This window comes from Phodopus roborovskii, unplaced genomic scaffold (assembly GCF_943737965.1).
Source record: "Phodopus roborovskii unplaced genomic scaffold, PHOROB, whole genome shotgun sequence".
Lineage (NCBI taxonomy): Eukaryota > Metazoa > Chordata > Mammalia > Rodentia > Cricetidae > Phodopus > Phodopus roborovskii.
This window is the reverse complement of record NW_026125052.1, coordinates 19,582,901-19,727,079: the sequence shown is the minus strand read 5'-3', so window position 1 is coordinate 19,727,079 and position 144,179 is coordinate 19,582,901. Positions and strand designations below refer to the sequence as shown.

The 144,179-nt window shown below is 36.9% G+C and overlaps 1 protein-coding gene across 1 annotated transcript; it reads right to left on the bottom strand.

Annotated features, from left to right (window-relative positions):
• Window positions 1–62,503: 62,503 nt before the first annotated feature.
• On the bottom strand, window positions 62,504–130,509 carry Efcab13 (EF-hand calcium binding domain 13). Its single transcript, XM_051182924.1, has 26 exons — window positions 130,423–130,509; window positions 126,838–126,998; window positions 125,422–125,536; window positions 121,939–122,069; window positions 120,721–120,803; window positions 117,849–117,992; window positions 112,848–112,991; window positions 107,317–107,424; window positions 102,969–103,436; window positions 100,648–100,785; window positions 98,579–98,650; window positions 95,027–95,170; window positions 93,820–93,894; window positions 88,763–88,906; window positions 86,613–86,681; window positions 84,463–84,606; window positions 83,806–83,877; window positions 79,904–79,954; window positions 77,601–77,744; window positions 75,530–75,601; window positions 73,040–73,183; window positions 70,701–70,790; window positions 67,293–67,361; window positions 66,273–66,413; window positions 63,543–63,614; window positions 62,504–62,688 (listed from the first exon to the last, which is right to left on the bottom strand). Exons 1-26 carry the CDS (start codon window positions 130,447–130,449, stop codon window positions 62,504–62,506), a joined length of 3,207 nt encoding a protein of 1,068 aa, XP_051038881.1. The 5' UTR covers window positions 130,450–130,509.
• Between the last annotated feature and the right edge of the window lie 13,670 nt (window positions 130,510–144,179).

Below are 144,179 nucleotides of genomic sequence, written 5' to 3'. Positions count from 1 at the left end.
TTTTTTACATTGGAATTTAAGGGTCGGTGATTTTCTTTTATTGTTTTGAATTTCTCCCAAGTATATTGCCAGTTTACATAATATGGATATGCTTGCTTATTAGATAACATTCACTTACAAAAGTATATCACAACAGCTTAAGGTTTTCATTTCATGCCTATTACTCACTTTTAAGAGTCTTCATGGCATCTATCAGCTTAAGCTGACTTATCTTCCTGTCAGCTGTGAGAAAAGATACAAGGACTCAGCAAGGACAGTAATGATACTGGACTTCAACTACTGAGCCATCCCATTGGCCCAACTGGCCACTCTCTTAGCAACCTTTAAGTCGATAATTCACTGGGACTCCTTATGATTACCATAAAGTATGGCAGAACTCTTGCATTAACTTTTCTTGCCAAATTGAAGTTTATTTTTTAAGGTTTATTGTACTAATACATGTTGAGCATATTGTTACCTATTTTATTGTCTATGTCTATCCATGAGTTTAATTTTTTAGCTGAAATATGCCCCTTTTGCTGAAAGTAATTTCTTTCATATAGGGTATTCTGATCATGGTTTCTACTCCCTCATCTCCTCTCAGACCTTCCTCACCTCCCCTTCCCATCCAGCTCAATACCTGCTATTTTTTTCTCTTTCTCTTTCTTCCAAAACAAACAGGACAATAAACAAACAAATTCAAATAAAACAAAACAAACAGACAAACAGAAGAAACAAAGAAAATGAAAGAGAAACACAAACACACAAGGATTATACATATAAGTGAAGTCAGGTCGTATTTGTCTTTCCTATTATGCTTTCTATCACTTAGAATGCTGACCTTCAGGTCTACCATATTGTTGTAAATGACAGAATGTGCTCCTTTTCAAAGGATAAATACAGTACCTTATAATTCTCAATTTTTTCATTAAAGTCACTTAAGTGAATATAGTGTAGACATTTTCATGGCTTCTAACTCTGACAAATATATGACAATGTATTAGAATTTAAGATGGCCCTTAGATCATAATCTACAGTCTGTGGTCCAGTAACTTTAGTTATAAAGAAGACAAGAATAAGACCTACTTATTTACACTTGTATTTTGACATTGCTCATTCAACATAAAGGTGATTGGATAACAAACATTTATTATAGATGTTGTTAATTTTTTACTCTTGAAATAATTACAAAATAGTTAGACAGTTATACGGCAAGTGCTGGGAATATTTCCTTTCCTACAGTTTCTATTTATCCTATTCATTTCAAGTGTCATGAATCCTACTACACACTCGTTTTTAGTAACTTGTTAACAAAGCTTCTGTGGACCTTGTCTTCTTCTATCCCATTTCTCTGCCTGTCTCTATGTGTTTCCCTTTCTTCTATTCTAGCTTATGTTAGGCTTCTTAATGACCTCAATGGTGTTTCTAAGTTAGCTTGTAATATCTAGGGTCCATGTACTTTCTTCTTAACAATCTATTTTTCTTGAAATGTACAAATTATGACTAAGCACATACAAACACATCCCCTCCGGTAGTACCAGATAGGTCTATATATTTTCAAAGTATCTAAATGATAAATGAGACAAATATTAAACATAGTTGTGTGGTATCAATATTCCTGAACCACTAATTCTGAAAGTCATATTTGAGCGGCATTAAGATAAATAAAATGCTCACCACTGGCAGGGAGATGGTTTACAAGGTCCTCATATTCTTTATCTGAAAGCTTAATGCCCATGTCATCCAGGAAGGGGCTCAGATTATCAAGATCAACTTTTTTTGCAGATATAGAAAAGCAAATGATAAAAATGTAATTTTATAATGATTTCAGTGCATTAAAATACAATGCTTTGCTGTTGTAGAGAATTAAAATATGAGAACTGTTCAATAGAGCATATATTCAAAGCAGTAATAACACTTCATAATTAATCTCTAGTGGATCCTGGTAAAAGACTAAGGACAGTAAAAACTGACTATTATATACGGACATAGACAGTAATAATACTTATTAGTGATTCAAATAATGAGTTAAATGCAACAGTTTTATTTGAGACCAAATCAAATTAGTTACTATTAAAATATTTTATACATTGTGTTTTCTATGGATATTTATATAAGATCACATAAACAACACAGACATTAATTTTATCTTTCAGTAATCTTTTAAAAAAAGTTTCCTGCTAAAATCAGATGGACACATATAATAGGATTTTTGTTTTTATTCCCATAAGAATATTCTCCCAAGTAACCCTAAAGTCTGGCAGCCAGTGAAGATACAGGCTCCTCTATTGGATGTGGTTTGCATTGTTAACAAATGTGTACTATTTTTAAAAGTGCAAAGACCAAAGTACTGTGCGTCACTTGTATTAAACTGTTCTTAATACAAATTAAGATTTCCTATTTTAGTCCTAATTTTGTACTCACTCTCTTTTTTAAGAAGATTAACTTCATCCAGAAGTGCATTTAGAGTTACCTTTCCATCATCTGTAGTAAATAGAAAATCATTTTGAAAACAGAATGCCTTGCACTGCAAATACACTAATATACTTTACATATATAAAACTAGTCCAGAAGCTGTTGAATCAACTCTTCTGTTGATAAGCACCAGGTCCTGCCCATGTGCCTTCAGTCCACTCCCATCTCTAGTGTAGAAGCTGTTAAATCAATTCTTCCTTGCTTTAGCACTTCTTACTGTTCTGCTTTCAAGAGTGAGGGAATGAGGGAGGGAGGGCTGGAGGGGAGGGAGGGAGGGAGGGAGAGGGAACTGGGATCGACATGTAAAATAAAAAAAAAAAAAAAAAAAAATACGCTTTGACTCCAAAATTTAAGTTGAAGAACAAGTTACTGGGGAAAAGTATTTCTATTTTTATTTCCACAGAAAATGAGAAGATGTGGATTCCTTCCAGACTAATGTGGTTTGATCACGCCAGACCGCCTGAAACAGAGTACAAGCTGATCCTACATTCCAAACAGCTGGACAAAACAGCCCTACAGACTACAGCTAGGATAGCTGAATCTTCTTCGAATCCCCCAAGACAGCGCCCCTTATCAGCAGGAAGTAGTCTGGAAAGAACGACGCCCAAATTCCCAAATATTGTGTATAAATGTTTGTTTTCATTTCATTGGACTTTGTTATATAAAATTAAATAAAAAAAATTATATAAAAAAAAAAACAAACACTACAAAACTCAATGATTAAAAAAAAAAAAAAAAAAGAGTACTCATTCTGTGTATTCCTTTTTACCAACGTTCTTACATTTCCTTTTTCTGTTTCCTTTCACTAAACTAAGTGAATCCCAGCAAAAGAAAACCTGAGGTATTTTTTACACAAGCCAGTTATACCAAAGAAGTATAAAGGACAATTTTTAATGAATTCATATCACTTCTTGACCTATATTTTTTGCTTTTGTATATTTTAATTGAAATATGATTACATCATTCCTCCTTCCTTTTCCTCTCTCCACCCTCCCCTGCAATTACTTCTATGTCTAAATTTTAAAAATCAAAACGCATGAAAATTAACCTTTCAAAGCCAGAGCAATTCAAACAATTTCCAAAGCACTTCTCTAAGGGTGGCAAGAGGAAGCAGATGGTGTTAAAACACACATATTCCACTTCTGGCTCATTTGAACTCCTCAGATGGACGGGACAATGCTTTGATAAATTCAAATTAAAGACTCAACCTTTCTGAATGTGTCACAAAGCTCTAATACAGAGAAATAAATGTAGCTTATTGAATGACTCCTCACGCCTATGTCTACCTTCATTAGATAATACCCATAACAGCAGAAACCTTACTGTCAACTGGTAGATGTTCTTGCAGACACTGAATTTCTGCATTTGTGAGTTCCATTCCCATCTTCTCCAGGACATGGTCTAATTTTGCAGTGTCAACCTTTACTCCTTAAGATAGACAAGACAAATCATTTTTGCACAATTAATAATGGTGTACATATATGCACACATATAATGTTTGGACACACACACTCTATTTCTAAACATTTTTTCCTAGTTTCAAAATAGAAAGCAAGGCTGTCCATTGAAACACTTTTCAAAGATGATACAAAGTAAATATCCAAGTCATACAGAGGACCAAATACCATTAATCTTCTTCAAGATCATAACTATACCGGGGTTAACTAAAACAAAGCTTTAAAAAGTGAAATTGGTAATTTTCTACCAATAAATTACATCATGAAGGAAACAATTCAATTATTTTCACTGCTTGCTAGTAACTAAACTAGAAATGCTACTTATCCCCTCTAACTCAATCAATTTTTCTGGAGTTCCAATTAGTTATTCAGCTACTAAAATAACTTGATTACTGAGGCTTTACAAAATTAGTATTTCTATGCAGACCTAAAAAATTAAAGTCAGAATAAATATATGTTTTAGAAATAGATTTAAAGAGATATTAGAAGCTGTTCAATGGTACAGTTGTATAGATTCTTTTGTGAAAGAAACTGTATTAACAGATATAAATTATCGACCCATCGTTAAAATAGTTATCACTTTATAATCCAAAATAGTATGAACAAAACAAGAAAATACAATGTCAAATTTCCAATGCACAATCTATAAGAAAAATCAAAGAAAATATCTTGAAGGATTAACACTGTAATTTTTTTACATTGGAATTTAAGGGTCGGTGATTTTCTTTTATTGTTTTGAATTTCTCCCAAGTATATTGCCAGTTTACATAATATGGATATGCTTGCTTATTAGATAACATTCACTTACAAAAGTATATCACAACAGCTTAAGGTTTTCATTTCATGCCTATTACTCACTTTTAAGAGTCTTCATGGCATCTATCAGCTTAAGCTGACTTATCTTCCTGTCAGCTGTGAGAAAAGATACAAGGACTCAGCAAGGACAGTAATGATACTGGACTTCAACTACTGAGCCATCCCATTGGCCCAACTGGCCACTCTCTTAGCAACCTTTAAGTCGATAATTCACTGGGACTCCTTATGATTACCATAAAGTATGGCAGAACTCTTGCATTAACTTTTCTTGCCAAATTGAAGTTTATTTTTTAAGGTTTATTGTACTAATACATGTTGAGCATATTGTTACCTATTTTATTGTCTATGTCTATCCATGAGTTTAATTTTTTAGCTGAAATATGCCCCTTTTGCTGAAAGTAATTTCTTTCATATAGGGTATTCTGATCATGGTTTCTACTCCCTCATCTCCTCTCAGACCTTCCTCACCTCCCTTCCCATCCAGCTCAATACCTGCTATTTTTTTCTCTTTCTCTTTCTTCCAAAACAAACAGGACAATAAACAAACAAATTCAAATAAAACAAAACAAACAGACAAACAGAAGAAACAAAGAAAATGAAAGAGAAACACAAACACACAAGGATTATACATATAAGTGAAGTCAGGTCGTATTTGTCTTTCCTATTATGCTTTCTATCACTTAGAATGCTGACCTTCAGGTCTACCATATTGTTGTAAATGACAGAATGTGCTCCTTTTCAAAGGATAAATACAGTACCTTATAATTCTCAATTTTTTCATTAAAGTCACTTAAGTGAATATAGTGTAGACATTTTCATGGCTTCTAACTCTGACAAATATATGACAATGTATTAGAATTTAAGATGGCCCTTAGATCATAATCTACAGTCTGTGGTCCAGTAACTTTAGTTATAAAGAAGACAAGAATAAGACCTACTTATTTACACTTGTATTTTGACATTGCTCATTCAACATAAAGGTGATTGGATAACAAACATTTATTATAGATGTTGTTAATTTTTTACTCTTGAAATAATTACAAAATAGTTAGACAGTTATACGGCAAGTGCTGGGAATATTTCCTTTCCTACAGTTTCTATTTATCCTATTCATTTCAAGTGTCATGAATCCTACTACACACTCGTTTTTAGTAACTTGTTAACAAAGCTTCTGTGGACCTTGTCTTCTTCTATCCCATTTCTCTGCCTGTCTCTATGTGTTTCCCTTTCTTCTATTCTAGCTTATGTTAGGCTTCTTAATGACCTCAATGGTGTTTCTAAGTTAGCTTGTAATATCTAGGGTCCATGTACTTTCTTCTTAACAATCTATTTTTCTTGAAATGTACAAATTATGACTAAGCACATACAAACACATCCCCTCCGGTAGTACCAGATAGGTCTATATATTTTCAAAGTATCTAAATGATAAATGAGACAAATATTAAACATAGTTGTGTGGTATCAATATTCCTGAACCACTAATTCTGAAAGTCATATTTGAGCGGCATTAAGATAAATAAAATGCTCACCACTGGCAGGGAGATGGTTTACAAGGTCCTCATATTCTTTATCTGAAAGCTTAATGCCCATGTCATCCAGGAAGGGGCTCAGATTATCAAGATCAACTTTTTTTGCAGATATAGAAAAGCAAATGATAAAAATGTAATTTTATAATGATTTCAGTGCATTAAAATACAATGCTTTGCTGTTGTAGAGAATTAAAATATGAGAACTGTTCAATAGAGCATATATTCAAAGCAGTAATAACACTTCATAATTAATCTCTAGTGGATCCTGGTAAAAGACTAAGGACAGTAAAAACTGACTATTATATACGGACATAGACAGTAATAATACTTATTAGTGATTCAAATAATGAGTTAAATGCAACAGTTTTATTTGAGACCAAATCAAATTAGTTACTATTAAAATATTTTATACATTGTGTTTTCTATGGATATTTATATAAGATCACATAAACAACACAGACATTAATTTTATCTTTCAGTAATCTTTTAAAAAAAGTTTCCTGCTAAAATCAGATGGACACATATAATAGGATTTTTGTTTTTATTCCCATAAGAATATTCTCCCAAGTAACCCTAAAGTCTGGCAGCCAGTGAAGATACAGGCTCCTCTATTGGATGTGGTTTGCATTGTTAACAAATGTGTACTATTTTTAAAAGTGCAAAGACCAAAGTACTGTGCGTCACTTGTATTAAACTGTTCTTAATACAAATTAAGATTTCCTATTTTAGTCCTAATTTTGTACTCACTCTCTTTTTTAAGAAGATTAACTTCATCCAGAAGTGCATTTAGAGTTACCTTTCCATCATCTGTAGTAAATAGAAAATCATTTTGAAAACAGAATGCCTTGCACTGCAAATACACTAATATACTTTACATACATAAAACTAGTCCAGAAGCTGTTGAATCAACTCTTCTGTTGATAAGCACCAGGTCCTGCCCATGTGCCTTCAGTCCACTCCCATCTCTAGTGTAGAAGCTGTTAAATCAATTCTTCCTTGCTTTAGCACTTCTTACTGTTCTGCTTTCAAGAGTACTCATTCTGTGTATTCCTTTTTACCAACGTTCTTACATTTCCTTTTTCTGTTTCCTTTCACTAAACTAAGTGAATCCCAGCAAAAGAAAACCTGAGGTATTTTTTACACAAGCCAGTTATACCAAAGAAGTATAAAGGACAATTTTTAATGAATTCATATCACTTCTTGACCTATATTTTTTGCTTTTGTATATTTTAATTGAAATATGATTACATCATTCCTCCTTCCTTTTCCTCTCTCCACCCTCCCCTGCAATTACTTCTATGTCTAAATTTTAAAAATCAAAACGCATGAAAATTAACCTTTCAAAGCCAGAGCAATTCAAACAATTTCCAAAGCACTTCTCTAAGGGTGGCAAGAGGAAGCAGATGGTGTTAAAACACACATATTCCACTTCTGGCTCATTTGAACTCCTCAGATGGACGGGACAATGCTTTGATAAATTCAAATTAAAGACTCAACCTTTCTGAATGTGTCACAAAGCTCTAATACAGAGAAATAAATGTAGCTTATTGAATGACTCCTCACGCCTATGTCTACCTTCATTAGATAATACCCATAACAGCAGAAACCTTACTGTCAACTGGTAGATGTTCTTGCAGACACTGAATTTCTGCATTTGTGAGTTCCATTCCCATCTTCTCCAGGACATGGTCTAATTTTGCAGTATCAACCTTTACTCCTTAAGATAGACAAGACAAATCATTTTTGCACAATTAATAATGGTGTACATATATGCACACATATAATGTTTGGACACACACACACTCTATTTCTAAACTTTTTTCCTAGTTTCAAAATAGAAAGCAAGGCTGTCCATTGAAACACTTTTCAAAGATGATACAAAGTAAATATCCAAGTCATACAGAGGACCAAATACCATTAATCTTCTTCAAGATCATAACTATACCGGGGTTAACTAAAACAAAGCTTTAAAAAGTGAAATTGGTAATTTTCTACCAATAAATTACATCATGAAGGAAACAATTCAATTATTCTCACTCTTGCTAGTAACCAAACTAGAAATGGTACTTATCCCCTCTAACTCAATCAATTTTTCTGGAGTTCCAATTAGTTATTCAGCTACTAAAATAACTTGATTACTGAGGCTTTACAAAATTAGTATTTCTATGCAGACCTAAAAAATTAAAGTCAGAATAAATATATGTTTTAGAAATAGATTTAAAGAGATATTAGAAGCTGTTCAATGGTACAGTTGTATAGATTCTTTTGTGAAAGAAACTGTATTAACAGATATAAATTATCGACCCATCGTTAAAATAGTTATCACTTTATAATCCAAAATAGTATGAACAAAACAAGAAAATACAATGTCAAATTTCCAATGCACAATCTATAAGAAAATCAAAGAAAATATCTTGAAGGATTAACATTATAATTTTTTACTTTGGAATTTAACAGTCGGTGATTTTCTTTTATTGTTTTGAATTCCTCCCAAGTATTTTGCCAGTTTACATAATATGGATATACTTGCTTATTAGATAACATTCACTTACGAAAGTATATCACAACAGCTTAAGGTTTTCATTTCATGCCTATTACTCACTTTTAAGAGTCTTCATGGCATCTATCAGCTTAAGCTGACTTATCTTCCTGTCAGCTGTGAGAAAAGATACAAGGACTCAGCAAGGACAGTAATGATACTGGACTTCAACTACTGAATTATCCCACTGGCCCAAATGGCCACTCTCTTAGCAACCTTTATGTCGATAATTCACTGGGACTCCTTATGATTACCATAAGGAATGGCAGAACTCTTGCTTTAACTTTTCTTGCCAAATTGAAGTTTATCTTTTAAGGTTGATTGTACTAATACATGTTGAGCATATTGTTACCTATTTTATTGTCTATGTCTATCCATGAGTTTCATTTTTTAGCTGAAATATGCCCCTTTAGCTGAAAGTAATTTCTTTCATATAGGGTATTCTCATCATGGTTTCTCCTCCCTCATCTCCTCTCAGACCTTCCTCACCTCCCTTCCCATCCAGCTCAATACCTGCTATTTTTTTCTCTTTCTCTTTCTTCCAAAACAAACAGGACAATAAACAAACAAATTCAAATAAAACAAAACAAACAGACAAACAGAAGAAACAAAGAAAATGAAAGAGAAACACACACACACACACACACACACACAAGGATTATACTTATAGGTGAAGTCAGGTGGTATTTGACTTTCCTATTCAGGTTTCTATTACTTAGAATGCTGAGCTTTAGATGTACTATACTATTGTAAATGACAGAATGTGCTCCTTTTCAAAGGATAAATACAGTACCTTATAATTCTCAATTTTTTCATTAAAGTCACTTAATGAATATAGTGTAGACATTTTCATGGCTTCTAACTCTGACAAATATATGACAATGTATTAGAATATAAGATGGCCCTTAGATTTAATCTATAGTCCATGGTCTAGTAACTTTTGGAATAAAGAGGACAAGAATAAGACCTACTTATTTACACTTGTATTTTGACATTGCTCATTCAACATGAAGGTGATTGGATAACAAACATTTATTATAGATGTTGTTACTATTTTACTCTTGAAATGATTAAAAAGTAATTACACAGTTATACAGCATGTGCTGGGTATATTTGCTTTCTTGCTGATTCTATTTACCTATACATTTCAAGTGTCATAAGTCCTACTATACACTCGTTTTTAGTAACTTGTTAACAAAGCTTCTGTGGACCTCGTCTTCTTGTATCCCATTTCTCTGCCTGTCTCTATGTGTTTCCCTTTCATCTATTCTAGCTTATGTTAGGCTTCTTAATGACCTCAATGGTGTTTATAAGTTAGCTTGTAATATCTAGGGTCCAAGTACTTTCTTCTTAACAATCTATTATTCTTGAAATGTACAAATTATGACTTAGCACGTACAAACACATCCCCTCCAGTAGTACCAGATAGGTCTATATCTTTTCAAAGTATGTAAATAATAAATGAGACAAATATTGAACATAGTTGTGTAGTATCAATATTCCTGACCACTAATTCTGAAAGTCATATTTGAGAGTCATCAAGATAAATAAAATGCTCACCACTGGCAGGGAGATGGTTTACAAGGTCCTCATATTCTTTATCTGAAAGCTTAACGCCCATGTCATCCAGGAAAGGGCTCAGATTATCAAGATCAACTTTTTTTGCAGATATAGAAAAGCAAATGATAAAATTGTTATTTTACAATGATTTCAGTGCATTAAAATACAATGCTTTGCTGTTGTAGGGAATAAAATGTGAGAACTGTTCAATAGAATATATATTCAATGCAGTAATAACACTTCGTAACTAATCTCTAGTGGATCCTGGTAAGACTAAGGATAGTAAAACCTGACTATTATATAAGGACATAGACAGTAATAATACTCATTATTGAGTCAAATAATGAGTTAAAAGCAACAGTTTTATTTGAGAGCAAATCTAATTAGTTACTATTAAAATGTTTTATACATTGTGTTTTCTATGGATATTTATATAAGATCACATAAACAATACAGACATTAATTTTATCTTTAAGTAATCTTTTAAAAAAAGTTTTCTGCTAAAATCAGATGGACACATATAATAGGATTTTAGTTTTTATTCCCATAAGAATATTCTCCCAAGTATCCCTAAATCCTGGCAGTCACTGATGACACAGGCTCGTCTATTGGATGTGGTTTGCATTGCTAACAAATGTGTGCTATTTTTAAAGTGCAAAGGACCAAAGTACTGTGTGTCACATGTATTAAACTGTTCTTTATACAAAGTAAGATTTCTTATTTTAGTCCTAATTTTGTACTCACTCTCTTTTTTAAGAAGATTAACTTCATCCAGTAGTGCATTTAGAGTTACCTTTCCATCATCTGTAGTAAATAGAAAATCATTTTGAAAACAGAATGCCTTGCACTGCAAATACACTAATATACTTTACATATATAAATCTAGTCCAGTAGCTGTTGAGTCAATGCTTCCCTTGATAAGCACTAGGTCCTGCCCATGTGCCTTCAGTCCACTCCCATCTCTAGTCTAGAAGCTGTTAAATCAATTCTTCCTTGCTTTAGCACTTCTTACTGTTCTGCTTTCAAGTGTACTCATTCTGTCTATTCCTTTTTACCAACGTTCTTACATTTCCTTTCTCTGTTTCCTTTCACTAAACTAAGTCAATCCCAGCAAAAGAAAACCTGAGGTATTGTTTACACAAGCCAGTTATACCAAAGAAGTATAAAGGACAATTTTAATGAATTCATATCACTTCTTGATCTATATTTTTTCTTTTGTACATTTTAATTTAAATATGATTACATTATTCCTCCTTCCTTTTCCTCTCTCCACCCTCCCCTGCAATTACTTCCATGTCTAAATTTTTAAAATCAAAACGCATGAATATTAACCTATGAAAGCCACAGCAATTCAAACAATTTCCAAAGTACTTTTCTAAGGGTGGCAAGAGGAAGCAGATGGTGTTATAACACACATATTCCACTTCTGGCTCATTTGAACTCCTCAGATGGACAGGACAATGCTTTGATAAATTCAAATTCAAGACTCAACCTTTCTGAATGTGTCACAAAGCTGTAAGACAGAGAAATAAATGTAGCTTAATGACTCCTCACGCCTATGTCTACCTGCCTTGGATAATATCCATAACAGCAGAAACCTTACTGTCAACTGGTAGATGTTCTTGCAGACACTGAATTTCTGCATTTGTGAGTTCCATTCCCATCTGCTCCAGGACATGGTCTAATTTTGCAGTATCAAACTTTACTCCTTAAGATAGACAAGACAAATCATTTTTGCACAATTAATAATGGTGTACATATATGCACACATATAATGTTTGGACACACACACTCTATTTCTCAACTTTTTTTCCTAGTTTCAAAATATAAAGCAAGGCTGTCCATTGAAACACTTTTCAAAGATGATAAAAAGTAAATATTCAAGTCATACACAGGACCAAATACCATTAATCTTCTTCAAGATCATAACTATATCTGGGATAACTAAAACAAAGCTTTAAAAGTGAAATTAGTAATTTTCTACCAATAAATTACATCATGAAAGAAACAATTCAGATATTTTCACTGCTTGCTAGTAACCAAACTAGAAATGGTACTTATCCCCTCTAACTCAATCAATTTTTCTGGAGTTCCAATTAGTTATTCAGCTACTAAAATAACTTGATTGCTGAGGCTTTACAAAATTAGTATTTCTATGCAGACCTAAAAAATTAAAGTCAGAATAAATATATGTTTTAGAAATAGAATTATAAAGAGATATTAGAAGCTGTTCGATGGTACAGTTGTATACATTCTTTTGTGAAAGTAACTGTATTAACAGATATAAATTATCGAACCTTCGATAAAATAGTTATCACTTTATAATCCAAAATAGTATGAACAAAACAAAAAAATACAATGTCAAATTTTCAATGCACAATCTATAAGAAAAATCAAAGAAAATATCTTGAAGGATTAACATTGTAATTTTTTTACTTTGGAATTTAAGGGTTGGTGATTTTCTTTTATTCTTTTGAATTTCTCCCAAGTATTTTGCCAGTTTACATAATATGGATATGCTTGCTTATTAGATAACATTCACTTACGAAAGTATATCACAACAGCTTAAGGTTTTCATTTCATGCCTATTACTCACTTTTAAGAGTCTTCATGGCATCTATCAGCTTAAGCTGACTTATCTTCCTGTCAGCTGTGAGAAAAGACACAAGGACTCAGCAAGAACAGTAAAGATACTGGACTTCAACTACTGAGCCATCCCCCTGGCACAACTGGCCACTCTCTTAGCAACCTTTAAGTCGATAATTCACTGGGACTCCTTATGATTACCATAAAGTATGGCAGAACTCTTGCATTAACTTTTCTTGCCGAATTGAAATTTATTTTTTAAAGTTTATTGTACTAATACATGTTGAGCATTTTGTTACCTATTTTTATTGTCCTTGGCTATCCATGAGTTTCATTTTTTAGCTGAAATATGCCCCTTTTGCTGAAAGTAATTTCTTTCATATAGGGTATTCCTATCATGGTTTCTATTCCCTCATCTTCTCTCAGACTTTCCTCACCTCCTTTCCCATCCAGCTGAATACCTGCTATTTTTTTTTCTTTTTCTCTTTCTTCCAAAACAAACAGGACAATAAACAAACAAATTCAAATAAAACAAAGCAAACAGACAAACAGAAGAAACAAAGAAAATGAAAGAGAAACACAAACACACAAGGATTATACATATATGTGAAGTCAGGTCGTATTTGTCTTTCCTATGGTGCTTTCTATCACTTAGAATGCTGACCTTCAGGTCTACCATATTGTTGTAAATGACAGAATGTGCTCCTTTTCAAGGGATAAATACAGTACTTTATAATTCTCAATTTTATCATTAAAGTCAGTTAAGTAAATATAGTGTAATCATTTTCATGGCTTCTAACTCTGACAAATATATGACAATGTATTAGAATTTAAGATGGCCCTTAGATCATAATCTATAGTCTGGGGTCCAGTAACGTTAGGAATAAAGAAGACAAGAATAAGACCTACTTATTTACACTTGTATTTTGACATTGCTCATTCAACATAAAGGTGATTGGATAACAAACATTTATTATAGACGTTGTTACTTTTTTACTCTTGAAATAAATACAAAATAGTTAGACAGTTATACTGCAAGTGCTGGGAATATTTCCTTTCCTACAGTTTCTATTTATCCTATTCATTTCAAGTGTCATGAATCCTACTATACACTCGTTTTTAGTAACTTGTTAACAAAGCTTCTGTGGACCTTGTCTTCTTCTATCCCATTTCTCTGCCTATCTCTATGTGTCTCCCTTTCTTCTATTCTAGCTTATGTTAGGCTTCTTAATGACCTCAATGGTGTTTCTAAGTTAGCTTGTAATATCTAGGGTCCATGTACTTTCTTCTTAACAATCTATTATTCTTGAAATGTACAAATTATGACTAAGCACATACAAACACATCCCCTCCGGTAGTACCAGATAGGTCTATATATTTTCAAAGTATCTAAATGATAAATGAGACAAATATTAAACATAGTTGTGTGGTATCAATATTCCTGAACCACTAATTCTGAAAGTCATATTTGAGCGGCATTAAGATAAATAAAATGCTCACCACTGGCAGGGAGATGGTTTACAAGGTCCTCATATTCTTTATCTGAAAGCTTAATGCCCATGACATCCAGGAAGGGGCTCAGCTTATCAAGATCAACTTTTTTTGCAGATATAGAAAAGCAAATGATAAAAATGTAATTTTATAATGATTTCAGTGCATTAAAATACAATGCTTTGCTGTTGTAGAGAATTAAACTGTGAGAATTGTTCATTAGAGTATATATTCAAAGCAGTAATAACACTTCATAATTAATCTCTAGTGGATCCTGGTAAAAGACTAAAGACAGTAAAAACTGACTATTATATACGGACATAGACAGTAATAATACTTATTATTGATTCAAATAATGAGTTAAATGCAACAGTTTTATTTGAGACCAAATCTAATTAGTTACTATTAAAATATTTTATGCATTGTGTTTTCTATGGATATTTATATAAGATCACATAAACAACACAGACATTAATTTTATCTTTCAGTAATCTTTTAAAAATAGTTTCCTGCTAAAATCAGATGGACACATATAATAGGATTTTTGTTTTTATTCCCATAAGAATATTCTCCCAAGTAACCCTAATGTCTGGCAGCCAGTGAAGACACAGGCTCCTCTATTGGATGTGGTTTGCATTGTTAACAAATGTGTACTAATTTTCAAAGTGCAAAGACTAAAGTACTGTGCATCACTTGTATTAAACTGTTCTTAATACAAAGTAAGATTTCCTATTTTAGTCATAATTTTGTACTCACTCTCTTTTTTAAGAAGATTAACTTCATCCAGAAGTGCATTTAGAGTTACCTTTCCATCATCTGTAGTAAATAGAAAATCATTTTGAAAACAGAATGCCTTGCACTGCAAATACACTAATATACTTTACATATATAAAACTAGTCCAGAGCTGTTGAATAACTCTTCTGTTGATAAGCACCAGGTCCTGCCCATGTGCCTTCAGTCCACTCCCAAATCTAGTCCAGAAGCTGTTAAATCAATTCTTCCTTGCTTTAGCACTTCTTACTGTTCTGCTTACAAGAGTACTCATTCTGTCTATTCCTTTTTACCAACGTTCTTACATTTCCTTTCTCTGTTTCCTTTCACTAAACTAAATGAATCCCAGCAAAAGAAAACCTGAGGTATTGTTTACACAAGCCAGTTATACCAAAGAAGTATAAAGGACAATTTTTAATGAATTCATATCACTTCTTGATCTATATTGTTTTACTTTTGTACATTTTAATGAAATTATGATTACATCATTCCTCCATCCTTTTCCTCTCTCCACCCTCCCCTGCAATTACTACCAAGTCTCAATTTTAAAAATCAAAACTCATGAAAATTAACCTTTGAAAGCCACAGCAATTCAAACAATTTCCAAAGTACTTCTCTAAGGCTGCCAAGAGGAAGCAGATGGTGTTAAAAAACACGTATTCCACTTCTGGCTCATTTGAACTCCTCAGATGGACAGGACAATGCTTTGATAAATTCAAATTCAAGACTCAACCTTTCTGAATGTGTCACAAAGCTCTAATACAGAGAAATAAATGTAGCTTAATGAATGACTCCTCACGCCTATGTCTACCTTCCTTAGATAAAACCCACAAATGAAGAAACCTTACTGTCAACTGGTAGATGATCTTGCAGACACTGAATTTCTTCATTTGTGAGCTCCATTCCCATCTTCTCCAGGACATGGTCTAATTTTGCAGTATCAACCTTTACTCCTTAAGATAGACAAGACAAATCATTTTTGCACAGTTCATAATGGTATACATATATGCACACATATAATGTTTGTACACACACACACTCTATTTCTAAACATTTTTTCCTAGTCTCAAAATAGAAAGCAAGGCTGTCCATTGAAACACTTTTCAAAGATGATACAAAGTAAATATCCAAGTCATACAGAGGACCAAATACCATTAATCTTCTTCAAGATCATAAGTATACCTGGGATAACTAAAACAAGGCTTTAAAAAGTGAAATTGGTAATTTTCTACCATAAATTACATCATGAAAGAAACAATTCAGTTATTTTCACTGCTTGCTAGTAACCAAACTAGAAATGGTACTTATCCCCTCTAACTCAATCAATTTTTCTGGAGTTCCAATTAGTTATTCAGCTACTAAAATAACTTGATTACTGAGGCTTTATGAAATTAGTATTTCTATGCTGACCTAAAAAATTAAAGTCAGTATAAATATATGTTTTAGAAATAGATTTAAAAAGAGATATTAGAAGCTGTTCGATGATACAGTTGTATAGATTCTTTTGTGAAAGAAACTGTATTAACAGATATAAATTATCGATCCATCGTTAAATAGTTATCCCTTTATAATCCAAAATAGTATGAACAAAACAAAAAAATACAATGTCAACTTTCCAATGCACAATATATAAGAAAAATCAAAGAAAATATCTTGAAGGATTAACACTGTAATTTTTTTACTTTGGAATTTAAGTGTCGGTGATTTTCTTTTATTCTATTGAATTTCTCCCAAGTATTTTGCCAGTTTACATAATATGGATATGCTTGCTTACGATCATAGATAACATTCACTTACGAAAGTATATCAAAACAGCTTAAGATTTTCATTTCATGCCTATTACTCACTTTTAAGAGTCTTCATGACATCTATCAGCTTAAGCTGACTTATCTTCCTGTCAACTGTGAGAAAAGGTACATGGACTCAGCAAGGACAGTAATCATACTGGACATCAACTACTGAGCCAGCCCACTGGCCCAACTGCCCACTCTCTTAGCAACCTTTAAGTCGATAATTCACTGGGACCCCTTATGATTACCATAAAGTATGGCAGAACTCTTGCTTTAATTTTCCTGGCAAATTGATGTTTATTCTTTAAGGGTTATTGTACTAATACATGTTGAGCATATTCTTACCTATTTTATTGTCTATGTCTATCCATGAGCTTCATTTTTAGCTGAAATATGCCCCTTTTGCTGAAAGTAATTTCTTTCATATAGGGTATTCTGATCATGGTTTCTCCTCCCTAATCTCCTCTCAGACCTTCCTCACCTCCATTCCCATCCAGCTCAATACCTGCTATTTTTTTCTCTTTCTTCCAAAACAAACATGACAATAAACAAACAAACTCAAATAAAACAAAGGAAACAGACAAACAGAAGAAACAAAGAAAATGAAAGAGAAACACACACACATAAGGATTATACATATAGGTGAAGTCAGGTGGTATTTGACTTTCCTATTCTGCTTTCTATCACTTACAATGCTTACCTTCAGGTCTATCATACTTTTGCAAATGACAGAATGTGCTTCCTTTTCAAAGGATAAATACAGTACCTTATAATTCTCAATTTTTTCATTAAAGTCACTTAATGAATATACTGTAGACATTTCCATGGCTTCTAACTCTGACAAATATATGACAATGTATTAGAATTTAAGATGGCCCTTAGATCATAATCTATAGTCTGGGGTCCAGTAACTTTTCGAATAAAGAGGACAAGAATAAGACCTACTTATTTACACTTGTATTTTGACATTGCTCATTCAACATAAAGGTGATTGGATAACAAACATTTATTATAGACGTTGTTACTATTTTACTCTTGAAATAATTACAAAATAATTAGACAGTTATACGGCAAGTGCTGGAAATATTTCCTTACTTGCCGTTTCTATTTATCCTATACATTTCAAGTGTCATAAGTCGTACTATACAGTTGTTTTTAGTAACTTAACAAAGCTTCTGTGGACCTCGTATTCTTGTATCCCATTTCTCTGCCTGTGTCTATGTGTTTCCCTTTCTTCTAGTCTAGCTTATGTTAGGCTTCTTAATGACCTCAATGGTATTTCTAAGTTAGCTTGTAATATTTAGGGTCCATGTACTTTCTTCTTAACAATCTATTATTCTTGAAATGTACAAATTATGACTAAGCACATACAAACACATCCCCTCCGGTAGTACCAGATAGGTCTACATATTTTCTAAGTATCTAAATAATAAATGAGACAAATATTAAACATACTTGTTTGGTATCAATATTCCTGAACACTAATTATGAAAGTTATATTTGAGAGGCATCAAGATAAATAAAATGCTCACCACTGGCAGGGAGATGGTTTACAAGGTCCTCATATTCTTTATCTGAAAGCTTAATGCCCATGTCATCCAGGAAGGGGCTCAGATTATCAAGATCAACTTTTTTGAAGATATAGAAAAGCAAATGAAAAAAATGTAATTTTATAATGATTTCAGTGCATTAAAATACAATGCTTTGCTGTTGTAGAGAATTAAAATGTGAGAACTGTTCAATAGAGTATATATTCAATGCAGTAATAACACTTCATAACTAATCTCTAGTGGATCCTGGTAAAAGACAAAGGACAGTAAAGCTGAATATTATATATGGACATACACAGTAATAATACTTATTATTGATTCAAATAATGAGTTAAATGCCACATATTTATTTGAGAGCAAATCCAATTACTTACTATTAAAATATTTATTTTATGCATTGTGCTTTCTATGGATATTTATATAAGATCACATAAACAACACAGACATTAATTTTATCTTTCAGTAATCTTTTAAAAATAGTTTCCTGCTAAAATCAGATGGACACATATAATAGGATTTTTGTTTTTATTCCCATAAGAATATTCTCCCAAGTAACCCTAATGTCTGGCAGCCAGTGAAGACACAGGCTCCTCTATTGGATGTGGTTTGCATTGTTAACAAATGTGTACTATTTTTCAAAGTGCAAAGACCAAAGTACTGTGCATCACTTGTATTAAACTGTTCTTAATACAAAGTAAGATTTCCTATTTTAGTCATAATTTTGTACTCACTCTCTTTTTTAAGAAGATTAACTTCATCCAGAAGTGCATTTAGAGTTACCTTTCCATCATCTGTTGTAAATAGAAAATCATTTTGAAAACAGAATGCCTTGCACTGCAAATACACTAATATACTTTACATATATAAAACTAGTCCAGAAGCTGTTGAATCAACTCTTCTGTTAATAAGCACCAGGTCCTGCCCATGTGCCTTCAGTCCACTCCCATCTCTAGTCTAGAAGCTGTTAAATCAATTCTTCCTTGCTTTAGCACTTCTTACTGTTCTGCTTTCAAGAGTACTCATTCTGTCTATTCCTTTTTACCAACGTTCTTACATTTCCTTTCTCTGTTTCCTTTCACTAAACTAAGTCAATCCCAGCAAAAGAAAACCTGAGGTATTGTTTACACAAGCCAGTTATACCAAAGAAGTATAAAGGACAATTTTTAATGAATTCATATCACTTCTTGACCTATATTTTTTGCTTTTGTACATTTTAATTAAATTATGATTACATCATTCCTCCTTCCTTTTCCTCTCTCCACGCTCCCCTGAAATTACTTCCATGTCTAAATTTTAAAAATCAAAACGCATGAAAATTAACCTTTGAAAGCCACAGCTATTCAAACAATTTCCAAAGTACTTCTCTAAGGGTGGCATGAGGAAGCAGATGGTGTTAAAACACACATATTCCACTTCTGGCTCATTTGAACTCCTCAGATGGACAGGACAATGCTTTGAAAAATTCAAATTAAAGACTCAACCTTTCTGAATGTGTCACAAATCTCTAATACAGAGAAATAAATGTAGCTTAATGACTCCTCACGACTATGTCGACCTGCCTTGGATAATACCCATAACAGCAGAAACCTTACTGTCAACTGGTAGATGTTCTTGCAGACACTGAATATCTTCATTTGTGAGCTCCATTCCCATCTTCTCCAGGACATGGTCTAATTTTGCAGTATCAACCATTACTCCTTAAGATAGACAAGACAAATCATTTTTGCACAATTTATAATGGTGTACACATATGCACGCATAAAATGTTTGGACACACACAGTCTATTTCTAAACATTTTTTCCTAGTCTCAAAATAGAAAGCAAGGCTGTCCATTGAAACACTTTTCAAAGATGATACAAAGTAAATATCCAAGTCATACAGAGGACCAAATACCATTAATCTTCTTCAAGATCATAACTATACCTGGGATAACTAAAACAAGGCTTTAAAAAGTGAAATTGGTAATTTTCTACCAATAAATTACATCATGAAAGAAACAAATCAATTATTTTCACTGCTTGCTAGTAACTAAACTAGAAATGCTACTTATCCCCTCTAACTCAATCAATTTTTCTGGAGTTCCAATTAGTTATTCAGCTACTAAAATAACTGGATTACTGAGGCTTTACAAAATTAGTATTTCTATGCAGACCTAAAAAATTAAATTCAGAATAAATATATGTTTTAGAAATAGATTTAAAAAGAGATATTAGAACCTGTTCAATGGTACAGTTGTATAGATTCTTTTGTGAAAGAAACAGTATTAACAGATATAAATTATCCATCGATAAAATAGTTATCACTTTATAATCCAAAATAGTATGAACAAAAGAAAAAAATACAATGTCAAATTTCCAATGCACAATCTATAAGAAAATCAAAGAAAATATCTGAAGGATTAACATTTTAATTTTTTTACTTTGGAATTTAAGTGTCGGTGATTTTTTTTCATCCTTTTGAATTTCTTCCAAGTACTTTGCCAGTTTACATAATATGGATGTGCTTGCTTATGATCATAGATAATATTCATTTACAAAAGATTTTCATTTCAAGCCTATTACTCACTTTTAAGAGTCTTCAAGGCATCTATCAGCTTAAGCTGACTTATCTTCCTGTCAACTGTGAGAAAAGATACAAGGACTCAGCAAGGACAGTAATCATAATGGACTTCAACACCTGAGCCATCCCAATGGCCCTACTGGCCACTCTCTTAGCAACCTTTCAGTCTATAATTCACTGGGACTCTTTAAGTTTACCATAAAGTGTGGCAGAGCTGCTGAATTAACTTTTATTGCCAAATAAGGTTTATTTTTTAAAGTTTATTTTACTAATACATGTTGAGCATATTGTTACCTATTTTTATTGTCTATTGCTATCCATAAGTTTAATTTTTTAGCTGAAATATGCCCCTTTATTGAAAGAAGTAGTTTTCATATGGTGTATTCTGATGAAAGGTTCTCCTCCCTCATCTCCTCTCAGATCTTCATCACCTCCTCTCCTATCCAGCTTCATACCTGCTTTTTTTTTTATCTCCTTCTCTTTCTTTCTAAAACAAAAAGGTAATAAAGAAAAAACCCAAATAAAACGAAGCAAACAGACACACAGAAAAAATAAAGAAAATACAAGAGAAATACACACAAACATACACACACACACACACACACACACATAACCACACACACACACACACAGGAATTACACATATAACTGAAATCTGGTGGTATTTGTATTTCTTTGTCGGGTTTCTATCACTTAACATGCTGACCTTCAGGTCTACCACACTGTTGTAAATGACAGAATGTGCCCCTTTTCAAAGGTTAAATATAGTACATTATAATTCTCAATTTTTTCCTCACACACATAGAGGAATACAATGGAAATATTTTCATGGATTCTAACTCTGACAAATATATGAAAATGTATTAGAATTTAAGATGGCCCTTAGATCATAAACTATAGTCCTTGGTCTAGTGACTTTTGGAATAAAGAGGACAAGAATAAGACCTACTTATTTACACTTGTATTTTGACATTTCTCATTGAACATAAAGGTGATTGGATAACAAACATTTATTATAGATGTTGTTACTTTTTACTCTTGAAATAATTACAAAATAGTTAGACAGTTATACAGCAAGTGCTGGGAATATTTCCTTTCCTTTCCTACTGTTTCTATTTATCCTATACATTTCAAGTGTCATAAATCCTACAATACACTCATTTTTAATAACTTGTTGACAAAGTTTCTATGGACCTTGTATTGTTGTATCCGATTTCTTTGCCTGTCTTTATGCCCTTTCCTGTCTTATTTTCTAGCTTATGTTAGGCTTACTAATGACCTCAATGGTGTTTCTAAGGTAGCTTGTAATCTTCTTAACAATCTATTATTCTTTAAATGTACAAATTATGACTGAGCACGTACAAACACGTCCCCTCCGGTAGTACCAGATAGGTCAATGTATTTTCAAAGTATCTAAATGATAAATGAGACAAATATTAAACATAGTTGTGTGGTATCAATATTCCTGACCACTAATTCTCAAAGTCATATCTGAGAGGCATCAAGATAAATAAAATGCTCACCACTGGCAGGGAGATGGTTTACAAGGTCCTCATATTCTTTATCTGAAAGCTTAATGCCCATGTCATCCAGGAAGGGGCTCAGATTATCAAGATCAACTTTTTTTGCAGAAATAGAAAAGCAAATGATAAAAATGTAATTTTATAATGATTTCAGTGCATTAAAATACAATGCTTTGCTGTTGTAGAGAATTAAAATATGAGAACTGTTCAATAGAGTATATATTCAAAGCAGTAATAACACTTCATAATTAATCTCTAGTGGATCCTGGTAAAAGACTAAAGACAGTAAAAACTGACTATTACATACGGACATAGACAGTAATAATACTTACTATTGATTCAAATAATGAGTTAAATGCAACAGTTTTATTTGAGAGCAAATCTAATTAGTTACTATTAAAATATTTTATACATTGTGTTTTCTATGGATATTTGTATAATATCACATAAACAACACAGACTGTAATTTTATCTTTCAGTAATCTTTTAAAAAAAGTTTTCTGCTAAAATCAGATGGACACATATAATAGGATTTTAGTTTTTATTCCCATAAGAATATTCTCCCACGTAACCCTAATGCCTGGCAGCCAGTGAAGACACACCTCCTCTATTGGATGTGGTTTGCATTGTTAACAAATGTGTACTATTTTTCAAAGTGCAAAGGACCAAAGTACTGTGTGTCACATGTATTAAACTGTTCTTAATACAAATTAAGATTTCCTATTTTAGTCATAATTTTGTACTCACTCTCTTTTTTAAGAAGATTAACTTCATCCAGAAGTGCATTTAGAGTTACCTTTCCATCATCTGTAGTAAATAGAAAATCATTTTGAAAACAGAATGCCTTGCACTGCAAATACACTAATATACTTTACATATATAAAACTAGTCCAGAAGTTGTTGACTCAACTCTTCCGTTGATAAGCACCAGGTCCTGCCCATGTGCCTTCAGTCCACTCCCATCTCTAGTCTAGAATCTGTTAAATCAATTCTTCCTTGCTTTAGCACTTCTTACTTTTCTGCTTTCAAGTGTACTCATTCTGTCTATTCCTTTTTACCAATGTTCTTACATTTCCTTTCTCTGTTTCCTTTCACTAAACTAAGTCAATCCCAGCAAAAGAAAACCTGAGGTATTGTTTACACAAGCCAGTTATACCAAAGAAGTATAAAGGACAATTTTTAATGAGTTCATATCACTTTTTGACCTATATTGTTTTACTTTTGTACATTGTAATTAAAATATGATTACATCATTCCTCCTTCCTTTTCCTCTCTCCACCCTCCCTTGCAATTACTTACATGTCTAAATTTTGAAAATCAAAACGCATGAAAATTAACCTTTGAAAGCCACAGTAACTCAAACAATTTCCAAAGTACTTCTCTAAGGGTGGCAAGAGGAAGCAGATGGTGTTAAAACACACATATTCCACTTCTGGCTCATTTGAACTCCTCAGATGGACAGGACAATGCTTTGATAAATTCAAATTCAAGACTCAACCTTTCTGAAAGTGTCACAAAGCTCTAATACAGAGAAATAAATGTAGCTTAATGACTCCTCACGACTATGTCGACCTGCCTTGGATAATACCCATAACAGCAGAAACCTTACTGTCAACTGGTAGATGTTCTTGCAGACACTGAATATCTTCATTTGTGAGCTCCATTCCCATCTTCTCCAGGACATGGTCTAATTTTGCAGTATCAACCATTACTCCTTAAGATAGACAAGACAAATCATTTTTGCACAATTTATAATGGTGTACACATATGCACGCATAAAATGTTTGGACACACACAGTCTATTTCTAAACATTTTTTCCTAGTCTCAAAATAGAAAGCAAGGCTGTCCATTGAAACACTTTTCAAAGATGATACAAAGTAAATATTCAAGTCATACAGAGGACCAAATACCACTAATCTTCTTCAAGATCATAACTATACCTGGGATAACTAAAACAAGGCTTTAAAAAGTGAAATTGGTAATTTTCTACCAATAAATTACATCATGAAGGAAACAATTCAATTATTTTGACTGCTTGCTAGTAACTAAACTAGAAATGCTACTTATCCCCTCTAACTCAATCAATTTTTCTGGAGTTCCAATTAGTTATTCAGCTACTAAAATAACTGGATTACTGAGGCTTTACAAAATTAGTATTTCTATGCAGACCTAAAAAATTAAATTCAGAATAAATATATGTTTTGGAAATAGATTTAAAAAGAGATATTAGAACCTGTTCAATGGTACAGTTGTATAGATTCTTTTGTGAAAGAAACAGTATTAACAGATATAAATTATCCATCGATAAAATAGTTATCACTTTATAATCCAAAATAGTATGAACAAAAGAAAAAAATACAATGTCAAACTTCCAATGCACAATCTATAAGAAAATCAAAGAAAATATCTTGAAGGATTAACATTTTAATTTTTTTACTTTGGAATTTAAGTTTTGGTGATTTTTTTTTCATCCTTTTGAATTTCTTCCAAGTACTTTGCCAGTTTACATAATATGGATGTGCTTGCTTATGATCATAGATAATATTCATTTACAAAAGATTTTCATTTCAAGCCTATTACTCACTTTTAAGAGTCTTCAAGGCATCTATCAGCTTAAGCTGACTTATCTTCCTGTCAACTGTGAGAAAAGATACAAGGACTCAGCAAGGACAGTAATCATAATGGACTTCAACACCTGAGCCATCCCAATGGCCCTACTGGCCACTCTCTTAGCAACCTTTAATTCTATAATTCACTGGGACTCTTTAAGTTTACCATAAAGTATGGCAGAGCTCCTGAATTAACACTTCTTGCCAATGAGGATAATTTTTAAAGTTTATTGTACTAATACATGTTGAGCATATTGTTACCTATTTTTATTGTCTATTGCTATCCATAAGTTTAATTTTTTAGCTGAAATATGCCCCTTTATTGAAAGAAGTATTTTTCATATGGGGTATTCTGATCATGGTTTCTTCTCCCTCATCTCCTCTCAGATCTTCATCACCTCCTCTCCTATCCAGCTTCATACCTGCTTTTTTTTTATCTCCTTCTCTTTCTTTCTAAAACAAAAAGGTAATAAAGAAAAAACCCAAATAAAACGAAGCAAACAGACACACAGAAAAAATAAAGAAAATACAAGAGAAATACACACAAACATACACACACACACACACACACATAACCACACACACACACACAGGAATTACACATATAACTGAAATCTGGTGGTATTTGTATTTCTTTGTCGGGTTTCTATCACTTAACATGCTGACCTTCAGGTCTACCACACTGTTGTAAATGACAGAATGTGCCCCTTTTCAAAGGTTAAATATAGTACATTATAATTCTCAATTTTTTCCTCACACACATAGATGAATACAGTGGAAATATTTTCATGGATTCTAACTCTGACAAATATATGAAAATGTATTAGAATTTAAGATGGCCCTTAGATCATAAACTATAGTCCTTGGTCTAGTGACTTTTGGAATAAAGAGGACAAGAATAAGACCTACTTATTTACACTTGTATTTTGACATTTCTCATTGAACATAAAGGTGATTGGATAACAAACATTTATTATAGATGTTGTTACTTTTTCTCTTGAAATAATTACAAAATAGTTAGACAGTTATACAGCAAGTGCTGGGAATATTTCCTTTCCTTTCCTACTGTTTCTATTTATCCTATACATTTCAAGTGTCATAAATCCTACAATAAACTCATTTTTAATAACTTGTTGACAAAGTTTCTATGGACCTTGTATTCTTGTATCCGATTCCTCTGCCTGTCTTTATACCCTTTCCTGTCTTATTTTCTAGCTTATGTTAGGCTTACTAATGACCTCAATGGTGTTTCTAAGGTAGCTTGTAATCTTCTTAACAATCTATTATTCTTTAAATGTACAAATTATGACTGAACACGTACAAACACGTCCCCTCCGTTAGTACCAGATAGGTCAATGTATTTTCAAAGTATCTAAATAATAAATGAGACAAATATTAAACATAGTTGTGTGGTATCAATATTCCTGACCACTAATTCTCAAAGTCACATCTGAGAGGCATCAAGATAAATAAAATGCTCACCACTGGCACGGAGATGGTTTAAAAGGTCCTCATATTCTTTATCTGAAAGCTTAACGCCCATGTCATCCAGGAAGGGGCTCAGATTATCAAGATCAACTTTTTTTTGCAGATATAGAAAAGCAAATGATGAAAATGTAATTTTATAATGATTTCAGTGCATTAAAATACAATGCTTTGCTGTTGTAGAGAATTAAAATGTGAGAACTGTTCAATAGAGTATATATTCAAAGCAGTAATAACACTTCATAATTAATCGCTAGTGGATCCTGGTAAAAGACTAAAGACAGTAAAAACTGACTATTACATACGGACATAGACAGTAATAATACTTATTATTGATTCAAATAATGAGTTAAATGCAACAGTTTTATATGAGAGCAAATCTAATTAGTTACTATTAAAATATTTTATACATTGTATTTTCTATGGATATTTATATAAGATCACATAAACAACACAGACATTAATTTTATCTTTCAGTAATCTTTTAAAAAAAGTTTCCTGGAAAAATCAGATGGACACATATAATAGAATTTTACTTTTTATTCCCATAAGAATATTCTCCCACGTAACCCTAATGCCTGGCAGCCAGTGAAGACACAGGCTCCTCTATTGGATGTGGTTTGCATTGTTAACAAATGTGTACTATTTTTCAAAGTGCAAACCAAAGTACTGTGTGTCACTTGTATTAAACTGTTCTTAATACATATTAAGATTTCCTATTTTAGTCATAATTTTGTACTCACTCTCTTTTTTAAGAAGATTAACTTCATGCAGAAGTGCATTTAGAGTTACGTTTCCATCATCTGTAGTAAATAGAAAATCATTTTGAAAACAGAATGCCTTGCACTGCAAATACACTAATATACTTTACATATATAAAACTAGTCCAGAAACTGTTGAATCAACTCTTCCGTTGGTAAGCACCAGGTCCTGCCCATGTGCCTTCAGTCCACTCCCGTCTCTAGTCTAGAAGCTGTTAAATCAATTCTTCCTTGCTTTAGCACTTCTTACTGTTCTGCTTTCAAGTGTACTCATTCTGTCTATTCCTTTTTACCAACGTTCTTACATTTCCTTTCTCTGTTTCCTTTCACTAAACTAAGTCAATCCCAGCAAAAGAAAACCTGAGGTATTGTTTACACAAGCCAGTTATACCAAACAAGTATAAAGGACAATTTTTAATGAATTCATATCACTTCTTGACCTATATTGTTTTACTTTTGTACATTGCAATTAAAATATGATTACATCATTCCTCCTTCCTTTTCCTCTCTCCACCCTCCCCTGCAATTACTTCCATGTCTAAATTTTAAAAATCAAAACGCATGAAAATTAACCTTTGAAAGCCACAGCAATTCAAACAATTTCCAAAGTACTTTTCTAAGAGTGGCAAAAGGAAGCAGATGGTGTTAAAACACACATTTGACCTCCTCAGATGGACAGGACAATGCTTTGATAAATTCAAATTCAAGACTCAACCTTTCTGAAAGTGTCACAAAGCTCTAATACAGAGAAATAAATGTAGCTTAATGACTCCTCACGACTATGTCGACCTGCCTTGGAAAATACCCATTACAGCAGAAACCTTACTGTCAACTGGTAGATGTTCTTGCAGACACTGAATTTCTTCATTTGTGAGCTCCATTCCCATCTTCTCCAGGACATGGTCTAATTTTGCAGTATCAACCATTACTCCTTAAGATAGACAAGACAAATCATTTTTGCACAATTTATAATGGTGTACACATATGCACGCATAAAATTCTAAACATTTCTAAACTCCATTTCTAAACATTTTTTCCTAGTCTCAAAATAGAAAGCAAGGCTGTCCATTGAAACACTTTTCAAAGATGATACAAAGTAAATATCCAAGTCATACAGAGGACCAAATACCATTAATCTTCTTCAAGATCATAACTATACCTGGGATAACTAAAACAAGGCTTTAAAAAGTAAATTTGGTAATTTTCTACCAATAAATTACATCATGAAAGAAACAATTCAGTTATTTTCACTGCTTGCTAGTAACTAAACTAGAAATGCTACTTATCCCCTCTAACTCAATCAATTTTTCTGGAGTTCCAATTAGTTATTCAGCTACTAAAATAACTTGATTACTGAGGCTTTACAAAATTAGTATTTCTATGCAGACCTAAAAAGTTAAAGTCAGAATAAATATATGTTTTAGAAATAGATTTAAAAAGAGATATTAGAACCTGTTCAATGGTACAGTTGTATAGATTCTTTTGTGAAAGAAACAGTATTAACAGATATAAATTATCCATCGATAAAATAGTTATCACTTTATAATCCAAAATAGTATGAACAAAAGAAAAAAATACAATGTCAAATTTCCAATGCACAATCTATAAGAAAATCAAAGAAAATATCTTGAAGGATTAACATTGTAATTTTTTTACTTTGGAATTTAAGGGTCGGTGATTTTCTTTTATCCTTTTGAATTTCTTCCAAGTACTTTGCCAGTTTACATAATATGGATATGCTTGCTTATGATCATAGATAATATTCATTTACAAAAGATTTTCATTTCAAGCCTATTACTCACTTTTAAGAGTCTTCAAGGCATCTATCAGCTTAAGCTGACTTATCTTCCTGTCAGCTGTGAGAAAAGATACAAGGACTCAGCAAGGACAGTAATCATACTGGACTTCACCACCTGAGCCATCCCGCTGGCCCTACTGGCCACTCTCTTAGCAACCTTTAATTCTATAATTCACTGGGACTCTTTAAGTTTACCATAAAGTATGGCAGAGCTCCTGAATTAACTCTTCTTGCCAATGAGGTTTATTTTTTAAAGTTTATTGTACTAATACATGTTGAGCATATTGTTACCTATTTTTATTGTCTATTGCTATCCATAAGTTTAATTTTTTAGCTGAAATATGCCCCTTTATTGAAAGAAGTATTTTTCATATGGGATATTCTGATCATGGTTTCTCCTCCCTCATCTCCTCTCAGATCTTCATCACCTCCTCTCCTATCCAGCTTCATACCTGCTTTCTTTATCTCTTTCTCTCTCTTTCTAAATCAAAAAGGTAATAAACAAAAGAAACCAAATAAAACGAAGCAAACAGACACACAGAAAAATAAAGAAAATACAAGAGAAATACACACACACACACACACACACACACACACACACACAAGAATTACACATATAACTGAAATCAGGTGGTATTTGTCTTTCTTGTCGGGTTTCTATCACTTAACATGCTGACCTTCAGGTCTACCACACTGTTGTAAATGACAGAATGTGCCTCTTTTCAAAGGTTAAATATAGTACATTATAATTCTCAATTTTTTCCTCACACACATAGATGAATACAGTGGAAATATTTTCATGGATTCTAACTCTGACAAATATATGAAAATGTATTAGAATTTAAGATGGCCCTTAGATCATAAACTATAGTCCTTGGTCTAGTGACTTTTGGAATAAAGAGGACAAGAATAAGACCTACTTATTTACACTTGTATTTTGACATTTCTCATTGAACATAAAGGTGATTGGATAACAAACATTTATTATAGATGTTGTTACTTTTTACTCTTGAAATAATTACAAAATAGTTAGACAGTTATACAGCAAGTGCTGGGAATATTTCCTTTCCTTTCCTACTGTTTCTATTTATCCTATACATTTCAAGTGTCATAAATCCTACAATACACTCATTTTTAATAACTTGTTGACAAAGTTTCTATGGACCTTGTATTGTTGTATCCGATTTCTTTGCCTGTCTTTATGCCCTTTCCTGTCTTATTTTCTAGCTTATGTTAGGCTTACTAATGACCTCAATGGTGTTTCTAAGGTAGCTTGTAATCTTCTTAACAATCTATTATTCTTGAAATGTACAAATTATGACTGAGCACGTACAAACACATCCCCTCCGGTAGTACCAGATAGGTCAATGTATTTTCAAAGTATCTAAATAATAAATGAGACAAATATTAAACATAGTTGTGTGGTATCAATATTCCTCACCACTAATTCTCAAAGTCATATCTGAGAGGCATCAAGATAAATAAAATGCTCACCACTGGCACGGAGATGGTTTACAAGGTCCTCATATTCTTTATCTGAAAGCTTAACGCCCATGTCATCCAGGAAGGGGCTCAGATTATCAAGATCAACTTTTTTTGCAGATATAGAAAAGCAAATGATGAAAATGTAATTTTATAATGATTTCAGTGCATTAAAATACAATGCTTTGCTGTTGTAGAGAATTAAAATGTGAGAACTGTTCAATAGAGTATATATTCAAAGCAGTAATAACACTTCATAATTAATCGCTAGTGGATCCTGGTAAAAGACTAAAGACAGTAAAAACTGACTATTACATATGGACATAGACAGTAATAATACTTATTATTGATTCAAATAATGAGTTAAATGCAACAGTTTTATATGAGAGCAAATCTAATTAGTTACTATTAAAATATTTTATACATTGTGTGTTCTATGGATATTTATATAAGATCACATAAACAACACAGACTTTAATTTTATCTTTCAGTAATCTTTTAAAAAAAAGTTTCCTGCCAAAATCAGATGGACACATATAATAGGATTTTACTTTTTATTCCCATAAGTATATTCTCCCAAATAACCCTAATGCCTGGCAGCCAGTGAAGACACAGGCTCCTCTATTGGATGTGGTTTGCATTGTTAACAAATGTGTACTATTTTTCAAAGTGCAAAGACCAAAGTACTGTGTGTCACTTGTATTAAACTGTTCTTAATACAAATTAAGATTTCCTATTTTAGTCATAATTTTGTACTCACTCTCTTTTTTAAGAAGATTAACTTCATCCAGAAGTGCATTTAGAGTTACCTTTCCATCAGCTGTAGTAAATAGAAAATCATTTTGAAAACAGAATGCCTTGCACTGCAAATACACTAATATACTTTACATATATAAATCTAGTCCAGAAGCTGTTGAGTCAATGCTTCCCTTGATAAGCACTAGGTCCTGCCCATGTGCCTTCAGTCCACTCCCATCTCTAGTCTAGAAGCTGTTAAATCAATTCTTCCTTGCTTTAGCACTTCTTACTGTTCTCAAGTGTACTCATTCTGTATATTCCTTTTTACCAACGTTCTTACATTTCCTTTCTCTGTTTCCTTTCACTAAACTAAGTGAATCCCAGCAAAAGAAAACCTGAGGTATTGTTTACACAAGCCAGTTATACCAAAGAAGTATAAAGGACAATTTTTAATGAATTCATATCACTTCTTGACCTATATTGTTTTACTTTTGTACATTGTAATTAAAATATGATTACATCATTCCTTCTTCCTTTTCCTCTCTCCACCCTCCCCTGCAATTACTTCCATGTCTAAATTTTAAAAATCAAAACGCATGAAAATTAACCTTTGAAAGCCACAGCAATTCAAACAATTTCCAAAGTACTTTTCTAAGGGTGGCAAGAGGAAGCAGATGGTGTTAAAACACACATTTGAACTCCTCAGATGGTCAGGACAATGCTTTGATAAATTCAAATTCAAGACTCAACCTTTCTGAATGTGTCACAAAGCTCTAATTAATACAGAGAAATAAATGTAGCTCAATGACTCCTCACGCCTATGTCTACCTTCCTTAGATAATACCCATTACAGCAGAAACCTTACTGTCAACTGGTAGATGTTCTTGCAGACACTGAATTTCTTCATTTGTGAGCTCCATTCCCATCTTCTCCAGGACATGGCCTAATTTTGCAGTATCAACCTTTCCTCCTTAAGATAGACAAGACAAATAATTTTTGCACAATTCATAATGGTGTACACATATGCACACATATAATGTTTGGACACACACACTCTATTTCTAAACATTTTTTCCTAGTTTCAAAATAGAAAGCAAGGCTGTCCATTGAAACACTTTTCAAAGATGATACAAAGTAAATATCCAAGTCATACACAGGACCAAATACCATTAATCTTCTTCAAGATCATACCTATACCTGGGATAACTAAAACAAAGCTTTAAAAAGTGAAATTGGCAAAAATCTGGTGTCCTTTCAAGGTCGGTGAAGAATTGTGGTGGGATTTTAATGGGGATTGCATTGAATCTGTATATTGTTTTTGGTAAGATTGCCATTTTGACTATATTGAATCTGTATATTGTTTTTGGTAAGATTGCCATTTTGACTATGTTAATCCTACCTAACCAAGAGCATGGGAGATCTTTCCATTTTCTTGTATCTTCTTCAATTTCTTTCTTTAGAGTCACAAAGTTCTTATTATATAGGTCTTTTACTTGTTTGGTAAGCATTACACCAAGATATTTTATGTTGCTTGTGGCTATTGTAAAGGGTGATGTTTCTCTGATTTCTTTTTCTGCCTCTTTGTCGTCTGAAAAAAGTAGGGCTACTGATTTTTTTGAGTTTATCTTGTATCCTGCTAGTTTGCTGAAGGTGTTTATCAGCTGTAGGAGTTCCCTGGTAGAGTTTATTGGGTCGCTTATGTAAACTATCATATCATCACCATTCCTATGATGACTTTGGTTTTACAAACCACCTAGAATGTTTTCATTAGACAGGTCATTAAATCGCAATCATATTATAATCTCTCAAAGCCATTAATTTTTTAAAAAGAAGATATGCATAAAGATTGATACATGGTATCTTGGCATTTTGATTCCAAAACACAAGATGCCTGCAGTGAATTGTCTACTCTCAAGAACTAACAATAGCCTCAATTCTGAGGTACCTTTCCCTAGCTCACTTGTTGAATATTCATGAAGCACTTAATTTGCTTAAATAACAGCAACATCAAAATGTCCACTCAAGTAAGAAATCTTTGCCCAACACATGGCCCCCATTGCAAACTGTCTAAGAGGCATGAAATTAAAATATATCCATAAAATTAAAAAAAGTGAAATTGGTAATTTTCTACCAATAAATTACATCATGAGAGAAACAATTCAGTTATTTTCACTGCTTGCTAGTAACTAAACTTGAATTTCTACTTATCCCTTCTAACTCAATCAATTTTTCTGGAGTTCCAATTAGTTATTCAGCTACTAAAATAACTTGATTACTGAGGCTTTACAAAATTAGTATTTCTATGCAGACCTAAAATATTAAAGTCAGAATAAATATATGTTTTAGAAATAGATTTAAAAAGAGATATTAGAACCTGTTCAATGGTACAGTTGTATAGATTCTTTTGTGAAAGAAACAGTATTAACAGATATAAATTATCCATCGATAAAATAGTTATCACTTTATAATCCAAAATAGTATGAACAAAAGAAAAAAATACAATGTCAAATTTCCAATGCACAATGTAGTGGGATATTCACTCCTTCTGTGACACTGACCACGCCCATTGGGGGTGGAGCCATGGGCGGAAGTGACCTGTGGAAGGAGGTGGGAGGGGGCCAGGAAAGGCTCTCTCTTTCTGGCGCGACTTGGACAGGAGAGGATCGGGTTGAATTTCCTGGTGTTCATCTGTCTAGGTTGTAAGTTATTTCTCCCTGAATAAACATCTATTCGGCCTATTTGTTTATCCTGAACCTTATTTACCGCAATAGCACAATCTATAAGAAAATCAAAGAAAATATCTTGAAGGATTAACATTGTAATTTTTTTACTTTGGAATTTAAGTGTCGGTGATTTTCTTTTATCCTTTTGAATTTCTTCCAAATATTCTCCGAGTTTACATGACATGGATATGCTTGCTTATGATCATAGATAATATTCATTTACAAAAGATTTTCATTTCAAGCCTATTACTCACTTTTAAGAGTCTTCAAGGCATCTATCAGCTTAAGCTGACTTATCTTCCTGTCAGCTGTGAGAAAAGATACAAGGACTCAGCAAGGACAGTAATCATACTGGACTTCAACACCTGAGCCATCCCGCTGGCCCAGCTGGCCACTCTCTTAGCAACTTTAAGTCGATAATTCACTGGGACTCCTTATGTTTACCATAAAGTATGGCAGAGCTCCTGAATTAACTCTTCTTGCCAATGAGGTTTATTTTTTAAAGTTTATTGTACTAAAACATGTTGAGCATATTGTTACCTATTTTTATTGTCTATTTCTATCCATGAGTTTCATTTTTTAGCTGAAATATGCCCCTTTTGCTGAAAGTAATTTCTTTCATATAGGGTATTCTCATCATGGTTTCTCCTCCCTCATCTCCTCTCAGATCTTACTCACCTCCCTTCCCATCCAGCTCAATACCTGCTATTTTTTTTTTCTCTTTCTCTTTCTTCCAAAACAAACAGGACAATAAACAAACAAACTCAAATAAAACAAAGCATACAGACAAACAGAAGAAACAAAGAAAATGAAAGAGAAACACACACACACACACAAGGATTATACATATAAGTGAAGTCAGGTGGTATTTGTCTTTCTTTGTCTGGTTTCTATCACTTAGAATGCTGACCTTCAGGTCTACCATATTGTTGTAAATGACAGAATGTGCTTCCTTTTGAAAGGTTAAATACAGTACCTTATAATTCTCAATTTTTTTCATTAAAGACACTTAAGTGAATATAGTGTAGATATTTTCATGGCTTCTAACTCTGACAAATATATGACAATGTATTAGAATTTAAGATGGCCCTTAGATCATAAACTATAGTCCTTGGTCCAGTAACTTTTGGAATAAAGAGGACAAGAATAAGACCTACTTCTTTTCACTTGTATTTTGACATTGCTCATTCAACATAAAGGTGATAACAAACATTTATTATAGACGTTGTTAGTTTTTTAATCTTGAAATAATTACAAAATAATTAGACAATTATACAGCAAGTGCTGGGAATATTTCCTTACTTGCTGTTTCTATTTATCCTATACATTTCAAGTGTCATAAATCCTACTATACACTCATTTTTAGTAACTTGTTAACAAAGCTTCTGTGGACCTTGTCTTCTTGTATCCCATTTCTCTGCCTGTCTCTATGTGTTTCCCTTTCTTCTATTCTAGCTTATGTTAGGCTTCTTAATGACCTCAGTGGTGTTTGTAAGTTAGCTTGTAATATCTAGGGTCCATGTACTTTCTGCTTAACAATCTATTATTCTTGAAATGTACAAATTATGACTAAGCACATACAAACACATCCCCTCCGGTAGTACTAGATAGGTCTATATATTTTCAAAGTAGCTAAATAATAAATGGGACAAATATTAAACATAGTTGTGTGGTATCAATATTCCTGACCACTAATTCTGAAAGTCATATTTGAGAGTCATCAAGATAAATAAAATGCTCACCACTGGCAGGGAGATGGTTTATAAGGTCCTCATATTCTTTATCTGAAAGCTTAATGCCCATGTCATCCAGGAAGGCACACAGATTATCAAGATCAACTTTTTCTTTGCAGATATAGAAAAGCAAATGATAAAAATGTAATTTTATAATGATTTCAGTGCATTAAAATACAATGCTTTCCTCTTTTAGAATTAAAAATTAAGAACTATCAATAGAATTATTATTCAAAGCAGAAATATCTCTTCATAATTAACCTCTACTGGATACTGGTAAATGACTAAAGACATTAAAACTGATGCTTATATAGGGACATAGACCATAATAATACATATGGTCTCTATAAATTGAGTTGAAAGTAAAAGTTTAATTTGAGAGCAAATATTAATTAGTTATATTAAAATATTCTATACTTTGAGTTTTCTATGGATGTTTATATAAGATCACATTAACAACATAAATATTCTTTATTATCATTCAGTAATCTAAAAAGTCCTGTGCTAAAATGAGATGGACACATAAAATAGGATTTTTGTTTTTATTGTCATAATAATATTCTCAGAAGTAACCTGAATGCCTAAACACAGTTTAAACATCTTTTCTATCCCTCCCCCTGCAGCACCCAGAGCCTGTGTAGATAAACTGACAGCACCTGACTTTGCAACTGTCTGAATTCCCTTGCACGATGACTCAAGTTCCTTCCATTTTCCCTAAAACAGGGTTTTGTTTCAGTTTATGACTTAATAAAAATCCCACATTTTACCTACTCACCCAACAATGGCTTGATTCCATAATTTGGGGGCTATGATTAGTGGTGCATTAAACACGGACACACAGGCATCTTTACATTGTAGTAAGCTTTCTTTTCCCTAGAAACCCAGACTCAGAATGGCTGGATCACAGGGAATTTTTCTTTCTAACTTTTTCTGGAACTTCCATACTGCTCTCTATAGTGACTAGACTAGTTTACATCCCCACTCCCAGTCAGGCCACATTTTGTCATATATTGCAACCACATTGTTACAGTGTCAAATTCAAAAAGATATCGTAATCCAATCAGGTAATGACAGAAGTGTAATACACTGTGCTTTTCTCTAAATTTTAAGAAAATCTTTTATTAAAGAGCATGCAATTATGTGCATATGTAATTATTTTGGTATTGTTATTTTTAAATAAATTATCATATATATACATGTCTTAAATTTCCCTAATTCTAATTTGGTAAATATTAATAGATAAAACCCTTATGAACTAAAGCTTTTTAGGATCTGTGATCATTTTTAAGAATATAAGAGAGTCAGACAGTAAAAGTCTTGGCAGTCACTAGTGTAAATACATCAATATACAGTGATATATTATTATGAAAGAATTAAGACCAAATGCTTTTAGAAGTGGCTTTCTAAAGGAAAGCCACATTAGAAAGGCACAAAAAAGAGATTGTTTCTTTTCATTTTTTAGCCTTTGCTTGCCAATTAGGCTTTTTCTATCTATGTTTCTTTTTTTTTTAATTTTATGTACATGGGTGCTTTGCTTGTATGTATGACTTGAACCATCTCTCCAAGTCCCTGTGTCTCAGTTTTCAATCACCTCAATAAGTAGTAAACATAAAAAATTTAATAAATAATTAAATTATTATAAAGAAACGTTAAAAATAAATGTTGTCAAGGAACTGGGGGAAAGGAATACTTACATAACCCTGGTGGGGATGTAAACTATTCTAGATACTACAAAACTCAGTATGGCATTTCTTTGGGGGTAAAAGAACCTACAAAAACTTTCATATGGTCCTGTATTATACCAACCAAATTAAAGCCAGCTGTAATTGGGTACCATGTTTACTGAGGTCATTCACAATAGCAAAGTTACAAAACCAGCAAGTACCCATGGATGGATTAACACAGACAGAAATGTGATTGTTATATACAACGGAGTTTTATTCTGTCATTAGGCTTTATTAGCAATAATGACTTTTTTCCCATATGTAGTACAATGTATGAAACTAGAGATCATCTAAGTAAGTTATACTCGGAAAAATTAGTGTCACATGTTTTCTCTCATATGTGGAGTTTATAAAACTTAAAAAGGGAACAGGATATAAAAGGAAAAGGAAGGAGTATTTGTAGGGAATAAAAGAGAATTTGGGAAAAAAAGATGGTAAGCCTGATCCAAGTATGTTATATGCATATATGAAATCATCAAAATAAAACTATTTACTCTGTACAATTAACACACACTTTTAAAAAACCAAGTCAATACAATAAAAGGGAAAATAAAACAAATAAAGATGGAGATGAGCATGTTACTCTGATCGGTCTCACATGGCAATGCTGCTCACCTTTGACCATCTCTATGGTCCCAATCAATGTTTTCATGTCCACTGCTCTGTCATCTGTAAAGTAAATTCACACACATATAAAAACATTAACACACCAGAAGTAGTTTGTTTGGTCATTTGTTTCACTTTCTCTAGAATCCCCACTCCCACCCCCTTGCAGTTCTGTTCCCCCATTTCTATAACAGAAAACCTAACAACATCCCTTGCCTCATGTCTGGCACAAGGTACATCCTCAATAAAGTATAATGATTTTAATACTTCTGAAAGTAAGGAAAGCAGAGTCTATACCTATTGTTCCAATGTAAAAAAGAAAAGTAACACTATGTATCTTTCCCCTAAAGTTTGGTTATAACGATGATGACATCACATTGAAACGTGCAATCTAATATGTCAAATTTTTAATCTAGTCTTTAGATGTAATACATGAATTTGGGACTTATTATAGAGCCTGGGACTTATTATAGAGCCTTGAGGAATAGCTTTTCACAGAAAATGGTTAAAGGCATATGCCTGAATATATGGAGAGACAAAAATCAGTAGTCTGTGTTTCTGTTTTCACATTTGGAGGTCTATAAAAATAAGTTATGGGGATGGGTATTTACAAGTCATGACAGCACAGACTAACATTATCCTCTGGCCTTTATATATTCCTGATAATTATCTGTGTAGATAGAAAACCTGAATTACAGTATTTTTGTCCATTTTATGTCAATTTAACACAAGCTCAAGTCATTTGGGTGTCTGTAAGGCTGGCCTATAGGCAAGTCTGTGAGCATTTTCTTGATTAATGATGGATGTAGCCAATCCCACTGTAGGTGGTGCTAGCCTTGGGCAGTCTGCCTTGAGTTGTACAAGAAAGCAGGCCAACAAAGCCATGAAGAGCAAGCCAGTGATCAGGACCCAGCCATGGTTTCTGCTTCAGTTACTACCTCCAGGTTTCTGACTTGAGTTCCTTCTCTGTCTTTCCCTCTGTCGTGTGAAACAAACTTTTCCTCCCTGTAATACTGGCTTTCTGTCCTGGTGTTTTAGCACAGCAAATAAAAATCCTAACTAAGCAGAAATTGTTACCTGAGAGTGAACTACTACTGTGACAGACCTGACAATGTTGATTAGGGAAGGATTGTAGAAGGACTTTGGAACTTGAAGTTTAAAAAGCCATGGTGTGTTCATAGCTTACTGAGCTGTGGTGGAAACTTGAAGGATAGTGCTGAGATAGATGCAGATGAGGCGTGGCTTGTGACATTTCAGAGGAGAATTTGAGAGCCTCTGAAAGACTATCGGGGCTGTTCAACAGTTTTGAACTAAGAATCAATAAAAATTATACGTAGGCAAAAACTTAGCCAACGGTATTAGAGACTTTTACAGTGATCCCATAAGGCACTGACGGGAGAAGCTATGGAAAACACTAAAAGATGGGAAGACCTCCCACACTGAGGGAGTAACAGAAATAATATTGTAAAAATGACTATACAAACAATAGCAATCTATAGATTTAATGTTAGCATGATAAAAATCACAGAAATGAACTAAAATAATCAAAATTTGTATGGAAACACAACCCAAAAGCAACCCTGAGCAAAAAGAATAATCTTGGAGGTATCTTAATCCACAACTTTTAAATTATACCATAAAACTGTATTTAGTCTAAATAGCGTGGTACTGGCAAAAATCCAGACACATGGCCAACAGAATAAAAATAAGCTCAAGAAGTTACATCCATTTGATTCTTGACAATGGTGCCCAAAACATACATTGAAAAAGTTACACCCTCTTTATCAAGTGGCGACAGACAGAAGAGAAACTGGATATCCACATGTAGAAAACTGTTCTCCATCTTTCACTCTACACACACACACACATACACAAAAATAATTCCAAATGGATCAAAGGCCTTACAGTAAAAGCTGATAGCCATTGGAGAGGTTTTGAAGAGCAGACTGGTCTTTTAAAAGCTATGTTTTAGGGAGTAAGTCTCACCTGGCAGCAGAATAAACCAGTTACTCACATCTAAGTCTACTACATCTTGGCACGTCAAACAGTGCATAGCATGACTTTTGTGGTTCTGTAATGGTTGCTTTTGAAAAGAGCTAGCTTACATAGCTCAAAGAGGTACCAGAACCTTCCACAGGGAAACCTCAGGATGCATAAGATCAATAGCGTGCACTACCATGAGTGTTTTAAAACCTCACCAGGAGCTGGCAGGTGTTCAAACAGAATCTGCTTCTCCTCGTCGGTGAGTGTTATGTCCATGTTTTTTAAAACCTCATCCACAGTGCTGGCATCGATCTTTTCTCCTAAGGAAACATGACATGATGCAATGAAGGAAAATATGAAATCACATGAAAGTAGGACGTCTACATAAGTCCTACATACTGTTGAAATAGGAGAAAACTATCCCTGGGTCTCTGTTAGACTTTATAACATGAATCAGTATAAAGTTAAATAAATGTCTAGAGATGTAGTTCAGTAGCAGATACTAGCTTAGCATTAACAAGGTTCTAAGTTCAACCCCCAGAACTATGAAAACATCAAAAGTAAAAAAGATGATGTATCCCTGGCTGTCTTGAGAATCATTCTGTAGTCCAGGGTAGCTTTGAACTCAGAGATCCACCTGCCTCCGCCTCCCAAGTGCTGGGATTAAAGGTGTGTGCCACCACCACCTAGCCTAAAAGGAAATTTTTTAATTCAATATAATATCTTGGTTATATGACCATCTAATTCATTGTGACATACAATACAGTTAAATCTACAAGTATCATTCCATAAAGTTCCAAAGTTATAGTCTTCACTTATTAAATGAACAATTACTCAAGTTATTTTTCATTAATATCTCTCATTTTTGTTGGTTCTATTTGCCAAGATCTAAAATATTACAAATGGCATGTTGCTTCAAAAAACAGTATCACTGTTTTAGCCAACAGAGTACCCAACAGAAATGAAAGACCTAATAAATAAGATCTAGTGACAAATTTACATGTAAAACCAACTATTGAACTAGTATTAAAGAAAAAATGGTATTTTAAATAAATGTGTTGTTTCTATGCTTTACCAAAGTGTTTATGTATGTACATACATAAATACAATATACATATACACACATATATACATATAGAGATAATGCATAAACATACCTTAAAATTAGTACATAAATTTCTCAGTATCCTTCATAACTTATCAAGAAGACATAAGGAGAAATATATAGGGAAAACATTATTTAGCAAGTGTAAGAAAATAGGGGCATTGTGTATTTTTTTTTCTTTATTTTCTCACAAAAAAAAATCTAGTAGTCAATTTCAGTGAGCTACCACTCTGAATATCTTACATTATGAACTATGATCTATGACTTCTAGTCCATTAGGAACCCTAAAAGGTACCAGTATAAACCAAGGTTTTTGAGAGACCACAGAAATGAGAGTGTAGAGAAGATGTGTTGTTGTCTGAGAAAAGTGTCAAACAGTCCCACTGCCCCAGAATCACGGGCAAGAAAACAAGACGTTTTCTGACAAGGTGAAAGAAATAGGTGTTGGTGAGGGAAGAGTCAAAAGACCCAAAGCAGCTGTAAGTCACGCCAAGGGGCAAAGCTGGCCATTTACCCAGTGAGCTGCCGGGTGCTGCTTGGGGTAAAACATTATTTCCCTGTCACCCAGTTCCCACATTAAAAAGTTCAGGGAGAGCCAAGAAAAAGAGAGCATTTCTACTTTGTCTTCCAAAATCCAACTGAAGCCTGCCTCCAATTTAATTATTTCCAACTTGTAATCCCGCCTTGTAAAAACTTTGTACTCTATGAAATCTCTGTAACCTTGGAAACTTTATGGTCTGAGACTAGTAGTCTCAAACCTCCCTTTTCCTTTAAAAATGCTTCCCAACTGTAAGCAGGCACCTTACTCTTCTGATAGAGTGAGGTCCCAGCCAGTTCGGTTCTTAGCAATAAAAACCTTTTGCTCTTGCAGTTAGGAGTCACTTCCTTGGAGGTTGAAAAAACCAGGTAGGCACAACAGTCATGTGTGATTACCTCTGCCCTCTTCTTCTCATGATGGCTCTTTTTAATGTAATTTTAGTATCAAAGAATTTTTCATTAAAAAGAGGACTTCTCATAACATGAACCATGTGAACTATGTCTACTATGTAGCTTTAGATTTTGACAATATTTACTAGCTGGCATTGCTAGGGTCACATTACCTAGAAAAGTATCTAGCTTGCTGTCGTCAACCTTAGCTCCTAGGAAAACATAAAAATAAATTCTACCTCAAGCTATTTATTTTCTGTACTAAGGAGTACACTGGTCTTTTGGAGAGAAAAGCTTTTTTTATTAAGCTTCAATACATTTTTAAAATTTTAATCACTATTAACATTATAGACAATATTTTCAGGAAAAAATGTAATATTTTATTTTGTTGATGTTACTGATATTTCTAAAAAGTAGATGGGGAGTGCTGGAGGTATGGCTCAGTGATCAAGAGTGCTCTCTGCTCTTGCAGAAGAGCAAAGTTTGGTTTCCAATGCCCATGTCAGTCAGCTCCAAATCAAATCACCTGTAACTCCAGGTCCAAGGGATTAGATACCCTCTTCTGGCCTCCACAGACTTCTGGCCTTCACAGACACCTGCACACTTGTATACATACATACACCCATACGCATGCACACACTCTCCTGCACACACACACACACACACACACACACACACACACACACACACACACAGATGAAGTATATTACTAATTCCCCCAAAGATGGCATTTCTGAAAAAAAAAAATAAATTCTCCATAATGGTTTTTGGCTTGTCAAATTTATGTCTATCCAAATTCATGAGCAATAACCAAATAAGTAAACTTCAGCTCTCAAGAAGCAATACGAAGGGGATATAATTGCAGCTTAAGTCAAAATTATTTATCCCACTGTTCTTTTCAGTACTGTAGGCATGAGAAGCAGGAGCTCATCAGACAACTCAATAGGCTGAAACAACATAAATACTATGAACACTGAAAGAAGAATCCTTAACACTGTACAGTACTGTCAAAAATTTTACCAGACTGAGTTTAGTTACTGGAAAAAAAACAGAAAAAAAAGAGGCCCATGCACAAAAATACCGAAGAAATCAAAGTTAAAATATCAAAAGAAACTTGTCTTAATATGAACAATAAAAGTTTTCTCTAGAAATTATAAATTAGCACTAAGAAGTCATGATTTATCATATGCTAATATGTCTCCTGATTAACTCTAGGCACTGGTCCATTCTTTTTAACTGATGTTACTTTTACCTTCACAAGGCCCTCAGTGGAAAATTGCAGTCATCAAGACTGGTGTACAGACTAGAAAGAAGAGCTAACTAACAACTCCCGTATTTGGGTCCTTTTCAGTTATGCTACAGATTAAACACGTATGGCATAAAGGCATTAGAAATGGAGCCTTTCACGTGTTAACTGAGCTTGCAGTCTTCTGAAAAGGCCCTCTAATATTTTTCACAACAGACCTACAACATGCCATTAATCTATCTCCATAAAACTAAAACAAAACTTACCTTCAGGGGCAGATGAAAGCTGTGACTGGATCAAATGGTTCAGAAACTCTTCTAAATCCAATTTCCCATCCTCTGAAAGGAAAATGCCAGATAACATGGGGAATGTCAATGATAAGATAAAGCAAACAGGTAACTATAGTAACTGCTCCATTGGAAAATACTTTATAAGCTTGGCTTTGAAATCTGGAGATATACTCAGTCAGAAAGCAGACTCACCATATCATTCAGACATATACTAACCCAGCACATCCTGCTGAAAAGGATTAGACCGTGGATAACAGTAACTAGAATCTCATCAGGTGGTAGGTAGAAGAAAGCCTAGGCTAATCCATGGTGCAAACACACTTCTGCAGACTTGGAAAGTTCAAGAAGGCTCACATCACCGGGTAAAGGTACTTAGAAACATAAAGTACTTACCCCTGGGTGCCACATTCTTCAGTGCTGTCTCAATCACATCTTGAGGTAAGACAACCCCGGCGTTTTTCAAAATGGAGACGAGATCATCAGGACTTGTCTCGTTTCTCCTAATGGAGGCCAGATTTTTCAAGAGACCTTGCATTTCTAGGTACAAAAAGTACACAATGTAATTTCAAAGACTTTTGAAATATCTTGAACAATAACAACAATGTCTATCACTTATTACAGTCTGACCTTGCTAAACTATGAGAAGTGCTTTGTGTGTAACATCTCCTAATTTAAACCACCCCTCAAATTAGGAGGCCACTACCAAACCAATTTTCCTTGACTTATGAAATAAGAAAGGAAAATAACTTTGGAAAGACTGTTCTACCCCACAACTACAGTAATTAATTGTGAAGTCAAGTTTAAAGGCCAAAGTATTTCATTTTATGGGCAAAACATTTAACCACTATGATAACTAAGTCATTGTAGATATTTAAATTTTAATAATTCATATAAACACATCATACACACACACACACACATGCACGGTATGTTGGTATAAAAGTCAGGAACAGGGAGGCAGAATAGGGTGATAGAATACATGTATCGTGAGCACAGAAAGGGAGATGTTGGAGTAAGGGAGGGTGCCAGCAAAAGGGGGTTACAGGAAATTAGAGAGAGGAATAAAAGAGAAGCAATAAGAACTAAGTATTTGTGAAAGCTCTATTAGTGAAACTGATTACATGTTAATTTTCTTAAACATATAATAAAAATTTAAATGAAATCTGAAAAAGTAATATTATGTAAAGAGCAATCTCAGAATACCTACTTACACTCTTCAAGATTTCCTAAAGTAATCAATTCACTTGCCAAAAATTGGAAAACTGATGGTCAGTGAGCTGGCACAGTGGGTAAAGACACTTACTGCCAAGCCAGACAGCCTGAGTTCAGCCCTTCAGACCCTCATGGTAAAGAGGAGAACTGACTCCCATATGTTGTTCTCTGACCTTTAAACATACATTTCACCCATAAATACAAACATATATAAATAAGCAAATAAAATGCAATTTAAAACTTTTTAAATTGGAAACCTAGTCATAGTTTGACTTACTCTCAAGTATTTATTTTCCTTAAAATGAATTGCTTACATTACATAAGGGAACATTCATCTCCTGTGTTAAAGATCCACTTGCTATGATGTCCGCTAATTTTTTGAAGTTAACTGTGACAGTGGTAAAGTCATTTTTACTAGACTCATTTAAAACTACATCCCCATGGGGAGTGGGTGGGGGATGGAATGGAGGTTGGTGGGAAGAATGGGTGAATGGGAGGGAGAGGGAACTGGGATTGATATGTAAAATAAGATTGTTTCTAATTTAAATAAAAATTTTATAAAAAATGTAAAACTAAAAAATGAATTGCTTATGTATCAATATACAAAAATATCACATAAATAATAGTAAGATGGCATTAATGTAACAATAAAATGTAATAATTACTTTTAAAATTATATGTATAAATTATTTACAAATACAAAAACACCTTAAGCTTTGCAAGCATCATTTCATAAACACTAACTCTGTAAGAGTTTTATGAACAATGTATATAAAATCTTACCAGCCCCATTCTGAAGGATTAAGAAGAAAATATTTTTGTCTATTAAAAGCATATAGAACTTTGAAAACATCCCAAACCCTGTATCTAAAGAATAATTTGCTTTTGTAACTATCCAAATTGAACTTTGAATGCAGCTCTGTTTCAGGTTCAGAAAGACAAAGATTTCACATTAAACTTTCTCAACACTTCTCAAGAAATGGGGTACTCCAAACAGATCAAGGGAGTTCAGAATAGCTGTAGATTTACAACCTGGTTTCGATCATTCAAACTTGGAAAATTAAAAAGTTCTAAAGACATATCTTAAAAAATGGAGGTAGCATGCTTGGGCTATCTGAGGGGTCCCTGGCTGTAGGATCAGGATCTATCCCTGGCTCATGAGCTAGCTTGTTGGAGCCTGTTCCCTTTGAGGGGATGCCATGCTCAGCCTTAACACGGGGGGGGGGGGGGGGAGAAGGGGGCTTGGTCCTGCCCCAGTTTAATGTGCCAGACTTTGTTGACTCCCCATAGGAGCCCTTTACCTGTTGGAAGGAGTGGATGGTGTGGTGAGCTTGGGGGACTGTGGGGGGGGGCAGGAGGAGGGGTGGGAGGGAAAACTTTGGTTGGAATGTAAAATGAAATTTTAAAAGTAATTTAATTAAAAAAAGAAAAATAAGGAAAAAATAAAGATAGCATTTAATGAAATACATTAAAGTCAGGTTACATCCAATGTCCCATGTCTAGGGAAGTAGACTAATAGGAGGAATCACATGAGAGACTTTTTCAAGTTTTAGTATTTTCCCTTTTATATTTTAACAGTGAATCTCATGATAAAAGTCCTGTTATAAGAACTAATTGGATGAAAAGAGGAGAAAACAAATGGCTTTCTCCCCCAGGATTTCAGTAAAATGGCTGATAGCCAACTGAGGGCAGCCATCTTGCATCACAAACTTGGACGGAATGATGAATCAGCCTGTTAGATTTGAGGTATTTACTGCTTTTTTTTTTTTTTTTTTTTTGGTGACACATGGATATTCTAGAAAACATAAATCAAGAAAAGCTCATGACTGTATCTCTGTTGACTCCATAGCCAAAGCACATTTATTTGTTGTATAAATGTGTGCTGCTTGATAAAACTAGAAACTGCACAAATACAAATAATGAAAATGAACCTATTCCTCCAAAACTTTCCTCTAAAAATTCTCACTTACTTGAACTTTTAGTGAAATGTGGCATTTCTTTCAGCTTAGTCAGCCAATCTTTTAAATCCGTACTCCCCTCCTCTGAAAATGGAATGAAATAATTTTAGTTAAAAGTTATGCATACTTAACTTTCAAAACCAAAGCTATTTCTGTGTGTTTCTAACTCTGGCTGACTGAAAAGCAATATGGTTAGAACAACTCTTAAAGGCTTTCTGTGGGGAAGCCAATGAGCATTTTATGAGTTTTACACACACCTTAAACCAGCTATAGCCATTGCTTTGGACTGCCTCTCCTTTGATGTTAAAGTCTCTGGTTATTTTTGTTTTGTTTGTTTGTTTGTTTGTTTGTTTGGTTGGTTGGTTGGTTGGTTTGGTTTGGTTTGGTTTTTTTGGCATTATAAGGCCTACCTAATGACACTTTGATGGTGATAATCCATCCGTGAGAAAGTAAGTACTGAAAGTGAACAACCACATTATCTAAAGAAGGCTCCATTTAAAATATAAATACATATCAGACTAGGATGTACTTTGCCTTGGAACCTAAGGGGAAAACGGCACCACAAGGATCTACATGAAAGGTAAGCAAACAATGGCAAGAATTAAAATCACCAACCTAACTCTCTGAGGGTTCAGGAGAAATCAAACTAGGTTTATCTTATGGGATTGATATAGCTTCACAGCCTCCAACCAGTGCCTGTTATTTAAGTCTCAAAAGGTAATGAGAAGGGGGGAGAAGGAAAAATCGTTTTTCCCTAGAATGTTCAGTATAAGGAAAATGCAAAAAGGAAAGAAAAGTTTCATCCAGTCCCAAAGGGAATATCAACTATTGTTGAATTCATTACAATTAATTCCAAATCACCAAGCTCCATGGATTTATAAGGGAAACTAAACACAATTTTATGTGGAATTTTAATAAATTACTCTGGCCAGATGGCGGTGGAGCACTCCTTTAATCCCAGAGCTTGAAAGGCAGAAGCAGGTGGATTTCTGTGAGTTCAAGGCCAGCCTGATCTACAGAGTTCGAAGACAACCAAGGCTATATAAAGAAACCCTATCTCAATAGATAGGTAGGTAGGTAAGTAGATAGATAGATAGATAGATAGATAGATAGATAGATAGATAGATAGATAGATCATAGATGACTCTGAAAACATACTATCAACAGAAATGCTTGTATCCAACTTTTGTAATTCTTCATCTGGTATATGAAGTCCCAGGCCTTTGGAAATTTGTTTGATATCATCAATATTAATGCTTTCACTGGTGACTTTGTCAAGAGCCTTTGCAATTTCATTGGCCTCTAAAAATGAAAATATTTTCAGTTTAGATACAATTAAATTCTAAATAACAAACTTTAAACTGTAATCCAAATGTTAGTAGAGATAGCTGCATTTTTTCATTTAAAGATAACAATATCCCAGTTCAATTTAGAATACAACTCGCTTGCTCTAAATATGTATTTAACTTTCACTTAATAAACATGAAATAGAACCAAATGTAAGACAAACTCAGAAAAAAACTAAGCTTCAGTTAATAATTGGAAACTAATGTTAATGTAAAGTGGAATTTGCTCCCACATATATGTCTCCATTCTATTTAAAAACAAACACTTTAATAAGTGCTAATATAGTAATAATTGGTACAAACAATGTGTTAATAAATTCAAAGGATATTAGTGCAAAATAATGTAAATAAATGTAAAAAAAATCCCTATTCCCGTGGAATAATTTAGGGCAGGTGCTATGATCAATATAGTTATTGTACATATATGTATTGTACTATAAGTATCTTGACCAAGAACGATCAAAGAAATATGAAGTATCTTCATTAAAGGTGCTAGAGATGTGCTTAAGAAAAGTCTCCTCAGTGGGTGGTGCTGGGAAAATCACACTGCTCAAAAAAATTAATACATAAGAATGAAGCTAGAAGTCTATCTCTGAGACTATTCAAATATCAACTCAGAATGAATGAATGACTGATATAAGTTAAGGCCTGAAACTAAGGAATAAATAATAAATAAACTAGAATAAAACGGGAAACTGAGAATTAAATAGTAAAGTAGTGGGGAGATGGCTAGTAAGTAACATAGTTGCCAAAAAAGCATGTGAACCTGAGCATTCACATAAAATTTGCCATGTGTATATGCAGGTAGGATTGAGAGGGGACAGGGGGATCCTTAGAGCTCATTGGCCAGCCAGTCCAACTAAATTAATGAACTCTAGGTTCAGTGAAGGAGACCCAGTCTCAAAAAATAAGGTAGAGTTTGAGGAAAAAAAAAAAAACAGCGTTGACCTCTGGGTCTCCACATGCACACTCATATGTACACACATGTACACACACACACATATACACACACATGTTAATAAACAGAATTAAGGGTACAGTGGTAGAACACTTGCCTAGCTATATAAGCCCTGGGGTTCAATTCCCCATACTGTTAAAGGAAAGGAAGGAGGTGCTGAGAGCCTTTATCATTTACTATAGAAGTAGCAATTAATATTCTAGGTATCAACCCACCAGAATGAACTTCTGATAGAGGCAACTTGCCTTGCAAAGTCTTCAAGAAATACAGACTCCAGAATATCTGTTGCTGTGAATTTGGCTGTATAATCTTGACATGTAGAATGTATAGTGGGTGCTTTATATTCTCAAAAGGGCCCCAGAGGAAGGAAATCCCTTCTCACTAGGGCATCAGTGGTAAGATCTGCAGCCTCTGGATCTCATGCAGCCCCTCACTCCATTTAACCCTCACCTACCTCTTAAGTTTGCCTGGACATTTTACAAGTCACATCCCCTCTGAGATTTAAGTTTACCTGGACGTTTTACAAGTCACATCCCCTCTGTGACTTAAGTTTGCCTGGATGTTTTATAAGTCACATCTCTTCACTTCTGTCAAGACCTTATCTGCCTTCCTGGCTCTGAGAGATATACATGCCCATATCTTTGCTGTTGTCAGAGGATTGCCAATTGTGTCTGTGGGTATGTAAACCGGAAACCTTGTGGGAGATAACAGAATTTTTAAAGAAGAACTGGAGAGAGAAGTAGGAGAAAGAGAGGGGGGGAGAGGAAAACATGTGTGACTAGGAAGATTGAGTCAGGGTAGGAATAGAAGACAGGAGAGAGAGAGAGAGAGAGAGAGAGAGAGAGAGAGAGAGAGAGAGAGAGAGAGAGAGAGAACATAAAAGAGAGAGCCAATATTGGTTTGAAGAGAAAACTGAACCTAAAGAAAGGTCTAGAGACCTACAAGACTGCCGCCAACTAACAATTTGAGCATCCCTGGAAAGGCTACCATAAATGCCCTTCCCGGATAGTGAGATCAACAAGTAACTTATCCATGGAGCCCTCATCTAATACCTGTTGGAAACAGAAGCAAACACCCATACCTAAACACTGAGTCAAACTAGAACCCAGATGCAGAGGGAGAGGACAAGACCAGGTTGCAGAAACACATAGAGACAGCTGACCTGAACAAGGAGGAGCTAAGGGGCCCCCAGACTGATAGCTGGGAAGCCAGCATGGGACTGACTCTGACCCCCTGAATATGGGTCTCAGCCAGAAGGACTGAGCAGCCTAAGGGACCTCAGACAGTGGACCCAGGATGTATCCCTGGTGCACAAAAGGACTTGGCGAACACATCCCCCATGGAGGGATACTGCCTTAACGTAGAGACAGAAGTCCTAGTCCCTACTTCAAATGACCTGACAGATCTACATGACCCCACCTGGATGGCATTCCCCTACATGTGGAATTGGGGTGGGGGGATGGGAGGGGAGTGTGGTCAGGGTGCATGTGAGGGGGCAGAGAGGGTAAAAGGGAGGGAGGGAGAGAGGGAGGGAGGCAGAGAGGGAGAAAGGGAAGGAGGGAGGCAGAGAGGGAAAAGAAAGAGATTATGAGCAATGTCAAAAGCCAGACTTATGTGAATATAAGATGCTCACCTGCATCTGAGCCCTTACACTACTGTGCTCCATTTATTCAATATGATAAAATATTAGCTATATTTGCATGTAAAAGGCAATCAGTTTCAAAAAGTATGGCTCTTTTCCTAAATTCTAAATGTATATAAAACTTCTCAATTACTCTCACCTCTAAAATCCTGTAAACGCTTACTGCTCTTCAATGCTAAAAGAGCAGTCCTTTGGGAAATGTCTCCATTTTCTATAAAGAGAATGGCAGTGCAAAGATTAAATTAATAGTCAAGAAGCATGATGGATATACCCAGTGAGCTATACCAGTTTGCTTATTGGCCCCTTAAACGATGTTATACAGTTTTCTGCACATGGACTTATCCACTGTGTATCTCTGTTCAAACCCTACTCATGTCAAAACCATTTCATCTGTTTACTTTCCTTAAAACCTGTTTTCATCCTTCACCTTCACCCCTAACTACTACTCTAACCCTTCCCTCTCTACCACAGGCTAATTTCAGAAAAGAAATGGTTTTATTCGTATCTTCATTCACAGCTCCAACTACCAGTGACTAGCTTCCATCAACCACCACTAAACCTGTTCTTAAATTTACCAGCTTAGCACCAAGCTAACGAATACTTTCTAGTGCCTGTCTAATGCTTCCCTCTTTGCTTTCCCGTGCTAATGCAACTTCCGCTTGATGTTTTCCCCATCTTTCTGATTAATTCTTAAGCCTCTCATTACTACCCTTTCTTTCTTACTACTACTTAACTGAGAGCATGCCCTACTGCTCTCTGCCTGGCCTTATTCTTACTTCACTCATCATCTTTTACTTAGTTGTCCTGTAACTATGCATTATATGCGGATGACTTCTAAGCTTGTGTTTCTAGTCTGGACTATGCCTACTGCACTTTTTCAACTCTCTGTCCACAAATATCTCCTAAGATAAATGTTTCATCTTCGTGTTAAAACCTGGTGGTCTTCCTGATTCTCATATATGAAAAGACATCAGATAGCCTGGACTATTTGGAGTTCTTTAATACCCCTTAATGTCTACATTTTGTACACACTGAATATTCTTCTGAGAAGGAACGCTTCTGAGATTCCTTCCCTGAATCTCTAAATTTTGCCTAATTCCAAGTCATATTTCAAATTCAACATCTAGATTGATCTCTTCTAAAAACTCTCTGGTGACATACTCTATCATACACTGTGTGGATTTGGATCCCATTGTATGTCATCTTATGCAGTAAGATTCATGTTGTATAGCAGAAAAACAACCTTGAACTTCTGATACTTCTATCTCCACCCACTGAGGGCTGGGATTACAGGAACATTGAACCACATATGGTTTCTATGGTGCTAGATCAAACTCAGGGCTTCAGGCATGCAAAGCAAGCACTCTACCAACTGAGCTAGACATCTAGCTACCATTTCTTTGTTTTCCATATCTTATCTTACTAAATATTTTCCAGATGTAAATAATTTTATTTATATGCTGAATAGTACATAACACCTAACATATTAAAGGCACTGAATACCAGGTCTATCACAGAACACAACTTGAACTGGTTCTATTTACATAGATGACACTATGTCCCTGATGTTATGCCATGTAGTTCCCCAGTCAATATAATGAAACAACGCCCAAGCTCATTTAATGATGAATAAAAGAAAATTGTCCCAGGAATTGACTTTATTTTACCATGCTTTATATTTTCACTTTATTAGATTTAAAATTTTTAATTTTATTTACTATTGGTATATATTTAACATACAAACTGACATCAGTTTCGTGCATTTGTTAATTTATGGTGCACTTTGTATACATTTACTGTTTCCATCACCCTTCTAGTCCTTCTCATACCCTCCAGCCCCTTCCCTTTTACCATACAATTCTCTTCTAACTTTAGGAATTACATTTTAAAATATATACACAATAGCTTCCGAATTTGAACATTCTGTGTCCATATGTCTGGAAGCTCTGCATGTTCTCACTCAACCTTAAGTCATAAATATCTTAACCAGAGCAGAAAGGCCCCTCGTATTCTCCCTGACAGCCTCATGTCACTCCAAACTTGCCAGAGAATCACTTTACCTTCCTTGATATTCACCAGGTGTTCAAATCAAATATGACTTAACCCAGTGGAATAAGCAAATGTGACTTTAAAGGACAGTGTCAAACATGCTTACTAAACTTATTTAAGACATTCTATTGGCCAGTGAGGCACTGAGCATCTGAAGCATCAGGATCAAGAGTTCGAGATAGCTGGGATACACAATTCCAAGTCAGTCTGGACTGCATAGACACTGTCTGAAAAACTCAAACATACAAAGGTATTTTATTAAGCTTCATGATTGCTCTCAGTAGAAGTATTCTGCTGAGGCAGAGTGGAAGTGGTTATACATACCGTCAGAATCAAGTGTTTCCTCTAACATCTGCTGTTCCTCTGGTTTTAAAGGAACATTGAGGTCACTGAGAGCATCCTTTAAGTTGGCAATTTGAATTTTGTCAGAGCCCATCCACTTGACAGTATTAAGGGCTGTTTGTATATCTGAAAGCAAATGGAGATTCTCGAAGTCACTTCATATTTTTCTTTGTAAATTTTTTCATGTTCTATATGATGAACAATAGTACATGAATAATTCAGGCTTCTTGCCAAATGTGTATCACAACATTGTCTCCATGGTTCCAAAACTAACCAAATTATCCATTAACTCCATCATCCTGAGTATTTCCCTGGGGTGACCAGTTGTTTTTGTCTCAGTATGAAAAACTAAGGGGAACTGTAGAAGGAAGACTACTTAACTCAAGAGTTGGAGACAAGCCTGGAAATAGAATAAGACTCAATTTCAAAATGAACAATGAATAAATGAGATTGGGCATGCCATTAAAAATAAAAGAATCCCAGTGTTTAAAAATGTAATTCAAAATGGACCATATGATATAAATGTAAAACTATAAAATGATTAGATGAAAATGCATAGTAACTGGGCATGAAGGTCACATGCCCATAAGAAGCTGTGGCAACAGCATCAAGTATATGAAGCCAGTTGGGTTCTATAATAAGACCTAGCAGAGAAGAGAGGTAGAAGAAAGAGGGGGAGGGTGGGGAGGAAGAAGAAAAGGGGAGACAGAAAGGATAAGAAAAGATGTGGTAAAACCTTTAAGCACTTGGCAAGGCACATGTTTCTTACACATGACACCAAAGATGCAATCCATAAAAGAAAAAGATGATTAACTAGGTGACTAAACATAAGATCAATGAACTTCTAAAGACACTTTTAAGAAAACAGAGACAAGTAAGTATTTGCTGAGCATGTATCTTATATCCATACTATATAAATAGTAAAGATAACCCATCTTAAAAATGACTTTAAAAATATGCATCAAAGAAATACAAAGAGAAAATAGGGAAATGAAAAGATGTTTGACATCATAAGTTACCAGGAATATGCAAAGAACAGTTAAATTACTACATCACAGTTAGCAAGGACACAGAGACACTGGAGTGCTCAACTACTTTCCACTACTGATGCAAGTGGATATAAAATGCTGTAACTACTTTATAAAACAGTTCAACAGTTTTTATCAAAAACTTAAGCGTACCTCATAATATGACCCAGTTACCCCATCCTGGTAATTAACCAGAAGTAAAAGCATGCCTATATGATGACCTGTACCTGTATATTTGCAGCAGCTTTTAGGGGAAAGTCCCAAACTAAAGACATAATATATACCACCAAGTCAACATATAAACTGCACTATACCTATAAAATTGAATGAGTTACTGAAGCATGTCAGGCATTGATAAACCTCAACACTCCTGTGCCGCATACAAGAGGCCATCAAAAAGGATTTAAATGCAAACCCAAGGCTTAAGTGACAGAAAGAAAAGTGATTCCTAGGAGTAATAAGTAGAAAGAAAGTAGAGAAGGCACGTGACATTATCAAGATATGTGGAGAAAATCTGGGGGTAGGATAAGTTTATTAGCTTGATTGTGATGAGGGTATCACAAATGTATGCACAGGCCAACACTTCACCAAATCATTCAATTTAAATATAAAAACAATTCCATATACAAGTTACACTTCATAATGCTACTTCAAAATAGTATCTTAAGACAATAAAAGCTATGACAAATATTTAAAGTAAGATGTCAGTTGACCCACCTGCCAATACAGGGTCTAGTGTATGTGTGCTTAACTTCTCCAAAACTTGTTTGAGACTTACTTCATCATTTTCTAAAAAATAGAAGATCATAATTATAAAATGGCAAAGTGCTAGTACTGCTAATCACTTAATGACAGAAGGTGGTACAGACGTGTCAATAATCCATCATTAAACAGCTATGACAGAAGATGGAAATAGCCAAATATTTTAACTTCTGAAATGCAACAGGATCAAAACCAGAGCTACCTAAGACAGCTCTACCCAGAATCTCCTCCTTCAAAACAGAAGTCTTAACTATATTCATTTACTTGACCTAAAAGTAAAAATAAATTTTCATATATGAATTAAATATGTATATATGAAAAATAGACTTGATCTTGGATAAACAGATTATGTCTCTGATAAATATCTCCAGGAGAAAATAGAATGAATTTTAATGCATTTCCAATATGTCTACTTTCTGTTATATCTTCTAGCTCATCTACCTATCTATACCTTGTTCTTTGTTATATTTCAAAGGCCAGTTTGTTTCACAATTGGAAGAATGACTTTAATCAGAAATACAGGGGAGGGGTCTGTGATATGGCTCAACAGGCCAAATGCTTGTCGTGCAAGAATGAGGACCATAGCCTTCACACAAGCACTAATATGCGTGGTGACTCGCCTGTAAAACTAACTTGTGGGAAGAAAACCAAGGGATCCCTGAGCAAATAGCTAGCTAGACAAGCTGAATTGGAAGCTCTGGGTTCAAGTGAGAGATCCTGTATCAAAATACAGGCACATGTGTGAGAGCGTGCACATGCACACACAGAGAGAAAGATTGGGGGGAGAGAGGTTGAGAGAGAGAAAGAGAGGAGGTAAGTATAGGCAAGGATATGAAAAAGGTAATTCATACATAAAGGAAGCCATTATAGAAGAAACCATGGAGATTCATCCAAAAAAAAATAGAACTAAAAATAGTAGGACTATATGATCCAGAAACTCTAATTCTGGGTGCGTACTAAGGAAATTGAATCAGGATGTCAAAGAAACTGATGCATGCACATGTTCATTGCGTCATTATTCAAGCATCGCTATTTAAACAAATGTTAAGCATGTCCTAATAAGTAAATAAAGTAGACAGGATAATCACACAGACACACACACACGCGCACACACACACACACACACACACACACACACACACACACACACAATGGGGTACTATTGGGCTTTCAGAAGGGAATAGCAGAGATGAATTAAGGACAGTGGACAAAGGAAACCAAATGTAGAAGACAAGGCACTGGTACTCTGACAAAGAAAACAGTCAGAAACAGAGTAGAATGTAAAGGGCTAAGGATGGGAGTAGAAGAGTGAGGACAAGAGATAAGTAGTTGGTGACAAAAAAAAGAAAGTTCCAGTTACACATGGGCTAGAGTTTAGGAGACCCACTTACCATAAATAACTATAATTAATAACTATATATTTTACTTGAAAATTGCCGAAATAGATCATCACAAAAATTATAAGGATGTGCAATGAGGAATAGTTTATCTTAATTTAATTACTTTATACAGTATACATATTCCAAAATATTGCATTATACAACATACATACAATTTCTATTTTCCAGTTCAGAAATAAGCACATTAACTGATGAAAAATATATTTATAAATGCAGCAGAATTCCACGCATATAATAACAGTGACTTCATTAAGCTTCATACAGATTGATCCCTCAAGAAGGATGGGGGTGGGGGAATCAAACTGAAACTAAGTACATATGAAAATGACAAAAGGAAATTACTATGTTTTAGCTAATTTGAAAAACAGGTGTTTAGGAGGATGTCCAGTGTTTAAAAAGTTGAAGGGTTGAGAGGGAAGACTTGGTGATTAAGTACTTGCCATGTAAAGGTGAGGAACCAGTTGAGAACATAGAACTTTGATAGCGTAGCTTGCTGGGCATGGGGCCCCTCTGTGACTCCACCCTCAGAAGGTAGGTGGGGTAGAGGATCCCAGAGCAAGCTGGCTAGCAAGACAAGCTCCATCAGTGAGCTCTGGGTTTAGCTGAGCAACTCCGTCTCAATGATAAGGTGGAGGATGACCCTGGAAGATTCCTGGCATCAACTGTGGGCCTCCACACACACATATATGTACACATACACATATACACACACACACACACACACACACACGAAGGAAAACAATTTTAAATCTTAAAGTAATAAAAAGTGACAGGACAGGGGATAGCTCAGTTGATAAAGTGCTTGACTCACAAGCAAGTGGATCTGAGTTTGACTCCCCCAGAAACGGCAGATATAGCAGACACCTGTGGGGACAGAATCACCCCTGGAGTTTGCTGGCCCGCAGGCCTAGCCTAAGCAGCAAGCACCAGACCAATATGAAATTCTGTCTACAAAATAACAGTGTGGATGGCTCCTGAAAATGACAATTGAAGGTTGACCTTGGGGCCTCCTCACATGGAGCCATTCACATGCAAACTCCAAACACATGTGCACCTGCACACACACATACACACATGCACATGTTGTGCATGTTTGTATGTTGTGCGATATTTGTAAAGCTTAGGTGGGACTTCTAGAGACAGAGAGAACTCTGGGAAGAAGAAAGGCAGAGAAGCCAGTAGACATGGAGAGGAAACAGAAGGTGCAAGAGGGAAGAGTCGTGATGCCACATGATAGAATGTAGATTCATATAAATGGGTTAATTTAAGTTTTAAGAGCTGGTGGGACAAACCTAAGCCAAAGCCAAGCTTTCATAATTAATAAGCCTCTGTGTCATTATTTGGGAGCTGGTTGGTGGGACAGAAAAAGATTCATTATATTTAGTGCTATAATGCATGGCAGGACCACACAGACAGAGAAGTCATACCACCCAGCACCACAACACTCACAACAGTCAGCTGCTGCTCATAGGGACTTGGGAAATTAAGCTCAACAACTTCCCAGAGCTGTGCCATTAAATAGCAGCTCCCACCCTTACCCACCAGCATGAGGCTAGACTCTCAGAGAACTGAGGGAGGCAGAGCCAGCCTCCAGAGTCAAGTGGTAAGAGCCTAGCCATCACCTAGCAGTTTAAGTCATGTGGTCAGAAAACACTGTGGGTGCTTAGAAAAGCCAGGCCCAAGCCCCCTCCCAAAAAAAATCAACCAAGCAAACAAAAACCTCTGAAAATATATAGTATGCTTAAAAATATGCTTAGACTCAGGAAAAAAACAAATATAGACAATCATAGAATAATAAATAAAAATAAATATATTTTAAAATAATACAGTCTTTAAAGAGCAAAGCAATTTTTAAAATGCCATGTGAAATACACAGGGTGTCTGAATGTTTTCTTGACTTTGAATGCTCTAAATGATAATGTACAAAAAACAATAGCTACTGAGAGACATTGGATTATGAAAACTGCTAAACTAAACCAACCTATATATTTCAAGAATGTCTTAACTTCAAAATGGAAGTTAAAAAATATGTTGTTAGGGGAGAGGCTGTGCCTTTGTGTCCACAGAAAACAAAAAGTTATCATTATCTTCAAAGTTAATAAAGACAACATTTGATTTGGGAGACATGAAAAAACAATAGAGACTACAGGACAGGTGACATATAAGCTGATCCCTCTGCTATGGGAACAGCTCTGAGACTGGATAAGACATAATAAATCTTGTTGGCTATAGAGACCTTATGACAGTTTGGTTATGCAGTCCAAACAGACTATTTATAAAGTTGACAGATGCCTTTTACTTGCTCCAACATAAAACAAAAGTCATCTTTAACTGACTTGTAGATACTGTGCATTCCATACTTGTGTTCATGCAGATATGCGTGTTACCTTTACAAGTTTGTGAGGTTTCAGAAAAAATAAAAAAACAATGAAGACAAATAGACTAGGTGATCCAGTCTCAGATGCCTCTGTTGCAGTTTCCTCAAAATTCTGCTGCTAGGTGAGAAGGTCCAGCCTCACAGACTATCCAGTGTATCAGATACACTTTCCCATCACACAGAGATTAAACAAAAAATAATACAGCTAGCTCTCTAATGACTTGACATTATCTTAATTTTCTCAAGGTCCTCTACAAATAATGTTGCCCCCAGACAGTAGGAATTTTAAGAATATTATGTCCACATTCCCAAGGGGTGAGGTGGGTAGTCTTTGGTTGTTTGGTAGGTTATGGATATTTGTCATCATTTAGGGGGATTGGTTGCAAATTATTACTGGTCATGGCAAGGGAAGAAACTAAGCAAGGGAGGTGAGATTCAAGGATCTCTTTCTGAAAAGAAAAAAAGGCATATGGGAATGATAGGATAAAAGGGTAGATTGTTGGATCTACTTTAAAGAGCAACTATTAATCTCAAATATTTCACATTAGTATGTTAAGGGAGATATAGTAGAGACTCAATATGTAGGAATTTGAGGAGAAAGTCCAGACCCTCTCTCTGACTAACATGGTTTGATCAAGCAAGACCCCCTAAAGCATGTCCCAGATGATCCAACATTTAAAACAGCTGGAACAAGGCAGCCTTGCAGACCATTACAGCCAGGATGTCTGTGTCTTCTTAGGATCCCCTACCAGTAGAAAGCAGTTTGGAAAAAATGATACCCAAATTTCCAAATATTGTTTAAAAATGTTTGGTTTCATTTTTATGGGGTTGGTTATACGTGGTTAATAATCACAACCAATCTCTTTTTAAAGGTAAAAAGAGGATTATGGTATAAAAATGAATAGTTTGTTTTGAAATAGATTTTCATTTATTGATACAAAATTAAGGTCAATTTTGTGATAAGTATATTTCTCCTCTCGTTTAGGTATTGTGTTTATATGGCTCATTTTAAAATGTAATGCATAATTGAAGTACAGATTATAGTTACCTATAATAGTCAAAACTTATAGCTATGTTATTTAAGATTTCTATATTTACAAAGATATATTTGAGATGGACAGGCGTTCTTCAAACCTTTCAAAGACCTACAGAATATGGAATTTAAAATGGTTTAGGGTTTTTCTTAACAGTGAGGCACAACTGCTCCTGGCAACACCACCTGCATCAGAAAGGAAGATGGACATCAAAGAAAATTGGTCATGGAGTGTACTTCCAATATGGCAAGACTAGCCATTTGGACAAGATACTGCTCTTGTCTGGACTATTTGACTTTATGCTGTATAAACTAGACATGCAGAACCCACAAAAAAAGTGATTGCTAATTCAAGATGGACATTGCTACAGGGTTCCTGCTTCATGGAAGAGTCTGCCAGACAGTCTGCAGGGCACAGAGAAAAGTAACTGACAAGCTGCCAAAACAGGTAGACAGTTTAAAGTTTCCTGCTTTGCTAAAGAGTCTGCCCGACACACTATGTCCTATAGGCTAAAGATGGAACATTACAGAAGAACTTGAGGTGACTAACCAGGTAGTAAGATATCTCTGTCATTTCTAGAGTTTATATACTATCTTCTGTGGTCTTTGATGGAGTTGAAGACAGATAGTTATGGTTATAGTTTTCCTTAGTTAGGATTAAAGATAAGTTACATATAGGACATTAGGCTCACAAAGATAAGATAGATAATGAAATAATTTCTTTAAATCCTGTTAAATGTTAATGGACTAAATATTGTTAACTATAGTTCTTATTTGATAACTGTTTTGTTATATATTTTGCTATGTTAAGGTTAAAACCCTTCTTTTTATTTAGACAGAAAAGATGAGATGATGGAAGATGTCATTCTGTAAATATGTTTTTCTTATTGGTTAATAAATAAAGCACTGTTGGCAAATAGGAAGGCAAGATAGGCAGGACTAAGAGACAAGGAGGATTCTGGAAGATGTAGTAGAGATTCAAGATGTAGAGACTTGAGAGAGTAGCAGTCCAGACCCTCTCTCCAGTAAGCCAAGACCACGTGGAAATACTTAGATTAATAGAAATGGCTTAATATTTAAGGCAAAGCTAGTCAATAAGAAAAACTAATAATAGGCCAACAGCTTTATATCTAATAAAGTGCCTCTGTGTGTATTTGGGGCTGACGTGGCTGTGGGACCAGGCTGGCAGGAAAACTACTCATAACAGGTATGGATTTTTGTATATTGATACAAATTTAAGGTTATTTTTGTTATACTGTATATATGCTTCTATTCTTGTTTAAGGTATTGTACCTAAGCAACTCATTTAAAAATGTAAAGTTTTAGTCCTTGAAAGCTATTTAGGATAATAAAGAAAGACAGAGTAGTAGTTAGTCATCTATAACAATCAAACTTATAATGCTAGGTATGTTTTCAAGGTCAAACAAAAATATATTTTAAATAGATAGATGGTCTTCAAAAACTTCAAAGATTTACAGAATATGTCATTTAAAATGTTTTAATAATGTAAGTTTTCGTGACAGTGAGATGCATCTGCTCCTGGTAGCACCAATTTACTTCATAGATGGTGTTGGGCATCAAACATCCACCATTTAAAGTTTGCTTTCATTCATGGCAAAGTTAGCCACTGGGAAAAGAAACTGCCCTTGCCTCCACTGTTGACAGTATGCTTTCCAAAATGGACAAGCAGGACATAAAAGAAGGCAACTTCCACACTTTGCTAAGACAAGGTAGGCCATTCCTTCAAATTTCCTGCTTCACAAAAAAGTCTAACAGATATTCTAGGCCTGTAGACCAAAGATGTATGCCCCAACATTACATAGAAACCTCTTGGTGACTGCCTAGGCAACCAGACATCTCTGTTGTTTCTATAGTTTTGAAAGTTGTTTGCCATATACTTCCTGTTTTCTCAGGTACTATTATATCCTTCTCATGTCTTTAATGGGGTTGAAGACTAGATAATTATAATTTTAGTTTTCCTTGTTAGCAAATTCAAAAGAAGCTTGCATAAAAACGTAAAGTTTATAAGGTGAAGTCACACATCTTGGCTCCTCAGCTCTGCAGGACCTTGTCCAGCAGTAACCCTGGTAATTGTTCTTTATTGCATATAGTCCTACTACGTTAGAGTTAAATGCTTTCCTTTCTCTACAAAAACGGGAAAATGTGAGGTATTTGTGCTGTGGTTGGTGTGATAAAGAGCTGAATGGCCAATAGCTAGGAAGAAAGAGATTAGGCAGGACTTCTGGAGACAGAGAGGATTCTAAGAAGAAAAAAAAGAAACCTGGGGATACAGAAGGGAAACAGGAGGTGCTCGAGGGGACAGAGGTAATACCACATGATAGAACATAGATTAATATAAATGAGTTCATTTAAGTTATAAGAGCTGGTGGGACAAGCCTAAGCTAAGGCTGGGACTTCATAATTAGTAATAAGTCTCCATGTCATTATTTGGGAGCTGGCTGGCAGGACAGAGAAAGGCTCATTACACATGTACCCTTCTTCATCATCTTGGGGTAGGTTATAGAGCATGTAAACTATATCTCTATGTTAAAAAGACACTAAATAGTTTCAAAGAAGAAATGAGAAAAGAAGAATTCACCATCAATGGAGGCCTTTCTTAGGATCTCCTGCATTGTATTGGAGCTTATTGGAATTCCAGAACTGTTGAGATGGGAGATCAGTTCATTTGCAGGCATCTTTTTATTTATGATACTATCAAAAGATGTAATATCTTTCAATAAACCTGCAAATACAGGAGGAAATGAGAACAGATGTTAACACTGACATCAAGTCCTTTTTAATTCTTGGTAGTCACAGCCTACAAAAAGGAAACCGGTATATCTTTAAAGGAATTCTGAGTCAAAAAGCTCTTAAAACACAACCGTGGGTCTTGTCTTTAGAAATCAATTAAACAATAAACAAAATCAGAGTATTATTAGGTTAAAGCTCATTTTCTGCACAATTTCTGAGGAAGCTCATTTTGGCCGTTAACTGTTCGCTCTCAGGGGTGTTGCTGCTCTACCCCCCACATAACACCAGCATTCGAGCTTGCCAACGGCCAGGCAGTAGCTCAGAGAAGGAGGTCCAGAAGCAAAAACAGAAGCCAAGGGACTGAGGAAAGGGAAACTATGAAAGAAAAACCTGATGTAGACTAAAAAGTGAGAGCTTGCCTTAGACTTCAGGAGCCCTTCCCCCTTCGCAAGCATTGTCTGCTAGCTTCCCTGCACTGGACTTTCCAGTACTCTTTCACAGCCTTTTTCATACATGAGACAATAGCCACATAGATATTCATAGAGATGGGCGGAAATGTGCCATTGGAACAGCAGGGGATATTTCTACAATATAGCATACATATACTGAGACGAGTAATTGCCTTATAGAATCATTTTAGGTATGAAGTTCTAAATAATTAACCATACCCAAAACCACAAATTAAATATGCTAAGGAATGAGAAGTCTAGAGATAATATTTAAAATAAGACAGAGGAAACTTTGGGAAAACACTAAAAATAAAGATTAAAAAACTGTATTTTAGAAAAGTTTAAAATACCATAAGATGATCTTAAAATTTTACTTTTATTCCTCTATTATACTTACTGCTGAATGGTGTGGCTAGACTAGCTGAGTCAATGAAAGAAGAAACTGTGTCTTCTAAGATCACTTCTTTTTCTGCAAAGTTTAAAAAAATGGAGTTTAAAATGAGTCAATTTAAAACATGACAGCAGGAGCTGGAGAAATCGCTCAGCAGCTAAGAACACTGGCTGCTCTTGAGGAGGACTAGAGTTCACTTCCCAGTACCTACAGGACAGCTCATGACTATCTATAGCTCCCACTCCAGGGGAGCTGATCCTCTTCTGACCTCTGAGGGTATCAGGCAGGCACACGATACATCTACATGCATGCAGGCAAATATTCATACACAGAAAATAAAATAAGATCTTTTAAAATGTATTGTGGCAATAATTGTGTTAATATCATTCCACTCAACTTCCATATGTTTGTAATCACAACACATTGGTTAGATTGAGAGAATGCAAATATATATCCATGGGCACACATCTTCCACACTCACACAACATACAAGCACAACACACAGAGTATTCAAGGTTCATGTAGTCCTGGATGTCCTAGAATTCGCTCTGTAAACCAGACTGGCCTCAACTCAGAGATTCTCCTGTCTCTGCCTCCTGAGTGTTGGATTAAAGGCCTGTGCCACCACTACCCAGTAAGATTCAAGTTTTATCACACAACACTCTTACCACTTACTTCTTTCGAAGTATTCCATCTTTCTTCTTTTTAACAATGTTCAAGATCTACCACATTTATTATATAACTCATGTAACCCCCCACTTTTAAAACTCATACACAGGTTATAGAGGATAAATACATACACACCATTTTACAGTTCATACTATTTTTGTTTACCATACTAATATTAGCAGATGATTAATTTTAATATTTTTAGTTTCTAAAATTTTATTTTTATAAATTTATTCATTTTTTAAAATGTTTATGCTTCTCTTGCACATTGACATCAATTTTATCTTTTGTTTATTTCATTGTATACAAAACAGTAGAAAAGAATGAACAACAAAAAGTAAATACATGAGAAAAACATAGTATGAGACTATGTAGACACCAGACAATGCAAGGTACAGACTTCAGCAACCACAAAGAATCAATTCATGGCATGTGGTGGGGAGGGTCAGCCCATGGAATATCAATGTAAAAGCCTTGAGATAGAAATGTAAGTAAATAATAAGAGGGACCAACATCAACCCCCAAACAGACAGAAAAAAGGAGCTCCTAAAGGCCAGTGGAAGATCAGCTCAGATTGCTTACAGCCACAGACACACTCTGCTGTCGAGACATCAGAACACACAAGTTTACTCCTAGTGACAGGGTCTACCCATCACTTCCTCAAGTTTTCACTTCCATTCTCCCAAGTTTTCTGCCATTTGTGTCTTAAAAATAAGTCTATTCATGAGCTATAGCCAAGATATTTTCTGTATATTTTACCTTTCGTTTTTTGTTTTATTTTGTTTTTTATGTTATTGCAGCTTTGTATTCAATGGCTGCAGAGTTGTGTTTTGAGGGGATAATTTGCCTGATTAGTGAACACCCAGGTTGTTCTCATCTTCTCATTACATTTTCATGGAGATCTTCACTCCCAAATCTCTTTATTGTTTTTATAAACATTACTCTCAGATAAATTACTGAATTAACTAAATTTTATGGTCATAGTTTTTATCCAAAATGTATCATATGATAGGATAAAGATGATCTCAGCGAATTGTCACACTCTGTAAATTCTTTATCCTCTAAGAGTGTTTAATAGCAATTGAAATTCAAGTACTTTATAGTTAAATTAAGCATTAGAATATATAAGCAAGAAAAGTATATACATATATGTGTGAAAAATACATTTATGTATATATGAAAAAGATATTCTATGTGCTAGGGATAAAGCTTAAATGGTGAAGTGTTTGCTTAGCTACACAAAGCCCTGGTTTGATTCCTAGGACTGTGTGAACCAGACATGATGGTGTACACTTGTAATCGAACCAATCAGTAGATATGGGCAGGAGGATCACAGGTTCAAGATCATCATGGAACACAATAAATTTGAGGCCAGTCTAGAATCTATGTCTCAAAACAGCAAAATAAAACAGCAGGGCAGATACGCCAAAGGTCCCACACTGAATAAATGTAATGTAACTCAAGGATACAAATTTCAGGTCAAAGCTTCTCAGTTAAGTGAATATTAAAAGGCATATTTATTTAGTTATTATAAAGAATGAAGGAATTGCAGGACTGAGAGACAAACGTTTCTGACTGCATTCCTCTCCAAGCAGTCAGCTAGACCAAGCAGCAAATGAGTGCTGCTGCTGCCAGCCTTGATGCAAACTGCAAGCTGTGAACACCATTTCTCCTTGCAAAAAAAAAAAAAAAAAAAAAAAAAAATAGAACCATGGCAGCGGGTGCCTTCTGGTGACTCCAGAAGTCACACACGTCTTATCCTTTAGTAGCACCTCCAGCCTAAGCATTCTATGACTATGACAATAGTGAAGAGACTAATGTTATATTCTGTATCAAAAGAACCCAAAAGCCTATGTGTCACCCACAAAATCCAGGGCTGAAGAAATAGAAATCCCATATTTTTATTTTAATTATTGCATTCCAATAAATGACATTCGCCACTTTTACTAATATGTGGACATCAGTTCCATAAAGAGCTCCCTAACATAGTATCATCATTCTTTTAAAAAGAGCCTGTGTGGCTACGCACCCTCTAAGCAAGACCTGAGAAGAAACTAAAGTACTCACCAGCCATTTCAGAAGTCGGAAACACCTCAGGCTGCCCTTCCTGTAAAAAGTTCTCGAAGTTCTTTACCATTGATAAAAGGTCACTAACTTCAACTTTTCCATCAGTGATTTTATTGACAATATTGCATGTGTCCTCTATTCCTGTTTTGATGGCAAAATATAAAAGCATGTAACGACCTGATTGTGTGTGCCCGTGTGCACAGGCACTTAGCTAACTACTTTGGTTAGCTAAGTTTTGGTTTCAATGAGACTTTGGTTGGCCACTTATCTGGCCAGGGACCCTCCCATCTCCACTTCCTCTCACTGCTGGGATTACAAGCATGCATTATCATTATTTCTGTATACTACGTGCCAGGCTTTATTTTATGAGCACTGCCAATAAAATTCAGGTCCTAATTCTTGAACTATCTTTCCAGAGCCATAACAACCTGAATTGAACAAAAAGTATTCATTTTCTAGAATATCTGTTCTATTTTTTAATTTGTTAAATGTGGAGTGCCATAAAATTTAGAGGTTTTGATGCATAATTAGAAAACAACATAAATTAAGACATATCTTAAGCTTTCACTCAAAAAGCTAAGCAACAACCACCAAAATGGCCCCTAATGGTGCTAGGGCCCACAGATGTAACTCAGTTTCGATGCTTGCCTGCCATGCATTCAGTCTCCAGCACTCCATAAGCATGGTGCATACCAGCACTTGACAGGTGCAGGCAAGAAGCTGAGATGGGTTCTGCTAAAAATTTCACATACAAGATGGGGATATGGGTAAAGTGCTTGCTGCACAAGAGTGAAGGCCAGAATTTGGATACCCAGCACCCTCATAAATGCCTAGCAATTATGGTAATCCACCAGTAATCCCAGAAAAAGACAAAGAATCCCCAGAGCAAAGTGACTCAGTAGACTAGACCCAATCAGTGAACTCTGGCTCATATGGGAAGCCCAGCCTCAATATTTGAGGTAAAGAGCTACTGAGGAAGGTAACATCAATCTCTGGCATTTTTTCAAATTTTATACTTACTCTGACACTCATTAAATATATCAGTGTTGGCCAGCTCTCTGATGATATCCTTAAGCTGTACCACATCACCTTTAAGAGAAAAAGAAACAACAGTTTAGATATTTTCTTTTTCTTTCTTTCTTTAAAAAAAAAAAGACTATTTGATGTTATGAAGCCAGCATTGTAAAACACAAAAATAAAGAGAAAATCCAACAATTATCTTGGAAAATATGATAAGCAGATCCAGAATAAAAGCTGTCAGGATATTTTTATCCTGTTTTTATGGGCTCAGTAAGTTATATTTATGAATATATGTATATACAAATGCATATATGCAAACTGACAATTTATGAAAAAAGAGGACATGCACTTGAAGGGAAGCAGAGAGAGGTATCTGGAGTGTTTAGGGGAAGTAAAGGCAAGAGAGAATGTTGAGATTAAAATATAGTCTCACCACTGGTGGTAACACATGCCTTTAGTTCCAGCACTTGGGAGGCAGAGACAGGTGAGCTCAAAAGTGAATTCCAGGACAAGCAAAACAAAAACAACAAAAGAATTACAGTCTCAAAAATAACAAACAAAAAGTTTTAGAGCAGGCTGAGCAGGCCTGGGCTCTGCATCCACTCCTGCCTCCAGGTTTGTGCACTGCTTGAGTTAACTGCCCTGACTGCCCTCAATTCTAAACTGCTACATGGAAGTATGAGTGAAAACTCTATCCCCTCGTGAAGTAAATAAATACAACATGTCCTTTAATACATTAATTTAAAAAGAAAAATATTCTTTTTTCTGAAAGAGAAGAGGAGGAAGAGAAGGAAAAAGAAACAGGCTCATTGTAGCTCCTTAGGACACTTAGGATGAATGACACTTCAGAAATATGACACCTTGGTTGGTTTATAGCAAAAGTCTCAAAAATCTATTTTAAAATGAAATAACTACTCACTGGAAGGAATAGTATTCTCCAGCACCTTCTGTATTTCACCATCTGTTAAGTGGATTCCTATAGCACTTAAATTTTGCTTAATGTCAGAAATGGCATTAAGATCGTTTCTGTCAATGTCAGTGTTATAAAATTTCTCTTTCTCTCCTGGGAAGAGACAATGACTTTCAGTTAGAGAACCACAGAATTAGAAGAGAATTTATTCAACCTGGAAAAAAATGAACACTACCGTGAATGATAAACCTAACCCTGAAACACTGGCTAGTTTCCTCTAAGATCACAAACATGGAAAAGACTGTACTTTACCCAGTGCTGTGCCAGAGACTGTGGCCAGCACCCAAGGAAGAGATAAAAGGCAACCATTTGCTAAACAAGGAAAATTTACCATCTATGGTACACAACCATGCCATTTGAAACATCTCCTAAAACCATAACTTAGTAAGCTTATAGACTATGAGGTAAATATAAATATTGTATTCTTAGGCCTGGAAAGAAGGCGAGGTCATTAAGAGCTCTTCCAGAGGACCTGGGTTCAAGTCTCAGCACTCACATTGTGGCTCACAAGTGTCTGTAACTGCAGTCCCAGGGGACCTGACACCTTCTTTTGGCCTCCACAGGCACCAGGCAAGTACATAGTACACAGATATTATACATGCAGAATAGCAAAACAATAATTTCTTAAAATTAAAACCCATATTCTTATAGAAAAGAAGCAAAAGAACGATAAGCATTATAATACATCTGTATTTTGAAACAAAACCAGAAAGACTTCTCATATACACAAACCACAGAGGTGTCTGAGATTCATGTTTGTGCTTAAATACTGAAAGGTTTGTGGTTTATTCTTACCTGTGAAAATATATATTTTTCTATATATATTTTCCCCTTTGCCTACACAGTTTTTACACCAACCTCATTAGAAGAGAGCCAATTTTATTTCGTATAGCAACCTGAAACGACACCAGTACTGTATAACTGTTTAACAAACGTTAAATGTAATGAGGTCTATTTCTGGATTTTCTCTATCATTTTGACCTTTTTTTTATCTTTTCACGCCATGGTATCAAATGATTTTATTATAAAGATTTTGTGATATAAAACATAAAGACACTAGCGCTTGCTGGGTTAGGCTTTTAGCAGCTCTCCCCTTTCGGGGTTTTCATGTGTTACTTTACATCTACATCAAGCTGGTCTGGTCCTACAAGAAAGCTGTTGATGCCTTTATGGAGACTGTATTAAATACATTTTTCAGGGAAAATAACTGACATGTTATTAACCTTAAGATAGTCCTCTCCAGAGGCATCACCCTCCCTGTGGAGTACGGGGAGGGGGGGGATGGGATGGGAGGGTAGTCGGGGGGGCATGGAAGGAAGGGAGAGGGAACTAGGATCAATGTGTAAAATAAGAAAATAATAATAATAATAATAATAATAATAAAGATAGTCCTCTCCAGAAAAGACATATTATCTACTTTTTTCCAAGTACAATATAATCTTGTATTTTTCAGGAAGGTTTTAGAATTTTTGTTATTCAGATATTGTACATTTCTTAGGAAACAGATGAATAAAAATGTGATTAAACATAATGGAAAATTCAGATATGGTGATACTGGGATTACAGGTGTGTACCACCATACCTATTGAACCAAGAAGACTACTGAGTTTAAGAACAGACTGAGATACACAGTGTAAGTCTGAACCATATGGCAAGAGCCAGTTTCAAAAGCAAAATAACTACGGAATATTTTTCAGCCTCAAAAATTTGGGAATCCTGTCATTTGCAAAATCATGGGTGAACCTAGGGGACATTTTATTTTGTGAAACATCAGGCCCAGAATGGCAATTTCTGGATAATATCACTTGTACAGAATCCAAACCACTGTCACAGAAGCAGAGTGTGATGTCTATTGGGAGGGAAAATATGACAATAGTCAAAGAGTATGAAGTTATAGTTAGATGTGGTAAGTTCTGGAAGTTTATCACAGAGCAAAATATCAGTGGCTCCTGCACACTGAAGGCTAGAGTAGGAAGTAGATCATTAAACAATACATCATTGCTCTTATGGGTGGCTTGTTCACATGTTTATGGAAGCAGTTACACAGAACCACACTGCCAGCCAAGTTAAAACATGTTATTCATAAATTTGTGAAAAACATAGTATACAGTACTTGATAATATAAGAAAAACATAAAAGTTTGCCAAACCTTTTAAAAACTATTTTCCAACTTTCTAATCATTTCACAAGTCAAATGTGACTGCTGAATCGTCTCAGAGAACAAAGCAACATTGGACAATTTTCTAGCATTCAGTAAAACTGCCCACAATTCTAGATCTAGGTTACACTTAGTAATGTTTGTGTCATCATTCAAAGAAAAGTTCAATCTACCTTGTGCTGTTCTGTCTTCATATTATATCTTACTTGTGCTTTATCTAAATCTAGATTGTTTTAAATGTAAGCCACAACTTGTCTTTCCACACATGAGCGTTAAATACATTCTAAGTAAAACTCACGTTCAGATTTTAGAGTTGTCAAGGTGTCCGCAAACTTGATCAGAAAGTCTTGAATGGTAACTTTGCCTTTTTCTGTAAAGCAAGGGAAAATTTAGAAGACAAATTCTGGAAGTGAGTGGTATTACATGGAGCTTGGGGGACAGAACTCACTTAAAGATGAAGTCCCTACCAAATAGTGTCAAATGACAGAAAGAGTCATCTTTCAAAGAAGGGATGCTATTTATGAAAGTATTGTAGTTTGCTATATGGACTGAAGGTGGGACTCTTGGTCTAGATTTGCCATTCAGCATTATCCACTCTTCCATGAGATCGCCAGATATTACTGATCCAGAAAGCTCTAATACAAACAAAAGTAAGCAGAAAAGACAATCTGGAATCCATACACAGTTACTATGAAAAAAAAAGCAAAACAAAATGTAAGGGCTGGATGATGACTCCATAGGGAAAATGCTTGCCTTGTAAGCATGAAGGCACAAGTTCAATCCCAAGAGCCCACATTAAAAAAGTCACTCACACTGGTGTGCATTTGGAATCCCAGTGCAGGAGAGGTGAAGACAGACAGATCCCTAAGGCCCACTGGCCAACCACTTAGACAAATCAGTTAAGTTATAGGCAAGTGACCAACCCAGTCTCAAAAACAAGGTGGGTGGCCCCTGAGGAGCAACACCTGAGGCTGACCTCCAGGCTCCAGATACGTGTGCACAACTCTACACGTATGAATACACATATAAGGAAAAATAATGAAAGGAAAATAACTAACAACCTCGAACTCTAAGGCTGTAGAAGGGAGTGTAATCCTCACTTACAAGGATAAAATTAAAAATGTTATGAGCCAGAAATTCAGCCAATTACTATCTAAAGGAATTACTACATCCTAACAGAAAATTAGAATTAATTAAAAGGATAAATACATGAGTAAACTTATTCAAAACAATTGTTATTTGCCTAATTCAAACACTAATTATCAAAAATAGTACATAAAATAAGAATGAAATTAAAATATTATTCTTGTACTGTCTGAAAGACAGAAAACATAACTGAATTATTATTGTAATATAGAGAAATACAGTGGAACCTATTTCATTATAAAGACAGCAGAATTTCCAAGCTAATGGAAGAGATAACTGCCCTAATTTTCTAAATGAACAAGACAAAGGTAAAATTATATATTTGAGCCCAAATATATTAGTAACATTATGAAATATAAGTTAGCCAAATATTAATTCAATGACATATTAGTAACTCAATTGAGAAAGAATTTTTCCTACAAAAAAATTAAATAACATAGTTTTTGTTTGTAATTGTCACTCACACACACACACACACACACACATACATACATACATACATATATATGACATCTACAAAATCATCAAATCCTTTGAAAATTAAGAAATATATTTCTTGGGGGATTAGAGATGGCTCAGAGTTTAAGAGCACTGGCTGATCTTCCAGAGGTCTTGAGTTCAATTCCCAGAAACCACATGATGCCTCACAACCATCTATAGGATCTGGTGCCCTCTTCTGGCTTGCAAGTATATATACAAGCAGAACACTATACATAAGAAATAAATCTTTAAAAGGGAAGGAAAGAAGGCCTCCATGTTCACCACACTCCCAACAGGCACACACACACACACACACACACAGAGAGAGAGAGAGAGAGAGAGAGAGAGAGAGAGAGAGAGACTTTGCACACACAGAGTACTCACACACATAGAATACATACACAGAGTATACACACACTTAAAATAACTTTAAAAGAAAACCTCTCTGTGCATGCCCTCACGTGTGAATTCTACTAAATATTTGAGGAAGAAAATAAAAAAAATATTCTCCAAATCATTTGAAGAACTTAGTAAAGACAACATCCAACCACACCTGTCATTAGAATAATAAAGTTGCCTTGTAAATTAGTAACTATCTTCTTCTCTGAGCCACCACTGTGTGCAGCAGCCCCTGTCATCTGTGATTCAGCTTCTCCTGTATTAGCACCTGGCTTAGGGCTCCAGGAACCTGCTCTGCTCTACAGGGAGAATCCTGGTTGATCCCAGCCCGCGAGAGTCAGTTCACATGTTGATCACACTCTAAGCACTACTGTTGGCTTCCCACAGAGACAGGATGAGCCCTGGATCCCCTGCTTTTTTTGGGGGGGGGTCTGTGGAGTTCTGAGTTGGCACACCAGTAAGGTAGTGTGACCAGCCATCCCACTGCAGAGATGGTACAGGATCACCCTCCATGCTGTGTGCTCCACCCAGACATCCATCTCCTTCACCTGGACAGAACAACCCAGTTAAGGTAGGTAGATTACAGGTACACACCATGTTCAGGAACATTTTTTAACACTTCAGTCAGAACGGTTTCAGCTGAATGAAGGTCATCATTCACCAATAACTTCTTGAAATCAGAGACATCAATTAGATCCTTCTGGAGAACTTGGGGAGTGGTTAGGAGTAGCTGTGTGACTATAGAAAGACAGTAGAAGAAAAATGTTTCAACAGCAGACACTATGCACTACCCACCACTTGACTTGGGTTGGATAATATAATGGAAATGTACATGAACCTTTGAACATGCTATTAAAAACAGGAGCTAACATTAAAACCTTAGTGCTAGACACTGCTCTGAGCACCTTTACCTTACCTATTTAATCTCACAATAATCTTAAAAGTAATCATTATTATACCCATTTTTCAGATGAAGAGACTGAGGCTGGCAAGATTAAATTGACTTGCTGTAATTACATTGGTAATTACACAGTAAGAACAAGATTCAGACTCTGCAATACAGGTCCAAAGGCAAAGCTTTTAACGACTATACCTTTCAGACTGACACATCTGTCAGGCAGTCAGACTACCCCTCAGAACATTTATCACTGCACATGTGACCCTTGAGACCACTCTGAAGTGTTACAAACAACCTTTAAACCAAAGCTACATGCATTATTTAACGTAAGGTTGTGCTGCTAAGACAAAATAGATGATACAACAAAAGGGTTAACCTGAAGAGCAAAATGTAAGCATGGTGTCATTTTGTTCTAAATTATTAATAGACACTACTCTTGGGAGACGTAATTGCCAGGCATCTGTTGACCGGGGAAGCTTCTTCCTCCAACTCTTGTTAACACCAACCATAACTCAGAATACATACATACATACATACATACATACATACATACATACATACATACATAATGCATGCATGCATATTATAAAAAATATATGTTGGGGATTGCTCTGGTCTCACTCTCCCATTCCAAGCCCCACCCTTCTTAGAAAGTCCACCATTGACAGCTCCCCCTTCCCCTAGAGCTACTCAAAGACAGGGCCTACAGGGTACTTAAGGCCCCCTCCTTGGGAGCAGTGTAATGATTTCTCTCCTGCTCTTTTCCCCTGAGAATCATTAAACCTGGACTTTTATTCAGCCTGATCTGACTTATTGCATCAGTGGAAAGATCCAATACCAGGGATTTCAAAATACTTATCAACATAGACCAAATAGAAAGTGTGGCTGGCTAGACTCAGGAAGGCAGCAATAGAATCATATTCACTTACTAACAACTATTAAGTGACAAGCATTTTAATAAATGTAACATTTAATTCCCACTTGTGATGGTTAGTCTTGACTGCCAGCCTGATAGGGTTACAATCAACATGGATAGACATCTCCAGCTAAGTCTGCCGAGGGAATTTCCAGAAAGATTTTTATTGATCAGGAAAGCCCCATGCTGACTGTGGGCAGCACCATCCCACAGGCTGCGTACTGAATTGAATAAAAAGGAGAGAGTGAGCTGACCACCACCTTCTTGACTGAGAGTCATGTGGCCAGCACCAGCATGCACCCATCTCTGCTTCTTAACCGTGAGTCATGTGGCCAGCTGCCTCATGCTCCTGCCACCAGGCTACATCATGATGGACTGTACCCTCAAACTGCTATAATCCAAGACAAACCTTTCTTTCCTCAAGCTGATTTTGTGGGGTGCTTTGTCACAGCATTAAGAATAGTAATTAACATACCAGACATATAACCAGAGAAGACAAAGGTAAAAGGAGAGTATTTACAAGCATCCAAAGACTCAAAACTCCTAACTCTCATGTTTCCTTTCTTTGACTCTTGTGGAAAATGGACATTAGCAAAATACAGGAAAAAAATCATAGCAAGGAAAAATAGATTCAGGAAGTAAGTAAGATACAGAATGGAACTAAAAATAAGTTCTGGGTCAAGAGCTAGCTGAATAGCAGACATGGGGGGAAAGGCATTTCAAACCAGGGCATTTGAAGGACACAAGCCTGTTTGTGTTGGTAGTTTTGTGAAATCTGAAAAAAATAAGAGATCTGTTTTTTAAAAAAAATGCAAGTTCTTTAGAACATGGTAGTGAATACTTGTAGTCCTAGGTACCAGGAAGGCTGAAGCAGCTTATACGATTTTGTGATCAAAAACCAATAAATTATGTATTTTAAAGGGCAATGTTTATGTTTGTAAATTACATATCAATTAAAAACACACATCTAGGAACTCAAGAAATGGCTCAGTGGTTAGGAGTGCAGACTGCTCTTTGCAGAAAACACCAGTGTAGCTCCTATCACACACATGGAGAGACTCAAAAACACCTGTAATTCTAGCTCCCAGAGATCCAATGTCTTAAGCCTCCATGGGACATGCTTATACACATGGGTGCGCGTGCACGCGTGCGCACACACACACACACACACACACACACCTAAGTTTTTAAAATACACAACTAATTTAAATTTTCATAGATTATAAAGCAACTTTCCAGCCACCTTCTTGAACCAGAAGTATTCACATACCTATGGAATCCTTAAAGCTTGGAGTATTTTTCATTTCCATTAAGAAATCTTTTAAGTCCACCTCCATGTTCTCTGGAAGGTCAAAATCAAACATGCTAACATTAAAATGTTGTATTTAATCAGCACATGAAATTAAAATTCTGATTCATAATAATAATATAAAACTCATTTTCATTCACTCTTCTCAAATTATAGGAACTATTTCAATAGAACATCTAACACTTATGATTCACTGTTAATATTAAATAACATTTTAATTCCTTATATTTACTTTACATGTATTAATTCATTTAATTTTCACAACATTATATGTTTGTATATAATTAATATGCCTCCTGTTAAAAGGAAACAACAAAGAGAAATTATCTTGTTCAAATGATAAGACCCTCGGGGAGTTCTAGAGGCTGTTATTTGAAATGATTCAGTCTCATTGCAGGAGTTGCAATGTTACTATAAATGTATACATACACTGATACAAAAATCACAGACATGTGAAAGAGTCTAAACTATAATGAAATGACAATGTGGGTAACATGGAAAAGTCCTAACATAAGCCCCAAGGGACAGCATATATGACTGGGGTCCTGAGTGAAGGAAATAAGGAAGATTAGCTAGGTACTATAAACTAGTGAACAGTGAGTAGCAACACTACAACAATCTGGGAGATAAAATTAAAATCAAGAAATGACTAGAAAATTTATCTAAATATTCATGCAGAGCCATACAAAAGACCTGAGTCTATGCTAAAATGGGAGTTAGGACATACACCAAGTAAATATATAAAGTGATGCTTCCTGCTCCTTCATAGGGCCCAAGTTCAATTCCCAGTACCCATGTCCAGAAGTTTACAACCACCTTGACCCCAGCTCCAGAGGATCTGATGTCCACTTCTGGCCTCCTCCAGTACCTGTACACATGTAGCACACACGTGCACAGACACGTGTGTGTACAATAAGTAAAAATAAAAATAAATCCTTAAAGTTAAAAAAGGAAGATGTATGTTTGCTGATTCAGTATGAAGGAGGAGGCCTAAATCACCCAACCTGACACACAGTGGGGGTAAAGGAGAAATTCCTAAATTTATAGCACTTGGATGTGGCAAAATCAAAGGTGTAACTTCAGTACCCAGCACCTATATCCAGCAGCTCACAGCCTCCTTAACTCCAGCTCCAGAGAATCCAATGTCCTCTTCAGTCTCCTCAGATACCTCCACACATGACATACATTCACACAGTCATACATACATACATACACATAAATAAAAATAAATCTTAAAAAAATAGGTAGTAAGGAATATTCACTGACTTGGTATAAACAAGGAAGACTAAATCACCAAATCATATAAAAACTGACCCAGATTAAAAAATAATCTAGAGGATCTGATAAAAATCAATAACCAAATTGTGTGAGGCAGGCATTTCCAATTCTAGAATTCACAGGATTCCCAGAGAAAAAAAAAGACAGACATCCCCAAACTGAAACCTAAAATCTATGAAGCTTATCATCTTCTAGAAAATTGCCAAATTATTTCATTTTCTAAAAGTAAACTTGCGTATACATACACACAAATTTATAATCTCACATATAATTCATGAAAAGAGATCAAGTCAGTGGCAGATAACAAGGATAAATATGGAGCCATCTGGAAACAATTACTCAAACAAAACAATTGCACTTTCAAAATGCATTTTATTTTATTTGGTTAAAAATCAAAATGTGACAAGCACTCCATATCAAAGGACAGGTGAAGTTGCATCTCCTCTAAAATACTCCATATCGAGACAAAATACTTTCTATGATGTATGATATTTCCTCACTCAGACTTGTAGGCAATGAATGATAATTATCTATTAAGTATATATTATAGCAGATGAGTACGAGCAATTAGATAGATCAATGAATGCGTAAATTAGTGGAATTGGCCCTGACTTGTGTCAATCAAGCTTCCAATAGCATGACTCTATTTCTCATTTTAACCTCATATATACATTCTACCTTTCCTAGGAGTAAGAAAAATGAAAACACTCTTAAGCCAAAAAGAACCAAAGAACAAAAGAGCATAACATCTCACCATTGGTGTCACAGTGCTCAAGGGCTTCTTTGAAGTCTTCTTCTGTTAAATTGGCATTCAAACATTTCAAGGCATGCTGCAAGTCAGATACAGTGATCTTGCCATTATCAACACGTGACAAGATGTCAGCAGCTTCTTTGATCTCTACAAAGATAAATATGTACAACATACTGTTATAAAAAAAATACATAAAGGGCTGGGAGTGGTGGCACACATCTTTAATCCTAGCACTCAGGAGGCAGAGGCAGGTGGATCTTACTGAGTTGGAGGCCAGTAGTGAGGTCTACAGAGTGAGTTCCAGAACAGCCAGAGCTACATAACAGAGAACCTGTCTTAAAAAAGAACACAGACAAACCAATTCATCCAAAACCCACTATGGGGAAAGGCATGTATTAAATATTTACAGGAACCAAAATTCTAGTAGAAGGAAAATATTTTCTAATGGTAATGATGATGATCTCCTTATGCCGAACAATATTTAAGTTAAAAGTTTATGGCAAAAAGGTGGTGGTGGATGTTCTGTTACTGCCAAGCAACTTGGGGAGTTAAATGTTCACTTTACAACTATAGTCATTTGTAAAGGGATGAAGGGCAGGAACCTGGACCCCCTTGTAAGATTATCAGTTATCAATATCCTCTCTGAACCAAGTTCTTTTGTCCACAATCCCTATAGCCAAAATGGCAGTCCTATTACCTCACACAATTTAAAATATAAGGTATATTTTTAAGCATTGGTGTTTTGAATTTTTTTATCTATACCATTTGTCTTTTAACCTCAAAATAAACTTGTGTATATTTCCCTACTCTGAAGTTACACAAAGGGATTCAAGCCTTCATGAAAGTCATTTAGGAAAAAAACACCCACCATCAACATCCTTTCCACTAACAGCCATTTTATAGCTACTAACAAGCAATACTGAAAAACCAATCCCTCTTATCAAAGTGTTTCCTGTAAATTCCTTAAGGAGAGAGACCAATGCGTCCATCTCTGTAAACATAATTAAAATCTATCACATAATTGGTGCTATGAGAAAGGGTACACAAGATCAATCTCAGAATAACATTCTCACATCATTAGTGCATGATAAACTTGGAATAAGGCTCTATGAAATGGAATATGACATCTGAGCCAAGCTCCTGCATGTGTGTGTGGGGGGGTGTGTAAGTTGGTCCAACAGGAAATATATACAAAGTAAATAGTATACACAAAAACACGGACCCAAAAGCAAACTGAAGCAATTTAAATTATAATAAGTAGTATGACTACAGAATAAATACAAATGCAAGTATGATGAACAACAAAGCTAAAGAGATAAAGCAGATCATTCAATGAATATTTTAAGATTATGAGTTATTGTAAAACATTCAAAACAATATCTGGCATACTAAATTTAATTAGCTATAAACATTAACTTTTCTTAACAGTAAGATAAGGGCCAAGATTTCATTGCATTCTGGAGCTACAATTATCACTAGGCCAATGGCACTTCCAGGAAAATAGGAGGCAATAACATGAATGAAATCATTAAAACCATGAACAGCTATTTTTATATGGAATAAGTACTGAGGACCAGAAGTGAACTAATGAGAGCACACAACAAAGGAAATTAGGTTAAGCTATCAGATGAGGCAGAGATGCCTCCAAGGAAGCAGGCTCACCAGTGCACATCAATGAACAAAACAAACCAGGGAAGAATATGCCAAGAAGCAGAATATGTAGATGTTTAGGAGTAAAAAGAAAGTACAGAATTTGTGATGGGGTGGGGAGAAGCAATACAGCTGAAGAAACACAGACTGCAAAATAAATGGTGCAAATAAATAAATAAATAAATAAACGGTGCAAAGTAATGCCACAGGATTATGGCATGCATGCCATGGGAAAGAGTATGGAGTTTTGTCAAAAAAAAAAAAATACTGAAGATAGACCATCTATGTGACCCAGCTACACCTCTCACCTGCCCAAAGACTTCACTCACAACAACTAAGGAATGGAACCAGCCCAGATGTCCATGGATAAAGAAAACGTAGTTATTATATACTGTGGAATTGTATTCAGCTGTAAAGAAAAATGGGCTTAATGACATTTTCAGGAAAAAAAAATGTAGGAAAGGGGAAATTATGTAAAGAGAAGAAATGCAGACTCAGAGAAAAATAAATACCACATTTTCTCTCACAACCATATTCTAGATTTGGGCAAGATACATTAGAAACACATCAGCATTTGACAATCATGTAAAATCTCTCTTGCTACATGAAATACATATGTGTATATACATACGTATCAATATAAAGTTCATACTCACCACTTACTGTTGGCAATTTCAGGTGTGGAGACACAGCTTCTTCTATAAAACCTAAAGTGTAGACAGAGGGAAACAATGAAGGAAGAACGGCACTTGACCTTCCCTACTTGGACAAGGGGATAAGTCAAGCTCTTCTCTTGGTAACACTAATCGGTGATAACCGTTCCCTTCTCAGACAACCATAGTCTCATCCTTCACTCTCACTCTTTCTAGCTTCTTCTGTGATCACCTTCACCCACTCCTTAAATGTGGCAGTTCCCAAAGACAGGTGCCTCTGCTTTACTGGCATCTGTTCAATGCAGTATTTACTTACTACTCTGAAATCAATCTCTCACCCTCCTCCCTTCCCTTCCTCTCTTTTTCTCTCATCTACCAAGCTGTTAACCCCGGCACTTCTTCTACGTACCAGTTGCAATTATCTCATTAACCCACATCCTTTCTACAGAGGTGTAAATCTATTTGAGGGATAGATCATAGGAAAGAAGTCATTCTGGTTTTGTTTTTTTTTTTTTTTCATTTTTATTATTTTATATGTATGGATGTTCTGCTGGCATTTATGTCGGTGACCACAGGTGTAGCTGTTGCTTACAAGGGACAGAAGAGGGCATCGGATCTCTTGGAAGTGGAATTTGTGAGCTGTCCTATAGGTGCCTGAGAGAAGAACAGATATCTATTCAACCCCACTCTATTTGTGTGAATGGTCTGAAGAGGGCTTTAGGATAATTTATAAGTAGCAGGGTATTCCTTAAAACAAAAGGTGGTTAAAACACAAATACATCATACTTACCTTAATTTTTTGTCTGGGTATGATGAACTACCTTTACTAAAATGGTAGGGCTTAACAATTTTGTAACTAACTCTAAGATTTCTAGACCTGAGCACTATTAACATTTTGGCTCGGATCACCATTGATTGCAGGGGTGCTGGCATAGATACTGCAGGGTGAGGATGCTTAGCTGTGACTATTGCCACTACTCTCTAGATGTAGTCCTTCTTCATTGACTCTAGCAATAAAAACTGTTCTAGGGTGCCAAATTTACACTCAGGAAATTTTAGGGGCCAAGGCACAAGCCTGTGGTGGTCAAACTACTCTACCCACTGAGCAATTTCACTGGCTGTCCCTTGGGAAATTTTTTTACTATATATATATATACATATATGCTAAAATTCTATTCGATTGCAGCTAATATTTTTCAAAATATAGTTAAGAACCATATAGATGATCAAGTAAATTTACTGTAAATAAACAGATAATTGGCTACAAAATAAGCATGCTTCAATTAAATTATTCAACAATGCTTTACCTAATGGCCATTTACAAGAAACGGAGAAGGAGAAAAAGCAGGAAAGAATGAGGGAGAAGAGAATGAGGGAAAAATTATAGTACTAAGATCATCTAAAATACAGATAAAATGTATTAATTGGGAATGAAATTTATGTAGAAATAAACATCAGCTTGAAGACCACAGCATGGTGAAATAACCTGAGACTCAGTTTGTAATGCAGCCCATGGGATCACGTAGGCATTTAATTTCATAACAAAATTTCTTTAGGGTCTGGAGAGATGGCTCAGTGGTTGAGAGCTCTTACAGAGAACCCAGGTTCAACTCCCGGAACCCAAGTGTCTCTCAAGTATCTGAAACACCACTTCAGGAGATTGATGCCCCTTGTGGTCTCCACAGGCACATGCCTGTGGCACACACATACTGCATACCAAACATTCATACATGTACAATAAAAATAAATCTATCTTTTAAAACTTTTCATCTCCACTTGAGAGGCAGAGTTAGGTGGCTCTCTGTGAGTTTGAGGCCAGCCCACTCTGTAGAGCTAGTACCAGGACAGCTAGGGCTGTTACATAGAGTAACTTTGACTCAAAAAAACAAAACAAAAAAATAACAAACAAATGATCTCTATGAATATATATTTCAAAATCTAATCTATACTAAATAGTGTTCCAATGTGCTCATGCTATTATTTAGGAATTTTTAAGAATGAATTGGTATCTGGTAAAATAGTTTGAAATCCTTGACTGAATATTTAGAAAGGGGCTGAGGATATGCCTCAGATGCTCTGGGCAGAGGTACTCAGTTCTGTTCTCATGGGGCAGCTCACAATTCCTGTGTCTCCAGATCTAGGGGGATCCAATGCCTCTGGCCTCCTCCAGCACCTGCTCTTGTGGATACACACCCATACCACATAATGAAAAACCATCTTTAGGGGAAATCAGAAAAACAGTAATGTTAACTGTTAAAACTGAAAGCCCATGGGTGAACTCCCTGAATTTAAAAAATGTAAACTAAATGTTAATTACAAGCTGCTGGCTGTCTGCTTAAAAACTTACCCTCGACATTTTCCAGTCCCTCCAGAGATCTGTCTTTATCATACCGATAACTTCCTTTCATGGAATCCAGCTCATCAATGGCCTCTTTCAATGCTACAAGTACAGAAAATGTGCATATAGAATACACATACAATGTACATATTCAGTACATTCAATACCTCACTCAGTTTGAGGATCTAAACTGTTGAGCACAATAAGAAAATCCATGACCTCTTTTAGCTTGCACTATCCAGTGTGACACTCACTAACCACATGTGGCCTTGTAAGTAGAGCACTCCACCCCACTCTGATAGTCTTCTTCATGCTAACCATTGTCTATCTATATCCTTTGATCATTATAGATAGACCCACCTCTCATTTTTTTTTCAGAGTCTAACTATGTTGCCCAGCCCAGGCTTACACTTGAAATCCATCATGCTAAGAGAACAACCCTTGTTTATGTTCAAAACTATCTTGTAAAGCCTAGGATTTGGACAGAGTGTTTCAAAATATATACAAGAGTGTACTACTTTTTCAGTTTAAAGTTCCTTTCCTCCTTAAGCATCCTCCAAACCCAGTCTTCCTCTTCCAGTTTCCCTTGCTCCTGCCAGCTAACTTCACTGAAGACAGTCCTAATCTCCTCCAGTTTAGTAGACATTTGAACTAAGAAGCCTACAGCCAATAAGCTCCTATAATTCAGAGAGAGAAAGAGAGAGGGAACAAGAGACAGACAAACATTAAAACACAGAGGGAAAGCATCCCTACATCTAAAATATATGTCTAAAAAAGTTTCCCTAATATTTCAGTGGGAGAAATAGATAATAAATTATTCAAATTTTATGTAAAAGTAGCCATGTTTAATAGGGTTATTTTTTCTGGGTCATTAGCCTATCTCCGAACATAATTTGATTTTGATTTTAAACCAGCACGTAAAAGTTTTTGAGGGGGCTGTAGAGATGCCTCAGCAGTTAAGAGCACTGACTGTCCTTCCAGAGGACCTGGGTTCAATTCCCAGCACCCACATGCAGCTCACAGTTGTCTGTGACTCCAGTTCCAGGGGACCTGACACACGTGCACATAAGATAAAAAACAGGAGTTTCTGAAACTTGGCTTTTAATGGACTAATGAAGTGTTAGGTCCCTGCTGGAGACCTCATTCTCTAGCTCAGCAATCTAAAACTAGAATTGACAAGCATGGGCAGCAGTGGAGCGATAGCACTGTGGGGTTTAAGATTACCTCCTAAGCTACTTCTAGATCAAGGGGAAGATCAACGCACAACTGGAAATATTTAGAAAACGGGCTGAGAGCATGCTCAGCGAGTAAAGCTCCCTGAGAGAGCCCCCAGGGGCCAATCATGAGGGCTCTACTCTTGCTGAGCTTGTCAAGTCTTAATCAGTTCCTAAGGTCCCACCTCTAGGCACCACAGTCAGGTGAGTTTCCATTCACTTCACACACAGAGTTTAAGGGGGACAAATCACAACATGAAGGTAGAGCAAGCATTAAATGTGATGCTTGACTAAACGACCTCTAAACAACTCCAAGTGTTGCTGCCTTGTAAGTTTTCCCGAAAAGCTCTTACCTGTGAAGTTAGAAAATTTCTGAGTGTCTCTCAAAGCTTCCATGCAGTCTTTAACATTCACCATGTTGCCTTCTAGAAAGGAGAGACGAGACAGAGAGACACAGAGAGAGAAGTAAAATGTAAGAATTCCTTAGCAAAGTGATTTTCAAAACATAACATCAAAATAAACATTTTAAAATGCTTATTTTTTAAATATTTATTTACAAGGTACTTCTAGATTCTTTTTGCCAACTGTTATTTCTTACCATAGCCCTACAAGGCTGCAGACATACCAGTTCCAAAATGGAATTCAAGTGCCAAGAAGGGCCGGTAACTTCACTTGGCCCAGTGGGAAAGCAGTATTGCTACTCAGTTTAAATTCTCAAGCCATTCTTCACTGAAAGGAACGAGGCATTTGCAAGCAGGAGAATTTTAACAAGGGTGCTCCCCACAAAACTTAGGCTTGTTTATTTTAAAGGCTTGTTTATCTAAAAGGCTTGTTTATTCTTATAACTGCAAAAGCATAGACTTTTAAAGGAAAACTCCTTTTTCAAAGATAAAACTTTCAGAAACATAACCAAACATCTCTAGACATGCACACCACTTCTGCAGGTCCTCCAACCAAAACAAAACAAACCAAAAAACTTTATAAACACTGAAAATAGTGCAAATGCTCACCAGAAACAATGTCTGATTCAAGGATTTTCTCCACTTCGTCTTTAAATGATGTAATCCCAAGATCTTTTAGAAAATCTTCCAAGTTCTCCCGAGCTACCTTCTCACCTTTGACCGAATTCAGAGCTAAGGCTATCTCCTGCAACTCTAGAAATATATATTTTAAAGGACATTTTGATAATTGAACTGAGCTCTGGTTTATCAAAACAGAATAATAAAGACTTTTGTCTGTGCAGTCCATTGTTAATTATGAAATCCTGACTTCAGGGTCTCAGTGGGTAATGGCGCTTGCTACATAAGCTTGAAGAAAACCAGAGTTAAATTCCCAGAACTCCAAGAGGAAAGAGAGAATCAACATCTGAAAGTTGTCCTATGACCTTCACACACATGTTGTAGCATATATGTGCCCATATGCATATATATATATATATATATCATACACAAACATTATCATACACACACACAGCATCAGTATCATCATCATTGTAAACCTTTATGTGTGCATACTGAAGGAAAGCATAGAAACTTACAAACACTCTTCTCTGATGCTTCCATGCTCTCCCATAAGTAGTCTAGGTATAGTAAGTTGGTAATGGAGAGAACATTCTGGAAGCTAAGTTCCCATATGCCAGCAAACTTCCAAATAGGCTTTTCTAAAGATAGCAGCCTCAATTCCACTGTATTAACTCTTTCTTGCCCTTTACAACCCTTCCTAGAAGTTCCCAGCCGTCTTCTGCACTGGGTGGTAATGCCATCCTCATCTCTCTGGCCATCTCTCAGGTTCAGGTGCCCAACCAACATCAGCACTTTGTGACTAAGTTTTCTTTGCTCCCTGAATTATAAAATGTCAACAGTCCTGAGCAACAATCTTTCAGAGCACTGCCCCCCTCCTAGTTTCAAAATTAGATATAAAGTTGTAACTCTTTATTCAATACACAACATACTCCAAATACCATGGTTCTATGCTACACATGGATTGCTGCATTTGACTCTAACAGTTCTATAAACATGATGCTATTAGCTTCCTAATTGTGAAGATAAGGAAGTGAAATTAGAGATAGCAAAGAAAAACAGCCATTGAACTACAGGAAGGTGATGAGGAATGTCTAATAAAGGAAACAATAGCAGTAGATTTAATACCTGGAAAACTTAAAAAAAAAAAAAAAAAAACTAAGACAGGGGCTGGAGAAATAGCTCAGCAGTTAAGAGCACTGACTGCTTTTGTAGAGGACCAGAGTTCAGTTCCCCACACCCACACAGTGGCTCACAATCATCCATAACTCCAGATCAAAGGGATCCAATGTGCTCTTCGGACTGCCAAAGGCACCAGACACACACGTCATGATCATATCAGTAGGCACCACACTCACACACACAAAATAAAAATAAATCTTAAAAAAAGAAAAAACCAACTAGCAGATTTCCCATAGAGTCCAAGAAATGAAGGTGGAATTTAAAATATCTTGTAAATGTTTTTAATAGTTTTTTTCTTCTGAAAGAAGTGCCAATTTCTAATCAAACTAAGCTTTGCCTGCCTTCCACCAGAACAATGCAAATGTGTTAGCTAGAAATCAAAGCATATTATCAAAAAAAACCAGTTTAAACAGTTACAAATAATTCACTTACCTTCATTTTTCTTCTTTCTTAACTATCACTGGGGTTATGGAGTCCAGGATCTCAGTGCACATTAGGCAGGGGCTCTACCAGGCTACAATCGCAGCTCCGATATCTTTTCTCCTCCTCCTCCTCCTCCTCCTTCTCCTCCTCCTCCTCCTCCTCCTCTTTCTCCTCATCCTCTTTTCCCCCTCCTACTCAATGAATGTGTGTGGTATGCTTGCATGTGTGTTCATACGTGTATACTCCTATGGAGATGCAGGGGTATATATGTGCATGCATGTCCAGGTTGAGTGATGAGTCTCCTCAATCACTCTTCACTGTATTCATTGAAGCAGGATCTCTCCACTGAAATCAGAGTTCATCAATATGGCTAGATTCTGAGTGTCCCAGGTCTCTGCCTTCTAAGAGTTAGAATTACAGGCAGTCTACCTGGCATTTCCATGTGTTCTAAGGACCCAAACTCAGATTCTCAGGTGAATACGGCAAAACTTTCTCTGCAGAGCCATCTTCCCACCCCACTCCAAACCCATATTTACCTTTTACCCTGAGGGCATCCCGCGTGTCCTTTACTACTTTTGAAAATTCTTCAAGTTGTACTTTATCATCTTTTGAGGGAAAAAAATATTTTATTACGTTATCCCCATTAAGCAAAAGTCAGCCAATGAAGCAACCTATAAAATGTAAATTATCTGATATATGCTTAAGAATCATATTTTTAGTAACAGGTTGATTTATGGAAAGAGTGCAAAGACTATAAAATTTAAACTGAGTTCTCAATTTCCATCATTTAAGAGAAACCATATGATCTGTAGTCATACAAAATGCAAATGGAGTCCTAAATAATAATAAAAGCTAGGCCTCAGCCTTAGTTTAGGATTTGTTTGAAGGAAAAACTTCTGTGACAGACAACCTGAAAGGCTCTTTGAACATAAAAGTCTGACAGGACCAAGAACACCCTTTTACCTAGGCAAGAGCATGCAAGCACCAGACTACTGTCAAGGGACAAACATGGGAGACAGAAGCAACTTTATTTCCTAACCACCAGTGAGGAAGCTTAGATTGGAGACTTGAAATTATTGTAGTTGATGATTGCAAACTAGAACAAAGCACAGAGGCCAGCAAGGTGCATACCCAAGCTGTCAAAATCCTACTTTACAGGTTTCAAATATAGCTACAAATATGATATCTTGCCTTTTATCCACCGTATGTTTTAAATTAGCACTTGAATTCTTAGGAACTATATAATAAAATTGCATTCCTTTACAACAGTACATTTTCCTGTTTCTCATAGAAATATCCAGAATCTACCTAACTACAAAGACTTTGCCTCTGAATCTGTCAGCTATCCTGACTAATAAAACAACAAGATGTTACCATAAAATCTGAACAAATACTTTATCTTTTTTTTAAAGACATGTTCTTGCTAGGTAGTACATACTTACTGTTAACACACTATACAACATGAAGGTATTGAAATAAAAAATAGATACTGGTGTTTTATACAGAACAGCCAAATTATATGAATTTTCTTTATAGTTCCTAAATGTAGGTATTATCATTTCAGCCATTAGACACTCCACCTCACTGAGATCTGAATCTGGAGGAGGCATGGAGGTCTTTGTGCTCACAGATAAGCAGTAGGGAAACCTGGAATGCTAAGGCCACAGGTTTGTTCCTTCAAGGGAAGGAATGCAAATCCTGTTATCCAACCAAAAGGCTGGAGCTGACATGCTTTCTTTGCACTATCTGTGTGGATACTTTTCCAGCACTGGACCGTCTCCCAGGCCCTTATCATAACTTTGTTTTTCCTCAGTCAATCTATAGAGCCTATCTTTATGGACTTTACAAAAAGTTTGATGGAGTCATGTCTGAACTTTGTTTAGATTTCTTTGTTCCTTAAGGACATTTATGGATGCTTTGTTGTCCATGCAGTATTCAGTTAATTATCACCAGGATAATTTTCACCAAATTGTGCGGTGCTTAAACATAGCTAAAACGAACCACCACTTGGAATCAGTTCTGGAGTTTGACTTGTGGAGTGTTTGACTCAATACTGCTACCTGAGTCACACTGAGATGAACTGTCTTTTTTTTTTCTGCTGCAGATTGTCACTCTGCTGGCCATGAAGGTTGCAGAGAACCCCTCATGAATCTATAAAACTGCTGGGGAAAAAAACAGAGGGAATGTTCCATGACATATGTTCTAGGCAGATAATTCTTGGATATAACCTGGAAAGCACAGCTGACCCAAGAAAAATAGACAAAGAGAAGAGCATCAAAGTAAAAAGGGTAGTCAGAACAATAATCAGAGGGAGCAAGAGAAAGACAGAGAGAAACACACACACTATGGGCAGGAAGCTAGCAACCACTTACTCATGAATTGAAAGAAAATATTTTCAAATCACACATTGGATAAGAGGGCTACTATCTAAAATATATAATGAACTCAAAATACTTACAGCAAGAAAAATACAACCTACTTTTTAAATGGGTGAAAGTCTTGAATAAATATTTCCCTCAGGAAAACACACAGGCAGCTCACAGCTGTATGAAACATACCGTGAGCGTAACAGAAACGCAAGCTGAATGCACAGTGAGGTCCCCACTTTGTATTTGTTTGGCTGTTTATCACTAAAAGCAGACACTAAACTTTCTTTACCTCTTAATTTACTATTTGGAATACCCACCATCAACTGTTGCTAACTTCACTGCATCTAATAATTCATCCTTTTTTAAATAAATATTCAAACTAGACAGTGTGTCCCACAAGTGAGAAACATCCATCTGGTCCTTGCTGAGGTTGTGGAGGGTCTCAATAGCATTCGCCAACACTAAACCACGGACAAAAACACAAGCTTCATGATATATTTATTCAAGATACCAATACAAGAAACTATTATTTGGGAGTTCCTGCGGACAAGATCCTTGACCCCCAAATCCTGGCCTCTGCCAAAGAACGAGGTCTCAGCTGGAGAGCGCCAGTTTCCAGTGAGGTCCGACTACCCTGCAAAACCTTCTCAAGTTCCAGCTCAGCCCTTGTCCTCTTCCGCCGGCTATTGGCCAGAGTTGAAGGACAAGTTACTGGGGAAATGGGTTTCTATTTTTGTTTCCACAGAAAATGAAAAGATGTGGATTCCTTCCAGACTAATGTGGCTTGATCACGCCAGACCGCCTGAAACAGAGTACAAGCTGATCCTACATTCAAAACAGCTGGACAAAACAGCCCTACAGACTACAGCCAGGATATCTGAATCTTCTTCGAATCCCCCAAGACAGCGCCCCTTACCAGCAGGAAGTAGTTTGGAAAGAACGACGCCCAAATTCCCAAATATTGTGTATAAATGTTTGTTTTCATTTAATTGGACTGTTATATAAAATTAAATAAAATTAAAAAAAAAGAAACTATTATTTGGAAGTTAACAATTAAGGATTTGGGGGCTAAGATAAACATCAAATATAGCATAAATGAGCATCAAAACACAATAAAATATCTAACCTGTTATAATACATCTTAGAAGTTTCTGAACTGTTTCAAGAAAATATTCCCTCATCCCTGGGTAATTACAAATAATAATAATAATTTCCTAACTGGGAATTCAGATCAGTGGAGTAGTTTCCCAGTATACTCAAGGGCCTGAGAGCAATCCTCAACACCACAAAAATCCCACAATTTTCCTTGACTAGAAATCTGAGTTCCCAATAAAGGTTAAGATTTTACTTTTAATTGTGTGTATGTGTAGGGGTACAAGTTTGCACGAAGGTGCCCACAGATGGCAGGAGAGGGTGTCAGGTGCCCTGGAGTTAGAGTTAAGGGTGGTAAGAAGCAACAGGAATTAAAAGGTTAACAAAATGAAGATGAAACTGAATTAGCAAGATGAACCTTAAGTTTTTATAGAAAGCTAGTATGGAATAATGCATCTTTTTATAGGAATGACTGAGGCTGGAGATGTAGTTTAGCATTTCAAAACTTGGACCCAATCTTATCACCATATATATATATATATATATATATATATATATATATATATATATATATTCCAACAAACCATTGGAAAAACTGTAGACTAGGAACAGCAAGGTTTTGCTTCACGAATCCATAAAAAATGTTTTTATACCACATTTTAAAACACCAATAAAAGTTCCAGGGAATGGCCAAGCACCTTGGCACATGTCTACGTGTGACCAGTACCCAGGGAGCTAGGGCAGGAGAATCACCTGAAGCCAGGTTGGGGAGTTTAAGACCAGTCTGGGAAACATGATAGACCTCATCTCAAACAAGCAAAGCAATGGGATAGACGAGAAGAAAGGGCAGTATGGCATTGAAGCCAAAGTGGGAAAGCTGATTAAAAATGACTCTTCCGTATGTGTCTACACAAGTGAATATGAAGCTCAAGTGTGGGGGGGGCACCAAATGACAAAAATGAGTGTGCTCGTGGGATGGTACAATAAAGCTTGGAAAACACAGCTTTACCCGAGGTCTAATTGTAATGGCAGTGTGTGTGGCACTAATCAGGCCTAAGATAAGGAGACCTCTGTACCTTTTCGCTTCTAGAAAACATTATAGCATTAATATGGGAATTCATGCGGTAATGAAAAGTACTTAATACTAATGCATGATAAACACTATGTATGAATAACAATAAGACAATAGTTAGAATTGCTACTATGTAGTACATTTAAGTCTATAGTTATAACCGAAATGTTTACAAAGTCTATCTGGAAATTAGGACTAAATGTATCTTTACTACTTTGGTTTGCTTGTTTGCTTGCTTGCTTGACAGAGGGTGTCGTGGGGTTTTTATTGCTGCGAAGAGACTCCATACCACAGCAGTTCTTATAAATGAAAATACTTAATTGAGGTGGCTCACTTACAGTTTCAAAGGTTCATTCCATTATCATCATAGTGGGGAGCATGGCAGCATGTGGGCAGATGTGATACTGGCTACGTCATGATATACAGGCCACAGGAAGTTGACTAAGACACTGGGCAGTATCCAGAGAAGAGGAAATCTCAAAGCCTGCCTCCACAGTGACACACTTCCTCTAACAAAGCCATACCCACTCCAACAAAGCCATACTTCTAATAGCACCACTCCCTATAAGACTATAGGGGACATTTGCATTCAAACTACCACACAGGGTCTCATTTTGTAGCTCTGACTGTCCTGATACTATGTAGAACAGGCTGGCTTTGAACTTATACAGATCCACTTGTCTCTACCTCACAAATGCTGGGATTAAAGGTGTATGCCACCAAGGCTAGCCCTTTGCTACTTTTTTTCAGGAATTAAGTAAAAAGCTTAAATTCTACCTAAGAACTAGACTAGGGAAAACATTTTCTGATAAATTAAAGCCCAAGAATACCATCTATGAATGGTATTCACATAATGCTAAACCAAGATTTAGCACAGTTCACTATCCTTATGAGAAAAATGTTTTGTTGGACCCAGATCTTACTTATTGCAAAAAGCAATTTCTAGTAAATTGAAGAAAGACTTGAAGCTTTTAGATGGCACTGGGAAATACCTTAATAGGATCAAAATTGAGATAATCTATTTTTCATATGAAGGCAAAGCCAGAAGCTAAACCTGAGAAGGGTAGGAGCTGGAATAGGATTGGAAGTTGAAGAAAATGGGGATTTTGTTTCAGAGAGTGGGAAATAAGCTAATTATATAATCAGACTCGTGCAGAGTCAGAAGTTTCATTGCATGGGTTCCAATGAAGTACAGAAAGGCTAGATATTTTAGGATATTGTGTAAACATATATCAGACAGTTTAAATCAGATAAGAAGAGCACAAATGAGCAGGTACTGCAAGGGTAGAAGGACTGAAGTCACAATGTAAGGGTTATAGAACCGGTAAGAAGACAGGCCCTTGCACTGGATGTGCTCCTGGCAGTGCTGGACAGCTTGCCTGGGTAGTGATGACCGTGAGGAAGAGCTGGTGGGCTGACCAATGCAGCTACCACTCAGGCCCAGGGTTAGGAGCTGGCCCACCCAACATCCATCTCACCTATGAACTAATCGGGGCATGTGAAGGGGACAAACCTACGGATCCAAACAGCAGGGTCTCCATGACACAGGACAACAACAGGATAGCCAAGAGGAGCCCTGGAGAAAGTCCATTACCAGTGGTGTATGGAAGCCAGAGGCTTCAAGCAAGACCAATGACTCGCAGCAAGGAACACTTGCAAGTAGAAATGAATGGACTAAAGGATAACCTGTGTGACTCAATGGAACACACTACAGCTGCCACAACAAGACTTTTCCTTTTTTTGTCTTGGTTTTGTTTTAATTTTTCTTTTAAACTGTGTTTTGTTTAGGGGACAGGCTGCAAGGGCAGAAGGTAGATTTGAGGGGACAGGGAGATAATTGGGTTCAGAATACGTGATGTGAAAGCCACAAAGAATCAAGAAAAGTTAAAAAGGGGGAGGAATAAGCAATCTGATAAAAATGGAAAAGTAAACATAAATATATAATATTAAGACTCACACAGAAAATAAAGCTGAAAATATGAATTAAAATATACTGTGCAACTGTGCTAAGAAAAAATTAACTTCCATGACAGTGAAAATCCTAAGGGAAAAATTGAAATGACTGATAATACAAATAATCCCTTCATCTTTACCCACTGTACAACCTAATATAGAAGAAAACTATAAGCTAAGAATAACTTAACTAAAATCCACTATCATTCAATATATAAGCATCAAATAACATAACTCCAGCCACAATGTTTAAAGTACTAATGCCAGACCATAAAAATAGATGGTTATGGGGTTGGAAACATGACTCATCAGTTAAGAGCATGCCATGCCCTTCTAGAGGACCCAAGTTCGGTTCCCAGCACCCATGTCACCAGCTCACAATTACATGAGACTACAGCTTCAGGGGATCCATCATCTGCTTTTGGCCTCCACAGGGAACCATGCACATGTATCACATACCCAGCCCTCACCCCAGACACCAACATATCAACATATACCAACATACAATTAAATATTGTTAAATAGACATTATAGCCTTACTTTTCCCTACGCTGAGTTCCACAGTGCCAAATTCTAGCTCATATTCACTTACTGGCAGCTTAACATAAAGCCTGGTACATATTAACGGTTCTTGAATGTCATTAAGTAGATTAGAATACTGAAAGAAATGCTGGTAAAATAGCTGAAAACCAGAAACTCTGCATATTTGTTATCAAATTCTAAATAGCATCACTTTCTCAGAGCGAGAAGGCATTTCAATCCCCCCCCCCCAAGTAGATGTAGCACACGTAGCTCTGTCTACTGTAAATATGGAGGTCAAAGTAAGGCTATATTAGCTCTCATATCACCTGCGTGTAGACGTTATTCTAGAATTAGGACTCAGTAATGAAAAGATTACAACCACACTTAGCAGCACAAATTTAGGCAGTTGGGCTGGAGAGATGGGCTCAGTGGTTAAGAGCACTGACTGCTCTTCCAGAAGTCATGAATTCAATTCCCAGCAACCACATAGTGGCTTGCAACCATCTGTAATGCATTATAGTGACCTCTTCTGGACAGCATTACAGGCAGAACACTGTGTACATAATACATAAGTAAATTTTTTTTAAAGTCAGCAACAAAGTTAGGCAGTCATTGCTTGATGATCTTTCAGATAACTAATTATTTTAGTATCTTATAAAAGCTTTTTATCTTCTAAAATCTTTCAGACTACTTGGTCCACAAAAAGCATCACATGTCAGTAACATTCATACGTACATAAATTTTCAGAGAAGGATTCTGTGTTGCTCATCATGGTATCAATAAATTCCTTAAAATTCACTTTTTTTGTTTCTAAATGAAAGAGAAACATTGTCTTTAGTATCTTCAAGTACCAAATTATTATGACAAATACTGAATTATGTGAAGACATCCATCATTTACTACAAATCACTAAAATATATGTTTAGAAAGAGAAAAGGCAATTCAGTGTAGAAACAAAAACCAAGTACTTAATAGAAAGATGTTCAAAATAGTGCACAGTAGTGTTACTTTCACCTGGCATCTCATTTTGTTCATGCATGCTCATGAATGCCTAGAAGTTCTTTATCTTGCCTTCCATCACTTTCTCTTTGCCTGTACCTGTCTCACAGACACTATCATAGCTGCAATAAGCTTTCAAGAAAAACACATCTACACTTGCACACCTCCTGCACACATGGTCCAGGGACTCTGTTCATTCATACAAATATTAGAATTGGCTCATAAAAATCTGAATCTTGTTGGAATTTCTTTAGACAAATTAGAGAAATGACAGTATTAGGTATGGCCATAGCACCCTCAGTATCCCAGATCTCAGTTCATCCCAAAAGCTAACTAGCATTGGATGGAAGAACTGACTGGTTTCAGTCTCTGAACCTACCAGCATAGCACATGTTCCCATTCAAACCATCCTTTATATTTTCTCCATAGAAGTTTTATACAGATTACATTTTCTACTTCTTTTTATTATGAAGGTTTTAAATACATACAACTAAGAACATTATAATGAATTCTCATACAGTGTCCTTAAAAACAATGGCTACTAACTATTCATCCATATGGAACCTCATTTACTTGACTAGCCCACCTCTATCTGTCCCTTAAGGAAAATTCTTGCTCAGTTGCATGGGCACTTGTAAGCCTTCACTATGAGTAGACAGCTTTGATTGAGGGAGGCACCTTCACCCTTTCAATGCCTTGTGTCCTGACTTCCATCTTATCAGGGAGCAAGATCAAAACTCTGTTTTCTGTTTCTTTGCAGTTTTACCTAGGGAAAAGTACCTGAAAAGATGATTAACACCGCCTATTTCTAGATGATGAATTTTGAGCATTAAATTGTACTTTTGATTTTATTGTTCCCATTTCCCTTATTGATTTAATACTTTTTCTAACAAAAAAAGTCATTATTCTGAGAAAAATAGTTTCCTTGAATTTTATCATTTACCATCAGCTTCAATTAATTCTTTGATCTTCTTTAGTTCTGGCTTAGGAAGATAAACTCCAAGATTTTGAAGACAAGTATCAAGATCTTCATAAGCAATATTTTCATCCTGAATTTTGCTAACGGCTTCAATGGCATCATTCAATGCTGAAAATAAATTTGTTCATATTAGAATTCAGTAAAAAATTCAAGCAAAAAAAAAACACAAGCATTAAGATAAATGCTAGGTCCATCATTAAACAAAAATACAAATCACTTCAGACGTGTTGCATAGTAACAGCATAATCAGAATGCTTTAAGGAGTTTTGTTTGTTCAAGTTTTGTTGTTTGAAGACAGGGCATCAAACTCCCTTTGTAGCTGAGGATAACTTTGAACTTCTGATATTCAATCACCATGCATGCTTTCTGCAATGCTGGGGATCAAACACCATGCACACCAGGCAAACACACTACCAACTAAGCTATATCTCTAGACCCTAACTTTTTGGTGCTAAAAATCATTAAGTATCAGAATCAGTCAACAATATTCTACTTTGCTATGTGATTTCTACACCTAAGAAATGCCAACTTAATCACATTGACAATATCACCACTGAAAACATGATCTTGTGAGAATGTCCTGCTTAATTCAACAAGTTAAAATTCCTTGGTGGTTTATTTCATATTAGCAAAAACATAAGTAGAAAACCTTCCTTAATGACAATCAAGATAGCATTTTGTGGGGATGTGTAGTTTGGTTCATGCTAAATTCATTTAGTTTAATCTTTAAATACAAATATGATTACTTAGAAATAATTATCCTGTATCTCTTTTATAATACCTGAAAATCTACACTTTAATAATACTTTGGACAGTGTTTCCTTTCCTTTGTTAAATGTAAAGCACCTCAATTAAATCATTCCTTTTTTTTTTCCTTTTCCTTTTTTGAGACACAGTCTCACTATGTAGCCTTGGCTGTCCAGGATCTCATTGTGTAAACCAGGCTGGCTTTGAAATCACAGAGATCCACCTGCCTCTGCCTCTAAGTGCTGGGATTAAAGGCATATGCCATTATGTCTGACTATTAAATAGTTATTAAAAGAAATTCTTCCAAAATATGCAGGTTTTCATGCCTACCCCCTCTCTTTATTCTGGGATTCTGTCTAGCTTGAACTTGTAACAGGTCTTGAGTATACTGTCTCAACTGCTGTTAGCTCATGTGTGCTACTGTTCTGCTGTGTCCAGAAAACACTCATTCTTTGTAGTCATCAACCACCTCTGGCTCTTATATTCTTTCTGCCTCCCCATCCTTGATCCTTGTGAAGAGGGGACATGATAAAGATGCCCATTTAGGGCTGAGCATTCCACGGTCCCTTATTCTCCGCACTTCTCCTAGCTAAGGAGTTATTGGCAATTGACAGAAGTTGAGAAAGGGAGAGTAAATTTCCTTTAAGGGTTGGTTGAGCATGCTCCGGTGGAAGTCCCCACACCCAAGAGTATATATGGCAGTATCACCTGTATTTAATGAGTATTTTTTGTAAAAAAAAAAAAAAAATAGACACAACTTGGGTAAGTAGGGAAGGGTACAAGTGTGTGGGGGGATCTGGAAAGAATGGTACGAGGGGCAAATGTGATACAAATGCACTGTATGAATTTCTTAAAGAACTAATAAAAGTGAGAAAAAAGAAATTAATAAAAAAACCAAGCAAACATTATTGTATGTATACATACATACATACATACATACATACATACATAGTTTTTAAAGAGGTTGATAGACCAGATGGCAGTCGACACAGAGAACTGGCCAAGGTGCAAAGAATGAGAAATTTGAGACTGCTCAGCCCTAAATGGAGCATGTATACCTATGCCCTCCTCCCAAGGCTCAGGGATCATTGTGGACGAAGGGATGGAAGAGTGTAAGAGCCAGAGGCAGTGGACGACTACAGCAAACAGTGTCTTCTGGACATAAGTGGGCAGCTGCCCCTATGAACTCACAGCAGTTGTGGCAGCATGCATAAAACCTGTGCAAGCCCAAGCCAGGCCAAATCCCAGTCGAGACAGAAGCGAGTACACAAGCCCACCCCTGGCTGTAAGCATGAGTTTTCTGGCCCAGCAGGTCCCGCAGCCCTTGAGCCCCAAATGAACACACAGACACTCTAAATTATGAAACTGTTGGCCAGTGACTAGGGTGTCTTATCAGCTAGTTCTGTCTTAATTATTAACCCATTTCTATTAATCTAAGTATTTCCATGTGGTCTTATCTTACCAGAGAAGGGTCCGAACCTCTTACTCCATCCTCTGCTACATGATGTCTGACCTCTGCCTCCACTTCCCAGAATTCTCCTTGTCCCCTAGCCTCACCTATCTTTCTGCCTGGCCAATCAGTGTTTTATTCATCAACCAATAAGAGAAACATATACAGAATAACATCTCCCATCACTAGCCATGGATCTACTGACAAAATGTTAGCTGCTAGGGGATGAAGACACAGTTTTCTCTAAGAGTAGTTTTAGTGAGATACCCATGCTCCAGTGGAGTACCACACATCCAAAAATCTTTAGGCAACACAAATTGGTCTTGAGGGATTTTTTTCTTAAAAAAAAAAAAAGATACAAAGTCTGTAAGGGGTGAAGTGGAGTAGATCTGAGAAGAGTTGGTGTGGGATGAATATAATCAAAACACATCTATTAAACTCTCAAAGAGCTAATAAAATTTTAAATTTTTAAGTAGGAGAGGTATCATAAATCATTTGAAGAAAAAGTGAGATCTGGAAAAATAACATACTCATACACTGAAAAAAAATGAAGTAGGTTTTTCTCACATGTTAGATCCAGATAAAGTATTTTATCTCATATTTTAGTCTTGCTTCAAAAACTATTTGCATAAAAAAATAATTACAAGCAAAAATAAACAAAATTAAAACAATACCGGATTGTTGTGACCATTGCACAACTTTATAAATTTACTTAAAAATCAGTTAGTGGGTCAATATTATATGTATAAACTATAACCTAATAAGTGCTTCACAAAATGTTCTAAATCAAAAGTAAACTATATCAATATTTCATTCAAATAAGTTCTTCATGAATAGTCAAAAATTAATTCCTAACCAATGATGCTAATTACGCATTTGCTCTCTTGCTATCACTTGCATTGCTGGACTGTATGTAGCACTTGGGGTTTATAAAATTCAGATGACAACTCTATGAGATGAGCAAGTTACTTGTTGTTACCCTGAGACGGCAAGTTCTTACAAGCTGGCTGTTAAGCTGCCTAAGGGTCACAGCCTCAGAAAATGTGACAGTGAGTGTCCATCTCAAAGCAAGCCCAGTTCTTATCTGTTTTGGCTTAGTTTTGTTTCATTTTGTGCTCTACCTGTTTTGTTTGTGTTGGAGGCAAGCTATGTAGCTTGGCCTTCAACTCCCCATTCTCTTGTTTCAGCCTTCCCAGTGTGGGAACTGGAGAGCTACGCTCCACCAGGCCCCACAGAAGCAAGTTCACTGCCATCTGTTCAAGCTTCTTTTCAACCTAATTGCTCTTCCTCCAAGTCATTTCAAATCAAATTCTACCTACCATCACATTCAGGAAGATTGTGCTCCTTGGAGACTGTCATAATAAAGTCATCTAAATTCACCATTCCACTTTCTGTAAAATAAAAATTTAAATTACACAGTATGATATATTTAATATTTTTATTAAATTAAGAGTAAATCATTAATTTCACCATCCTATTCTGCCTTTACACACACACTCTCTCCTAAAATTAGTCTTTCTGAATTAGGTCAGTTCATATCATTGTTTCCCTTTTTTAATTTATGGGATAATAATTTAATTACATTTCCCCCTTTCCTTTCCTCCCTCCAAACCTTCCCATGTACTCCTTCCCAATGTCCTTCAAATGTATGGCCTCTTTTATGTTGCAGAATATTATTTTAAGATGTGATACATTTGTTTATACTGCAGAACATTTGTTTAATGATGCAAAGATATGTTGCATTTTTTTATGTTGCATTTGTTTAACTGTGTGAAGTTATGTTATTTTTGTCTGTCCAAAATACCTGATTGGTCTAATAAAGAGAAGAAAGTCATTATAGCTAGGTAGGAGAAAGGACTCCTTTCAGCCAGGGCTGAAAGACAGAATAAATAGGAGGAGAAATCTGGGAAGAGAAGATCGAGGAGCAAGAGGAGGAGAGGAGTACTCCAGAGGCCACACACCCAGCTACACAGCAAGCCACAGAGTAAGAAATAAAGAAAGTTATATAGAATAGAGAAAGATATTGAAGAGAAAACTGAACCCAAAGAAAGGTCTAGAGACCTACAAGAGCCGCCAACTAACAACTTGAGCATCCATGGAAAGGCTACCATAAATGCCCTTTCTGGATAGTGAGATAAACAACTAACTTATCCATGGAGCCCTCATCTAATACCTGTTGGAAACTGAAGCAAACACCCATACCTAAACACTGAGTCAAACTAGAACCTAAATGCAGATGGAGAGGACAAGCAGAAACACATAGAGACAGCTGACCTGAACAAGGAGGAGCTAACAGGCTCCCAGACTGATAGCTGGGAATCGAGCATGGGACTGACTCAGACCCCCGAATATGGGTCTCAGCTAGAAGGACTGAGCAGCCTAAGGGACCTCAGACAGTGGAGCCAGGATGTATCCCTGGTGCACAAAAGGACCTTGCGAACACATCCACTATGGAGGGATACTGCCTTAACCTAAAGACAGGAGAGAAGTCCTAGTCCCTACTTCAAATGACCGGTCAGATCTCCATGACCCCACCTGGATGGCATTGCCCTACATGTGAATTGGGGGGGGAGGGGAGGGTGAACAGGGTGCATGTGAAGGGGCAGAGAGAGTAAAAGGGAGGAAGGGAGGAAGGGAGGGAGAGGGAACTGGGATCGACATGTAAAAAATAAATTAAATTTTAAAAAGTAATAAAGAAAGATAAAAGCCCAGAAGCAAAGTAGATGAAATAATTTAAATTTTAAAAAAATCTGGCTAGAAATAAGCAAGCTAAGGCAGGGCATTTATAAGAAATAATAAGTCTCCATTTATTTATTTTGGAGCTGGGTGGCAGGCCCCAAGAAAGTAAAGAGTAAAAACAACCAACGACAATTTTGTTTACTAATTGTTATTACATGCATGCATACACAAACACACACCTATTATTTTAATAGCCACTGAAAGCATATTAGTGCCATAAACCAGTTACCAAGGGCACAAAAATAAGTAGGATATAGTCCCTGTTTATTTAATAGTTATTATATGCAAATGACTAGATTGGTTTTATCTTTTTTCCACTTTTATGTTTTTTTTCTGAGTGTGTGTAGTGTGTAGGTGGTGTAGTGTTGTGTGTGTGTGTGTGTGTGTGTGTGTGTGTGTGTGTGTGATCACACACTGTCATGCCTACTCAGCTTTTGTGGGGCTGGAGGGATCTGAACTCTGGTCCTCAGAGTTGAGCAGCAAGAGCTTTATCCACCGAGTCATCCCCACAACTCCATATCTGTTCTTTCTTATTCTTTAGAATGGCCCATTCCATTCCATTCCTCAGGAAGAGAAATTCCCCTCTCCGCCATTTTAACTCCACAAAAGTACTAACTTTCTCAAAAGTTTAGACTTAGCAAGTTCTCACCAGTTTTAGTAGTCTTTGGCATAATCTTCTGGAAGTCTTTATCTGATAAAGCAATCCCTACTGAGGGTAAAGTTGACTGAAGTTCATCTGCAGAAATGTAACTTCCTTGGAGCTTGCTGATAGCATCATGGACATTTTCTAAATACACCAAATATCAGATAGTTGTAAGTATCTAAAACAATAGTGGTTACCGAAATCTTTTTGTTTTGTTTTTAATATATTTTGAGACAAAAATCTCACTATGCACCTTAGACTAGACTAGCACCCTCTACATAGCCAGTCTGGCCTTGAACTCATACACCTGTCTTGACCTCCTGAGTGATAGGGTTACAGGTATGTACCACCATGCACAGCTGGTACCTAAAATCTTGAGTAATATGAGAACAGGTTCCATCTACTCAATAACACCTGGCAGAAGGATTGCTTTTTCTGTTCTCTTATACTTCTGCTTTTAGATCAAGCACAAAACTGTTACAACTTTACAAACAACTGTTCAGAAGAGCAACCTGTCCCAGTGAGCCAGGGTGCTTGCCTCTGATTAAGATGCAGCTCAGGAGTCCAAGCCATAAAAATATCAATGTATTTTGTTAAAATTCCAGAACCCCAAGCACAGTTCTTAGAGTTTCCCCTTCTGTAAATTGACCCTGCTATGCTTTAAGTGCACACTTTCAATAAAAATCCAAAAGGCATATACACGTGGACAGTATCACTTCTGATATTCAGGTAAGAAATGTATAACCCGAATTTACTCATAAAAATATAAGGAAAAGTCAAAATGAGGAGTATTGTAAAAAAAAAATAACTGGTCACTACTTTTCCATTGTCAAGATCATGAAAGACCCAGAAGACACCCTGGAATGAGGAGGGTCACTTGACCACTAAATACAATGTGTAATCCTGGGTCAGTTTGTGATCAGAAGACATTCCTCAAACAACTAATATTATCTGAATAAGGTCAAATGTCAGTAAGGATTGTTGTGTCAATGTTAACTGCCTGATTTAGATCACTGTGCTATAGATATATAGGATATTAATACATGGGGAAACCAAGTAAAGAATATTTGGGAATGTTTTTTACTATATTTGCAACTGTTGTGAATGTAATGTCAGTTTTAAATAAAAGTTTAGTTTTTTTAATTTAATCATGAGGGGCAGTAATATAAAATAGAGTCCCTGTTATTGTGTTATTGCAGCTATTTTTAGGGAAGTGACTTATACCAAATGAATGACTTCACTCTTCCTTACATGTGGAACATGTAAGGCAGTGGTAGATGACATCACTGATTTAGTAATGTCAGGTAGGTAGACAGCATTGGCTTGTGAGGCCTCCTCTGCTGGCTCACTAAATGTTTAACACCCTGTTATTCTGTAAACCCAGGACTTCTTTACCTAACACACAGTAATAATAGCAGAGTAGTAGAGGAATCAGGATGAATACCCCTAGTCTTTCTTAGTGGGTCATATTCTTTTCTCAGCTAAGTTATTTAAGCTACATTTAGTTTGGGAATCATTACTTTTTCAGTAATCCCTTATTTTAACTACTGCATTAAATTACAGTGTGTTTTTAAAGTTTCTTTAAAGAGAGCAGACACGATGAAGTAACTTCAACAGACTGTAAGACATGCATAATTAAATTCCATACAAAGTACCTCTGTATGGAAAAAAAAAATCATTATCTTTGATGAGGGCCATACATACTAAGGTATACTTTTTACCTAAGAAGTATATTAATTATTCTGTTTTTAATATTTTCCATCAATAAGAAATAATACAAAACATAACAGAATATCTTCACATACTTGAATTGTGGGACTCTAACAAAAATTTCCCAGATTTCCTACATATCCAAATAAATTACCAAAAAGAATTAATCAAAGAAAAATCCACCCCTTATTCTCTTTCTCTCTGTATGTATGTGTGTACGTGTACATGTTGTAGAATTGGATAGGGACATGTGTGGATGTGAATGTGGAGGTCAAAGGTCAACCCTGGGGCTTGTTGTTCATGTGCCATCCGCCATGCTTTTTTGAGACAGGGTCTTTCTCTGGCATGGAGATCTTAGTTTAGACTAAGCTAGCTAGTCAGTAAGCTCCAAAGATCCACCTGTCTCTACCTTTTCCCAGGAATTATCACAAAAAGCAGAATTATATCCACTAGCCTACATATCAAAAATGGTGGTTACACAGGCTGACAACTGAAAGGTTAACTATTCGGGGATGGAGCAGGGGAAGTGTAAGGAATCAGTGATCGGCTCACACTGCCCATTTCCACAGACTGAAACACTCCAAACCTAAGTCCTGACTTAGGCATGTGACACTGACCTAAGACACTAACTGCAGCTTTTTCCTTCGATGAAACTGGTTTTAGTGTGCTGGGCTGCTTTCTCCCAGCTAGCTTCTCAAGTTTTAAGATGTTAGAAGTATCACTTTTATCCAGAAACTTATCGAGGCTTGTAGTATCGAGGCTTGTAGTGCTCCTCAAGGTGATAGGTGGTTTAGACTCAGAATCTTCAACCTTTGGATATGGTTCCTGAACTCCCACTTGATCAACGTCAACCCCACTTGACAGTTTTCTTCTTTGTAAGGAAGCTTTTGATGGTTTAAATTCAGGCTCTTCATGTTTCTCCATGATTTTACCATTACGGCGATACTGAAGGGAAGGTACACTAGGTTTTTTTGATGTAAGAGGTTGGGGCAATCTGGAAAGTAAACTGCCTTTCTTCTTATGTTCTAGATGATGTTCAGGTATATCTGATAATTTTTTACTTGAAGTGGGTTCTTCCACAATTGCTAAGTAAGAGAAATATATTATTTTACTTATTGATTTCACTTATTTGTAGGATTTGTACAATATTTCAAACAAATCAACTAAGTTTTCATAAAGGCCAATCCAGAACTTAGGAATTGCTTAAATATACAAAACAAAGTGTAACAAAGATGAAAGGGCTGGTAATTAAATGATCAGACTATTAACCAAAACAATCTTACAGATTATTATATTTAAATACATCCACTCAAACCTGCTTAAAGTTAAATATTCTACTGGGCTGCAACGTTCTCTACTTCCTAATTTAGAAAGACAACAGGCTAGTAAGGCAAGAGAGTTAGAAATACCCTCATTGTAAATGTGCAGAACTATAAGAAGCCGCAGAAGAGAAGCTCTTGTTAATAAAGTTAAAATCAAAATAATTATTCTCATGAATACTCCCAATTGTCTGTAGGCAGAAATAACCTGATACAAAAATCACAACTCTAGAACATATTAGAAAACGAAATGTCTAAAGTCACAACTTCATTTAAAAAATCAAATTGATGGTTCAGAAGGGTACTTTATGATGAAAACATACTTTAGAGTATTTCAAGGGTTCTAATACTTGGTCTTCAACACAACTCTATCTGTTGCAGGATATTTGTATGCTATGTGTCACTGTGATTGATTTAATAAAAAACCAAATGGCCAATAGCTAGACAGGAATTCTGGGAGAGAGAGGAACTCAGGGTAAGTATCTAGGCATGCTAGATGTCAGACAGACACTGAGGAAGTTGGACATACAGCCAGTATGGAGGAGAGATAAAGAGCCACATGGCAGAATGTAGATTAATAGAAACAGGTTAATTGAAGTTATAAGAGCTAGCGGGGGACAAGCCTAAGCCAAAGGCCAGGCTTTTGCAACTAATAAGAAGTCTCTATGTCATTATTGGGGAGCTGGCAGTCTCAAAGAAAGTCCGGCAAGAAAGATTTGCTATATCTATCAGATTGCCAAATGCCTACAAATCAGAGAAACCACACCAATTTGACAGAGCAACAATACCATCAATTACAGCATCAGACTAACTAACCTGAATTTGTGCACTTGTACGGGAGTATTGTAGTTTCTTGTGTCTCTTTGTTATTAATTGCTTCTTTTTTATACAGGAATGTAACTCACTTATTATCATAGATTTGGGTGTGTGTACATGCACATCTATGGGGAATCACACATGTGATCACATGCATGTGTGTGTCTGTGTGTGCACATGGAGGCCAGAGGACTATCTCAGGTGTGGTTCTTCTCTGGGTATCAACCACCTTGTTTTTTGGGACTGTGTCACCCATTGGCCTGGGGCTTGCCAAGTAGAATAGGCTAACTGCCAGTGAGCCCCAGGGATCTGCCTCCACCTCTTCAGAACAATGATTACAAGGGCATGCCATGGTACTCTGTTTCTTTCCTTTTTTTAAGTAAAAACATTAGCAAGAATACATAATTCATGATCACAAATGGCTACTATAGAAAATTATACTTCAACAAATTGGATAATCTAGAAAAGGATAAATCACAAAACAAATATTCAATTTCCCAATTAAGTCATAAAGAAATTGGATCTTTAAACAGACCAATACCAAGTGAAATGAGCAGGGATCAAAGCATCACCAAAGGAACTCCTAGGATATGATGGTATCATTAAGTACCAACAAACTTTTAAAGATTGATTCATTTATTATGTGAACAGTGTTCTACCTGCATGTGTGCCTGCAGGCCATAAGAGGGCACCAGATCTCACAGATGGTTGTGAGCCACCATGTGGTTGCTGGGAATTGAACTCCAGTCCTCTAGAGGAGCAACCATTGTTCTTCTTAGCCTCTGAGCTATTTCTCCAGCCCCCAATAAATTTTAAAGAACTAATACATCTCCTTTTCAAATACTTCCCAAAAAAAATGTAGAGGAAATATCTCCAAATTCATTTTATTTTTCATGTGTTTTTATTTTTAATTATATGCATAAGGAGGGTTGCACATGTGAGTGTGGGTGCCCATAAAGTTCAGAAAAGGGTGTTGGATCCTAGAATTACAGGCAGTTGTAAGTCACCCAACATAGGTGCTGGGAACCAAACTTGAATCCTCTATAAAAGCAGTATGTATTCTTAACTACTGAGCCATTCTTCTCCAGCCCCATTAAACTCTAGGTCAGGATCACTCTGACATTAAAACCAAAAGACCACACAGGAAGACCAAATTACAGGACAATATTTCAATAAATGCATATATAAAATTTCTCAACAAATACTAGCAACTTTATTCAACAGACTATATAGAGAATGATTCACCACAATCAAGTGTCATTTCCACCTCGAATGCAAACATGGTTCAGCACATAGAAACCAACCTATAAATAGAATATATGCTAACAGTATAAAGGAGGGCTGGCAAGATTGTTCAGTGGGTGAAGGTGCTTTCTACCAAATTGGACAATCTAAGTTTGATTCCCCAGAACTCACATGGTAGCAGGAGAGGACTTCTGAAAATTGTCATCTGACCTGCATGCACACATGTGTGCACACACTCGTGTGTACACTTGTACACACACCATACATCACACCATGGCCATTTTAAGCAATGCAAAAGACAAAAATAATGTGGTAAATTCAACAAATGCACCAAGGGGATTTGGTAAAATGGATTGTTTAATGATAAAACCTTTCACCAAGTAGGATGCAGAAGAGATGTACTTCAACACAATAAAAGCCACATGTAACAAGCTCCTACCTCGCTTCCTACTCAATATTTAAACATAGAAAACATCTCAAAAAGTCTAAAAATTTTTTAAAGTTAGAAAGTTCCCAATAAAAACAAATGACAAATGTTTGAGATAATGGATATGCTGATTATCCTGAATCAAAAAGCATGTTCATTACAAAAATTATCACACTTTCTACATAAATATATATATATATATATGTGTGTGTGTACAGAAATATATACATATATGCCAATTAAGTTTTAATGAAAAATCAACAAGTTATAACAATAAATATCAATTACCACTGCTGGGAAACCTAAGGTGAGGAAACACTAAGGCAAGGCTTCCTTTTTGTAATAAGCTAATCAAACTATAGAATCTTTAGTGATATATTATTTATGATTAATTAAAGCTTGCCTGAGGATTCAGAAAGCCAGTCAGCCACAAGCTGTAGAGATCAGGCAATGATGGTACACACCTTTAATCCCAAGACTCAGGATTAAGAGATAGACAGATCTCTGTTATTCCAAGACTACCATGACCTACACAACAGTGAAGAGTAACAGAGGTCATGCCTTTGACCCCTGCACCTGAAATCACATGCCTTTAAACCCAGCATTAGAGAGGTATGTAAGACAGGAGCAAGGTCTCAGAGCTGGAATTCAGTCTCAGGATTCTCCAGCCACATCAAGGAGAGCGTAGCAGCTGGGATTACAGTCTGAGGTTTGGTGAAGCCAGGATCCCCTTTCAGTCTGAGGTAAAGGTAAGAGTTAGTGACTGGCTGCTTTGCTTTTCTAATCTTCAGCTTGAAGCTTGAACCCCATTATCAGTCTCTGGATCATTTATTTTTTGTGCTACAAATTTGTATAATTATTGGAATAATCTTGACCAAATTATATCGGAACACATGAAAGGGAATTTAAAATGTGACATAAAGTGCAGTAAAGATCAAAAAGGATGTACTTAATGGAGAAAGACACCAAATAATTGGGGATGGTAAAGAATATGTAAGGAACTAATGCCAGGGAAATACACGTGTTGTGTAATCAATATCAAGAAGGACCACTGATAGAATGTCCTATTTGGTCTCCCTTATTAGGTCAGGGAAAGAGGCTCAACATCAATTAAAAGAGTTTAAAAAGCTGTGGGCTAGGAGTTAACTTAAAGATTACTTATAAACAAAATGTATAGCCACAAAGATCCCTTACAAACATCTTCATACTGTTGTAGCAGTTCATCCAAAGTAAATATAATGTCCCCAATATCCACCGTGTGGTTACCTGTAACAGAAAGAGTAATTTAAAGTACTTCTATTTACTTTTAAACATACATACAGCTGCCAATCTAAATATAATAGGAATATGATTCAGAAGAGTGTGCCATTATGAGTTTTGAGTACTATCTGGAATTGTTCATTAATAGCTCAGTACACAATGAAGTATGAAATTAAGACTATAATTTTTTCCTTTTAGTAAAAGAGTTTCTTTATCAAAGGAAACAGCCACATTTTAAGAGTCTATACTAGATAATCAGATTAACATTTTATAATTTTTTTGAGAATTTACTATACATACCACTTCAAGTATTTACTCCTTTGTCTGAATTTCTAAATTGTGGTAAATTCTTAGTAAATTATCTACTTCCTATCACTTAAAATGATTTTTAATAAACAAACTATACCGAAGGCTATAAAGAACAGCATGAAGTCCGAGATGCTAGAAGAGCATCTACAGTATCAGTCCCTCTATGTATGAATCATGTGTGTGGTCCAAATCTTTGTTTCCTAAGGTAAATATTTCCATTAATATTTAAGCAAAACAATTGAGACCCCCATATCACACACTATCAAATGTGTGTATCTATCCAAATGCTGAAGATTCCTGAGCAGTTTTTACTTCCACAGTCAACTTTTCTGCTCTGTAGATTGTTTTGGCTTATTTTTGAGGTAAGATTTCAAGCAACAGCCCAAACTGACCTGGAACTCACTGTATAGTCCATGCTGGCCTTAAGCCACAGCAACTCCCCTGGTTCTGTCTCCCAAGTGCTGGGATTACAGGCATGTGCCAGGACCACAGGCATGTGCCACCACACCCAGCTCTCATAGATTCTTGATCTCACATCAGTGTCTATAGATTATCTCTCCACCTCTAGGAGAGCTAACACATAACCTATAGGCCTTTCTCCTTTAATCAACTTTTACCAATTATTTGTAATTAATGAGAAAAGCACAAAAACAATTATGCTACAGCTTGAAGTTGTATGTATATTCTCTATTGATTGCTAGATCCCTACCCATCCACTTTTGCATCAGTCTTCTTACGGCACTGAGCCACAGCTCTGTACCAAATTCCTGCTTGTTCTCACTCAGTGAACTTTAATTTGCTTCTCATCTCAGTGTAGATACCTCCAAACTGACTTTAACTCTCATCACCAAAATACCCATTAAGATGATTTTCATGGGTTCAGGAGATATGGAACTAGCAGAGTGTTTGTCTGGCATGACTGAGGCCCTAGATTCAAATTCCAATACCCCCAACACAGAGAGATTATTTCAATAGCTAAAGACAAGGAGCTTCTTTGTGATGTGATGGTGTGTGTGTGTGTGTGTGTGTGTGTGTGTGTGTGTGTGTGTGTGTGTTGTAGAGGATGTGTACATGTATATTCAAGTGAGCATGCCTGTGCATACATGAGTGAAGATCAGAGAATAATTTCCATTATTTCACTCCACCTTATCTTGGGGGAGGACAAGATTTAAAACTCACCATTTTTTCTAGGTTGACTGGCCAGCAAGCTCCCAAGATGTGTTGGTCTCCATATCCATATTCCCCATCACTGGGATTACAAGTATGCATGCCTGGCATTTACATGGGTGTTGGGAATCTAAACTCAAGCCTCATATTCAACAAAGCAAGCCTGTTACCCATGGAGCCATCTCCCAAACCCTAAGGACATTCTTTAAAAGGGATTTTGTTTAACTTTAGCCAACTTATTAACATGACAAAGAACACCTCTCTGGTTGGAGGGGATGGAACGAAAAGGTTCTGATTATTAATTCAATACATATGTGTTCGAAGTTAGTATGCGCTAGAAGCACTCTTCTAAATACTTAGGATGAAATATTGCAAAACAGCAGGGGACTAGAGAGACTGCTCAGTGGGTAAAGGGCTCGCTGCACCCACATCAAAGTCAGGCTGAGCAATGCACAGCTGCAGGCCCAGAGTTGAAGGAGAGAAGACATTGGATCTCCAGCTTCACCAGCCAGCTAATTCAAATTGACAAATAACAAGCTGTAGGTTTAGTGAGAAGTCTTTTCTCTAAAAACAATAAAAGGAAAGCCATAGAGGAACACACCCAAATTCAACCTCTAGCTTAGACACACACACACACAAAAGAAAAAGAAAAAAAAAAAAACCTTGAACAAAATAAACTTAACATTTGTACACTTAGTGCTTAGGTTTGAACACAAATGTTTAAAAAAGCAATTTGAAACATAATTTGCACTGTAATTAGTACTGTGTGGTGTATAACATAAGAATGTGGTCTAGTCAGAGGTCAGCATACAGACAGTAGATTTTAGATCTGAAGTGTGAAACTAGGTGGAACTAGGAGACTAGGAGGAGAGAGGAAGTAGTAGGGAGGAGTCAAGATGTAGAGATTGAGAGAGCAGAATGCTGGTCCCTCTCTCTGATAAGATAAGACGACGTGGAAATACTTAGATTAATAGAAGTGGGTTAATATTTAAGACAGAGCTAGCCAATAAGAAACTAGTAACTGGCCAACAGCATTATATCAAACACAGAGTCTCTGTGCATTATTTGGGGCTGGCGCAGCAGTGGGACCAGGCCGGCAAGAAAATCCTTACTCATAACAAAGAATGTTCAAGGAAAAGCTGTAAAAGGCAATAACTGTTTGGCAGGAAGGGACATGGTATGTAGCTGAAATTCTAGAAGGACACAGAAAACATGAATGTGTTCTGAAATACAACTGAAGATGTGGGTAAAGACCAGATAATACAAGCCTTTTTCCTAGTGAAGGTTATAATTATTGAGATGAACACCATGACCTATGCAACCTGGGGAGGAAGCGTTTGTCTTACATTTCCACATCACTGTTCATCATCAAAAGAAGTCAGGACAGAAACTCAAACAGGGTGGGAACCTGGAAGCAGAAGCTGATGCAGAGGACATGGAGGGGTGCTGTTTACTGGCTTGCTCTTTATGGCTTGCTCAACCTGCTTTCTCATAGAACCCAGGATCACCAGGCCTTCAGTAGCACCACCCACGAAGGACTAGGCCCTCCCACATCAATCACTAATTAAGAAAATGCTTTACAGACTCGCCTACAGACTGACATTATGGAGGCTTTTTGTCAACTGATGTATCCTCTGATGACTCCAGCTTCTGTTAAGTTGATATAAAACTAGCTAGCACAGCCTTGTACATCAACCTTAAAGTGTTCTTTATCCCAAGAGCTATTGCTGCACCATCCACAAAAAAGAGCAATATGACCAGATCTGTGCTTTGAACAGATCACTCTGCATGTAGTATAAAAGGATCAGTACTGGTATGGGTAGACTTGGGAGGCTGAACTGTGGTAGCCCCAAAGAAAAGATATGTTCAAATGGATTAAAGTAGGGAAATAGATATTAGAGTTATCTTAGAGTTTAAAATATGAGAACTTCACAACAGAGCTATTGGGAATGCCTTGGGTTTCTGCCTCACCCCTTTATTCATAATGACAAATTCTGTGATACATGTATATAGTCGATTCTTATAACAATCCTTGGAAATTAGTTTCATTTGCTCAATCTACCTCTCCAAATCACATGGGAGACCTAGAGACCAGGTTCTGCAATAGTTGCATATATAACCTGTTATTTCTGGTAGGGCATACCCTAAAGACTACCAAATAATATGGCTTGAAACTTATCTTTAAAAATCTCCACTTTTACGAACTCTATTCACATCTACCATCCAAGAGCTCATTATAAATAATAAACTCCAGCTCTGGGAGGTTGAAGCAGAAGGATCTCCACAAATTCAAAACCAGTCTAGGCTACAAATGAGTTCTAGGCAGGTCCAAGATGCAGAGTGAGACCCTGCTTCAAAACCAAAAAGACATGGGACTTGAGAGATTACAGTTAAGAGCACATGTTGCTCTTGCAAAAGACCAGAGTTCAGTTTCCAATACCCCACAGCTGCTCATACTGTCTGTAGCTCTAGTTCCAAGGGATAGGATCCCTCTTCTGGCATCTGTGAAAACCAGGCATGCATGTGGTATATACACATATATGCAGGCAAAACAACTAATTCACATAAATTTTTTTAAAAAGCTTTAAATCAACCAAATAAATAACAAACCTATAGAACTATACATAGCTTAGGTCTATCTTCAAACCACTACAAAGTCACCTCTAGAAAAAGCCAGTGGAGCCCACTTAAAAGGACATAATATCTGGTTTTTTTTTTTCTGTCATGTTTATACAAAATGTTGCATCAACCTACATTGTCTCTTCATTCTTCACCATCACTTCATCCAATTAACCCTACTGACCCTTTAGTATTTAGTTCAGACATCACCTTCTCTTCTCTGATAATCTCTCTCTCTGGCACTTTCAATGGCAGCCAACAAACACCCCACTACATGCATTTACCACTGAGCATTATAATTTACATGGTTCTCTCAACACTAGAACTGTATTTTATCCATCTTTATTCCACCTATTATTACTCCATGAATAGTAGATATTAAATGAGTAACTGGCGTGTTGAATGAATAAATCATTTAATTAGTCACTAACCAATCTATTATTATTGTAGGCTATCCTTTGGTCAAATGTTAGCATAATATAGAACCTCTCATACATCCTTATATTTTAAATCAAGCTATGATGCATAGAGAATAACCAAACAGGATAGGAAATTTTAATCAAAACTACATAAGAAAGTTGAGAATCCAAGAATTCTGTGTCTCCTCTTTTCTGAAGTCTTCCTACTGTAAGAAATGACCCATCTATAAAGAGAAGAAATGACCACTGAAAATGAGGCTGAATATTTTCACATTTTAACTTCTAATTTATTTTTAGTGTGTATGTGCATATGGACATATATGTATGTGCCATATGTGTGTGGTCAAGCCAAGTATTCATGATAACAATGCAAGCGTTTCACCAACTGAACTATCTCACCACCTCAATGCTGAGATGTTTGTTTTTAAGACAGTCTCACTGTGTGACTAACCATGGTTAGCCTGGAACTCAAGGAACCAGAATGGCCTGAAATTCACAGATGTCTACCTACCTCTGCCTCCCAAGTGCTGAAATTAAAAGTGGTATGACACTATGCCTGGCAATGCTGAAATTTTTAAAATTCATTTTAAGACAGGGTTTCTCTGTGTAGCTTTGGAGCCTGTCCTGGAACTCGGTAGATCAGGCTGGCCACAAACTCACAGAGATCTGCCTGCCTCTGCCTCCCAAGTGCTGGAACTAAAGGTATGTGCCACCACTGCCTGACAAGTTCATTTTATTCTTAACTTTCAGAGAATATACCAAAATAGAACAATTTTAGGATTTTCTCAATTTTTTTCTACACTAATATTTACTACCAATATCAGTAAGCAATACCAGCAGCAAAAGGTAAAATCAAGAGATAAAAGAAGACATGGAGGCAAAATAGAAGTAATGAGTAAAATTCAAATAACTCACTGTCCATGAAAGAGTGGTTTATCACATCCTTGAGTGCCTCAGGGTTTGCTGGAATATCCATGCCATCCAAAAAAGCAGCCACTTCATCAACGGCTATACGACCACTTTTTATTTTAGAAAAAGTCTTCAAGACATCTTGAAATTCTGGAGGAAAAGAAATGAACAAAAATGATTAAATTGTGAGGACCAGCAGCTTTTCCAAGAAAACATCATGGTTGTGTACCAATAACCCAACACAGAAGAAGTGATCCCAGGCACAGAGGCTTCACTGACATTTCACACATACACAATATGTCAACCATAATCACCTGCATTACCCTTCTCTTGTTCCCCTCACCATCTGATCACTCTTAACCAACTCCTTACCCCTTCTACCTTCAGGTCTTGTAGTGCTACTGTTGAACCAATGAATTTTAATTATAGTTATGAGCATAGGCTACACCACTGAAGAAAAAGGGGGTAGATCTTGATTCCCATCAATAGGCATCATTGTTTTTGGTTTGTGGGATTTTTGTTTTTGTTTTTTAGACCCTATAAGATCTAGGTCCTCTGATTCTCCCTTGTCACTAACTGATAACTCATTTGCCTTGGCAAAACTTTTGTATTATGTATACATGCATTTGTGGACATATACGTTAGTAGTGGTATATTAAAAGTATTCTAACTGGGTATGGTGGCACATGCTTATAATCCCAGTTCTTAGGAGGTGGAGACAGGACAATCAAGAATTCACAGCCAGCCTCGGCTACATAGCAATTTCCAAGTCAGTCTGGTTGACTTGAGAACCTGTCTCACAATAAAACAAAAGTATTCTAAAGTCAATATCAAACTCATAAGCTAGGAGGGCCTGAAGTTCTCTTAGAATTCAATATGCAGACATCATATATCCAAATTTTTAAAAGTAAAATATTATGTGTGTTATTTTAAAAGGAACAAAAGAAACTTGATTACCCTCAAAACATTTTAACGCTAAATACAGGAAACCAAGATTTTAAAACCCCCCAAAATAGAAATTTAAATGTAAGTGATGATTTAACAACTGTGAAATACTTAGGAGTCTACACATATAATGTCATCAGAAAAATAGGCACTAAGTCAGAAGACAAGGGGACAAAGAAGTTCAGTGCCATAGGAATTTGAAGGAAAATCTAAACAGGAAGTAAAGAATCAAAAGGGAAAACAGCCAAGTATCTTACCTACTGCATATGTAACCACTGCACATGTGACAGGTGTTAATGACATTACAGGGGTGAGTGAAAAACAGAGTTTTGCTTGCTTTTCTAGGAATAATACTACACACTCATGTAGTCTTGAGTCTAAAGAAACAGTCTGGTTGACTCTAAAAATACATGATCCCAAGGACTGAGCTAAGAAATAGATCATGCCTAACGAGTAAGTAAGAAACACTAACAGTCTCAAATTTTTGGAAGTACTGTTTCTATAACTAACATGAATAGTTCTTCCCATCACTTTGTCATTTATTTGTAACATGAAATAAGAAATTAGGAAGTCAATAAGTATCTGAAGTTTTAGGGAGAAATTACATGCAGATTTTTGATAGACTAGGGAAAGTACTATTAATGGAGAAGAAAATAAGACTTCAACAGAAAACAAGCACATACAAGTACAAAAATGAAGTCACATGAATATAAATTTATGATTAACTAGGGAAGAATGTTCTTTCTGAAAAATATTCTATAGAGATAGCCCAGCAGATAAAAGTGCTTGCCAAAGGGCCTGACGACCTGAGCCCGATCCCCGGAACTCATGGTGGAAGGAGAGAATTGAATCCCAAATGTTTGAAGGTTTTTCTGCTGACCTACACACACACACACACACCATGGGATGCAAGCATCCTCACTCACACACTAAGCACATATACACACACAAATTAAATTTTTATAAATGAATTAGTCTACGGGCTGGGGAGATAGCTCAGTTGATCAGAAGCTTGTGGAAAAGTGTGAGGACCTGAGCTCTGAACCACAGGACCCCCATCAGACCAGGCATGATGTCACATGTCTAATCCCTATAGTGATATGGGGGAAAAGACAGGAGGCTCATTGGATGCTCACAAACCAACTAGGCTGGTGTACACAGCAGGAATAAAGAGACTCTGCCTCAAATAAGGTAAAAACCTAGGATCAACATTCAAGATCTCCTCTGACCTACACACACACACACACACACACACACACACACACACACACACACACACACACAGTGACATATGCATACTCATATATACACATGAGCATATACACATGCATACATAAAAAATAAAATAATTCATCTACTGGTTACTTAGCAGTTACATACAGAGAAAACAGGAGTTTGGCAATAGAAAATTATGATGCTACAGCAGTGAGCCAGGGTGTGTGTGTGTGTGTGATACAGGGATTGAATTAGGTTGAGTAGCAAGTATTTTTTACATAGTGAGCCATTTTACTGGCCCTAATCCAAGTCTTTTATGACCCAAAAAAAAGATGGTTCAGCAGTTAAGAGTTTTTGTCGCTCTTTCTCAGGACTAGAGTTTGGTTCCCAGGACCCTTACCAGTTAGCGTATAACAACCATGTCCATCATATCTGATGCCCTCTTCTGATTCTGCGGATACCTTCACACATGTGGAATACACACACACACACACACAAACCATTATACTATTATACTCTTGTCTAATTTGCCTACGTTAGACTATGGAGTAAAAGAAAGGCGATCCTAAAAAAACACAAGTTTAACTACCTAGGCCCACATTAAAAAAAGTTTCTGTCAAAACCTTTCTCTTCTATACTTTTGATATTATTTGTACCTGGATCCTGAGAGGCCAAATGAGAAGCATCATTCCGGGCCTTAAGGAAATCTGTGAAATCCAGCATTCCATTAACTATAAAAATGGTTCAGAAACAAGGAGAAAATAAGTTCATCAGTAAACTCATTAAGCTGAAAATGTAAACTGAAAATTTAAGTGTAATTAACTGATATCAGAATAACATACCCTTTATACAAGAGCAATAACACTTTCACATTGTGTGGAGGAGAGAGAGAACTTATCAGGAAAGAATTTGAATGCCATATTAAATAATAAATAGTGTTTCAGTAATAATAAGAATGCCTCAGACTAGGATTGTCAGTACACTTTCCTGCTCTTCACTCATGAGTTCATCAAATTTATATTTGCAATTATGCACTTCTAGGGATTGGGGGGTAGGGAGAGCATCTGCCTGTGAGTATAAGCTCCTGCAGAGGCCAGAAGAGAGCGTCAGACCCAGAGCAGAAATTACTGATGACTATGAGTTACCCAACATGGAAACTGGGAACCAAACTCTCACCCTCCACAAGAACAGCTAACATTCTTAATTCTCCAGCCCCCAAAATCAATCAATCAATCAATCAATCTCTCTCTCTCTCTCTCTCTCTCTCTCACACACACACACACACACACACACACACACACACACACACACACTCTCACACACACACACAGCACTCTAGCTTCCGCACTACATATTCAGAAACAAAAGTAAAAACGAAGGGTCCACAAGCATAAGTGCATTTTTCTTCAACAGTTTTTCCTCCTTTGGACTTTCGAGACAGGATTGCACGTAGCCCAGACTGGCCTAGATCTTATTATGTAGCCCAGGATAACCTTAAACTCCTGATTCTCCTATTTTGACCTTGCAATCACTAGGATTAAAGGTGTTTCCTGCCTCACACTGGCTTTTCTGGCTTTCATTCAATGTAAGCCTGACTAAAGTAAATGACAAACATTTACAATCCCAGAAATATGGTGTGCTTTTCTTAGTTCCTAAAAATTTCGAACTATATAATCAGGCATAAGATGTAGGCATACTGATGTATACACTACCTGACTATAAAACTTTAGTAACCTTTTCCATCCAATACTTTTTCAAATAACTCAAAACCTTCAAAACATAATTTAACATAAACTATATTCCCACAGTTGATTTTGAAAATTATTAATAAAATCAAATTGCCAGTTGATGGTGGCACACACTTTTAATCCCAAAACTCAGGAGGCAGAGGCAGGTAGATCTCTGTGAGTTTGAGGCCAGCCTTGTCTACAGAGTATGTTCCAAAACAGCTAGGGCTATACAGAGAAATCCTATGTTGGGGGAAAAAAAACAGTTACACACATCAAGAAATGGGCAGACTTGGAAATAACCCCAGATTTCACCAGTGAGATAGTGAGTTTGTAGCCAGCATCTTTCTAGAATAAGTGTGACGAGAGGCTATGTCACTGGAGTAACTAGTGGACCAAGACCTTTCAGGACTATCCTGGCTTCTACTTTCATTATGTCAAAGTGCTTACTCCAGAAAGATTCAGGTAATAGAAGGCAAAATATGATGTGTTCACATAGGATAATAGCATGCAATTGATTATGCAAACAATAGGTAGTAAACAAAAATACAAAAGGAATCTTGTTTATATATTACTATAAAACCCAAAAATATTATATAACACACACACACACACACATATATAACAAACTTTGTAAAAGTTTTTAAATAAATAAAACTTTTAAATATTTTTAAAAAAATATTTCTATAACAGTGAAAATATATAAAAAGGGAATAATAAAGAGCATATAACTCAGGACAATATTTTCCTCAAAGTGGCCAAAACCAGGAAATGGGCTGTTTCATGAACTTTATGGATAGATACAAATTACTGCCAAAGTCTTAGGTTTCATCTGGAAAAATTGGGTCATATATTTATTTCATCATTAATATAGAATTACTATTAAAATCTAAACATGTCACTCATGATCCAATGATGAGACTGTCTCATAATCCAATATAGTAATTAATCCAATTACATTCACCTGAAGCATAGCTTTTTATTCTTTGTAAATAATTTTTAAAACATAATAAAAATTATATCATGTAAATATCTGACGTTTAGCTTTCCCATCATCTGTAATTAATCATCTAAACATAGCTTACATTCATGTGTGCAAGGTGCTTAAGAGAAAACTCACCATCAATGTCAACAGTCTTCAGCACCTGTCGCATTTCTGAGTCATTCATAGAAATCTTCAGCATGTGAAGGATCATTGGCAAATCATTCACATAAATCTTACCCTGTCGAACTTTGCTAAAAATTACACAGGCTTTGGGAAGTGCTGCATGGGTATAACACAACAGTTAATTAAAATGAATACCCATCCTGATTATCCCACACTCACAAAAGCAAACAGCAATAATCACTAAAACAAGAAAGAAAAGGACATTTTTGTTTACCCGGATTGTCCCTTTAAACTCTTTTAACTAGTGACTTAGGTGTGTCCAGAACATTGTAGCTGTCCCTCTCTGCTCCTTAGCACTCAGGATATAACACAACCAAAATGTTTTATGTCTTTTATTGCTTCTAGAAGGCAAGAATTTTTTCCTGTTTCCTCTTTCCAGTGCTTCTTTATAGATTCTCCCCCTCAAAAGAATGTCTGTTGAGTTGAATTCTGTTTAGTTTAATGAAACCAGTATTTAAGAAAACTATCCAATAACCAGGAAAGATGATCAAAGCTCTGGGTCTGCCTGAGTTGCATAATAAGCCCCAGATTAACCTGGGTTATAAGTGAGACCCTGAGAAAAATGGGGTGGGGAGGAGAAGGATGGGCCAGGAGAGAAGGAAGAAGGGTAGAAGAAAGAAAAGGGGATGGGGAGAGGAAAAAAGGAAAATACACTGAAAATAGCAACATTAGGATGTTAATATAAGGTTTATGGAGGAATAGAGGTAGATGGCAGATTTCAGTAAAATGGGAAGTAAAAATCATGGGATGCTAATGAAAACTAAAACTATCTTAAGAAGTTTCTCTGGGCTGGAGAGGTGGCTCAGTGGTTAAGAGCACTGGCTGCTCATCCAGATGACTAGGGTTCAATTCCCAGCACCCACGTGGCAGCTCACGACTGTCTGTAATTCCAGATCCCAGAACATCTGATACCCCTTCTGACCTCAATGAGCTCTGCACACACATGGTGCACAGACATACATGCATGCAAAACACCTATATACATTAAAAAAGAAGAATGGGGAGAGGGAGGAGCACAAAGAATGAGGAATAGGAGAAGAAACTTCAAATATAGAGCATAGCTATACTTAATGACGGCCTTTAATCTCAGCACTCAAGAGACAGAGGCTCGCGGATCTCTATGAATTCCAGGCCAACCTGGGCTAAATAGGGAATTCATTCCAGGCCAACTACAGTTACATTGTGTGACCCTGTCTCAAAACAAAACATATACATATATAATCATATACATGTAAATGAGTTCATGTACATATATACATATGATCCTGTTGAAGCAGAAACATAAATAAATATAAATGAAATGTAAAGGGATTCATCTGTTGAAAAGGAACCATTTTCAAACAGAGAAAAGAGAAGAATGGTGTTTATAACTAAGTATATGGGTAGGAAAAACAAGATATTTAGGAAGATTCTTCACAATAGTTTTTACTACCTGTCAATAAAGAAATAAATCTATATAATCTAACAGTCCTACCTCCTGGTTTTTTTTTAATGAAATTAGATAAACTTGGAATGATGGTGCATGCCTACAATCCCAGCACTTTGGAAAGTGGCGGCAGGAAAATCAGAAGTTCAAAGCCATCCTTGGCCTCATTGTGAGTTTGAGGCCAGCCTGAACTACATGAAGCCTATATGTATGTGTTCATGTGTGTGTTCATATGTGTGTGTGTATTTATGTATGCATGTATGTATGTTTGTATGTATATGTGGGTGTATGCATCTGTATATATGTGCATATATATGTGTATATATATGTATATATATACATATATGTGATCTCAATAAGATAGCACTTCCACATCTATGACCAGCAGTATTCAGCCACCAGATGAATAATTTTTAAGAATGTCACATACACATGGAATATCATTCACTTAGCCTTCTAAAAGATAGAAGTATTGTAATATGCAATGATTGGAATAAGCTAGAAGATGCTTATTTAGTGAAATAAGGCAGTCACAAGTCAAATCACTCTATTTGTACTAGTTTTCTAAAATAACTGAATATAAGAAGAAGACTATAATTATGGCTGTGGAGGACCACTGGATAAAAATTTCAAACACATATAATAAATTCTAGAGGTCTGTACAATATCCTACACATAAATAACAATACCGCATTGTATACTTAAAAAAAATACATTAAAGAGGCCATTCTTATGTTAAATGTTCTTGAAATTTAGAAAGAAATGGGAAGTAAAATGTTTACTTTCATAGACTTAGATAAGCAAATTGTATGTGTGTGCACACATGCAAATGTGTAGAGGTCAGAGGTCAACCTCAGTGTCATTCTTCATGAGTCATCCCTTGTCTCCTGAGACAAGGTCTCTCACTGGGACCTGTGGCTTGTCAACTAGGCTAGGCTGGTTGGGCAGTGAGCTCCAGGGATCTGCCTGTCTCTGCCATCCGAGGGCTGGGATTACCACCTGCACTGCCAAGTCCAGGCTTTTTAGTGTAAATGCTGGGATTGGCTCATGTCCTCATGCTAGCATGGCGATCACTTTACCAGCTGAACTCTCAGAGATAACTAACTGTAGCCCTAAGACAGAAGCAAATTTTAATTAATTTTTCATATCTTTGCACAGCTAACGACTAGGTAATTGGACTGAGAATATGAGAAAAATAGTGAAAGTGTGGAATAAACTCAAAGGAAACACAAAACAATCTCGTCAAAAGTTAAAAGGAATGCCAAGGGTGCCGAAGAATGGCAAGTCTGGGTCCAGCATAACCTGCATAGACTCTATCAGAAAGGGAGGGAGAGAGGGAGAAAGGGGAAGTAGGGAGGGAAAGAGGGAGAGAGCAATATAAATTCTAGAATTTATTACCATTTAATTCTTGATATTTTAAGTATCCTTCAGGTATCTGTTCATACAATGTCAGGTCCAGGTTAGAAGGTGTCTCCTTCCTCCTGTCAGAGAAAGGGCCACATTAGAAAGCATAAAAGGACATTCATAAAAACCCCACAGAAAAATATCAGCTAACTATAAATATCCTAAAATTGTAAGACTTTTTCTTTTTGGCCTGGTTTTATTTTGGTGTTTTGTTGAAACATAGTCTCACCCACGTTGTCCAGGCTTCATCAGATTCACCACATAGCCAGGCTACCCTTGAACTCTTGGTGATCCTCCTGCCTCAACTTCTCAAATGCTGGGACTATGGCCCTGTGCAATGAATCTCAACCAAGAGAACCCAGGTGTTTAGAGTTGTTATTGTCACCCAATATCCCCTTGTTCCTTTCTGACTGTCTCTACAGGGAGCAGAATCTAACCTTGTCAACACCCTTACTTACTAGTCACTGGCTCTGGTTCAGTTTTTCCTGCTGTTAACACAAATACAGTAACTCTTCAAAGAAAGGCATTATATGACAAATAAGAGCATCTTAAGAGCAACAGAAAAAAAGAAATCCTAGATTCCATCATCACCTATTTTAAAAAATGTCTGGGGAAAAAGGATTCATCTGATATTACCGTAAAATGTAAAAGCATAATTATTAGAGATGGAAGGGATCTTTGAGTCCATACACTACAAGATTCTTGTACAGAAATGGAAAGTGAGGGGCTAAACAGATGGCTTGGTAGTTAAGAGCACTTGCTAGTCTTCCAGAAGACCTGCCTGGTTTCCAGCACCCCATCTGATGGCTCACAGCCACCCGTAACTCACACATATCTGCACAAACACACACATGGAACCAGTGCACGCTTTTAATCCCAGCACTCAGGAGGCAGAGGCAGGAGGATCTCTGAGTTTGAGGCCAGCCTGGCCTACAAAGGCCAGCCAGAGTTACATCATGAGAGTCTCTCTTTTAAAAAGTGGAAAGTAAGGCAATGTGAATTTTACAAGCACTCAAATAGGGTATGAGGCCAATTAGGACACAATCTAAGTCCTCCAATCCCACATAAAGTGTTTCTGCCTCTACATGAGCCCTCTGAAGGTAATTTAAATAAATTATTGGCATTCTGTACACAGATGAGATACATAATTCTAGAGAAAAACTCCAAATCCAAGCCCCTCGTTTAAAAATCAGAATACAATGATTTGAATACCGAATAGTTGAGGAAGGTGTACGAGGAGTTAGTGAAGTCTTGTGACTACCAAACTGGTATGGCAACTTGTATGAAGTACTTTCTTTCCCAGTCATCTTCTCCTTTGACATCTTCGAAGAGTGAGAGGCAATCTGAAGGCAAAAGCAAGTACGTTGGTGCATGAGATCATCCTGATCATCCAGCATCCTTGAATAATAAGCTTCTTGAAAAATAATCATACCAGAGCATCTCACTTACCAATCCACATTCCTGGAATAAAACTGTTTCTTGTAATGACATTATTTCATATGCACTAAAACTTTTTAAAACTATTATCATATTCTTTGGAGACACCATTTTTATTAAGTTTATAACTAATTACCTTCTAATTAACATTATTTTAATTAATAAATATTTAATAGAACAGGTGAAGCCTATGGCAAAGCAAGGATATGCTACCAGATTAGGCTCATATACAGGCTTTAGATAGATATATGTGCAAAATACTGTGGGGAACCAATGTTATTCAAATGATACAAGTAATTTAATTTTAGGTTATCCATATGATTGAATAAATTAAACACTTAACCATAGCACATATAAAGCATATTCAAAAAAGACAGCCAACCAGGTGGATAGAAAAATACCACTTGAGAAATTAGAAGCTGTTGTGTGTATATTTTCAATTTTTCATAGAACTTGGGACTTTAAAGACTATTTGAAGAAAACTCAAGCCCCAGGAAACTGATGAGAGTTGGTACCGAGGTCCCACATAAAGCTAATGCCCTCCGAAGTAATGTTCTCTCTTAAGAACCAGCCAGGAAAAACAGCAACAATAACAAAAGTTAATTCCAATGGAGGGGTACACAGAGTAGTCTTGTCCATCTCAACTCCAAGCCAGAGGGGAAAAGGAAAGAAAGAAAAACCCCTCCTCATATTAGTTATGACCAATCTCTAGGCATGTATAAATATTTAATTCAAATGCATAAGCCAAAACTGGAACATTTTAATTAAAACACTCACAAAATTTTTTTTAAATTTCTGAAATGCAAGGCAGAAATGTGTGCAAATAATCTCTAAAAAAAATCTTTTGCACTCAGACATGAGGATGGTGCATGTCTATAATCATAGCACATGATTTCAGGGAGACAGATACAGGAGGGTCACCAAAACCTCAAGGCCCTCCTTGACTATACAGAAAGGTAGCCGGAATCAACTATGCATGAATGAAAGGACACAGGCTCACATGAACAAGAACAAAATAAGATTTGGATGCCCCAGAGATTTCATACACTGGATCTATCAGATACCTTCTTGAGATAACTATGGGAAGTGAGCAGAGTATGAGATACAGGTGGACTTTTAGGACCCACCAAAGAAAACTTAAGGAAATAAAACAACAATTGAAATTAAAATCTCAGGGAACAAGGTTGAACTAGCACATTAAATTTAGCTGGATAAAGAAAAAAATAAGTTAACTACAAAATAGACAGGGAGCAAAATAGAAAAATAAAGTCAATTAGGGGAAAAACAATGCAACTATGGGCAGTACTCCCCCAAAGATGGACGTACTGCAGATTCTGCCCTGGGAGTCTGGTAGGAAGCAGTGGGAGGCCTCTAGGACACTGGGGTGCACTGTAGGACTGCGGGATCCTGGCATCTTCCTGATTTACTGTTTATGAATAGCAGTTCAAAAAGGGAGCGCTGCTGTGTTTAGCCCATGTCCCTGTCATGGGACGCTGCCTCACCAAGAGTGGGACTGGAACATCCAGATCCACAATCCAAGCAGAGCTTTCATCTTTACAACCTAATGGTTTATGAGAGAAAGGCAACAAATACAAATGCCGCAGAACATAAAGAATGGGATGATGTGGTCCAGTGCACACATGGCGAAGAGCCAGAAAGACAGAAAAGAACTAGAAGACAGGAAGCATCCGTGAGATGAATTAGGGCTTGGCTGGTGTTGCACAGGGCTCCAGAGATGGGAGAAGTAAAAAGGACGACAGATTGAATGTTTGCATAAGGAGTGCTCATTCTCAGATTTAAGGAAGGCAACAAATATCAATGAAGAGAAATATGCACCAAAGCACATGACAGAGAATATAGTAAGCACAGCGCTGGTTCCACTTCACATCCTAATATCAGAAACTTGAGAACGTAATCTCATTTAAAGAAAAAATGGTCCCTGCAGATGTAATGAAATTAAGGATGTCAATAGGAGACGTCCAAGGACTGGTGTGCTTAAAAGAATAAGGAAAAGAGAGATCATGAGACCCAGTCACCGGAAAGAAGACCATGTGGACACCATGTGAAGATGACAGCAAATGTTGGCAATACATGCCACCAACCAAGAACCTCCTGGGGTCAAGTTAAAACTGTGAAAAATAGTAAAACACAGTAAAATGAAAGGAAAAATTTAACTAATTTAATAGGATCTATTTAAAGTAATTTAAAGTAAATCTAGTTTTCAGAAAGGATTTAATGTCTTATTTTTATAAAGAAAGGGAAAGAAGAGAGTCAGATATGGTAGCGCACACCTATAGTCCCAGCAGCTGCTTAAGGGACTGAGGCAGGAAAATCACTTGAGCCCAAGACTTAAGTTAGTGTGGACAACCCAGTGAGAATTCATCCAAAACAAACAAAAAAGCAGAAATAAAGGGGTGGTATTGTAGTTCCTTTCCTATTACTAGGATGAAATACTCGGAGAGTTTTCTGGCTCATAGCTCCTCATTGTAGTCCCTCATAGCAGGGAAGTCACAGTAGCAGCAAGAATTTGAGGAAACTGCTCACATCCACAATCAGGAACAGAGTGAGGAATGCATTCACACTTGCTCAGCTCAGTTTCTCCACTCTTCTACAGCACAGGATTTCCTGTCTAAAGGATGGTTACACCCACAGCTCTTCCTATCTCAATGTAATCAAGATAATCCCCCAACAAAGACATGCCCAGAAGTCCATCTCCAAGGTAACCTTCTACTTTATATAGTTCACAATTGGCACTAACTGTCACAGGAATACGAAAAGGAAAGGAGGAAGAAGAAGCAATTTTTAAAATAGTACCTGTAATGAGTAAGGTTTTTCCTGTCAGTCTTGTCCCACTACCACACCAGCCCCAAATAATACACAGAGACTCTGTATTAGAATTAAGTCTGTTGGCCAGGTACTTGTTTCTTATCAGCTAGCTCTGTCTTAATTATTAACCCATTTCTATTAATCTAAGTGTTTCCACGTGGTCTCATCTTACGGGAGAGTAGGGCCATCGTTCTGCTCTCTCCCATCTCTACATGCTGACTCTTCCCTACTACTTCCTCTCTCCTCCTTGTCTCCTAGCCCCGCCTATCTTGCTTTCCTATTGGCCAACAGTGCTTTATTCATTAATAAATAAGAGAAACCTATTTACAGAATGACATTTCCCATCAAGTACCATTTCAACACTTGGACCAAAACATCAAGAATATTTGGAAGCTAAGGACAAAAAGAAAACTTTCAAAAATCTTGACTTACCTCAGTTCTTTTACTATGGAACTGTACTTGTAAACTTTTCTTTTTCCTGATTTTCTTTGATCCTGAAAAGTCAGTGGATTTTTCTTCTCTATACAGGAATAATGATGTTTCATATCTAAATGGCACAGAAATTAGAATAATGCTGAGTTGTTTTTCTGGCTTTATCTATCTTTCAACCTTTGATTGTGCAAATTTCCAAATAACGTGCTAATTTTCCCATTACCATCACCTCACTTAAATAATGGCCTACACCGACTGCCTCGTTATGCCTTTTCTTCTTGCTTCCAACCTTTATAAATTTGAAATTGCAATATTTATTTCATCTGCATATATTTCATCAGTATTGTTTCATCTGTAACAATTTTGATAAACATCTCTATAAGGTATGTTCTCTTTTTGAAAAAACATTTAAAACACCATTATGACAGATAAAAATTGATAGACATTTCTTAGTATCAACAAATGTAGAATTGGTGCCCAAGTCTCCAGCTGTCTGCTAAATATAAACTTCAAAACTCTGTTTCAGGATGCAGTGAGTCCCCATGCTTGGCTGGACTGTATTTTGAATCTCTTTTCATCTACATAGCCTCTCCTTTTATTATTCCTACTGCTGTTGGGTCCTTTGTCCTGTAGATTTTCCACTATTGAAGCTACTGGTAAACTTAATCCTAAACAACATTGTGAAATAAGACACAGTTTTGTCATTTATCCACTTCCTTTCTTAGCAGATACCTTGCCCTTTTTGATACTATATCCTCATTAAATCCAGCCCTCCCAAAGTCCTATCCTGAGAGCCCAGTACCTTGTTTCTTATTCCTCCCCTCAACATACACACACACCCTGGTTAGTCACCTATAAGACCTCTGGCGTCAAAGGAAATGGTTTCAACCATTTGACTATGACTCACAGTCTAAAATATGTTTTCTATTAAGAAATAGAGACAGGAAAAGAGACCAAATATATGATAACAAAACCTATTTTACAAAGTACAGTTGTGCTTTAGAAAAAAATGCTGGTGGGAATACAAACTTGTACAGTCACTTTGGAAATCAGTATGGCTGTTCCTCAGGAAAATGGGAATCAGTCTATCTCAAGATCCAGCAATTCCACTCTTAGGCATACACCCAATGGATGCACATTCATACAATAAGGATATATGTTCAAATATGTTTGTAGAAGCACTGTTTGAAACAGCCATAACCTGGAAGCAACCTGGATGCCCCTCAACTGAAGAATGAATGGAGAAAATATGGTACATTTCCACAATGGAGTACTACTCAGCAGAAAAAAAAAATTGAATCTAGAAATTCAAAGACAAATGGATTGAACTATAAGAAACCATCTTGAGTGAGGTACCCCAGTCACAAAAAGGCAAACATTCATATATGGATTTTAGACAAAGAGCAAAGGACTTACACTTTTTTATATTCTGGGACTAAACACTTAGTTTCAGATGAATTTTTCTTCCCTGTTGATTTAGAAATTTTGCTGCATTTCTTACTTTCAGTATTTCTTGATGATGAGTTACTTGTTAAAGAATCAGATCCATGAAGTGATACATCAATGCTTTCTTCCGTCTGAGAATAATCAACAGTCACGATCATGAGTATTCTTTTCCTCAGACAGACTAATTATAACATTCAACTACAAGGAGTTGGGTTTTAAAAGGATCTTATTCATTCAAACATTATTATTCTATAGAAATATATATCCCTTAATATTATTGTGTGACTATAAAATGCATAGCATTCATGAATATATGTAAGTGCAAATTTTAAATATTTTCAAAACAAACATTTTATCACAAAAAAATCACTATTTTCAGATATAAACCCAAGGTATGGTTCATGCAAGATAAAAAATTATTAATTGGACTCCATTAAAATAAAAAAGTATCTACTTGTGAGAAACACTTTCAACAGATTGAAAAGATAAGCCAGGCACTGGGATAAAGCATTTGTAAAGGACACATTTGATAAAGAATCGCTATTCTAAAATATACAAAGAACGGTGTGTGTTGTGTGTATACACATGGGTGTGCATGCAGATGCCAGGCATTCTTAAGGTTAAGTCTCTGTATTCATTTGGGAGCTGGGTGGTAGGCACCCAAAGAATTAAAAAAAAAAAAAAAAAAAAGAACCAACTACATTTTGGTGCCCTACAATGGGTGCCAAATGTTGCGTTCAATACAGTGGCTGTACCTTAAGCAACTGCTGTCTCAACACACAGTTGTAAATTCCACAGCTACCAGCAGCAGTTTCACCACATGGGCAGCAGCCAGGCCAGAATTCTGTTCCCTAGGACACTGGCTCTATCACAGCCTCTAAGGGAAACTTTACATAAATCTCTATTCTTCTCTAGAACTCAGGACTCAAAGGTTGAGGTGAAATTTTGCTATCTCAGAGAGGCTGAATAGTAAATAGCTAACCTCTCCTTGCTCACCTCTCTAGAAAAACCAAGTGGGGGCTCTGCCCCCACTTAGAACAATGGCTACTCCTGGTTCCTCCACATTTCCTGTCAGCCTCCTGATCCCAGGAACAACAGTTCCTGACTTAGCCTCCTGATCCCAGGTTAATAAAACAAATGTAACATACCTTTGTATCATTAACAAAGGCTACAGAAACAAATGGAACACACCTTTACACAGTTAAAATAATATTCCACAACAATGGTGGGTCCATAAATACAGTCAATTTAGAAAATAGTATAGATGCTCCTTAAACATAACTGTCACACCATACAGCAGCTCAGAAAAATTAAAATCATGGTATTAGAGATATGAGCATTCCCGTGTTCATTCTAGCAGGACTCATAATAACCAAGATAGAGAATCAACCTTAGTGTGTACCAATTAGCAAGCAAATAAAGGAACTATATATAGACAACAATACAATACTATACTGACTTAAATAGAAGTTCTGTCACTTTCAAAAGCATGAAGGGAACTGGAAGGCATATGCTACATTAGATAAGCCAGGCATAGAGAGATAAATAATGTAAGGTCTTTGTTACATTTGTTCGTCTCACAAAAATAAGGAGAAAAGTGCTCATCAAGAGGCATGTCAGGCAATTGGAGTGACAGCCCAGCAATTAGGAGTGAACACTGCTCTTGAAGAGACCCATCACACATCCGTAGGTTCTCAGCTGTCTATAACTAAAGCTCCAAGGTACACAATGCTGTCTTCTGGCCTCTGCAGACACCTGCACTCATGTACATGTACACAAACACACACACACACACACACAGAGAGAGAGAAATTAAAAGCAAATTTTTCTAAAGATGATGGCAGCTCACCACACCCATATGCATCTGGAGAGCACTAACTGAACTCAGTGGGCCATTAAAAGACAAAACATCATCAAGTTAGGAAGGAGACATGTTGAGAGAGTCCAGGGGGAACTGGAAGTGGGTGGTCACTACAACTAAGATACAGTGTATGCACATATGAAATTCTCAAATAGAAACAGACTGATATGGAGGAGGAAGGGTGGAGAAAGGGAAGATGAGTATCAAAGGGGACAGAGTTCCAGGAAAACTGAAGGGATGTTTTAATAACCTAATGTACTGAATGCATGGCGACTGTTATTTTTAATAATATGTAATACCAGCAATTGCCATGACACATAGGAAAACCTGAAACTCAGTTGGATGTTCTCTCCTTGCTGGCTAGCTCCAACGGAGCCGGAAGCAGCTATACAGACTATGGAAAGAGAACTGTCAACAGCTGTCTTCCTTGGGCTGTGGCCCCTGCGTGCAACAACACAGACAAGATGAGCTCACGGGTAAAATAATGGCAAACTAATTGTGCTTTTTGATTGGATCTGAGGCCTGCTCCACAAAAGGGGATCCACAGGTATAACTATAAGCCTGGCCAAAAGTTAGGGGGCTCATGAGCCCTAGAGGGGAAGCTGTGAGCATGATGTGTCTGTCCAGCTGCTTTCTAAATGACTGTGTTTATGCCCACAGGAAAGTGTTATTAGCTTTGATAAGCGAAGCTTCTGTTTACAGTGGTCAGTGGTGACAATAACTTGTCACAATATAAGCGTAGCTGGTCATAGCTAGTCAAAACTCGTCAAAATATAAATGACTATGGGATACTGCGGTGGTTTGAATGAGAATGGCCCTCGTGGACTCTCATGCCTGCAAGCTTAGTTCCCACTTGCTGAGCTGTTGCAGGAGGATCAGGCCATGTGGCCATGTTGGAGGAGGTGTGTCACTGGGAGTCGGCTTTGAGGTTTCAAAAGCCCACACCAGCCCCCCTCCCTCCCTCCCTCCCTTCCCTTTCCCCCCTCCAGTACCATGCCTGTCTGCCTCCCACCATGATGATAAAGCATTAGCCCTCTGAAACTGTAAGCAAGTCCGCAATTAAATGCTTGCTTTGGTTAGCACCACCTTGGTCCTGGTGTCTCTTCACAGCAACAGAACAGTAACTAAAACAAATGTCCAACCATAAACAGCTCGGGGAACATCAGAGAAGGAGTAAAAAGCCAGAAGGAAGCAAGTGGTGGGGATTTCTGATGTTCAGGCATGGTGTGGCTGTGGGATTCTTGAATCACAGCAGCTGTGATTATCTGCACACGATCTCTACAAGATTGAATCTATCACCATCCTGTCAAAGAGGGTGAGGGGCTAAAGGAACCCCACCCCTCTCTGAAGAACCTATCTCATGCTAGTGGGAATGAAAAATGGGATAACCACTTTGACAACATAACTTCAATTGTTTGACCACCTAAAAATTATACCAAAAAGAGAAAATATATTGTTTATATATGTTAATTTCTTGTATACAGAATTCCATGACATACCTTAGAAGCTCTTTTGATATAGTACTAAATAATTGCTGAATCAGTCCAACATACATACTACAAGAGTTCAAAAGGCACCAGTTATTAGGCAGGGCCAAAGGAACCTTATACTCTCTAAGTATTTAAAAAGCATGAATAATATAACTAATTTTAAAAGGAGAAATTTTTTTTAAAAAACTGTCTTGAATAATTTACCTTGAAAAATAAATGTGTTTTCTCCATTTTCCTGTTTGGAGGTAAATTCAGTCCTTCAGGACCCAAAAGCCTTGATGAATGAATATAGATGAGCAATAATATAAAAGGATCTCCTGAGAAAAATATAAACAGAAAAAAAGAAAGATCATACTCCTGTTTAAAAGACAAACTGAATTATATTTATTTACTTAAAGTTGCCTCTTCAGTGTAAAGCTCAGAGTGCAATGCCTAATAAATGGCACTAATATAGGCTGGTGGGCAAAAGCTAGAACAAGCAGCCAATAGTTAGAGATCACCCAGATTCTTAAGTTTACCTTTTTAGTATTTAGAGAAGTAGAGACATATATCTCAAATGACATGGAAGAGAAGCCCAATTCTATTTATTTAAACAAACCCTAAGACGCTAAAGTGCTAAAACCTTGTTACTGAGCGTTTAGTATGCACTAGACATTACGATAAACACACTGGCATGAATTATTTCACATATCTCACATAATTCCCTTTAATGAAATGTCATTGTCCCTCTATTAAAGAAACACACAACAACCAGCAAACAGAGGGATAGAATTTGAATTCTGGAAATCCAGCTCCCAAACTCCTGGTTTCCTGTACCATACAATATTGCCTCAAAATATTAATGCTGCATGGGGCTGGAGATATGGCTTACCGGTTCAGAGCAAATATTGCCCTTAGGACCCAAGTTGGGTTCCCCACACCCATGTCAGGCACCTCACACCTGCCTGTAACTCCAGCTCCATGAAATCTGACGCCCTCTTCCAGCTGCCTCAAGCACTGCATCCACGTGCACAAACCATATAGACACATACATACACACATAATTTTAAAACTTTTTGAAAAAAATTGAGGGGGGGGTCAATTTTGTTGCAAACATATTTTAACCTGGCTTCACACCAAAAACTTTCACTTCTAGAAATGTAATAAGCAACATTCTTTAATCCACAATGTTTTTTTTTACTAATATCCAATTTATATTTGATGGGCTATTCATTAATTACACTTTTAGTTGTATAACAGTGCTAGTTGCAACCATCAGTGAATTTTTCTTCTATTGTTAAGTATTATTAATATTCTAGAACAGACTTCCACAATTGCAGACCGAGTCTTACTATGGCTAACGCCGCTGATGAATGTTCAAACATTAACTCCCATTTATCATATTTGCTTAAAGCCTCCGCCTCATGCAAGAACTTAGGCTGTGGAGGATTCCCACCAGACCCGCCTTTGTGAGGTAAAAACTTGGAGTAGACACGAAAACAAAGAAACTTTCCTCAATACGACAACAAATGATCTGAAGGCGCGGCCAAGTTTCCTAACCACTAAGTCTCCGCCTAACTAGGACAACCATTTGACTGACCACTTAGATACCTCTCCACCTTTCCAGGATGTTTCTTCATCCGGTTACACTGAGGCTCGCTTTCTCCTTTATCCTTGCATCTTTCCTCGGCCTCTGGGACGGTTTATCCCTTTCCTCAGAGAGTCTGCCACCCGGGGGTCCTAGTACTGTCCTCTAAACCCTGGCCTGTGAATTGTCCCACCACTGTCCCCGACCCTGGGCATCAAGTCTCCTCAGGGGCTGCTCTAGCTTCGCCGGCTCCCGCGCTCCCTCGCGGCGAGGCCCCGCCCCTGCGATCACCTGATCAGCCCGAAGCTCCGCCCATGGAACCGCCTGGGCGGTCAGGCGCAAAGACCCCGCCACTTGGTCGTCCCAGGCTTCCGGGTAAGCAGCGGCTGGGCTGGCCAGCACCTGCCGCCCGGGCGCCTCCTGGAAAGCGCTGAGGTGGCGCGCGCACCCCCACACCTCACAAGGGCCTGTGACCTCACCCGATCCAACCGAGGCCGGTTGTGGACACCACTGGGAGACTCTGCCCCCACGGCACTCCCAGCTGCCTCCTGCTCGGCTTTCGGTCATTCTCTTGTGCTCTCTGTGCCACAGTGGCCTGTCCCCAGCTTCAGGTTTGTCTTCTGTCCGCCCTTTGACTAACCTCCATCCTCCCCTTCTGGCACCTTCCGTGCCTCCTGTTCTCCAGTGGACAGCGACTCAAAGTCATTTGTCCCGCTATGTGGCTTAAGCTTGCCCCCCCCCCCAGCTGCTTCCTTTGTGGGGGAGTTTGAGTCGCCAATGGGGTGGGGGGTAGGATCGATGTTAGCAGGAAGACACGAAGCCATGATTCCTGGCTTCCTTCGCTATTATATCCCTAAGTGTGTAGATCCGGTTCTGTGAATATAAAGCGTTTTTTAGGACGTACCGAATTGGTAAATTCTGTGAAGTAAAGAATGTTTTGAAAATACCTTTCTCCAAAAGTCTGTGACAAAGAGTTTTTAAATAAAAAAAAAAAAAAGAACTTTATTACATGTTTTCATGTTTTTATTTTCAGGGGGAATGGGATACACATGGAGACCAGAAAAGGATTTAAAGAGTTGGTTCTTTCCATAATGTGGGTCCCAGTTATTGAACTCATGCCATCAAGTTTGGCTGCACATACCTTCATTCTCTTAAACCATCTTGCTGGCCTTAAGTATCTTACCTTTATAGACAGATCGGTGAATTTGTTCATACTGTAACATGTAGGGAGCCATGCAGCCCAGCCTCAGATCGGCATATGACTGCCTGTCCAATGGGTTTCCTGGGGCAAGGAACCCATGGAAACGGACACCGTGCTTGGCAAGGACCATGGGACAGCGTAGGAATTTGCAGAGTTCGTGCAGCTTGCAGGCTCTTTTTTCTCTCATTATATTGTTGAGTCTTGTGGGGGGTTTTTTTTGTTTGTTTGTTTGTTTTTTGTAGTTTTATTTTGTCAGTCACACATGCAACAGCTGTAATTTTCTCTGTAAATTCTGTCCTTTCATGAATGTTTTCCCCTTAGAATCAGCAAGGGGCTTATGCTTCTCAAATTTCTTATCTGGAATTACTAAGTACAACTCCTAGTCCTGGAAGCTTTTCTGACTCAATGGAGAGTTAGGTACATATGAGAAAATAACACTTGGAACATTAACCATGTCTGGGAAAGAGAGTAAGGCATGCATACACAGAATAGGGGGAAAGCCTCGAGAACACATATAGTGCCAACTGTTGAGAGTAACTTCCCTGGACACCAATGATATAGAATCAATGGGAGGATCGGGTATGCTCCAAGAGGGGAAAATGCAATGCAAAATGTGGGATGGATAGCTCCATCTTTACCATACACAGGAGCTTATAATGGGAAATATGGTGTAATGATAGGAAAAGAGTGCCTCATCAAAGTCAGCCTTTATAGAGAGATTGAGACATGGGACCCTCTTTTAGAAAAGGGAACTGTATAAAAACATATCGTGCAGACATGAAATAATTGTTTGGGCTTGAATATTGCTGTCCTTAAAGCATTATACCCAGGTCTATTACTTTATAGCTTTATTACCGCAAGTAGCTGCCAGCTGTCATTGTGCTACAAAAGCAGAATGTGTCTGGCTAGATGTCTAGTTAAGCCTGTAGAAAATGCTGAACTCTGTGTCTAGAATAAGGTTATGTAGGGGTGGGAAGGTGTGTTTGGGAGCATAAAGGGGAACAATGGAGGCTTTCATAATGATTACCATGTATTCCTTAAAATGACCAGATAACACATCAGTATTTCTTAAAAGGTCAGGCTTTAAGTGAAATGCATAGTAAAGTCTTTGTGTTTAACATTGAGAGAAATGTTTCAGAAAAGCCTTAGCTTATGTTTGGGTTATTCAGTAGAGGCTGAGAAGTTGTTTTGAGACTACTTAAACCTTGCACAATCGTTTCTCTGGAGTCTGCACTTGGTGCTATGTGGGAGCTTGCCGCCACATTGACCTTGGTCTTAGACACTCCTGGCAGACTGGACTTCTTAGTTTTCATTATTGCTGCTCTAATCAAAGGGGATTGGGATTTGTGGGCATTGTCTGCTCTCTCAGGCAGTAAGAGCAAGATGATCCCAGCCCCGATTAACCTTAAATTGTGTGAATAAAGTAACTGGAGGGAGCTAGCTGGGAGTACATCTTTTCCAAGAAGCCGGAACCCCTCTGCTCCTTCAGAAAATGGGGGCTTAGCATCTTGGTGAACTTCTCTCTCTACTGTGGCACCTACAACCCAACACCAAGCAATATTGTACCCTTTTTAGAAATCCCTCTGTCCCTACTGTCTCATTCTCTGACAAACAACAACCTATTATATACTTTGAAACATCTATTCTCATATTCTACAGATATGTGAGATCATACGTTTGTCCTGAGCCTGACTTATTTCTTGTAGCAAAATGTCTATTTATTTCCTTCATGTTGTCACATTATAGGATTTCCTCCTTTAAGGCTAAAATAATCTTTAGCTGTGAGTGTATACCTTTCCCTTATCCAATTCATCCATTGGCAGAGACTTCTGCCGTCATATCTTGGCGATCATGAATAGTACAATAATAAGCATGGCTGTGTAGCTGTCTTTTGATATATTGATTTCCATTCCCTTGGAATTGCTAGACCATATAATAGTTTTACTTATTGTTTGAAAAACCTTCATACTTTTTCTGCATGACAGCTATAACTTACATTCCCACTAGCTTGTATACTTTTATGTTGCTGTGATAACACATTAACCAAATGAATCCAGGGAAGGAAAGGGTTCATTTGGCTTACACTTTCATATCATGATCCATCATTGATGGAAGTCATGGCAGGAACCTAGAAGCTGGAGCCGAAGCCAAGACCATGAAGGGACACTGCTAACTGGCCTGCTTTCCCTCAGGCTCATCCAGCTGTCTTTCTTATGTTCCCCAGGAATACTTGCTCAGACATGGCACTGCTAGGCTCTCCTCTGTCAATAAGTAAATCAAGAAAATGCTCCCATAGACATGCCTACAGGCCAATCTGATGGAGGTAATTTCTCAGTCGAGACTCCCTCTTTCTAGCAATTCCCCAGTTGATTATTGCCTCTTCCCAGGTGTCTCTACTTGTGTCAAACTGACAAAATCTGCCCAGCACAGTGCCCTTGTCTTTACATCTTCACCAACACTTACCATTTGCCTTTTTTATAATAGATATTCTACCAGATATGAAGTGATTTCTCGCTGTTTTTTATTTTCATTTCCCTAGTGAGGCATTACGATAAATATTTTTCAGGTATCTGTCAGCCTTTCTTTCCAGTAAATGTTTATTAAGAACCTTTAGCCATTTTTTCCCCACACATGAAAAGATGTAGGTATTTATTGTTTGTTAAGTTTGTTCTTCGACAACGTCATACACATACATAGTGCGTTCTGATTACTCCCACTCCCTGCCTCCTTTTTATCTCTCTCCCACCTCCATCAACACCCCCAAGTCCCTCCCATGTCTTTTTGTCGTGTGGCACAGCGAGTCCACCCAGGGCCTGGGACTGCGCTTGGTGGGCTCTCCAGGACCTTTGCTCTGTTTTCATTGGACTGTTTCCTTCCTTGCCATTGAGTTGTTTGGACCGCGTATATTCTTTGGATATGAAGCCCTTATCAGAAGTGTGCTTTGCAAATATTTTCCCACTTTTCACGTTGTGTCTTTACCATTGTTTCCTCTGCTGTGCAGAGGCTTCCCAGCTGCTAGTAGCCAGTGTGTCTACTCCTGCTTTTGTTGCCTCTATTTTCAAGGCCAAGTGCAAAGTTTTGCCCAAGCCAATGCTATGGAGCTTCCTTCTTCTCTTCTAGTACTTTTACAGTGTGTGTTCTGGGTCCTTTTATTAAAAATCAGTTAATGCTTCTAAGGAAGCATAAAGTCTTTGTCCATCAGCAGAAGCCCACTGTAAAGTAACATATCTTAAGGGGATTGAAAGACTAATTTTAATCCCATGTTCTGGAACTCAGTGAGATTTAAATGAGACTGACACATTTTTTCCTGAGGGTTTTATTACCAGGAACACTTAGAAGGAAGCACACACATAAAGAAAGGAGCTGAACCCAGTAATGCATACTGTGAGCCAGCACCCAGGAAGCAGACACTTCATGAATTGGCATGAATTCAAGGCTATCCTGAACTACATAATGAGTTCCAGGCTATCCAGAGCTACAGAGTAAGGCCCTGTCTCTGAAAACAAAATGGTGCAAAAAGGATCTAGGAAGACAGCTCAGTCAGAAAAATGCTTGCCTTGCAAGCAGGACTTGATCCCCAAAACATTCATCAAAACTTCAGGAATTGTGGCACACTTTTGTACTTGGGAGATGGAGGCAGATCCCTGGGGATCACTACTAGACAACCTAGGTTTACTGGAGTTCAGCTTGAGGGTTTTGTATATAAATTTGAGAAGTTGTATATAAGGAATTATACCCAGTAAACATAACATCTGTTCCTTTATCTATTTAGAAGATATGAAATGATGCTATAATGGGATAAGACTCTGGGGCTGTGGGAGGGTGAGCTTATTTTACATGTGGGAAAATTAAACATAATTTGTGGCCAGAGGCTAGACAGTGGTGGTTTTAGACTATATTCCACAAATAATTATTGCTCCACAAATTTAGTGGCTTAAACAACACTCATTTATTATCTAACACATCTAGAGGTCAAAAGTCAAAAATGGGCCTTACAGGGAGGAATAAAATCAGAGGAAGAAATCCTTTTGGAAGATGTGGCTCCAGGCTCTAAGCCAGTGGTTCTCAACCTTCCTAATACTGCCACTTTTAAGTCCCTCATGTTGTGCCAGGACCTCATGTGGTGCTAACCCACAACCATAAAATTATTTTCATTGCCACTCCTGTAGCAATGTTAGGAATTATAATATAATTATATTATATTATATTATATTATAATAAAAAGCATCTGATATGCAGGATATCTGATGTGCAACCCCTATAAAAATGTCGTTCAACCCCAAAGGGTCCTGACCCACAGGTTAAGAAACCCTGTTATAGGCTGTATACATTGTCTTATGGCCAATTCATTCTGACCTCTTTTGTTATCACGTTTGCTACTCTGACTCTCTTGGGTCTCAGAAGGACTCTTCTAAGTATATAATATCCACCAGACAACCCAGGATACTTATCTCAAGATCCTTAATTATATCAAAGCACGTTTTCTCCTGTAAGGAGCATAGTCACAGGTCCCACTAGTAGATGTGGATATCTCTGGGGAAGGATGGACAACTCTGCCCATAAAAGATGGAACCTGCTCAAGAGGTGGCAGTTGTTCCATCCTCAATCAAATATTGCTTGGTTCGATGAGCTACTTACATAACTAGGATATGGCTTATGATGTGACATTATAAAACTAAGTCATAGAAATCATTGTGCTTCTTCCCTCGTCTCTCGATGAGTTCCTCTGAGAAAAGTCAACAAACAGACAATCCCATGGAGGCAGCCCACTGATAATGAATGCCTGTCACCACCAGCCATCACGGACTCGATACCTCCTGCCAATGGTCATGTGAGTAGGTCCTCTTGGGGGTGGGGGGGAGTGGTCTTCTGGCTCTTTTGAGCCTTCAGTTGGCCAGAGTCCTAGCCAGTAGTTTCAACCCAACATCATGAGACTCTTTGAATCCAAACCACTAAGTGAAGGCCATTCCTGAATTCATGAATCTGGAATCCAGGCAGCAGTACTTTAAAGTTGCTAAATTGGAAAGTGACTTGTTATATATTAATAGGTAACGAACACAGTCCCCTTGGTCACTTCCTGACCCATCATGGCTGCTTTGCTTCTATTTCCTCTACATCTCAGCCTACAGAAAAGAAAGAGAAAAGCCATGCTTGCTTCCTTAAGTGGTGTTACTGGAAATCATGCATGTCCCTCATTTGCATCTTATTATCTAGATGGGCATGAAACATCTGGCTTTAAGACTGAAGGAAAATAGTCTGGGGTACCATTAACAATCTTTCTCAATGATGATTATAGTCATCAGGAAAAGCTAACTGAATCCAGCCCACGCCCATCAACATTTTTCCATTGACCATCCAAGTGACATTTACACACCCATCACTGACCCCTCCAAATCCTGCCAATTGTGCATTAGTCACTGGAAAGCCCAGCTAATATATTTTGTCAAGCAATTAATTGTGAAATGTTTTTCTTAAATTCTCTTCAGAGTGGCCAAGGATGTGTAGCTTAGTTTGTAGAGTTTTTTTTTTTTTCACAATGCATAAAGCCCTGGGTTCAAATCCTAGCACTCAAGAAGTGAAGGCTGGAGGATCAGAAGTTTAAGGTCACCCTAGGTTATTTAGTGATTTCAGAGTGAGCTACTTGAAACTATCTCAAAAACAAACAAACAAAATAGTGGGCTGAACACATTTGATGGATAATGGAGTATCCATTCACTGACTAGCCACCTCCTTTTGCTTTTGTTCTAAGCAGGCCCCTTGCCTTTGGTTGTTGGAAATGGAACTGAAAGCCATTCATGTCCATCCCGGCACATACATACACAAACATCCATGTCCACAAACTGTCCACCCCCCCAAGACATTGTATGAGACTGAGTTGATAAATTATCAGATGGAGGAAATGTCAAGGCAGTAAAACACACAGGTGCTGGCATCCATATCGATAGCTCTGAGCTGAGTTTTCAGCAAGAACTGGGGCCAGAAGTAGAGCCGAGGCATAAATGTATGTAGGAGACTTTGCTCTGAGTAGAGAGAACTTGAACATCCTGAACAGCTGGCTTTTCAGGTATACAAAATGCCTTGTGAAGTCAGGAAGGCTTCCTTCAGATTTGAAGGGCAGACCTTTGGAGGGCAAGCAATGTGTGGCAGGGTCAGGACTCCTGAGAGAGTAATGCATATATAGCTGTCAAAAACACAAAACAACACAAGCAGGGCAGTGGTGGCATATGCCTTTAATCCCAGCACTCAGGAAGCAGAGATGTGAGTTCAAGGTCAGCCTGGTCTGCAGAGTGAGTGCCAGGACAGGCTCCAGAGCTACACAGAGAAACTCTGTCTCAAAATAAATAAATAAATAAATAAAATAAAAAATAAATAAAAGAAAGGCAGCACTGAAGTGAGACTCTAAGATGTTGGAGACAGTAGGAAGATAGGCTCTTCTGAAGGAAGCTGTAGGCAGTAAGCCCAGCCTACCAGAAGAGCCATATGGGCTGCAAAGGGCAAGGCCACAGGGACAGGGCTGCCCAGCACATCATAGTTCACAACACCCCAGATGTAGGACATAGAGCCACAAAATAGTTTACTGCAGAGCAAAACTCATGCTTTAGTCTCGCTCTTTCCATGCTCCAACTCCACTATTTAAATGCTTATTATTTTTGTAATTTCTGTGTGTGTGTGCATGCGGTGTGTGGACAGACATAGGCCGCAGTGCATGTGGAGGTCAGAGGACAACTTTGTGGAGTTGGCTCTCTCTGCCCACCTTCCTGTAAGTTCCAGGGGTTGAACTCAGGTCCTCGGGCTACATTCAAGCACTTTCCTCACTCAGCCATCACACTGTTCCCCACTGTTTCTCAGAGTGTGTAATTTATTAGTTGTTTTGTTTCTGTGTTTTTTTTCCCCACAGAGACCCCCAGCTTAGAAGCTCTCAGAAGAGACTTGGGACTTGCACAATGGGGACTGTTGATACTGTGGAGACTCTTGAAAATGGACTAACTGAATTTTTCATTAGAAGATGGACATAAGCTTCGGAGGGCAGAATGTTAGGCTTTGGATACCAAATACCTCCCCCTGCCGGATGCACGTATGCAAATACTAAGACCTTATTTGTCCCAAATTCATCCCCATCACAATAATCAGAGGGGTTTTAAGGAGGTGTTGGGATCCTAGAGGCTCTGGGTCTAATCAACAGATCCCATGTTATATTTATAACAAATTACACTAGATTCACAATCTGGTGGCATTGGGGTGGTGAGAGCTAGGAGAGGGCCTGGTTGGAGGAAGCAGGTCCCTGGACATATGCCTCTGAAAGGCTGTCTCCCCAGCCTTCCTCTTTATCTGTCTACCATGAAGAACACTCTCCACCGTTCCCTTCCACCTCGGTATTTCTCTTACCAAAATGCAATGAATCCAGCCAACCAGGGATTGAAACCTCAAAACTGTGACCTAAAATAACTCTTCCCTCTTGTATCTTCCTCAAATGTTTGTCGCAGAAACAGTAACACAAAAATTTCATCCCCAGACATTTAGTCACCAAGACAGTGACTCTCACAAGACCTCAAGATTGGACACATGTAGGGAGATGTGGCTATAGACAAATCCCACAGGACTTTAGCATTAAATAACTCCCCATGTCCACTCAAGTCTTTTTTATGATGTTGTATATTGTGTTACCAAAAAGAATTTTTTTAAAATTTATGTGTATGGGTGTTTTGTCTGCATATATGTCTGTACCCCGAATTCATGCCTGGTGCCTGAGGGGGCCAAAAGAGGGCATCAGATCCTCGGGACTGGGGTTATAAACAGTTGTGAGCCACCATGTCAGTGCTGCAAATTGAACCCTGGTCCCCTAGAAGAGTAGTGGGTGCTCTTAACCACTAAACCATCTCTCCATCCCTAAATGTTTATTTCTTAAGATGTTTTGGGGGCACAGTATACGCTTCCTGGCCTGGAACTGACAAAAATCTCTCCTCTTCTATCGCTCAAGTGCTGGAATCGAAGGCATGTATTACCACACCCTTGAATGCAGATGCTCACAGACTCCAGAAGAGGGCACTAGATCCTCAGAAGTCAGAGTTACAGGCAGTTGTGAGTGGCCCTATGTGGGTGCTGGAACTAAATGTGTATCTTCTGCAAGAGCAACTATGCATTCCTAACCACTGAGCCATTCTCCAGCCACGCCCCAAATGTTCATTATGTAAGGAATTTATGAGACAAAGAAAAAGATTGTGATAGTCAAGTGTAAGGAGTACGGTTTTTCCGCCTGCCGCTTGGTCTTGTCCCGCCGCTGCACCAGCCCCAATTAACACACAGAGACTCTGTATTTGATACAATGCTGTTGGCCCAGTTACTTGTTTCTTATCGTCTAGCTCTGCCTTAATTATTAACCCATTTCTGATGATCTATGTATTTCTCTTACCGGGGAGCCGGCGGCATACTGCTTTCTCCAGACTCTCCATCTTGACTCCTCCTCCCTACTTCCTCTTTCCTCCTTGTCTCCTAGTCCCTCCTATCTTCCTCTCCTATTGGCCAACAGTGCTTTATTATTAACCAGTATGAGAAACATATATACATAATGGCATCTCCCATCAGTCAAGTATATGCTTGTTTTCCAGGGACTGACCTAGAGCTATTGCTTCTTTTAGTTTTTATTGTTTTGTTTTGTTTGTTTTAACAAACTTGTACCTGTGAAGAAACTCAAGAATTCTGAGATCAAAATGGGCCAAATGTCTATTTTCAGGGCTGGCGTGATGGCTCAGTGAGTAAAGACACTGCCACCAAACCCTAAGTTCAATCTGCAGGACTCACTTAATGGAAGGAGAGATCTACCTTCCACCAAGTTATCTTCTAACTTCACATACACACTGTGATGCCCACGCACACAAAAATAATTTCATTTTTAAAAAAGGAATGTTTAAAGAGATTTTTGTGTGAGTATCTGGTTTTCTGAACCTGTCCACCAGTGAAGATCTACAGTAGTATCGTAACCGAACTAATGATAAGCTTCTATGCCAGGACATATGTATGCCAGCAACACCTATTAAGTATTCTTAGGTTCACTATTCTCAAGCATTCATCGGGATCACTGGGAGGACATGTTAAAACAGACTGCTGGGCCCCACCCTCAGATTTTCCTCCCCTACCCCCCCATTTTTGAAAATAGATCTTCTTATATAATATATCCTGATTACAGTTTCCCCTCCCTTTACTCCTCCCAGCTCCTTACCCCACCCCTCCCCTCCCCTCCAGATCCATTCCCTTTCTGCCTTTAGAAAAGAACAGGCTTCTAAGAGATAATAATAAAATACAGCAAAATAAAATAATGCTAAGATAAAACAAAAACTATCACATCGAAGTTGGACATGACAAACCAACAGAAGAAGCGCCCAAGAGAAGGCCCAAGAATCAGAGACCCACTCTTTCACACACTCAGGAATCCCACATAAACACTACCCTGGAAGCCATCATATATAAGCAGAGGAGCTGGTACAGACCCAGGGCAGGCCCTGTGCATGGGGCCTCAGTCTCGGTGAGTCATGTGAGCTTTGCTCATCTTGATTTAGAGGACCTTGTTCTCCTGGTGTCCCCCATCCCCTCTGGCTTTCACACACTCTCTGCCTCCTCTTCCTCGGGATACCCTAAGCTCTGAGGGGAAGGAATTTAATGGCTGAGTGTTCCAAGCTCTCTCTCTCTCTCTCTCTCTCTCTCTCTCTCTCTCTCTCTCTCTCTCTCTCTCTCTCTGTTGCCAACCCTCAGATCATCTTATTCAGTCCTTATATGACATACAACAACACTTTGTGTATATTACAGTGGTCTCATGAGATTATAACAGAGTTGAATTTTCTTATCACTTAATGACATCATAACTATCGTGAAATATATAAGCGTGTAAATTAAACTATTGCTGCCAAAGTATAACACATACAGCTGTCTACCGTACATAATACTTGACAATAGCTATGCTGCTGGCTGTGTATTTACCATACTATGTTTCAGTACATTATTTTAGTGTACTCCTATTTTCTGTTTTTTTAAAGGTTTATTGTACAAAGGTATGTCTTGTTCCCCAGACAGCAGCCTCTTATCTTTTGTTTACCATGTCCTATGGCTGTGTCACAAGGCCTTCTGAGGTGACTCACTTGGACCCCTCAGGTCCATTGTGTCCACTCTCCCACAGCAACAAAACTACTCAACATTTCTCAGAACATATGATTGGAGTTCATATGTCAACTTTCATTTCTTTGTGTGTGTGGACTATCTCAGTCTGTCTGTCTATCTGTGTCTCTGTATATATACATGTGTGTACAGTTTCCCATGGAAACCAGAAAGGGACCCTCTGAGCTAGAGCTGCTGGTGGTTGGGAACCAAATTCCAGTCATCTGAAAGAGCAAATAGCGCTCATAGCACTCTTAACCACTGAACCATCTCTCCGGCCCCTCAAACTTCTTCTTCTTCTTCTTTTTTTTTTTTTTTTTTTTTTTTTTTTTTTTTTTAATTTTCTGGGTGATACTGCTACTGTTTGTCCTGGGGCCACACTTTGTCACCAGCCACCTTAAGTAGAAATTAGGCATATAAGTGGTCCTGAAACTAATCTGATTTGCCATCCATCAAGCCTTCCCTGGTTTCTGCTTCCCACAGGCAAAGCCTAGGCTATGTCAACAGTTTGTTCTGCTTTGGTTTCCAAAGTTCCCTAAAAATCCCCAATTTAAGAAAAACAAAACCTTAGAAAGTAATGACCTTCTCATTTTGAAAATCTCAAAGTTCTGGATTCTGAAGCTAGCTCCAGTTCCCACAGTTGTCACCATCCTGTTACATCTGGAAGCAGTGACACTCTTTGCACCCAGAGAAGACAGAAAAAACAATACAGAAAGCTTGGGGTAGCCTGAGGCCACTTCTTTTGGAAAGCACATTTAATTCCATTACACAACTCAGATGAGGTGCTGAGGAAGCCCGGCAGGTGCTGAAGCAATCTCAACCAGAAACTGACAAAGAGAAATATCCCGATGATGTCGGCAGTGTCAGAGTATCTGGGAGATAAACAACTGACTCCAAATGGAACACTGTGTCAGGCAGGCGTGTTCCACTTCCTATTATTGTCCTCAGACACTGAGACTGGGCAGAAATCACCTGTAAAAGAACAGGGCACGGTCCCTCTGTGCTGTGGTGCTCCAGGCCAGAACGATTTTAGATGGTCACCCTCAT

Bases quoted from the DNA above. Each gene is read 5' to 3' on its own strand.
- Efcab13 (XM_051182924.1), bottom strand. From the start codon at position 130,449: ATGGAGAAAACACATTTATTTTTCAAG. The intron at 100,786-102,968 runs GTCAGTGTCACA...TGGTGTATTTAG, and splicing joins AGCTGCAGTTAGTGTCTTAG to AAAATGTCCATGATGCTATC. The intron at 93,895-95,026 runs GTAAATGATAAA...TCTTTCATTTAG, and splicing joins AGAATTAATTGAAGCTGATG to AAACAAAAAAAGTGAATTTT.